This window comes from Triplophysa dalaica, chromosome 14 (genome assembly GCF_015846415.1).
Source record: "Triplophysa dalaica isolate WHDGS20190420 chromosome 14, ASM1584641v1, whole genome shotgun sequence".
In the NCBI taxonomy this organism is placed as follows: domain Eukaryota; kingdom Metazoa; phylum Chordata; class Actinopteri; order Cypriniformes; family Nemacheilidae; genus Triplophysa; species Triplophysa dalaica.
Window position 1 is genome coordinate 9,740,358 of NC_079555.1, and position 122,594 is coordinate 9,862,951.

At 37.6% G+C, this 122,594-nt stretch overlaps 3 protein-coding genes across 5 annotated transcripts; 2 read left to right on the forward strand and 1 right to left on the reverse strand.

The window, feature by feature from the left end:
• Positions 1 to 1,581: 1,581 nt before the first annotated feature.
• On the forward strand, positions 1,582 to 87,025 carry rgma (repulsive guidance molecule BMP co-receptor a). Of its 2 annotated transcripts, XM_056766148.1 has the most exons (5): positions 1,582 to 1,608; positions 2,750 to 2,852; positions 77,832 to 77,947; positions 81,539 to 82,056; positions 83,728 to 87,025. In XM_056766148.1, exons 3-5 carry the CDS (start codon positions 77,866 to 77,868, stop codon positions 84,427 to 84,429), a joined length of 1,302 nt encoding a protein of 433 aa, XP_056622126.1. In that variant the 5' UTR covers positions 1,582 to 1,608; positions 2,750 to 2,852; positions 77,832 to 77,865; the 3' UTR covers positions 84,430 to 87,025. The 2 variants fall into 2 exon arrangements, with proteins under 2 accessions (XP_056622126.1, XP_056622124.1); XM_056766146.1 differs by lacking the exons at positions 1,582 to 1,608; positions 2,750 to 2,852 and adding an exon at positions 75,552 to 76,064.
• Positions 87,026 to 87,667: 642 nt separating this feature from the next.
• On the reverse strand, positions 87,668 to 116,168 carry chd2 (chromodomain helicase DNA binding protein 2). Of its 2 annotated transcripts, XM_056766144.1 has the most exons (43): positions 115,923 to 116,168; positions 114,402 to 114,460; positions 114,206 to 114,252; positions 111,749 to 111,803; positions 108,160 to 109,691; positions 107,718 to 107,829; positions 103,593 to 103,827; positions 103,354 to 103,440; positions 103,117 to 103,178; positions 102,101 to 102,220; positions 101,470 to 101,634; positions 101,220 to 101,356; positions 100,837 to 101,062; positions 100,622 to 100,722; positions 100,490 to 100,531; positions 100,234 to 100,403; positions 99,923 to 100,047; positions 99,091 to 99,307; positions 98,913 to 99,002; positions 98,636 to 98,826; positions 98,272 to 98,460; positions 97,969 to 98,131; positions 97,725 to 97,877; positions 97,186 to 97,257; positions 96,639 to 96,788; positions 96,254 to 96,402; positions 96,048 to 96,144; positions 95,852 to 95,947; positions 95,380 to 95,550; positions 94,665 to 94,834; positions 94,542 to 94,583; positions 94,123 to 94,262; positions 93,898 to 94,036; positions 93,576 to 93,726; positions 93,328 to 93,450; positions 92,025 to 92,141; positions 91,766 to 91,903; positions 90,668 to 90,784; positions 90,380 to 90,558; positions 90,175 to 90,274; positions 89,907 to 90,090; positions 89,537 to 89,780; positions 87,668 to 89,447 (listed from the first exon to the last, which is right to left on the reverse strand). In XM_056766144.1, exons 6-43 carry the CDS (start codon positions 107,777 to 107,779, stop codon positions 89,150 to 89,152), a joined length of 5,412 nt encoding a protein of 1,803 aa, XP_056622122.1. In that variant the 5' UTR covers positions 107,780 to 107,829; positions 108,160 to 109,691; positions 111,749 to 111,803; positions 114,206 to 114,252; positions 114,402 to 114,460; positions 115,923 to 116,168; the 3' UTR covers positions 87,668 to 89,149. The 2 variants fall into 2 exon arrangements, with proteins under 2 accessions (XP_056622122.1, XP_056622123.1); XM_056766145.1 differs by lacking the exon at positions 102,101 to 102,220 and having other exon boundaries at positions 107,718 to 109,691.
• A 2,132-nt stretch (positions 116,169 to 118,300) lies between these two features.
• Positions 118,301 to 121,262, forward strand: fam174b (family with sequence similarity 174 member B). Its single transcript, XM_056766193.1, has 3 exons — positions 118,301 to 118,878; positions 119,197 to 119,328; positions 119,771 to 121,262. The coding sequence occupies exons 1-3, from the start codon at positions 118,619 to 118,621 to the stop codon at positions 119,772 to 119,774; spliced, it is 396 nt and encodes a 131-aa protein (XP_056622171.1). The 5' UTR covers positions 118,301 to 118,618; the 3' UTR covers positions 119,775 to 121,262.
• The last annotated feature ends 1,332 nt before the right edge of the window (positions 121,263 to 122,594 follow it).

The following is a 122,594-nucleotide window of genomic DNA, read 5'->3' on the forward strand; positions in this document are numbered from 1 at the left end:
ATTAATACAAATGACTAGAAGTCCCCATGTAATACTACTCTCGAGTGAAAAGTGCTCAGGACACATCAAGCGATATCTAACAAAGCGTAGTGACGCATAGTACAAAATGTTTTACTCACATAAGATTGCTGCGCCATTCCTATCAGATCCATTGAAAGCACAGCACTGCTTTTTAGTTTTATTCCAGTGTCGATCTCTGCCTTGTTGACGAAGGAATCCTCGGAGAAATGAAACGAACAAAAGTTATTCGCATAACGAGCTGGAACGTCTTTAAAAATAAACTTCAACCATGCATTCATAATATCGGAATCTGAAGGAAGGTTATGCAACGACTGTGTTCTTCCACAACCAGGGGTGACACAATATTTAGCTATTTTTAAGGGCATGTTTGTTTATTGCATGCAATTTGTTACTTCAGTACTGTCATGCACGTACCAGTGGATGAGGCTAGGGAAAAAGTCGTTGATATTTTTCTGTGGAGGCGGTGTTCAACCTATCAAAGTTGTCATAGATGGTGCATTCCATAACCTGCCGTTCGCTGGGCCTTGTGTCAGTAACAGATGTAATCTCAGTAACAAAGGCGTTTTCAGTTCTGACACTTACGAGATGTTCGCGTGAATTCGATTCCCTCTTATATAAACAAAGCTCGGGTTACAATTGTGATTTTAATTCATTCCTCCTTTAATGAATCGATATACAGATATACAGATATACTGTACTTTTACAAAAATACATAAAATAAATTTTACAGTCTTTTGCATATTTATAATATCTGAGGTGACTGTTACATCAAAATCGAGAGCATTTACTTTCTCTTGTAGTGCACATTATCTGCGCTGTTTTGTGTTCAGACAGCGAATGCCCAGGTGCTTAACAGGATTATGGCCAAGGTAACATACATTATATGGGTGTTTCTGCACCCATATCCAGGAGCCATTACATTCACACTAATCATGTACAAAATGTAAATGCAATAAGTTATACAGCAGACACGAGATGTCTTGTGGTTGTTGTGGTAATGTGTGTGTGCCAGTGCATGCATATGTGTCCATGTGTGTATATCTGAGTTAAAACAGCTGCTTCTACAGACCTGCTTCCAGCTGCTTCAAATTGGTCTGCCATTAAGTTATTATCTGTTTATGGCTCTATGACCAGGCCCGCCTCTGGCAGTTCTATCCCCCCATACAGTGGAATGGTTAGAGATGGGGTTTCAGGTCTGGTGCGATAATTGTCTGTGTCATACACAAAAAGGCTGGATACCATAATGACTTGGACCGGTTTCATGCATTCATAGTGGAGCCTCTAAGCTATATTGCTTTTGGTTGAATGTTTGACTCTTGTTTGTTTCCTCTATACTGCAATGGAAAGACCAGCAAATTAAATAAGTAAATGAATGCATTAATACTACAGGACCAAATGAACAGATCCTTTTTTCGGACGCATACTGTAGTTAGTGTTTTTGTCCAGTCTGTTATATAAACCGATCAGCATATGACATCAAAGTACCGCGAGATGCATTCGAACACAGTTCATTAGAACAGCTCTCGCGGTACTTTGATTATACGCACACAGGTAGCCGCCCTCCCCCCGCTTGGTCCACGCCTCGCGGTAAGTAACGTTAGCGTTTTTGTTCGTTCTTTGGGAGTGTTTCGCGGCTTCCTTAAAAAAATACACGCGGTAGTATATTGCTTAATTGTCAATCTCACACAACATTTGTGACACGCCTTAGACGTGGCGTCATAACTGTTTTAGCAGTTAACGATATTGGGTGTGTAACATGTATAATAATAAGATTATTTGATTAGCACATTATTATTCTAAGTGTACAAAGCTGCAGACTGCAATAATTGAATTAAATTTAAATGATACGTGTACTGCGCAATGCGCATGCTCGAAACATAACCACGCGGAAGTGAAACTAATAAAGCAATTTATCACATGCATTACTGTGAAAGACAAGGAACGTCCCTCAGATCTACAAATATTTATTATTGAAATATTATTAATATTTATGTATTGTCACTGTCACAGAACAAACATTGTCTTCATTTTTCTAGTATTATCTTTCTCCACTTAAACGTGCACTAAGTAAAAGTAACTCACTAAATAAGATAAAGAGTCGCACACTTGTTTAAAATGCTATTTCATGGACAAAACTCAATAATAATCTCCAAAACGATGTGAATTTGAATTAAATTTGATCTCTGCCTCCTAACCCGCCATGATTGCGTTACTTCCGCGTTTCAATAGAAGAACCCTAAGCAGTTTCCGGTTGGGGAGACTTAAAGCAGAGAGAAATGGGAAACTGGGAAAATAGTTAAATTTAGCAGAAGCTGTACATTGCATTGTAAACTTATGAAAGTATAATTTCAAATACGGTAGAACAGAACTTTCAAACACCATTGCAGTGTACAGTGTACAGCTTCTGCTTAATTGAACTATTCTCAGTTTCCCATTTCTCTCTGCTTTAAGTCTCCCAAACCAGATGTTACCAAAATAAAAGTCCTCCCAACAAATCATAGTTAAAACCATAACATGTCCATAAATCTTAATTAAAAGACATATCTCATAATCACTCAATCAACATTTTGTAATTACATTTTGTGATTAAACTGTTCACATGTCTTTAGATTGAAACAACTCCAGTGCTGATTCCACTTTTCACCCCATCACATACTGCTGAAATGAAGAATCTGTGTGTAAACAAATAGTCTAATGTTAGTCTGACCTTGATTTCATGCCTTTCCAGCTTCTAGAGATATGAATGCTGTGACGTGTCGCATCGCTTTGGCAGCATGCAAAGGAGACCAATCTGCCTGCTGTCACTACAGCGTAAGGTGAACATTCATAAGGTAAGTCATTTTTTGAAACAGCATTTCAAACCCCGCAGGGCTGTGACAGACAAGCCATTTTAGATATAGATAGACATACAGACTGACTAAATTCTCTGGACACCCTCTACTGAACTGTCTTATCACGGCATGCAGCCGGTAGATTAATTCACTAATGGAATCCTAATTAAATGATTTATGAAATGTCTACCTTGGGTATTGACATGTCGCGGGGTGTCCCGGGGAAAGGTCTAATCATCGGCAACCATGTTGAGAATAAATAAAGACTCAAGAATGAGAGAATATAGCGTGTTCATTAAACAATGAATGATGATTGATTATAGGTTTGCACTTTATTTCTGGATGTTTTGAGATTTGGGTGTTGGTTGAAAAGCCTGTATTGCATGCGTGTTTTAATAAGAAAGAATATGTGTTCAGTATACCTTCGCATGCTTCACGATTATGAGGTGTGCTTCAAGGTTAAAGGCTCATCGTCTTATTTGCATCTCAATTAGCTTTCATAAAGATCATCAGACGCACGTCATTCGTCAATTAGCATAAGTCGGTATCTCACCAAGCTGGAAATTCTCTGCTTGAAAAAATTTCATTTTGGCCTCTCTGGCAAGCTGTCATGGCAGCCTATGGGGAAGCTCTGCAGTAGCGAGACAGATTGGGGGTAATCAGTCCCACACCACCGCGGAGAACCTCTCTCCATACTTCATTCTACGGGAAGGTACCAGGAATCTGAATTTTCAAAGCTTCTGGCATTCCTTATCTGCCATCTGTTTACATAGAGGTAATAGAAAATACAGATTTCAATCACAAGCGCCATGTGCGAGATTGGTTTACGCTCAACTGGTTGCCTGGAGATAGCAATATAGATATGTGGTTTTTTACATATTTACTATCAGATGGGCACCTTTAAAGATGAAGTGAGTGAAGATTTTTAAGTGCGGAATACCTTGAAGACACAGTACGAAGGGAATATGATCTAGATGTGGGTGGTAACTTTTAATACAGTTGTTGAAAAGATTTGTTTTGCCTGTAGCAAGAAACATTCCTTTCTCAAACTGAAAGAAACTACTAGCCTGCGGATTTTCCATGGTCATTAATACACAATTTGTCTTTTTTGTCTCTTCTTCTGGAAAAGTAGCAGGTCGAAAGAACATTTATAGTTTCTCCTTCCATCCAAAGAAAGTAATTAGCCAAAATTATGCTGTACAGCCTTAAGAGTTTGATTTCAACTGGGTTCTGTTTTTACTAGCGCATTCCATGCACGCAATGACACGTTTGAATTGTACGAGTAGCAGACGCGTTTGAATCACTGTTCAGATGGAACAAATAGGAATGGGTGGGGGAATTCGCTTACATATTTACCGTAGTTATCAACAGCTCAGAAAACACTTCCTGGCAAGTAGCTTGCCACAACAAATCACCAGCCCTCCAGTAGAGGAGCTGTCTTTGTGGAAAGATATTTTACAGCGGAGAGTAGTTGCCTTTCAAATGAAAATGCACCTGTAATGCATGCTGCTAAATGTATTGCCTTTCTGCTGGCGACATTTCAACAGTAACTCTGTCAGAGCTGAAATTGCTCAGCATCATCAACTTTCATGGCGTAGTGGAAGAGAGCTGGGTGAAGGCAGTAACTCAGTGTAAGTCTACCTGCCTGCTGTGTTAACAGTCAGCCTGCCACAAATTTATCGCCACTGTGAGCTAGAGAGGCAGACAAAGAGGAGTTGGGTTCTTTTGGTAGTGGTATGAGAGGCTGAGTTTTATTTCTCTTACAGTATATTATGTTTTAGACGGGCTCTTTCATGGCTGTTTAGTAGCATCAAATAAATCGTAAATTGAAGTAAGGATTTTTTTCGGCACAAATCAAATGTGTTTAGTATTTTGTGCACTTATGTGGTTAAGTTTTATTTTCTCCATCATTTACTCACCCTCTTGTCATTTCAAACCTGTATTATTTTCTTTCGTCTGCAGAACACAGAAGTTATTTTGAGGAATGTTGGTAAAACATTTACTTCCATATGGACACAAAACCAATGCAAGTCTGCTTTTATGGGTCTGTTTTAAAAAGTATATATTTTTGTACGTTATTACAAATAAGATTCCACTGTGACATTACTTTTTACTGGGATCGTGTTTGTACAATGTCACGACAAGCAATAAGTGCGAAGGGCTATTTAAAACCACATAATACGCAGCCGGTTAAAATCTATTGTTTGACTTTCGGACAAAATGGCGAATAGCAACGTGGGGTGCATAATATTGGCGTTATGATTGGTCCGGTTACCTGTCAATCAAATTAACTTTGTATTGGCACCTAATGTATTATGGCTCCTGTATGAACTATCGCTTATTGCTCCTAAACTCTTTGTAAGTCGCTTTGGATAAAAGCGTCTGCTAAATGACTAAATGTAAATGTAAATGCAAACTTCATGCGAAGGGTCAATTGTGATGAAAGATCTTACATTTTGGGTGAACTATCATTTTAATTTACACTAGTTGCATTCATTGTTTTTATAAAAAGTTTTGATTCGTTTTTCATCTGTTTCCGTTTTGTTCCCTAAACTGTCATTATTTTTATGAATTGGATCAGAGTTTTTATTGTAATATTCCTATAATAACAAAACATTTCATTTAAATTCTTAATCTTGCTACAGTAAATTGTTCATAGGAAAAAATAAAGTGAGAAACCCTGTGAGAACCCAAGCACAACACTGGGCCATGGTGCAAAATAATCTTGAGATCTTAAGAACAATGATATCTCTGCAGGGCCAAAAGATAAAGTACAATGTGCTGTACACTATCATACTCAAAAAGCTTTTTTCATGCGCTTATCTGAACTGTGTTTTTATTTAAAGGCTACATTGGCACCTTTACAAAGATATCTACCCCAAACAATACTTCTGTGAAACATTACTCCTCACACTCATTGTTTTCATGGGCCTTGTGAGAGGAGATCAATGAAGTTTGGGTTTGTATTTAATACCGCCTGTGTAGGAATGGCTGGATGGCCTTTGATAGGTAATAGATCAGACCATATTGAATGACCCAAGACACAGATCATCTCAACGGCAGTCAAAGATCGATTGTGTGTGTGTGTGTGTGTGTGGGACAGGTAAAAATAGAGCACTGACACTGTGGGTTATGAAAATATTTGCACTTATTTAAGCTGCCAGTTGCCTGACAGATATTTATAAGTTTTAGAATCATCAGTTACCATGTAAACATCATAGTTAAATTAAATCTGTAAGGGGTTTTAGATTTAAAGTGCTTACTTAAGAGTGCATTCAAAAAACTGGCATGCATATTTCAGAGTTATATCAGAATTTAGATGGAGACATTTATGAATATTGCATACAAATAAAACTAAATCTTCCTGAGTGGGAACGAACTGCAAACTGCAGTCAGATTGAAACATGCATTGAGATGCTTTTAGTAAAATATGCATTTGACGGTGTGGGTTCACTCTGGATGTGCCGTCTGATGCTCTGAAGCTCAGTTTGCACCTGACAAATCCAGTCCAGTCACCATTATAATTCCAATAAACAATGAATTCAGTCGCACTCCAACAGCCTCCCCACAACTCCCTGGTTAGACAACAGCAGAGGCATGAATCTGACAAATGGCATGCCTTTTTGATCCTTCCATTCCAAATATATCAGAAAGTCATGGAATACTTCTAATCTAATTACAGGTCTTCTCAGGGTAGCTTCAGGGCTTACTGTCAGGTATTGTTCTCGCTCATCTTTGCGACTTTAGTCCATGCATGTGCAAATCTTCCAAATGAATGCAAGCCGCTGTCTCGTGGCAGCCCGGTAAACTCTGAATCCCTGAGTCTGTGTGTCTGGGCTTTGAGCGGGTGATGAGCTACAGAGGTATAAATCCCCTGTTATTTGGCACTCGGGATGGGTCGCTCCATTTGAGGGTTTGTCTCAGCAACTGCACCCCAAGACAGCGTGTGCGCATTCTTGGAAGGGTTGAAATCCCTGTGGCATGCGGTTCTGGGGCGTCATCCAGAGCTCCACCACCCGCTGAGCAGATTTATCTTGACATGCACCAGTACGACCGTGATTTTTGGCCCACTGGATGAACTTTATCAAACAAAATGAAATCGGAAAGGAATTTAAAAACACACACTCAGATTGATTTGTTTGGTTTAACTTAAACATTTCTTTATTTATATTTTGTATAGAGTATAAGAATAACAAAGACGAAATTGTAAGTTAATGTTGACAAAAGGCAGTATATATTATATATTCCTCAAATACTCAAATACACTTCAAATAAATATGTAGTGAAAGGTGCGGTTTTGTGGCTTTTTATATTTCTAATCTAGTTCTCTACTGGACAACCATTTGTGATTGTTTGACCGTGAAAAGCTGTTTAAACATATTTGTTTTTAGAGAAATGCTATATATCGACAGAATTTATTAAATTTAGACTTATTGATAGAAATTCTATATATTGTACTATGTGTTCAGAGGTGTATAAAGACCTTACACAATGAAGCGTTATGTTTTTATTACCTTAGAATGAGCTATTTCTATCTACATACACTGTGGGTCCCCTTACATGGAATTCGCCAAGTTGTTTCTACAGTAGCCCTAAATCAGGGGTGTCCAATGTCGGTCATGGAGGGCCACAGTCCTAAAGAGTTTAGCTCCAACTTCGCTCAACACACCTGTTTGGAAGTTTCTAGTCTGCTTTGTGAGACCTTGATTAGCTGTTCAGGTGTGTTTGATTAGGGTTGAAGCTAAACTTTGTTGGACACCGTCCAATGTCATGACATGTTTGTCCTCTGTCAGTTGCCGTAGTTCTTCGAAATCTTTTAACAATTTAGATAACAAGTAACAATATAAAAATATAAAGCTGGCAGTAATATTTACAACTAAATGAATATAGCAACTGCCAAATGGAAGAAAATCAAGTCTTCATAAAATATTAATAGACATCAACTTCTCTTTTCTCCAACACAATATTGTGAATTGTTAACACAAGGCACTCTTAAGAAAATGTGTTAGTGTTTAATTGCATCATCCTTATCAATGTGATTAATGTCGTTTTGATTACATCCTGGCCTTCCCAATAGGAGAGAAAGCAGTATTTATTTTTGGAGTATTTTCTCCTTTCAAGCTGTTTTTTTATTTTCTTTCACACGCCATAACAGGAAGATGACTTAGTTGATCGTATATGGCCTGCGTGAAATATGTTTTTTTATCAGGCAATTTTGTAGAGCAACGGAGAAAAGGAGCTGTATGGTTGTTTAAGCCCTCAGTATCATTATTTGGACAATCATGGTCAATCCAGAGAGGACTACGGCTCTGTAAAATATGATTGGGAGCAATAAGAGAAGATAGTGTGCAGACGGTGAGGGAACGATGAGGCAGTCTAAACTTCAATAAAGCCTTCTCTCACACGCACAAACACACGCACGCACGCACAGATTCTCTCATTTTCTATCAAATATCTCTTTCAGATCCCCTTTCCAGGACTACAGCAGCAATTTAAAGTAAAGTGTAGCCTATGGAAACGCAATAGATTGTGGTCATGTGACACAACTCTGAAGAATGTAAGAGCTGGTGTCTGACAGAATGAATGCATATATAGGCGTTGTTTTTGTTTTTGAACATAATGTCTTATGTTCTAGCTTTGGGGTTTGGTGAAAATCCCTGCTGTCTGTAACTTGGAGTAAAAATTTTTGAATTAAAGCTTTAATAAAAAAAGTGTGATAGGAGAATTCTGGGGTCGACCTTTGTGTGTGGCCGCCTCTGCTTTCTGATGAGGCTCATTGGGTTAAGATTCAAAGTCTGCTGAGGTGTGGGGTGATGGGTGGGAGGAAGGCAGAGGGCCAGCTGAAAAACTGATTTTCTGACTTGTGAGAGGTCAGCAGTGCAGGAAATACAGTCGATGTAGGAACATCACTGGCTGTTTTGGGCTTCACTCATAAAATTTTGTATTTACAGAACTTATTTTTTATTAAATATTTTGGATTAAGAGGTAACTGTTTTGATTGGATTACAACACATTTTATCTCAGGACATCAGTGATCAGCCTGATCCAAGTGACACTGCAGCTTTATTGAAAGTGCTTGCAATACTTCCGAAACCAAGCTAGATTTGTTTTCTAATTGTTTTAGTGAAAGAGGTCTAGTTCTTAAAGGACTTTGTAAGAGATTTGTGCTGAGGAAACAGAGCTGGAAATGGAGAGCTTGTTAAAAAGCAGTTTTGGTTATTAGCCGTGCCCTTCCCCATGCAAAAAGAACTATGCTAAGAGGTTTGGCAGAATAATGTATCATGTCTACAAACGGAGCATTTCTAGCATATGTTACCAATTTAAGGGAAACATTAGAAAATCCTCCATGGCCTGAATACAAATGAGTTTTGCGTTCTAATGGTGAAATAGACAAACTCACAGCAACAATTACTGTAATTGTGGTCCGAAATTACATTGGTTGGTGATGGTGAATAATAAATGATGATGTGAGTGTGGTGTGAATCGCTATGAAGTAATAGTAAAGCTGGATCCTTGGGCTGTGAGAATTTGCTTTCTTATGAGTAAATGCTTTCTGCACATCTCTGATGTGTCCAGAAAATCATATTCTCAACTATTTTAGATGCAGCAAAATGAGATTTGAAGACGTTTTAACTGCAGAATTCAGAAGTCTGGTTGACCCATTCGCTAAAATATTAGATAGAGAGGCAATTTATTTTTATGGGCAATAAAAGGAAGTAGCCCTACATTTCAGAGCTATAGCACCATGGTGAGTTAAACTTCCTTTATGCTAGTATTGTTTTCATTGAGGGTCAAGTGTCAAACCCATGCCATATATTTATCCCATAATATGATTTCTGTTGGAAAGCCTTGTTTTTAAGACTGGAGATTGGAGAAAAACCTGCAGTTTAATATAAATACTGACAATGTATTTTGATTGCATTGCAGAACCAGTTACTAATGTAAACAAAACATTGCTCTTTAGAATGAGCAAAACGTATATCTGAATAAAGGCATTTATATGTCAGGTTTCAGAACTCCACAAGTTTCTTGAGCTCTACAGGAAAGCACTTGTTGTTTTGCAGTTACAAAAAGGTCATAGGTTCAATTCCCAGGGACCTAAAAAATACATCAAATATAAACATTGTATCTCTTGTAAGTTAAATTTTCCAAATCTACATGAAGTCACCAAACTTTTCACATTATCACTGGGCTTACAGATGTCTAGAAGTCACAGCACCATCACTCTCAGCTCAAGGTTATTGAGAAAACACAGAATTAAAAAAAGTGTCCTTCTATCTATTCGTTTCCAGTCACTGTGAAAAAAGTAGATGACCTTGGCGCAAGGGCACCGTGAGCGATGAACGCTTGTGTCTCCTGTTTCTCTGGAGATTCCGGCAGTCCATCACTGTCATAAGCTTATTATTGATTAGAGTGGTTTCTGTGCGACGTGTTCACAAACTAGCCTGTAAATCCTTCAGTGCTACAATGCTACACTGTCTCTATCAAGTAGGAACATTTATCAATTACAGTAGGTCACTAATGCATTTAATTGGAGCAATTTAATTAAACGACTATACTGGTACGGTGTAGAGCAAAGCGATTTTGCCCGGGAGGGAGTCCGGATTGCTTTTCCAGCCTAACTCTTTAAACACAGCCCCAAGCTTTGTACAAACAGCAGCAGGAAATTGCTGCAAATTGTGCACACCAGTGTGGCCAGATCCCCCGTTTCCCAGTGCCACAGAAGGCAACATTCTCCCCCCTCATCCTCTGCAAATCTGCCTGCTGCCGCTAATGTTTGCTCCCCCCAACCATAACCACAAAGTCTGTTTAATTAGACTTCATCTCTGGGGGCAAGAGGCCCCAGCCCAACCCCAAGCCCTGCTGTTGATCCTGCGAACAAACCTTGAGGCATGTTTGTTTTCCTCTGATTGACTTGTTGTGCCATAATTATCACAAAGTGCTTTGGTTGCAATTAAAACCCCCTTCACCAGTTTTCTCATTTGCTTGCTCATTTCAGGAGAACATTCACTGAGCAGTTAAGATAACATAAAGCATCCCAGAGGAATTAAAATACAGTGTGGAATTGGTGTTTTTTCCATGTGCTTTTATAAATATCAGTAAAAGCACCAGTGACAATTGAGTTGGACACCTTTGCATACTGCCTATAGTATACTTGGGTTTAAATTATTCTATGATGGGTTGTGTCAACCCATGGTTTGGTCAAATATGGACATTTTTCTAGGTTTATTTAAACCATCAGTTGGGTTTGTCCATATTTTACCCACATGTATAGGAAACTGCATAATATTTATATTTAAAAAGCATTTTTATTGAAGAAAGCACATAATTGAAGGTGTTGTAAGTGATATTTAGGGGAGCGTACGTCAGACTTGACCATACCCCTTTTCCAAAAACACAATACTGATCTTTTTACATGTGGTTTTAGAACCAATTAAAAAATGTAGATATGATGGAAGAAGATATTTTTTACTTTCATGCATCTTTGCATTCTCTCAGTCTCTTACACTTTTTCATTCCTGAGGTTTGTTTTTGACACTGGACTAGAACTGCCACAATACCAGGAGAAATGCAGATTAAGGCACAACTGGAATGGTCTCATAAAGTGATACTTCACCCCAAAATGTTAATTCTGTCTTCATTTACTCACCTTCAAGTTGTTCCAAATGTGTATGCAATTATTTGTTCTGATAAACACAGAGAAAGATATTTGGATAAATGCTTATAACCAAACAGATCTCAACACCCTTTGACTGTCATTGTAGGAAAATTACATTACAGAAGACATTTTGAAGAATGCAAACAGTTCTGGGGCACTTTTGACTACTATTGTTTTTTCCACATTGTTCTGTGATTTATAGTTATGATTCATTTTGTGGAATGCAGAGGTGAGGTTAAAGTCCAGTGTATACGGGCTAATTTGATGAAAGTGTCATGGTTTCTCTGTGTGCTTGTAAGACAGTTATCAAAGGCAAAAAATCCAGATAGATCAAAGAGCAATGCACGCTCACACCCCCTCCAGTCCTCTCTGAATGAAGATGAGAGGTTTTTGAAAAATGCATTGCCTTTGAAGAGTGTTGTTACCTGGGTTACCATTTTCTTTCTTTGTATTGCATTTTGGAATTTAGTCCGGCATGGAGGTGAGATTTGGCCATAGAAGAATAAAGAACTCTGAAATAAGGAAATGAAAAGCATGACGATGTAACATTGGACTGGTTCAGGATCGATTTTTTTCATCATCAAGGACAAAAGTGGCTTGTTTATCCCATGTTAAAATACATTTAAATATGCAAACTGAACTACATTCCAGTTTTGCATGACAGACCTTCAAACGTTGAGGAGATTGTGTGCATGTGAAGAACAAGACAAATTAGTTTTTATTTAATCAAGTATTCAAACGTTTAAAAGGCCAACATTTAAAAATGTTAATACAACATCAATCTAACTGATTACAGGGGAAATATCAAAGGCTTGCTCATCTAGGACTTGCTTCAATAATATGATTAGACTTTAAAAACAACAAGGATGAGAACAAGAGAAAAGAAATGTTCTCCTAAAACACTTTCCTTTCTTCTTTGATTAGCACATGAATATATTTACGCCTTTAAGCAGGGAAAATGCTGTGTTGATTCTTTTTCTACAGCAATTTCACTTCTTCAATCCTTAAAGTAATTCAGCCTCAATGACAGAGATGCCAGCACTGATGATCTTTAATATTAATGTCTTATTTTTGCACAATGCTGCATTGATTTTGTTGTTTGACTTCGAGTGTTTTCAAGGTGCTGAAGCAGATATCTCCCAGTGGTAATCTAGGATGGCCGTGAGTTAAGACGACAGCCTCGGGCGATGTTCATCGACTGAGAGACGCTCGGAGACTAGACGCATTATTTGCCGTTCCTCTAAATGCCTTCATCTCAAATAAACACAACACATTCTGATAATTTATAGTCTTAAGGAGATTACACTCATTAGCTAAACCATCTTATTTGCTGAAATTTATACTGATTCGAACAATTGCCAACACGGTTAAAGGGACAGTTGACCCAAAAACGAACATTATGTCATCATTTACTTATCACCAAATCTGTATAAGTGTATTTGTTCTGATGAACACAGAGAAAGATATTTAGAAGAATGTTTGTAGCCAAACAGTTGTTGGCCACTATTGACTTGCCTGGTGGGAAAAATTGCTTTATAAATTTCCTGAAAACAAAGAAGATATTTTGAAAAGTATACAGATTTGGAACAACATGAAGGTGAGTAAACAATGACTGAATTTTTTGGGGGGTGAACTGTCCCTTTAAAAAATGTCCATGCGGATGACTAAAGAACAGCACATTTATTCCACATTACTTTTTACTGGTCTTTTCTCTTCCAGTGATGATGCAGACGTTTAAAGGGAAACTTCATCCAAAAGTTTAATTTCTGTCATCATTTACTCGCCCATTTATTCATTCTTCACATATCCTCTTTTGTGATCTGCAAATGTTAAAAAGTTAAGCAGGTTGGAAATAAAAGGAGGGTGAGTAAATGAGGAAAGAATTTTCATTTTTGGGTGAACTATCCCATTAAAAATCATCGTTGTTGTAATATCTTCCATAGAAACAGATTTGTCACCATAGAAAAACTATATCCACAGATAATGTTAGCCACCGTGCGAAAAAAAGACAACATGAAAATATAACCTCATCGTTTCAAGTAAAACAAAGCAAAGCAAAGCAGTATGACTCACAAGGAAAGCTTAAATTACGCTTCAGGTTTGGAGAGCAATTCAATAGGAAGTGAATCAATCTCAGGATGAATTGTCTCACCACATCCTGAGCAGAAGACACCTGATCTAGCCAGAGGGGAGGCTGCAGTAATGTGCTGGTAATACTGTCAACACAGGACAGCTGCACATCACCATCCACTCACACTCTGTCCCTTCTGAAAACTGTCATGTGTATTGAGCTTTGAAGGTCCATCCATGTCATAAATGTACAATTCCTTATTATCCGGCTGATTGCACAATAAACGGAGGAATGAGTCTGTTGTAACCATTGTGTCTGCTAACAAAACAGAACAATTGAGTACTGTACTAATACATCATTGCTCCGGATCGATGTATTCCCTTGAAATTTGACATCAGCATCAATACTTAAAATGACTTATAGGTACGCCAAAGAAACTCAGAGACGGTTATTGAACTCAAGTTATGCTGTAAGCAGATGTCAACCACATGAACATCTACTGAAAGCATTAGCAATGCATAGGATTATTTCCAATAGCAATCCAGGGATATTCATCCCATTAACCAGACTGCCAAAGCTTAAGTAAATTCATAAAACAGACCTAATATTGCATGTATGGAAGATCAGGGGTCTTAACCTTTTAAGTACGCTTAAGTGAAATAACAGAGACTGGGGAAAGACTGTTACTTTTTAACATGATCATATTCTGGAGAAAGAAATTGGGGGATCTCCTGAGAAGATCAAATTGCGTGTTTTTTATTTCTTTGAGTGTGGTTCAGAACGATAGACACAAATGTCCAAAGAGCCAATGACATTTGTATCTCGCTGTCTCTAGTTATTTTATGCTTGCTCGTTCGTGATCGAACTGGGCATTTAATAAAATATTCTGTTTAAACAGATGCTTCAGAACGCCCATGAACTGTACAGACAGCATAGTACAGCATGTGTCCATGCAGCAACTGTAATCGAACACACTGGCAGATAAATGTCTCGTGTAAGCCAAAGAGTCCAAGCCAGCTGAGCCAGTCGCTTCATTTCTCTTGAAGAAAAATGAATCAGAAAAGTGTAGGAGATGTTCTTTGATTTAGATTTGGACTTGCACTTGAAGGCGGTGGTCAAAAACTCTTTGTGTCCAAACCATTTTGAGTAACATTCAAGTAGCATGTAAACTTGATGTTTTCACTCGAGCGTTGATGCCATGTGCTGTTTGCTCACATGAAACAGATTTCAAAGGTATTTAACGGCTGGCTTAGATCATGTTTTAGAAGCACTGCACCAAAAATCAAATGCAAAAGATATGATTTGAGTTAAATGGCATGACTTTCAAGCTTGTCTGGTTTGCCAATTGAGTTGTCAATATCTAAAAAAAAAGATATATATGTTTTTATCCAACAAAAAGGCCTTGAGTTGTTTCAAATCATTTCTTTGTTCTGATAAGCATAGCGAAAGATATTTGGAAGAATGCTTGTAACCAAACAGTTCTTGGCCACCGTTGACTACCATAGTAGGAAAAATGACAATGATAGTCAAAAGTTCCCCAGAACGGTGTGCTTTCCTACAGATTTCCTATAGCTCAGTGGTAAGAGCATTGCATTAACAATGCAAGGTTGTGGGTTCGATCCCAGGGGATTGCAAATATCTATGTAAAATGTATAGGATAAAGCAATGTAAGTTGCTTTGGATAAAAGCGTCTGCCAAATGCCTAAATGTAAGTGCAAATGTACATTCTGCACAAATAATAATTTGTGTGCATTAGACAAAGAAATGTATAGAGCAATTTTCCTACTATGGTCAATGGTTTCCAAGAACTGTTTGGTTACAAGCATTCTTCCAAATATCTTTCTCTTTGCTTATCAGAACAAGGAAATGTATACAGGTCTGAACAAATTCAAATTTGGGTTGAGTATATGGACACAGAGTTATAATTTTTGGGTGAACTGTTCCTTTAAAAACAAGGCATTTGTCGTGTCGCATTGCGCCACTCGCGTTGTAATAAATGCTGAAGAACTGTATTGCTCATTGTTAGTTCATTTTAGCTAATGCATTTACTAAAGTAAACAAATACAACCATATTGTAAAGTGTTATAGTTTGTAACAACCAAGCTTATCGGAGGCATCACAACGTTAAAAGATGGGGTCAGATTATACTGTGAGAGATGTTTTAGTGCTAAAAGAATGACATAAAACAATATTAGACAATAAGTGTGGTTTTGTGTTTACAATGTTCACATGGAACTTTAAAACAACAAAAAATCAGGAAAACTCAGGGCGTTAAAAGTATACAGTCCAATGCTCCATACCCTAAAACAGTCCTTGAATCCTATAATGTGTTGTGAAAGTCGCAAGTGTTAGTGTCCACCTGTGTATATACAATCCAACAACAATGAAATCCAATGAAAAGGTGCCTGAAAAGGTCCCTTCAGAATTCAGATCAGTAGTTTGGTGAATATTGGAAGCTTCCTGACCATGCTGGTTTCAACATATAATACTTCCTGTTTCTGTCACATGATCCCCCTGGCAGATCTTAAAGACACACTTAAAAGGTTAAGAGGAGTAAAATGGACTGAAGAAAACATGTTAACCAATTAAAACTGTATAGTAGATAAAATAACTTTAATAAATAGAGCGATAAAACATGTCCCTTGTGTGACAGTGTCACAAGTTTGCCATTTTAAAAGATTTATGAAGAGTAAATCACGAGCTCCGTCATGTGGTAATGCCTTGACTTGATGTACAAAAAAAATCGCAATTATGTCCTCCTTTCTCACTTAAATTTCTCCAGATTGTACACCAGACAAGTCTAACCTACGTGTTAGACTTTCTCCACAGAAAATGACAGAACAGAAGACCATTACAACCTCACTGTCATAGTCTTTCAATTACATTACAAGTCACTGACAAGATTCTATTATTGTGTACATTTGTGCTGTGATTTAAACTCATATTGTTTCTATGTTGTGTGAGATTATATCAATATAAAAGAATCCTTGTGCACAAACAACCCTTTGAGGCATTGCTACATTAACCGAGTTTAGATTGTGTTGTGGAGGAAGTATAAGCGATGCCATCCGCTCCAGGGAGATTGAGAGTATCTCCAGATAGCAGGCTGGGTTGATATAAAGCTTTATGAAATGTAATTTGTCACCATGCTACCACGAACACACTTCAGACTTCTGCACACGGGCTGAACAGAAGATAGGTCTTAAAAATGATGGGCCTTGTCATGTTAACGGAAGGGACTTTAAATGAGAGTGCGCTGCTCTCCACTTTTCTTGTACACGTAATTTTTTATTTGGTTACTCCGGAGCGGTGATTGTAATAGCAAATAAAAAAGCATAATAATAAATGTGGGCCTACTAAAAGTCAACGTAGATGGGCAAGCTGATAGATTGCTTTTTAGCAATAAGCACATGGTGACTGTTGACTTCAGATATAATTATACCTCTAAGGAGAATTGACAAAGCCGTCGGGAAACTATTGCAATATATACTTTTCTTTAAGCACTGTTGGTCTCACATCTGGACATACGGTTCTGACTGTTATACATTGACATGTGCAACGTGTCAGTCCCAGATCACAAGTTTTGTCTCTGCCAAGTTGCACCATGCTAATTCTAAACTCTCATAAGAGACTTGCATTTGGGAAATGAAATGATGACCTCTGCAATCTTACTTTGAATTATACATTCCTCGTGCCGTGTGAATAAGCAACCATGGCAAATGGAGAAAATCAGGTCACGTCAATGCAAATTCCAATGCTTTTTCCATGCTGACATGTGCAATGTAATGAGCGGTACATCAAAAAAAAATGACTTTTGAAGCCCCAAGAGCACAATGGAAAATTCTGAGTAATGTGGTGAAAATGTGTGAACCAAGCAGGTTTGTTTTCCCAGCAACAAATTATGCCTAGTTGCATACCAATTTAGATATCCCATTAAGATTCACCAAGTAAAGTATAATTGAGACTTTGGATTCATTTGAGTTTGGGAGAATATTCAGTGAAATTACTGAGTGCATGTAAGTGTGGGCAATATTACAAGATATAAAATAAATTGAACATTTTTGCCCAAATAGTTTAGATATACAAACAGTTTAAATGACATACAAACAACTACAATTTAAACACAGCAGAGACACTTAAAGGTTTACTGTGTTTGGATTTTTTGCGGCATCTAGTGGTGAGGTTGCGAATTGCAACCAACGGCTATCAAAGCACTAAAGTGGCTTACACAGAACTAAGATAACAGGAAGGAGGAGATAACATATTTATCAAACGCACTCTATAGAGCAGTTTGTCCGTTAGGGCTACTGTAGAAACAACATGGTGAATTCCATTTGGAATTACATTGGACCTTTAATCTGCCAATAATCACTTAAAAAAGTAAAAGCTAATGCAAATTTAAAGTTTCATTTTATAGATTTTCTAATTTGGCTGGGCACTTTGCCCACTGTCTTTCTCCCTGAGTGAACTTTATATGCGTTTGTTGGGATCATAAACCAACCCATCCCTTGTTTACTTTGCAGGAGAAAGCATTTCTTAAACTTTAATTGAGGATAACACACATGCCAAACCAGTTTACTTCAGTATCCTCCTAAGCTTAATACCTCATACATCTCTGAAAGCTGTAATGGCTAGTTACATAAGCTATTCATCTCGAAATCATGAACCTTTGTTAATAGTTTCCAGTGTCAGATACTTTACATACTGCCATAAATACTACATAACAATTTAAGCCGAAGTAGTTTGTAAATCTGAAAGATAGCTATTACTGACTCCTTCTTTCTGTCTGATGGACACCCACACATTCGTACATTCACATTTAACAACTCCAGCAGCTACCCAACCCACCCAGGAGCACACACCCTTCAGAATATATGCAGAGCGTCGATGTCTATTTCAGTGTTAAGTGTTTCTTCCCTCCTGCTGAAAGTGAGCCTTGTGCCCCTGAGGATTTCCTCCAGTCAGCCCTGTTAATAAATAAATGACTTCAGGATCTCTCCGCTGCCCGCTCAACACTGTTTTGCACTCCAGTGTTAGATTCACTTCTGTGGAAAACATACATACACAGGTCTGATTTCAAAATCTCCTCTTGTGAATTGACTTCTTTAGAGTCTGACTAAAGTACTTTTTAGTCAGAGTGGGATTTAGTCCATTATGGGGAACTATTATTGGGTGGTAGGAGACATGTGTATTATGCAAATATTATTCTGTTGCATAGAGTAAATATGATGTTTATGACTACCAATTTTACATTCAAATCAAAAGCACACTCTAAGCAGACTAAATGACAACAAATTTGAAACGAATAATGAGATTTTGTCAAAGATTTTGAAGTACAAAGGATAAAGATATATTCTCTGGTTTAATTTACATTGGGTATTTTTCCTGTTAAATCTACTTATAAGTTTTACATTTTACATGACCTATTATTTTTCCGTATGAGTGGCAGCGCAAGTAAAAAGCCCAGCTTTTGCCACACCTCTGTGTACCACATTTTTGTGTCAACAGGTGACGGTTGTGTTTTTGTTGGGCGCTAACTAAATGAAAGTTTTATGGTTGCTAGGCACATGTAGGTTCTTACCACAGACCTGTCCAATCAAAAGTTTAGATTTGTTTGTGTCGCCGTGGCAACGGTATGTCCAGGCATGAACACCTATTTTGCCTAAAAAATAAGTCAAAACTAATCAAGAGCATTTGTTCATTGAAGGGTGCCGTTTAATTCTGTGCAAACAATATCTGCACACCAGCAAAGCGGCGTGCATGCGGCCGAATTAATCATATATCCCAGATGTTCATAGATAAAACATTGTTCTGAGTTTACAAAACCTGTGATAACTGTAAAGAAAATGTGTAAGCTGGTATGTGGTAATGTGTAAATGTGGTGATAGCTGATCCATTATATCAGTCCAAAATATGAATGAATAAATACAATATAAATCATTGCTTAAAAATGTGCTTCATTATTGATTTATTAATAAAAAGTAAGATAGTATGTGAATGGCAATGGCTATGAAAAGAGCACTGCACTTAGTTGTAGAGGATGATGACTATAGTGAAATAGTAAGTGTTCTTGAGTCTAGTGGTTCTGCTACTGCTATGTAAATAAAAGAAAAACAACTTTTGGCTACAGTTGTGGGGAGTAGATTGTAGAAAGGGCTTTCCTGTTGACATACTGAAAGGTAATGTACTCCTGTAAAGTAGATATTTCTTAAATACACTAAATTTACCAATCGAAGGTTTGAAGAAAAACTTGTTTATTTTAAAAAGTGTTTTTTGCTGTTGTTTAGTTTCTATCAAGTAAACTTGCTTGTCCTGGTTAGCCCTATGGGATTATGTATATTATTGCACCTGCTAGATTAATATTCTTCTCACATTCAGGGCTGTTATTGTGTGTGTGAATAAATTTCACATTTTAATTCCTCCTGGAAATGTATCTGTATGCTGCTGAAATCCAAAACAATGAATTTCCCAGTTGCTCCAAAGGTCATGACATCAAATAAACATCAACAGTTTGTATTGAATGGCCAAAACAAACTGGTTTGAATAGTGGTGCCAAATAAAGTAAGATGAAAATCCAAAAATGTCCTTTTTGTTAAAATAATTTTATTGATACAGTTAAGCTATAATAATTTATTTTGCTATGTTTTCATTACTGGTCAAAGACAAAATTGAAAACTGTCTTTTGGCATTTTTTATTTTAATTTAAGCCTTTGCAATAAAAGAATGAGTTTCTCCACATTGAAAAGAATAAGCAGGGCAGAAAATATTGAAATTCCGCTATTGCTTACAGCTGTGTCAGATGCCAGAGCAGTAAGAGGTGTCTTTCACCTTCATTTTTACTCCTTCATTTTCCTTTTTTTCTGAGTAATATTATACAGATACTGAGGGCTTTATTTGTTCTCTTGGTATTCCTAATATTCTACAAAATATTCCTGAAATTTATAACAAAGCTGAAGAGAGGATAGAAACTTTCCATTTTTCATGTTTCGTATACTATGGCCATCACTTTTATTTTGAACATTTGTCCTTTATAAAGGTCAAGGTGAAATTCATCCATGACCCTCTTATTGAAAGAATGACCCTATGAAAGAGATATTCAATGAGGTGCCTGACCCAAACACAGTCGGGTCACACTGCAAAACTGCTTTTCTGGAAATGTCAAATGTCTAGCATGCCTGACTGGCTGGAAAAGATCAAAGAATTCTGTGAACTACGGAATCTGCAGTGATTCTATCTTGAGCTAACGGACTCGGTCTCCAGTGGTTTTGTAAATGTAATTTGTGATTGTTATTCTAGTACTGTCAAATTTGACAAATAACTCAGTAGCATTATAAAATTGTATTTATATGCTCAGTCGGTCACTTCGTACAACACTGACCTTTTCGGTATAAGACACAAATAAACAGTGTTCATTCATCCAATAGAAAAACACAGTTTCATTTTCGGAGTTAGTTTTGTCCTTTGAAATGATGAATTGACTTGACCTCACTTTTTGGCACCAATGTGGTGATTTTTATTTCCAATTACATATGAAAATATGTTTTTAAAGGACAAGTAATCTCAGACACTAACTCATCACCACGTTCCAAAGCACAAGGTCAGACGATTGATAAGGCCGTTTTCATATTCGGCTCGTTTTCTGCGTGCAAATCTGGTTTGGTGTTGGTTTGGTTTCGTACTCAACTTGATTCTGTCGAACCGTGGTGTATTTGCGTTCATCTTACGTCATCAAAAATGTGCATGCCGCATGACAGAAAACTGAAAACTGTTCAATATATTGTGTTTTTATTGATTTGTTGCTATTATGCGCAGCAGAGTAAATGACATCTGGGTTTAATGTATACACGTTACATGCAGGCGACTTTCTGCTGCTTGCAAAGAGACTATTTTGAGGAAACAGTGGATTACCACTGAAGGCATGCTCTGATTCTCCTTGAAACGCAGATATAGGACGCAGGCTCACTCTTGCTCAAATCCAAGGTCAATCATCAACACTATCATCTCTAACATGTGTTTTATTGAAGGAAATACATAGTAGGTAGCTTAAACATATGCATGGGTCATTTTACTTCCTCATCAAGTGCGCACCCGGGTCCGTGTTGCTTTCATAGACTGTATAAATATGGACGTAGTGACTGTGACGTCATCTGTAGGTTTGTGAAGAGTAAAAATGAACCCTTAAAGTTTGTGGAGGCGCTCGTCGCCATCTTAAAATCGCAATAACGCGCGTAACCCCCGGATTGCTGAAACAACTTGTTACTCTAGTGGCGACGCACCTTCTTTGCAGAATTTTAAGGCTTAATATAAGTTAAAGTGAGTTATTAAAAAAATTCACCCCAACAGTTGTCATAAAGGGTAAAATTAGACATCTAGACCAAATACATTTTTCGTACCTGGGTGTAAACGTGTTTTTTTCTGCTGTAAAGTTGCCCATTTTAACATGGAGCTCAATGAGATTCTGCTCTCTTTTGGAGCCTCTAGCGGCAAGTCGATAAATTTCAATTGCAGTCACTTCCATGTTGGCTTCACGAGAGAGATCAGAAGGTTGCCCCTTGTTTGCTTTCATATTCATGCGACCGAGCCACAGTTCGAGAGCATCTGAACTCAGACCACCTCCTCCGTCTCGGGTTGGTAGCAAGGTGCGCACCCGGGTACACTTGACAGCTTTCACATTAGCCATTTTTCATGCGAACCATGCTCCGTTCAGAACTAAACTTCAAGTGTGAAAGCCACCTGAAGATAGAGGCGGCTAGTTTTATTTGATAATAATCACAGTATAGAAACAACCCAAAGGACATGATGTTAATAATTTTACTTCTAAAACGCTTATGATATAAATTTCATGGTCAATTCGTACAGATTTTCTGAAAATGTGCCTTTTCATTGTAAATTAAACAATATGCTTTTAAAGTGCAGTAGAGTACTATACAGTAAAAAAAGGGTGAGTACATAGAAACATTAACCGCAGAATTTTCTTTTTATATGTACAGTTTATAGACAATAATGTCTTTACTAGTCTCAACATTATATTCTAAGCAATCCTGGTGTTGTACAAGGTTTTAATGTCTCTTTTAGATCACTAAACTTTGATGAATAGGAGCTGTTAGCATGAGTCTGCTATAAACAAAACATAATCCCTCATAGACCTTTAGCATTCACCATCCCAAACCCCAAAATCTAATTTTCCCTTTCTAATATTTCAAACCTGCAGGGGCAAGACCATACATGATGCACAAGTGCTTGAAGATTAATTAGGTAAGAAGTTTGTATCAGTTGGCTCAGCAAATCCAGTGAAGAGTAAAAACAGCCTTGTAAGTAACCCATTGTAACTTTGCAGTTCATCCTCTTTTTTTCAGAATCACAAAAACTAGAACCACCATTTGAATATAAAGTTACAGTAAAGTCTGGTTCATTTTTTAAGTGATAAAGTAAAAAGACGAAATTTCACCTCAAGATAATTTTCTAACAATTACCTCAAAGGTTTAGCCTGTGCAATACTATACTCCAGGTTTAAAACATTGAAGCTCAGGATCTTTGGTTGCTTTGGTCTTTCTGCCTGAGGGGAACAATCAATCAGCGGTTATATTCATTAGTCATACAGGGACAAAAGAGAAATGAGTATTGGCTGGGTGTGGCTATTTGAGAGATGGAGATGGCTATTATTCCTTTATGCACTAGTAGTAATTGTTGGGAAGGTAACCCTGAACCTGCTGGTCTTTCGGTTTGGGAGCTGGGTCTGCCCACAATACTAAAATGATGGTGTAAATATCATTAATTATAACTTTTATTAACATATTCTCAATAGTGTGTATATACTAGGACTGCACGATTATGAAAAAATCCTAATTGTCGATTATTCAACTCAATGTTGTAATTTCGGTTATTATTGTTGATTAATAGATTTTTCTTTGACGCTTTGAAATGTTTTATAACTTTCTGTGAAACAGCTGTATGCCATATTCTTTCTATAATCATACAAAACTACCGTGTCAATACATGACATCACTCGCGACACGACACACAGCTTGTTCTAATGGGATTGTAACGTCATGCAGCGCTGCATCAAGTGTAAACATCATTTTAAATGATAATGGGTTCTAATGCGTTTCAATTGTCTTTGGTAATGTCGTGTCCAGGTGTAGACATGGTGTAAATAATATAATGTAGATAACAAATAATTATGTGAGTTATGTTCTTAGGAAAAATCTAAAACGAATGGCTTAAGGACATGTTAACATGTTATCTGATTCGCCACTGTATTCTGTGCCCATAACACTGCCGAAACGCACAGAAATGAGCACAATTAGACAGCTGTAATTGAGGCCTTTGGCGAATATGTAATTGTTTCACCCGTAATTGTAAACCCAATTAGTTTCTTGATTAATTGAGCAGCCCGAGTATATACTAAACATTCATATACAGTTTTTCCATTCTCAAAGTGTTCTTTTGAATGGGCCGTCAGTGTTGAGTTTTTGTTTTCATGGACAAGTGCCTTCTAGAGAGTCTATCAGAGTCAGCATAGAGTCTAAAGAAATATCTTGCCTCAATGTAATTCTAAAACGGTCATAAGGCCTCTGGGAATGATAAATGTCTTACACATTCCACATAACAGCACGTTTGATACTGATTGGTTAAGTAGAATTGCATTACAGTCCCTAACATAGAATATACTGCACTGCAGAGTATACATTGAATACTTATTATAATAGAACGTTAAATAGATTGAATCATTCAGTGATTCCACCTTTGCAGTGCTTTTTTCCATACAATCCTGAGATTATTGGGGTAGGCTGGGGTAGGCATCAGAACTCCCTCAGTAACTCTACATAGGAAATTGTACAGTATTTGGGGAATTAATGGATGGTGTGCAACATTTGAACAGTAGTGCACTGCATTACTGTCACATGACCACCTATTTAAATGCTCACTTAATTTTATAAATGCCGTTGACCTTTACATTTAAAAGAAAGTAATTTTTCATTTTTCTTACTAGTCTAATCAAATAATATGAATAAATCAAATAAAAAGAATTGTTAATTTATAGCTATGGCTGTCTTTGGAAGGGTTCTACAATGGTTCAGATCTTTCCTCTCAGGTAGGTCATTTAGAGTATCCTGGATAGATGATGTCTCTGAGTCCCAACATCTCGATCCAGGGGTGCCTCAGGGCTCAGTGCTTGGACCGTTGCTCTTTTCTGTGTACATGACATCTCTAGACTCTGTCATTCGGAAACATGGCTCTTCCTACCACTGCTATGCGGATTATACACAACTCCACCTGTCATTTCAGCATTGATCCAACTGTTTCTGCACGCATTTCAGCATACCTGAGCGACATTTCACTCTGGATGAAGGACCATCACCTGCAGCTGAACCTTGCAAAAACAGAACTGCTTGTAATCCCGGCCGACACAAAGATTCATCACAACCTCTCCATTCAACTGGGCTCATCAACCATCACATCTTCCAGAACGGCCAAAAACCTGGAGTGGTGATCGATGATCAGCTAAACTTCACATATCAGGTTGCCAGCAACAATCGATCCTGTAGATTTATTCTCTACAATATTAGGAAAATTAGACCTTTCCTATCCGAGCATGCTATGCAAGTACTAGTCCAGGCTCTTGTTCTGTCCAGACTGGACCGTGCAGTGCGCTACTAGCTGGACTTCCTGGTTGCACAACAAAAACTCTACAAAAGTTACATTGGCTCCCTGTAATCGCTCGGATCGAATTCAAGACTCTGCTCGTGGCCTACAAGACCATCACTGGTTTGGAACCCCTTTATATTCAATCGCTAATGCAGACATATGTACCCACCAGATCCCTATGCTCTACAACCAAACGACATCTTGTGGTGTCATTCCAAAAAGGTACAAAATCACTCTCACTTACCTTTTCTGGATGGGTTCCACATTTGTAGAATGATCTGCCCGCTGTTCCAAGATCAGCAGATTCTGTGGCCATCTTTAAGATTTGGTTGAAAACACATCTCTTCCGTCAGCACCTGACCGATCAGTTCTGACTTCTATCTCTTTTCTACTCTTTCTATAGAACAAACAAGAAAATCTTAGCTCTGTATACTTTGGAATTCTGTGTGAGACCAGTTTTATTGCACTTATGCTTCCATTGTTTACCTCATTTGTAAGTGGCTTTGGATAAAAGCTCTGTGTAAAGTTCTGTGAATTGTATTTTGGGATACAGTAACATTGTGCATAATGGTATAACCAACACATTTTAGCTACATTTTGTGTACCATGTACACAGTCTACTGTATATACAAAATGCTGTTCTTATGTTTCCAGTGTAGTATGCTATTCTTAACATAGCCACAAACTAAAAAAGCAGCACAGCTAGCATGAACACAAATTTACTCTTCAAATGGGGTCAACACCACATTTGTTGATCCACTTATAGTGTAATTATCTCCAAAAATAGTTTTGGTATGATAATAGTTCAAGCATTGTAAAATGAACTGTTGGTCTTGGTGTTTTTTATTTCCAATTATCGTGTGCACCTGTTTGCAATTACCTGGGCACTTAAACTAATGCCACTTACAAATCTGAATGCCAAATAGATGAAAACTTCTATCTGCAGTCTGTAATGACTGGCAGCACTTTCTTTTCACAAATTACATTATTATAATGCACTTATCATAATATATTACATACATTTTTGGCAAACACTGAATTTACTTTTTGCAATAAATTCCATCCTTTTCTAGCTTAACCATAGATCCTCAGTCGATAACTTTCACTTTGAAACAGGCGTGTTTGAAGAAACTTTCAAAGTTGGCCAAAGAGATCAAAACTATAAGTGAATGTCTCTCTGGGCAACAATGGGCTGGCATGCTGTTAGCCATAGTCACCTCTGCTGGAGAGACAGATTTGGATGAGAAACACTTTTCTCTCACTTTTCCTGCTGCTGGCAGACCTCAGGCAAGCTTCATCTATCCAGTGACCTTGCTGTATGGACCGCAGGTGCTCAGAGGACATGGGACTCCTGTGCCAAATCAGCTTTTTCAGATGGGACAGGTGTGCGTGTATGAAGGGGTGTTTGTATGTGTGAGTGTGTTCATGTGAGAGGGCTTCATGCCAGTTTACCCAGCTGGGACCTGTACTGTGTTGTCACTTCATTTTACATTCGTGGATGATGGGGTTTTCCCTAAAAATGTAGTTTTTGGGGGTGTAAATAGCATAAGTTGGTTATACTGATTTATATATAGCTGGCTAACTTGTTCAATCTCATTTATCTTTTTAAGTATGATATGCTTTCATCCCATTGATGTTTGTTTTTAGGTGTTGGGTGGAGCTTTCATTCTTGGGTTTTTTTCTAATACTGGTATGAATACTGGTACGATCCACATCAAATAAATTCATACAAAATTTCGTAAATGATTGAAGTTTTCCTGTTAGATCAGGTTGGGAAAACATTTGATGAGCATAATGGGTCACAAAGAGTTACATTTTTCATATTTCTGGCCAGTGAGAATGTTGGTAGGGCAGGTAATTCCCCTTTGACTGTGGTATTGTTTTTGTGTTTTTCTCACATTACCCTTTCAACATGATATAAACAAAACTAAGCCATTTTAGTCAATCGCTTCCTTATTAATAGGATTGCACCATTATTCAGTAATGATATGGACAGAGACATGCCCTGTGAATAGTAAAATACTCTTATGTAAAACGGTCTCCGAGAAAAAAACAGATCAACATACATTCAACTGAAATCGATTCAGCTCTTTCTCACAAAAATAGAATATAATTGCATAAAGTAATACAAGAAGGAATGTTTACCCGTGTCTGTGAGAGATTAAAAGATTTTTGCTATAATCCCTTTATTCTATCATAGAAAAACTGCAATACAGATTATTCTGCAGTGGTTCTCCCTGCTGAGTGAAGCGTTTGGGTGCCGGTCTAATTTGGAGGAATGCATTTGAAATTGTCATCAAATCCTGAAAGGTTTTTGGACACACAAAGAGATAGACATACGGTAATCTCAAGGGCTCTTACATGTGTAAGTGGAACCACTTGCATTTTCTCTAGTACCCAAACAAATGATTGAAAACACACCCACATTTAAGCCCATTTGCATTTTGACCATCTGAAGAGGCCACTAAATGAGAGAATTTAAATGGAATTCGGCACTCAAGCAATTCAATCCTTGCATGTTTTACAGCACGCTGCCCTTTCAAACTGTTGGTTTATAAAACAACATGCAGACTCGGCCTATAAAAAAGTGTTTCAAAAGCCTGCTGCATCCAGCTGCTGCAGAAACACAGCATTAAGTACTCATGTCGCATTACTACTTTACAGTCATTAAGACATAATTGCTTTTCTAAGTGAAGAATTAAATAAGTATAGGTATTAAATCTATGACACAAAGCCGTTTTAAACATTGGACAGCATTCTCCAGTGTGGCCAATCTCCCAGACATTTGTGATGTCATCGAGGGCTGTTGTAAGTGGAATATTTGACAGTTCCTTATAATAGTAACCATTAGCACTAACAAGGACTTCATTATGTGAGGTTACACACCATAGAGCACAATAATGAAACGCTCTACACATGCAGCCCACAGCTAAAGCATAGAAAGGCCCAGTATTAGCCCAGACCTAAAATAAAAATTCATTAATATCATTCAGACTTTCCACACCAGACTTAATGGTATAAAATTACACGCCCTCTTGTTGTAGACCAACACTCACAGTTTGAAAACATGAAATGTGTTCAGCGCAAGTTAGAGAATACAGATGTGCACTGAGGCATCCAAATTGTAAAGCGGAGTCCCTTAGCTCATTAGCATCATGGAGCATCACAACAGAGATTGTTGGCTGAAGTACAGATGTATCCTTCCAGCAGGATTATGCCTTCATATAACACTCTTCATTTCTTGCAAAAATAAAAAAATAGGGTGGGGGAATAATCTTATCATAGTATGTAAAGGATGGAATATCCTCTTTTTTATGTAATGCTGAATCATTTAAAGAACAATGAACTACATATTTCATGTTTGTATTGTAACAAATGTAATATTGTCTTAAAAATAAGCCACCAACAGATGTTAACAATGCCATGAAAATCAATCTATAAGCTTTAAAGAAACACAATACCAATACACTGATCTGAAGAATTTATAAGGCTATCAAGAATCTTTGTATTTAGAGAACCACAGATCTCTTTACAGCGAAAATGGTTCTTGATATAAAGAGGGTTCGTTGCTGAATGAAAAAGTTTAGAGTGTAGTCACCTGACATCTTTGGTTTTCATTCACAGCTAGAAATATCTTCTCTTATCACCCATTGAGTCTGATCTTTTCTATTGTCACTTGAAACAGCTCAGCTAGACAGACAGATTAATTAGAGGACCTTCCTTCCTCTCTTTCTCCTTTTCCTCACTTTCTTTTGAACAACAGGCACAGCTGCAGGCTGTCTCTCATTCTAGTTTCCTCACCGTTCCAGCGGTTTGCGGTACATTTCTCTCAGGTGTTCTTTCATAAAGCAGCAGGAGTCTTGGCTTTGCTCTGACAGTCATTTGGAGGCTCTATTCTCGCTACTTGAATCCAGGAAAGCCATTTGCTAATCTAACAAAAAGCTGTGGTGGAAATTGTGTGTTACACTGCGGTATACAGTAATCCCCTGTTAAAACGTCACATAATCCACAAATTACACTGCAAGAAGAGAATTGAGAAGGGTTCAAAAATCAAGATTTTTTGCTTTCTTTACGTATTCTAATTGACAGTACTTGGTGAAACCAATTTGACATTGATTGTTTCAATATCTTGTTAAGAAAATATATTCTTTTTATATTATATTTTGTCCAAATGATTATCAATTTGTAACACACATCATTTATATAGATGTATATATTTTTAACCTCTTAAACCCAAATTGATGAATTTGCATTGTTGTTGATTTGAATTTGCATTGCTACATAAAAGAACATAATAAAACGAATAATAAATAATGCTAATAATATTCAATTTCATATTATTGTGTAGCACACAAACTCACAAAACGTAGATGAGTTATACATCAAATGAAAGCTCTTATTCTTAAGAATATCAGTGTGTATTTCACAGATAATTGTCAAATTTTAGACAAATTGTAAAAATTCAGTTTATTCCAATGTATGCGGGTCAGGCACTCTTTTAAATTTAGCTAAAAGGTTAAACTATAAAACAATTCTGCCGTTTTTTCCTGATGAAAAGCAAATATTGAAAAGCTAAGATTTTGATACGATGCACACAAAACACAATGACTTCAATAATAGTGACAAGTCAACAAATGTCATTGAACATAAATACATGACCTCTGAACATCAGCGGTACCCATTGACTTTTGGTTTTGTGTGAGCCGGAACTGATGTTCTTTGGTTACCAACATTGTTCAAAATATCATCTTCCTCCAGAATTTTTATTTTGGTGTGAACTATCCCTTTAACATTTTTTCTAGAAAATATTATGTTTTAATCTATGGAGGAGTGAAGCATGTAGATTGTATCATGCTCTCTGTGCTTAACAAATCAATAGGTTAATCAATACAGGGCAATCCACTGACCTGCTCTGGTGAACCCATAATTTGTTGCTCATATTACATGCAGATATCTGACAGACATTAGTCAATGGTAAAGACTTGTTGATTTTCAGACCGCTTGGTTAGTGATGAATCAGCCAGTAAATTAATGCTTTGCCTATTTTGACACCTGAGGCTGTATGTGTGAACGATTTGTCCTACAGAGTGAAGACTATGACCCAGTATAGTGCCAGTGAAGGTCACTCCCTAGTCCCTAGGGCTAGCTGTAACTATGGAAACAGAAGCAGCTAGATGAATAGAGATCAATATAACACAGGTCAAAGCCCTAATGCTGTTCAAAGATCAAAAATCAAACAGACATTTTCTAAATATAATGGAAAAATGAATATGATCATTATAGCATGAATAGGATAATCAATTTAGAATGATCACATATATACAATTAAACTCAACCATTAATAATCTGTGCAAAGATCTACAACCTCTCAGTGACAAAAAATGGTTCAAGATGGTAGTAATCATAGTGTTTTTATGAAAAGTACGCTTTGAGACAGTCTTAATACTATAAATTGCTGTTGAAATGTGATTAAATGTTTAACAACAGCAGCTATGCACCTTATGCTTGTGCCAAAAGCCTCCACCCAAAGCATCAATAGGAAGAAATAAATACCGCTTTAGGTATCTTCAAGGCAATCTCTCTTTTTCTCAAGAAATGCGATTACATGTGTTCTCATTGACTTGCTGTTTTACAATGTGTAAGAGATCTTTGTTAATAGGATTATTGTGCAAAGAACCTGCTTTTTTCTCACCCCTACAGCCGGTCACATATCAACTGAAATTAGATGAAGAAAACTGCAATCCCTATATTGCATGGGTGTATTGTTATAAAAACAACTTAATCTTGTTTACGATCTCGGCTGAACGGATCTGTGTGCTGTTGCTTTGTATGATTGTTTGGGCAGAATTGAACAAACTGAAACACCAATAACCTGAAGCATTATATATAGACCACATCTCATCCCACTAGGTGTAAATGATGCGTCAAATCATTGTCATTAGACAAAATGTAAAATGCTGTTTTTGTTAATCGCTTTGGAAAAAGTGTATGCAAAATGAATATGTGAAAATATATCTGAGGACTGATATAACCGTTTTAAACAATCTGATGATTAAATGAGTAAACCCTAATTATGCATGTCTGTTAAAAGGGCAACTCAAAACATATCTGGGCTGAGAATATTATAGAGGCATTATGTGAGGTCTTTTGACCCCCCTTAGCAACCACTAAGCATCAGCCAGAACATCCTAGCAACCACAGAGGAATACTCTAAAAAACACTTAAAACACATCAGAACAGCATTCTTCAGAAAATAGCAATAGCTAATTTATCTTTAAATTATTTCACACTGCTTGTGTAAAATATTCTTTACCTCCGTATGTGAGTGTTGAGATAATTACATCATTCCTTTAAAATATTGTTTTTATTTTAGTTCACCCCAAAATAAAGATATTGTTGCAATTCACCTTCATGTCATTTCAAACTTGTATGACTTATCCTGAAGAACACAAGAAGATATTTTGAAAACCTATAAAAATTATGGCATCATTTCAATAAAATAATAATTTCAACATTTTTATGAGCAACTGCTTCGTATTTGATCATCCAATTATAACACTGAACTCGCAGTGAAAGGATCACGGCCTTGTCAAGCAGAAGCACTAATAAAAGCTACTTTCTCATTCACGATATGTATGAAGATGTTTCATTAAAACTCAGAGCTTAACTAATACGGTCAGTGAACCCGAAGACGATTGTAATCGAGCACGAGCAGAGCTGCAGAGTCTGACAGGGAGGGTGATAAAAGGAGCAGGTTATCAGAGGCACTTTCTCAATGTTTTTAGCATTCAGGCTGAGCTGCATGGATCCAGACTGCAGCGGAGAGGATGACCTTTGGTCAAGTGGCTGTGTCTGATGACTTAATTAGGGTCAGGATCTGGACTGGGCTGACTGAGGGGATGCATTATACAATAGCACGCTAGGATGGGTGATATCAACATGTCATACTCCTCCTTTGTTCAACTGACAACAGGAGCTATGCTTTTGTCAAGTTCCAGATAAGCAAAATAAATGTTTTTCAATTTGTTTCATGCTACCTTTTTTATAGACGTTATTTCGGACGCACGCACTTGTCCCGAAGTTAACGTCTGGTCTCTGTTTGGTTTAAATTTAACAATATGTTTTATGTTTAATTCATATTAATGTTTTAATGTGAAATAGTTGTATATAATTTTATTTAAACTACTCAAGAGTTACAGATTCTTTGCAGAGGTCTACCAGAAGATAAGTTTGGGCCAAATAATGTTTTTCCATGTCGTCACCGCTGAAACCGACTATAAAACATTGGTTGTTTATCATATCCTAAAAGGAGAGTTTACTCAAAAAATTAAAATGCTTTCATTATTTACTCACCCTCGTGTGATTTCAAACCTGTTCTAATTTCTTTCTTCTGCTGAAAACAAAAGATATTTTGAAGAATGTTGGTAAAAACAACATTGACCACATTGACAACCATTGTATGAACACAAAATCACAAAACAGAGACATTACTCAGAATATCTCTTTTACTGTTTTCTCTCTTTACTTGAAATTAGAATTTTATACATTTTCGTATAATATTAGACATTAGTACTCGCTGAAACATTATTATGAATTAAAACTATAGAAATATATATATTTATTAAAACTTGACTATTCCTTTTCCCCCTTTCAAATCCCCCTTCACTTCCCACTCCTTCCCAAAACCACAGGTCCGATCTCAAATACCCGACACCAAGAGAAAGCCGATAGCTGACAGTAGGAAATAATCTGTTCTATTGATCAGTATGTCAGCCAATGGCTTCAGTCAGCGAAAGGCCAGACACGCATCCATTAACCCGTTATTGTGACAGAAAGTGAATTTCCCAGGGCAAGTCTTAAATTTTACCCACTTCAGCAGAGTTTTGAAACCCCTGTAATTTAATTACCTTGCATAATGTTAATGATTCCCTCCGGTCAGGTGTCATGAGTATTAAACTGTTGTGTTAGCATCAACCTGGGAAGAGTTGCACGGCGAGCTCCGAGGATTGCTTACTGGTGTCGATCTCGCTAGTTTGCAGATCATAGCACATATCCCAGGAGACACTGATAAACGTCCCGACTTCAGCTATCACCGAGAATCGCTGCATTATGTCACTGCCGCTATAGCGAACGCGAAGAAAAAACGGATCCAATTGTTGCCCACAAGCCCAGTGCGTCATTGAATATTTATCATGTCCCTGATATTGGAAAAAGGTTCTTGAGCGGCTGCAGGCCTCGGGGGAGGGTAATTCAACACCCTATTATAGAAGAAGAGCAATATGGCTGTCATCAGCTTCCCCTCGGTTGTGTTTAATTAATTATCTGTTAGCCCCCGCTGTTTAAAAAGCTTCCCTCACTCCCAAAGACATGTCTGGACGCATCATTTTTTAGCTTTAAAGACTGTGCGGTAGAACAGTCTTATTTCCAGTTTAATTTAAGCTGTAGGTAAGAGCTGTATCAAGAAGGAAGGTTTGAGTAAATAGATTCTATTACACTATTCCTTCTTAAAATGACAGCTCATCCGTCTGTCTCTGTATCAATCCCTCAGGCACATATCATAATACCATTTCTGGAGGTTTCACGGTATCGGGATAAACAGGAGGTGTGCTGTTGTATGCACAGTAGGGAAATACCCCGGTAACTGCGGTAAAAGCAAAAAATCTGTTCTGAAATGAGAACGTTACCCATGATGCTCTAATCCTCCAGCAGTGTGCCTTTAAGTTCCAATCGCTGTGGTGTTACGAAGATCGATTTTCTACAACAGGAACATTAGCGATTTTCGAGTTGAGGGTATTACACTCCAATCATTGTGTTCTATTGTTTGGCATGTCATATTGATTATCTCCCGGGTTTCACTTGCAGGAGTGAAATATTGGAGCCCTCAACTAGCATGCAAACAAAGAATACTCTTGCCTCTGTAAATGAATGTACACTTTGGGACAGCAGGTAGGATTAAATACCAGTGGAAGAATAGAAAACACACCAAAAGGTTTTGGCGTCTTCAATGGTGTGTTTAAAGATAAGAATATCGTCTAAAAGCAACACTATAGAACTTTTGCACATAGTTCCCCCATGTGGTTGATAGCCGCAATTGTCTGTTACCAGTATTGTAACTTATGGCGCTGTATAAGCTTCCCTGCGGGCAGCACAATACACGTGAATTTGTTTATTAAGCTAATGGAATTCGGTGAATGCAGCAACGGTGTTTGGAAGCCATGACGCACTCTTTTGCAGGCAGATGATGGGCGGGTGAGTACCGACCTGAACACAGAACTTACAGAGTGTGGTTGTAGCCGCTATGAGGCTGTTCAAGGAGCAGCGGCAGTCAAATTTATCCATTTAAGAGTTGTTCAACGACTAAACAATCTTAATCTTAATGCGGAAAAACTACAAAGTGTTGCTTTAAGATGGATGTTTGTATTTACTAGGGAAGAAATGTTTAAGTCCCCTGAATGCACAGGTTGGTGTGTCCAAATCGAAATCTGATTCATGTATGTTTTCATGTCTAGAGCAAGATTTTACCTGAGGCGGTTGTCATTGCTGAGGGTGGATAGTCAGCCTGGCGTGTGAAGGTCAATACTGTACGTGAGTACACGAGTAGCCTGCGGCTAACCAGCCGGTTTGGACAGTGCGCAGCGGACAGCATAACGTGTTAATAAAATCCCCTGTAATATTCCACTGAAGCGGCGAGGGCTTTTGCAGGAACAGTTTTTCGATCATTAATATGCTCACCTCTAAACCCCTTATTATTTTATACCTGTTACAAGAGAGCTTGCCACAGGGGAGGCTGGTGGCGAACTTTGATCACACCGGTCGCATGGGATGCACTCTGCATGATAAAGATCAACTTTCTTGCCCGGACATCTATAGATATTGCAGATCCACCAGACACCTCTTTTTCTCCTGGAAAAAACTGGTGTGTGTTCTTTTAAAAATCTGAAGGCAAAGCATTGATAATCCTCCATTGGAATTACTCTGCATCTAAAGCATTTTGTTATGAAATAACCTTTTATTCGTCACCGTTCATGCGGATAGAAAGACAAAATTATTTATTTGGAGTAATTAATACCCTCATGACTGGGTATGATAATTAGATTTTCATGCCTTATAATTATGGAAATACAGTATGACAACAGAGAGCAGAAATATTATCTTTGTCTCAGTGTTCTGCATTAGGATGGCTTATATGAAGGATTGCATTTTAATTGCGGATATTATATCAAAGCGTACTGTGTGAGACCGCAAATACACCCTGAGACTCCTGTAGAGAGGAGATAAATAAGGAGGGTCCTGCAACATTTCACTAGAGGTTATGACATCATGACAAAGCGGCGTTACTGCTACGTATTACTATTTTTGATAACTTTCCAAATGTATAATTTGAGCAGGTGTATATGCCTACGACTTAAAAAATGTCCACCCCAATTTTAATATTATTTACACCTCATCCATACACATAGTTGCAACCCATCTACCAGAAGATATTAGCGTCAAGTGTTGAATATTGATGAAACAGAACGACCCCAAATGACAGCCTCTCCATGATGGCCACCCCTCTTCCTACAACTCTCGGCAGGACACAGAGAGAAGCTAATGGCCATGCAATGCCTGTCATAGTTTCAAGACCACTGCCTTTGTTCCAGCACCGCTTGCCACCGCACCCCCCCACAGGCCCAGCCCTTACTAAAAATGTCAGTGAATATTGATTTGGTGGGGAGCAACAAAGACTTCACTAAATGATAGCTCCCTTTGTGCTGCGCCGATGAAAGGGCTAGACCTTTCCCCACCACTCCGGAGCACTTCGATAGTGCTTAGCCCATCAATATTTCATATCCGTCTTACGCTGCAAAGTGAAGAAAAATTGAAAGAAAGCAGTTTAATACGCACCCGAAAATGTTTACGGTGGGCAAACATGATGTAGTTAAATACACTCATACAACAGGTTTGTTTCTTGCTACTGTTGTGTTTGCTTAGCTGTGATTTAATACAGTACTATTGTGCTGATAGGGAATACAGAGTACGTTCACACCTGCAAAACAAACAGCACAAATGCTCGCTGATAGTAAGGGATGCACAAGGATATGCAAATTCCATCATAGTTCCCACAGGCTCTTCGTGTTTTTTTTGCTGTAAACTTCAAAGGGAAAGAATTGGGGTTATGGGGGTTGGATTAGGGCAGCTACATTCTGTAATAATGCAAATTAAATAATATCTTCAATCCTCCCCCGGAATACCCAATGGTTTTATATGGATATGACCCTCTAGCATAAATGGTGGATTAATGTGATTTTGAAAAGTTTTTATTTCATTTTTATGATTTAATTATGAGTGAGATCCTACCATATAGCTGTTACTGATGGCGACAAGTCACAACAAGCCATTTACGTGTAATAGGATCACAGAGAAAGTTATAAGAAAGTGCATAGCCTTGTGATAAGTTACAAACAAAGTACAGTTTAATGGGCTATTATCATTTCTGCACTGATACAATATTATTCAAAGGTCCGATGTGTAGTTGTTTGGATCTATATAATATACATATGTCTTCAGAGGTGTATAAAGACCTAACATAATGAAGCATTAGCTTTTTATTACCTAAGAATGAACTATTTCTATCTAGATACACTATGGGTCCCAATGCATAGAATTCGCCATGTTGTTTCTACAGAAACCCTAAACAGACAAACTGCTCTACAGAGCATGTTTCCTAAATGCGTTGTCTCCTTCAGCAATGAGTGAAAACGTCTTTGTTCTGTGTCAGCCACCATAGTGCTTCGAAATGAAGTGGAGGAGTGAACCGTTGGTTGCAATTCGCAAACTCACCACTAGATGCCGCTAAATTTCATACCCTGTACCTTTATTAATCAATGCTTATCTGATGTTAAAACTGGAAGCAATTGTCTTAAAGCTCAGCATGATACAGTGCTTCCTTTCCAATGTCTTGCATGACCAGCTTTCAATTACGCCTGTTTGAAAATGGCAGGAAACTCATTAGAAATCAGCTGAGTGGAAATAGATGCTATCGTATTAATGGAACTTAGCATAGCACTTGTCCTACGACCTTTACATCTAAAATAAAATGTTACATTTTAATTATACTGGTTCAGCGTGCTCTGTGAGTCCTCTAGCGTGACACACTTCTTTGAAGGTCAACAGAGAGGACATCAATGTACAAACACATTAAAATAACTCTCCATGGCCAACTTTCTATTTGATTACGCTTATCATTCCAGAGCTCTATTAATCAAATACTTGATGCATATTTGTTCAACACCGACTTTCCTTTTTTTGCAACCCAACATGAAACATCTAAACTGGGTGCAAAGTAGTTGCAGCGACCTTTAAAGAGACAGAAGAAAGGGAAAACCTTTGGGAGTCAAGATGCAGGTAATGAATCGAGACAAGTCCAACGGCAGCAATCTGTATTGGTTTAACAAGATGCATTGTAGTGGGCCGATAAACTGCATCAGGTATCACCTCTAGATGCAAACTGAAGCATCGAAGCACTTAAATTGTGGTTTGAAGAAACTATCCAGGATACATTTCTGGGATTTGCGACTTTTCCATATAAACAGGGATCTAAAATAGTAGACGTATCATACAAATGGTGTTTCCAGATTTATTACCTTCATTCTAATCTCATTTTCTTTTGCACCAGATCAAAGGTTCCCCTGTAAGTGACCACTAAGGGCAGATCTTTTTTTACGGTTTTGTGGATGTAATTCAAAATAAAAAGCTACTTTCTCTTGAGTTTTCCAGGCCTAAAGGGGTGTTTCTTGGCACAGCACTCGTTTGTTTGACTGTCATTTATTTTGTTGTTTTTTTATTATAGTAAAGAAATTTCTGTTAGTATATTTTACAGTAACATGTATCAATCATTCTTTCCATCGCAAACCAAATCAAAACCTTTCATTGGCAGTGTGGAAGGAAGGTTTGGCTCCGCAAGAGCAACTTTCACAAAGAAATGAAAGAAAACACATTTGAATGACAGAACTAAATCTTGCCTGCAGTATAACTGCAATTAATAAGGACAAACCCGTAGAGGTCAAACAAAGCCAGTTGAAACAAAGCTTGCTGAAAAGAGCTAAGACATGTTTGAGAAGTGTTGAATAAAACAACAAATAACCGGCTTTGAAAATTGAAATAAATGATAGTTTGGAAAGACATACAGGAAGAGAAAGAGACAGTGACAGAGATTGATAATGATTTGCAATATACTGTAAATAAATAAAGCACCTTCTGTTTTATCTCTAAAGACTTCCTCAAAGAAAATCACAATTTAGTATGTAAATAGATGATAGAGAGTAGACCAACTGGAACTTTAAATGAAGTCTGTAATTGCTTGAGAAAGAAATAGATTTGCATCTCCTGAAGGAAACAGCAGCGCTTGTAAGGCAACTTTTAGGTTAGTTTTTGCATCACATTTTCTGTAGAAAAGCAGGCACGAATAAATTAAATGAAATAAAGTAAAATAATAATAATAAATTAAAAAAATAACGCATTAGATATAAGGGAAAGGAAATGGATGTAAAAAAGTAATGGATGGGAATGGATGTAAAAAGAAGCCAATGCCAATTGCATTTTTAACAGTTTACTTTTGTTGTGTGTCAAATAATTCTCAATAAATAAATAGCAGATTAAAGATTTAGCGCAACACATACTTAGAAGGGATCAATAAATTGCTTCGGTCTTATTAAAAGACAAAATACTAAAACCATATGATTTTGATTTCCTTCATTACCATTGATCTTTCGGAAACACATCTTTCAAATAGAACTTGGCAAGACATTCTGAATGAAAGATTGTAGTTTAAAACCCAAGAAAAACATCATTGTATTTCCATCTAATACATAATTTACGTTGTTTGTTCGTAAAGTGAAATCAATTCCTTCTTGTCTCATGGGCTCTACTTCTTCAATCCCCAAACAGTTTGAAAATGTAGTCACACATATCAAATCAAACTTAATTTGACAGTAGATTTTCCCTCACAGGTTGATAGCTAATGTAATTTTCTTGCATTCAGTAGCAAAGTGTCTCCAGGGCTTTCACGCATTGCCTGTTTTCTTTTCTTCTCAACACAAATGTTCTGTAACATGTAGCAAGGGATGGTTGGTATGCATTCGGACAGCCCTAATATTTATATCCTACAACTGTAGCTGCAGACTTTACAGTATGGATTTTTCTTTGTTACTGGGTACAGATACAGATGTCTAAAGAGCTGAAGTTTTAAAATGGGACAGAGAGGTGAGAGTCAATGGAGATTCCTGTGACAGATTTAGATCCATCACCAGTTTCACTTGGGACCTGCCAAAATGGATTGCATCTCATTACAGAGATCACTAAGTCTTTCAATTATTAATCCATCATTCATTTGAGCTTAATGTCATAAAATATAATAATTCAGTGTCATTTTACTTTAAATTAAGTATAAAGCATTTTAACTGTAAAGAAAATGTAATTTTCCAAAATTTTACTGTTTAATTAACAGATATTTTCAAAAATATTATAATTTGATCAAAAACGTCAAATTACAGAAAATGACTGCAAATTTGTAAGAAAAATAGGAAAAACTATACTTTTAAAGGAAAACTTTTTTTTATTGTATTTCTGGCGCCCCAGCTGCAGGGATTTTTTTACTATCTAAGATATTAATATAAATATGGACAAAAAACGTCAAATATCTGAAAAAGACCACAAATTTACAAAAGACTGAGAAAAAAATGTAATTTTATAGAGACTTTTTATTTTACAGAATATTTCTGTAAGACCAGCAGTTGGAGGGAACAGTTTTAAGAAGCACAGAGCTTAAAGTCACACTGGAGCTTACAGTATTAGGTTTCAGTTGTCGAAGTGCCAGGGACCGTTCCAGGAGCCAGGTGGTACTGAAGGCCTCTGTGTAGATATCTGTCGAACACCAGCCTAATGAATCCTTAACTGAGCTGCAAAAATCAATGGTGCTCTAAATAAATGGGGTTGTAGCACATTATGTTGGCATTAGTTTTAATTTAATGAAATGGAACGATTCTGTGCTGGTGGGATTGATCTTTTTAATTGCCCTTGAGAAATATGTTAAAAACGGAGACCTTTTCTCGACACCAGAAACTTTCTGTATAGATCTATGAGAACTTTAACTTGATTAAGGAAGATTCTCATGACACGACCCAGATAGATTTCGATCAGGTGCTGCTAATTGATGTCGTGCTTCATGGTGAGCAAAAGTGTCTCACAAATATTCTGTTTAAACTACCTCAGCAGACAGAGATCCACTACAGAGGACAATTGTAGGGCGTATTTACAACATCTCTTGTGTAAAATATATATAGCTAATAGCTGTCGGCAAAAAGCAAAAACAAACAGTTTGTTAGGGGATTTTGGTGCAGGACTCCAGCATTAGCACCATGTAATTGCAGCATTCAGCACTGTTGCTCACCTTAGGGGACACTGTGGTAAAATTACATGGCCTTTTGTCCAAGCAATCATAATTATCCATGTCAATTATATGCAGCTGCATAATCCCTTTACAAAGACACGTGAAAACCTAATATTGGCAGATTAGTGTCAGAATGCTTTTCCCTCGTGCTTTGATGGCAATGCTGCATGACAGCCGATCAGACTGCTTTTACTGTAGTCTATCATATATAATTAGGATTTCTCAGAGGAATAAAACACATGGCGTGACACTGGGGGCTGTATGTATTTGTGAAAACAGCTTATGTGATGTGTCTTACTTCATGCAATATGTCAAGCGATCACCCTGCTGTCTTTGCTTTCCCCCATGATGCACTGCCTGTGATGCCTGCAGCTGCCGAATGGATTGGTGTTTTTTTCTGGCACCTGGAGACCCAGTGTGAAACAATGGCAGAAGACTGTGATCTGATATTATTTATTCTTTCGCAAAAGTCTGTTTTGAAAGTCACAGAGCAGAACAGCTTGATTCTAACAGAATCTCCATGTGATTATTATTACATGATTTATATGTAAAGTATTAACTGTTTAAAATTGTTTATCTACCCTGGAAACGGGATCTAACTTTTATTGCATGTTGAATATTGTTAATTAATAAGGGAGGGTGAGCCATTGGTTGCAATTCGCAATCTCACTGCTAGATGCCGCTAAAATCTCCACATTAGTCCTCTGAAAAGAATGCAACTCTTTTTTTGCATGTGTCATTTCATATATTTTTTTTAATTAATCTTACTTATTCTTACGTTCTCATTTTCTACTGTTTTAGCAACTGTACAAAGTAAAAAGAGAGTATGATCTTTTGCATCGTTAATCCATATAAATATCCTCTCTCCATTCATTATTCCCCTTGTCTTTCTTTCTTTTACTTTGACAAAAAAATCCCTCATCCTGACATCCTCTGTACCTAACATACCATTTTCCTTCCTTTTTGTATAGGTTTTGTTTGCCTATGAAAAGAGGCCACTTACGAAGAAGTAATTAGTGTATTATGTCCACAAACCTGGCCGTTTGCAAACTCTCTCAAGTGGAGTTCCCACCATTACTGTTGAACTTTGTTGAACATACTATTTTAGATTTTCATCTCATTAGGGGCTCAGCGTTACACAACGATGTTTGCAGTAAAGAGATTGCTAATAAAAGCCAAAACAGTTTGTAAAGTATTCATGTATCCTCTAATCTAAATAACGTAACCCTATTCACTCGTGTCTAGACAGGACGTGATCTGCCAGCAGTACCTCACAAGCTTATTATGCTCAAAGCTTCACAAATGCTTTTGAAAGTGTCTTGTCAGAGAAACAAATTGCGCCCGTGTTTTGTGGCCAAACTATTGAATAGCCTTTCCTAATCTGGCTCCTTTTCTGATTCTTTCAAGTTTTTGATTTTAAATGTTTTTCTTTTTTCAAAAGGGTAATGAAAGCACACTGGAGTTTGATCAAGGATCAAGAAGAACTCTGTGTTTGTCTGGCCCAGCAGACCTCACAAGAGGTTGCTCATATAAACTCATTTGTGCTCACGAGAACTCTGCGAAAAAATGTGTCACTGTTTATTAGTTATATATCCCATTTAATGTGACATGACAGCAAAAAGATTGAGCTCCATAAAAGTCAGAACACATGTCTGTCCATCCGTCATCATCTCTGTTTCTATTATGAACACATGACATATATTGCATTCATTACTACTTTTCCTTTCCTACGAAATGAATCTTTTTCAAAAACCAAAATCAATCTTCCCAAAAACTCCCAGAGGTGATTAATTACCTTTGATAGATTTAAGTCTTACTGGAAGAGTTGTGTTTAAAAGCATTAAACAGTCAGCCAGACACCTTTGATGGTTGGTGATTTAAGCTTTCTAATGCCCCTGACAGTCATCTTTAACAGCCCTAGTGGGGTACTAACATAACATGTATGTTATTGACCATTGTTGGGTTGTGGCGCCCCTACCACCAGGGCTCCTTCACGTTGGAGATAAAGGACAGTGCAAGTGACCCATTCTGTTTGTTCCCCAATTTGTTCTGCAGGATATCTGGCTCCTGCAAGGTGCCTTTGGCCAGAGCCAGGATGGCGGTGGCCTACGCTTGCTTAACTGCCCGAAAAATAAAGATTTATCTGCACATCTGTGAAGCGCTCCCCAGACATAACCATGTGATGCATCTTAACTGCCCTCACTTAGAGGGTGGGAGCGGACACTAGGAGTCTTGGTGGGTAGATGACGGTGTGCTATGCACATGTACAGTAAATGCAACTCTCTCTTTCTCCCTAACGCAGCCACGAAGTGGGAATATTTACTGGGCAACAACAGACAATGATGTGAGCCAATTTGGCTTGTTTATTCTGTCAGTAGTAGGCTTTATAAACCCACAGGGGCAAACCACCTCCATTTCCTGTCCTCTTTGCCCTCTATCCCTCTATTGTGACTTCTCACACAGTGAACCCTATGAACGGACAATACTGGCCTTCACCACTGCCTCCAGGACAACCAGCTCTGCAGCTGGGGCTGTTTGCTTCTATGCTTGCCCGACCCTTAGGGCACACAATGAGATGAAGAAGATCTTTTGAATTCTGCGGGGCCACACAGATGTGGGAGCTTGCTCTTTTAGACCCTTTAAGCTTCCATTTTTAGGCACAATGAATTTAACTGTATGTTATATATAGGGGTAATTCACACTTTTATGTCCCTGAGGTTAAATTGTTACAAAAACAAATGATTTATTAAAGGTCCAGTGTATGAAATTTAGTAGCATCTAGTGGTGAGGTTGTCAATTGCAACCAATGGCTCACTCCCCTTCTCGATCCTTTTCGAAGCACAACGGTGGCTGACACAACACTTAGATGTCTTGACGTTTTTGTTTCTTTACCTAAGAAGAACGTATTTACGAAACGCACTCTGCAGAGCAGTTTGTCCATTTAGGGCTACTGTAGAAACTACATGGTGAATTCCATGCAAGGGGACCTGTGGTTAATGTAGATAGAAATAACTCTTTTAAAGGTAATAAAAACATTACGCTTCATTATGTAAGCTCTTTATACACCTCTGAACACATACATAGTTATGTATATTATATTACATATCTGTCAATAGATCCGCCAGAAAATTACACAAAGCACCATTCAATATTTTTCTTCTTCTTGTACTTAATTTCCAGCTTTATTTATGTTATATTAATGCAATAAATACTGTTGTTATTATATTAATGCAAATTTTAAATGTCTTTCACAAAAATATTGTGGTGGCCGCCATGACACCTGATAGAAACAGTTCTTCTTTGCTGAGATTGACTGGCTATACTCTTCTGGATTTAGTGTTAACAATGCAAGTGACTGGATGATGTGTAAAGGTGGTTGCTACAGATTTACTGTATTTTTAAAAGAATTTGTGTTATGTGTAAATTATTAAAAAGCCTCTAACATTTGCTTACACTCCTGAGGGCTTAATTGTTAAAATAGAGTTAAAGTGACTCACGATGTGCTGCCATTGTTTTGAATCCACCCATCCAGATATTTATAAAATGTTCTCTTTTTGTGTTCTGCAGAACAAAGAAAGTCAAACTGCTTTTGAATGACATGAGGGTGAGGAAATTGACAGATCTTTTTTTTTCTTTTAAACACAATATATCATTTGAAGTATGATGGATCTTGTGACAGAATTCTTTTGTGAGGCGTTTATGTCCACTATTGCGTGTTGATTAGCCAAATTACACAACTGAGAATATGGAAAAAAGTCCACATGGCCATAAGTGGCCACGTTTGTAAAAACCCCGTAAACAGAAGAGAAGACGGCACAGTTTCAGCATGGCTCATTAAGAGTAGTTATATGAATTTGTCAAGGTCAGCGCTTTAGATTAATCCCTGAAAAGATGAAAATGTTTATATATTCATAGAAAGTGGGTGATATTGTTTGCCATTCTCTGTATGTCCTTTAAAATGACTTGATGGATTGCTTGAGCAAACAAGATTATGGATTTCCTAATTGAGCGATACAATGCTTTATGTTAGCATTTCAGGGTAATAATTTGTCATTCCTTTCCTTTATGCAAAGAGTCCAGCAGCTTCCTAGACCTACGGTTGAGAAATCCACATATCACTCTATCAGTTGCTTTTTGTTGCTCTGTGACTCCATAAAGGTCGAGACTCTGGGAGGGAAATTGCTTCAGTCTTGTGGAATGAGCAAACAGAAAATAGGGGTATGCATGTCAAATTGCCCAACACACTGCCTCTTCAAGATATGTTTTGCTTTCTCTTCCCCTCCCTCATCCCTTTCTTTGAGATAGCACACAGTACAGGAGTCATGATGAAAGGCAAGGGTATTATGGGATTACTGAGGGGGTATCCTGAAAGGGCAAAGAAGCAGGCAGAGTGGTAAGTGATTCTTTTCAGTCAGTGGATTAACCCCTATAGGGATGAAAACCCTAAACAAAGTCCCTTGTCATGATGGACAATAATGCAGAAAAAATGGTTGTAATACATATTTTTTTGCTTTATTTGGTTCATCTATGTGTCCATGAATGCTTTGAGTTTGTGTATATGTCATATGGAACTGGAATATCTCTCCCAAACAGTATTTATTTGCATTGTCAAATGAAGGGGAAAGCTTTGATATTATTCATTCGTTATTGACCAACCAGAGTAAACAGACCGGGTGTGAACTGCACACAATGTGTGTTCCGGATTGCTGATAGCTGGATGATTGTATCCTTGTGTGTGTGTGAAGGGGGGGGGCTTGTAGCTTATGTTATGATTTCCTCTCAATTTACCTTCTTTTGGACTCAGAATCACACCCTGTTCTTTAGGGGCTACCATATGTCCTGAAAATCTAAAAATGTGTGTTAAGCATTGTAATTGCAGACAGATTTAAATGATAGAAGATTAATGCGCATCCGATGATGGTAATGTGAACCTCATTCTCGTTCATAAATCTCTTGTATATAGAAGATCTTTGTAGAAGAACTAGAGCGTGAGTGTTTGCGTTGTTTCGTCTGTGGCTCTCATCACTTCTAGCCTTTAGCCATGATCATTTAAAAATTAAAATTCCGTCTTCATTTTCTCACCCTCTTGTCATTTAAAACCTGCATGAATTTATTCCTGTCTTTTGCAGAACTCCAAAGAAGATATTTTGAAGAATGTTGGTAACCAACACCCACTGTCTCCATCACTTTCATTGGTTTTGTGTCTAAACTCCAAAGAAGATATTTTGAAGAATGTTGGTAACCAACGCCCACTGTCTCCATCACTTTCATTGGTTTTGTGTCTATACTGTAGACATGAATAGGAACTTCCTTGGTTCGATTACCAGCATTCTTTAAAATATATTTTGTGTTTTGCAGTAAATGTTGACAGAATTTTCATTATTTTTTGGGTGAACAATTCCTTTAATAGTACACATTATATTATTGTACATAATGCAGCACCCATTTAACAATTTCCCTTGGTTACTCACAAACATAAACGTTTAATCTGACATATTTTCTTTTAAATGTAAAAAAACATTTAAATGATGATAATACTGTTACTGTGAATTTTTTGGCTGCGTCAATCGTGGAATGAAAATCATGAATATATTGAAACTAATTGTCACATGAAACAAGATAATGTAACTAGAAAAAATTACACACAACACTGGTATTTAGCAAATAGTGCTACTTAAAGCTATGCACTTCTGTTTGAAATTTCACTGAAACGCAGGACTGAGCCGTCTTTTACCTTTCCTTTTGTGTGATGTATGCCTTTCGGCTAAAGCTGAATGGAGCTGATTTCTTTCTGTCTTTCTTTTTGTGTTAGTGTCAGGGTGGCCGATGATTGGTTCATTTGTGTTGGAATATTTCAAGGGTAATTTAGCTCCCTTAATGAGAAATGTTCTTTGGTAGTTCATCCCCCTCAAGATCATGTCAGAATGTTTCCATGACAATAAAAGTTTTTGTTGCTTGTTTTGGTGTGTGAACCTGTAAAATATACTAGGATGAAAGCTTCAGTTGTTTTGATTAAAATGATGATTTATTGCTTTCATAACAAAACATCAATAGTGTAATCTGAAAATAAACTTTGCTCAGCTTAAGACTTATTATCTACAACTTTTGATACAGTTTTAGGCAGTGTTCGAATTGTGTCAAAGCACTTGGGGGGTCCCTAAAAAACATAGACGGAACTGCCAGTACAGGCACCAATCACATGATAGTTTGGATCGCAGTAATGTAACCAAATTAAAATGTTGATAATCAATTAAAAGAGATCTACATGTGGGAGAGACTAAAAGATGTATTTTTTTGTAGTGACCATGCTATCGATCTTGTTGTTATTTTTTAACTTTACATTGTGAAAAAACACATTTCTTAAGATTTTGCCTAGGTTTAATGTCCTTCTTGATGAAAAATAAAAATATGTTTTTCAAAATGTATGATTTATAAAAAATTTCATACTAATTGAGATTTTCCTTTCCTTTTATTTTCCTTTCTTTCTTATTTATTTTCTTGTCCTTTGATTCTTGTTAGGTATATTACTGTAATAGCTCCTTTTTGAATATTAATAAAAAAATCCTTGAAGCGAGTGGGAGAGGACGTGTTAAAATCAAAAGTGGCTGTCTATACAGTTCTGCAAAACCAGCCAGTCATTAAATTTGCACAAATAACCAACAATAGTGTTTTTTTTTAGCGTGATAAATTGCCCAAAACATTTTTTAGGCTTTTAATCTAGTTTTAACGAGAAACCACGGGACCCCCAGGTCATCATTTTTTACCTTTGAGGGGTCCGGGACCGCCCTGTCAATTCGAAACCTGGTGTTGGGTCATGATTTGATATGCAATAAAGAAATGGATGCAGAAGCATAACCATGTGAAATCATCTTAGAATATCACCCTAATGATGTGTCTGTAAATAGGACATGACATTAGACTGGAGCACACTTATCCAGATCCTCCTAAGAGTTGCATACCCTGACACCTCTAAATGAGCGATCATTAGCATAATGTGGCACACTGCTGCTTAGTGATTTCTTTTCATCAACCCCTGAGTCGCTTGTAATTAGCTTCCAGTTTCTTATACATTCTGACATCCTTCAGTTGCGCAATAGAAGCCATTATACTGTGTTATCTCCCTGCCTGAATGCTGATTTGCATGCAACCTTTAATTTCAAACCTGGTCACTTTTTTAACCTGAGCTAATGGAATTTCTCATTCTCATTTAGTCTTCGGCCCATTGTAGACCATGATCCTTTTTGTTGTTGGCAGTGTACCTGCTTATTGCTTTAGATTATAGAGTGATTAGGTTGATGTCAGCAGATCAGATGCACGTTAATTGCATATTGTGAAGACAAGTGATTTATTTGTTTTTTATTATGACACTGTCAGGACCACTGTCATCAAATATTTAGCAATAGCATATATTTAGGGTTGGCGGAATGAAGCTGTTCTGGGCAAACTCTCCGCCCATCCATGCAACCTTGCATGGACTCAGCGGGTGCGCAGCAATGCATGTCCCCCCGCCTGGGGAACCAGAACAGTTCATGATGCGTTAGAGGATTAAATGAAATTATCCGACAGATACAGGCAGATATGGTGGAGATGGGGATGGAGGTGGGTTTTGATTGCAGCACGATAAGCAGCTGATCAGGTGCAAAGAAAATAACTTGAATTGTATGACCATTGGTTTACGTTGATCAGCTACACCTGATGTGATCGGCTGATGCAAACAGTGCCGGCCCGAGCCTCTTGGGGGCCCTAAGCAGAATTTGATTTGGGGGCCCCCATCCCATCACGCGGAGTCACCTGTGCTTGAAGATTATTGACATAAATGTCACGCTATAATGTAACATTATAAATGAATACAGTTAGGTTATGTATTAATACAAAATAAATAAATAAAAATACTCAATACACTGCTTAAATAAAAGACGTTACTCTTAAACTTCTGAATACAAACTGTCACAAAACAAGAAATAAATAATTTGCAAATGTGCAAATGCAAATGCAAATTAAATGTGCAATCTTTTAAATAAAACCAAAATAGACAAACATTCATATAATCAAAAATAGAATGTTACAAAAAAATAGATACTTAAATAATGAAAGCAAACATAAGAACAGCAAGGGTTCAGCACTGGTACATCACTCGCCATTAAATTGAATTCTATTTTCATCACAGAAGTCTCCCCACCCAACATGGTATTGGTATATTTTAACATTCACTTCAACACACACATCCCTTTAACTTAGAAGGTTAAGTTCCCCTTCGGCTGTTTTCTCCAACTTAAACTGATATCTACAATCAATACGTGAAATACACCTAGATAAATGTATATTAATAATGCAAGACATTTCACTGTTGATGGCGGGGATTTTACGTTAGCTCTGGTGAGGGCTTATATAAGATCACGAGTCATTACTAGCCGCTACCTCAAGTTACGTGAGCACAATTTGTCACTAATCATGCTAACATACCTTTATCTTGCTCTTTCTTCTCCTCCTCTGTCCTTTTCTTCTTTCTCTTTTCGGCACCACAGGGATACATCCTTTTTTGTGACATGGCTTGTCATTTATTAATTACAGTGACACGCACTTGCGCGCCGGCGCAAATTATCAATGCACGCGAAATGTGTCTAAGCGCAATTGTGCATGACTCGACCGCTAGCAGTCACAGCAGCAGTTATCGGCAAATCAGAATTTTCTTATCTTGAATTATTCATTTCATTTATTCATTCATATTCATTAATTTATTCATTCATTTATATAACTTGTTTGAAGTTATTTAATTGTAAAAAAAAAAAACGATTCCCAAGCAGCCGCTAAATTCGCTTATGCCTCGGGCCGGCCCTGGATGCAAACTAGACTCAGGTGACCTGCCAGAACTATATGATATGTGTCATTTCACCTGTGTCTATTGTCTGCGTTAAAAATCACGGCTGCTTTTTTGTTATAATGCTTTGAATAAGCGTAGATAATTAAATTATTCAAGTTTAATGTCTTCTAGTTACGTCTACAATACATTTATGAATATGAATACTTTTATCTGAAATGACTTACTGTGTAGTGCATTCAAGGTTCGTTTTATCAGTATTTGTATTGCCTGGGAAATAATCCTATGACCTTTGTGCTGCAAACCCGTTGATTATTCTCAGTTATTGACACTCTCAAAAAGTAATTTCAATAATTTGGTTAACTAAAAAGTGAGTCTGTTTGTTCTAACTTTGCATCTACTTATTATTTCTTTTACCTTTGTCTTTTTACTAGTTACTGTAACTAGTGAAAAGAGCGAATCTTACACTAGTTTAATATGAATGGCAATGGTATATTCCCATGTATACTTCACTAAATATCGTTTGTCGTCTGTGGAAATGGCTAATAATAAATATAATTTCCAGCTGTATCATACACACCCTTTAAGAGTATTTTGTACGGTATTCAGCTTCCTATCTGTCTAAGCTAGAAGCAGCCCCGAAGCCTTGCTGTCTTATTCCCATTTGTCAGAGAACTAATTTCCCTCCGCAGCCAGCCGCTGTGTGCTCAGAGCGATCCAGAGGATATTGTCATGCATTGTAGTATTCAGCTCTTCTGCGTCAAAGCTTTGTTTCTCCACAGGACATACAGTAATTGGAGTTCTGAAAGATAATAACAAGAAATAAATCCAGCGGCTTCAGAACGCGGCAAGAGACCACAGGGGTGGGGGGTTGGAGAGACACAGAAAGAAAGAGAAGAAAAATGTTGTTAAAATTCATTGGACGAGGTGGTGAATGATGAATGCATTTCACAGAACTGGCGGTCTCAAGGACACTCGGAGGTTAGGGTGTGTCTGGCTCATTGTCAAGATAACTCTGACATTGGTGCAGGTGCGTGTGTGTTAAAATGAAGAGCACTGGATCTACAGTAGGCAGACAGATTGACTTGCCACTGTCACATGATCATTACCTCAAAACATTGTGCTGTTGGGACCGTTGGCCATCTGTGCTTTGAGTTACAGCCTGAACTGTTTTCTCGCGGGCCAGCGTGCGGGTGTGCGAGCGCAGTTCTGACCTTTGCTGCTGGCGCATTGTCTTACAGCAACTGTGAGGTTGCGAGTGTTTATCAACGGGAGCACTTGTGTATTGCTAACCCATCTCAAACCATGACGGATGAGCTCTGCGTCTATAAGGAGAAACATTAATGCTTGGCATTTGTATCGGGTTTTCAATAAAACAGTTGAACAGTTAGTTTGCAAATCACATGCAGTGGAATTACGATGCATTTGAGCGTTCTGTGGAAAGAGCATAAGTTACGCAACCTCTTCTATTTTGTACTGACTTTGTGTGTGTAGCATTACACAAATTTTTTGTACATTATATTTTCCCTTATTTTCATCATGCACATAGTAATGTAGAAATGAGAGAGAAGTGGTTGACTTATCACAGTTATTATATTAACTGTATGTAGTTACATATAGAATTACATAATGAGTTTCCTACATAAGATAAATAGTTTTACTATTGCCAACATTTTTTTGCATTTCTAAACACTTTAGGTTTTTATTGCACACACAGAACAGCTACATACTTGCATAAACACACTTCCCCTAAGGATATATGTGCCTGTGTCTCAGCAGTACCCCTCCCTGCAGCTGTACACCTGGATAAGCTTCCATTCCAACACTTCAGTGAACCCAGACACCTGTTCACACCTCCACACACCGCTTACACCTCGACAACCATCACCCTACAGCACTGAACACATGTGGCCGCACAGACACATTCAAGCAACACATTCAAAATCCTCTCTGACATTCTCACGTGAAAGAAATTGGATCACTTGACGTTTAAAGCAATGAATGTCGGTCTCGTGTTTTGTTTATGGTTCAAAGTCAGATTTTATATTTTGTCAGGCGAGTGTAAGAACAGGTCAGACACGGGGAGATGACACCGCATAAATGTGTCTGTGAAATGCTGCCTGAAGCCTCAATCTAATTATGAGATTATGAGCATTTAAAGTTTCATAATTAATCACAATGACCTCGATCTTTGACATGAACTCACTTAGTCAATAGTAAAGACATCAGGTTATATTATATAGTGGGGTGATTTATGTCAAAAACGGTTAATCACAACAAATTAACTAACTTTGTTTTCAAAGGCAGGGTCACAAATATCCTAGTTTTTAAAACGTATCTAAATGTATCTTGACATGCAATGCTGATGTAACGGCAAACACATTTCTGCTTTCTTACCGCAACGTTGGCTCGTAAATTGTTATCGCTGACCACTCAAACTGACACACATTTTTTCTAATCGTGTGAGTTTCAAATACTGCCTTTATTTTTGGCCACAGTCCCCTATCTTCTGTGAGATTACAAAAAGTGATTCCACAGACGAATGTTCCCTTCAGCCGGGCATCTGTCTGACAGGCAGACATTGATGGCCCATTCTCATTTGGCCCTATTGTTTTTTACAACACTCACAACACAGTAAACCCCATCACCTGTCTTACACCCTGACATGCAAAGCCTTTTGTGTGACAACAGTTTTCCCACATGTTGTTACTTTTAGTTCGGCCAACGGCTGGTTTATTTTTGCATAGCTATCATTATTCAGAGCTTTAAAAAAATTCTCCAGTGAATTTGCTTTTTCGTGGTTAGCATGCTGTTTAGTTAGAATGCTGGTATGGTTGAACAACAAGTGAAAAACGTTTTCATTTTGTTGTGTGTGAAGAGAAAACTAATGTGCCAACACATTTGAGACAATAACGTACATCACTACACAGCATCGCCAAATACTGACCCTTGGATATGTTCATTAAAAAAACGTGGAACTGAAAATTATTCTATAAACCTATGTTCGGGTTAAACATAGAACAAAGAATGTGGGATTGCCAATGAGTGAAAACTCAAAACCTCAACTCATGGCCACATGTAAGACCAAAACATCAGTCTCTGTTGGTTGTGACACCTCCCAGAAGAGAAACAGAAGGTCTCATCTGCTCATTACCTTCTCCTGGTCCCACACAGAGGTGCTAGAAGCTGTTGACAAGTGGCCTATCTCACTCCACCATATGCTTCTCTTTTAACCTTCTCTGGACCTGTTTACGGCTTAAAACTAAATGGATCTAGCGTAGCAAACAGAAACATGTGGAGGATAAGAGCAGAGTTTCAGAAAGCTACCACAGAAAGAAAGACTGAGTCTATATGCATGTAGTCCATCCAGTTTTGTTAAATACATCGTTTAATATACTTTAACTATTTCAATTGTATCTATAATGTGTCAAGAGGTTTGAAACAGGATGACAACAGTGTGCTTTCAGTGCCGTTGAATGATTGAATAAGTGTAAGAAGAATGAATGAATGAATCGGTTAACAAATGAATGCTTCATGTTTGGTTCTCAGGGAAGGAATGTTCAAAGAAAGGCAAGGAGAGCTCTCCAATTCTTAGACTCTTGGAGCAATATACTTTCTCACACTCGGTTGGTCATTTGTACACAATGCTGTATATAAGCCTCGCCCACCACTATTGGAAGCCCAATTAGATTCCTATTGTCACAGGCCCGGCCTCAAGGTCTGCTTCCGTTCTTGTGTTTTGGGCTCACTAGTTGCCTAGCGCTGCCGTATTCAGCATGCTCATTAGGAGCTTTCTGGCATCCCGGCCCTCAATACAATTTTAATTCCTTGAGCTCGTCTCTGAATTGATAGGAAGGTCAGTTGGGGGATAATAAGCCTAGTCTAGGATTGGTGCTGGATCTACTCCACAGTTCCTCAGTTACTCTCAAGGCCCAGGTGCTGTGGTAAAGAGGGCTCTTAGGCACGGACGCCACATCAAAGCTAAATCAGCCTGTACCTAATTGGCAGGCTGATTTATTTTTCGGCTTGGGCAGCCACTTCTGCCCTCCTGTCAGAGGATCTGCTGTGTGGCTCCCCATGGCCCCAGTGAGTATGTGACTACGCATCTACCCTACCACATTAGCGCACTAGACACAAAGCGCTTCTCCTGCCACATTGTAAATAAGAAGCACATCTGCTCATTAACGGTGTCCAAAACCCAAATTTTCTTTTCCATGGGTTAGAGCAGAATCTTGAAAGTGTCCCATAGCAACAGTCGCTTTGTCTTTTATCAAATGGTAAGTGCTCCCTTGATGTGTTCTGTTACACACCATGAAAGTTTAAAGGAATAGTTCACCTAAAATGATAACTTTGTCATTATTTACACATTGTTAGGCAATTCAAAACCTGAATTATTGTAATTAATTGAATCCAAAACATGCCTTTTCTTAACTATAGTGAATGTGAATAAAATTGTGACTCAAAGAAATAGTTCACAAAAATGAATTTTAATCCATAATTTACTCTCTGACTTTCTTTCTTCAGCCGAACACAATTTGAGTAGTTTTTGAAAGATGTCCTGGCTCTTTCTAGCTTGGTAATGGCATTGTGCTTCATTTTTTGAAGCAAACCGTCCAAAGAGTACATAAATCTGTCATTAAACTACTCCATACAATTCCAGGGGGTTAATAGGTGTCTTTTGAAGTAAAAAATAATGTTTGTTAGGAAAAACATTTAGGATTTTGAGCATATTTAGCCTCGATAGATTGCGTTAGACTTTGAATATGTATAGATGAGAGAAAAAAACAATCATGAGAGAAATGAGAAAAGTAGGGATGCCAAATATTAATAATTTAAGTTTGGATCTAACAATGAATAGGTTCAGAGAGTTCACTAAACATAATGAAATGTAACACTCTTTTATATCACTTTTGGTAGTTTTGGAACCCCAGTTCCTTTTGTTATATGGGAAAGAGTGGCCAGAAAGAATAGTCTTGAAAAAGATTCGTCAGATATAAATGTTTTAGAGGTTTGGAATGATGTAAATGAAAGTGAATGTTAACTTCATTCTTGTTTTTGGGTGAACTCATTCTTTTAATGTGAAAAAACATTTCAGAATGATGTATGTCACCACATACAAATTTACCCTTTTCTCTGTTTCTGTGAAAACAAGTGATTTTTGGTGAGAGTGCAGCATATGGACTAAATACACACGGTGATCTTTCAAAAGAGAGGGCAGAAGAAAAGCTCTAACCTTTATTAGGCAGCCGTCTAATGGTGGGCTCTCTGGAAGAAAGGGCTGAACAGAGCATGGGGGTAGCCACATGAAAGAGAGTAGAATAAAGAGAATCTTTAATGTGAGACTGAATGTACAGCCTGGACAAGCCCCATCGTAACCAAGGAAACCGTAATGTTTCCAATGGTTGTCAGTCATTATGTCATGTGTATTCCATCACAATTTGTTTGGAGGATGCCATCAGAATGGCCAAAAATTCCATCCCGTTTCTTAGTAATGGCACATGTAGTTTCAGCATTACTAACAACCTGCAAATTAAGTATTATTTGCTTAAAGCGAAAAAAAAAATGTGTTTTTTTGTACAGTTTATGCACTTTTTACATGCAGTAATATACTGTTGAAGTCTCCAGAGACGCATCCAAGCAATTTCATTTCAAGTCTATGATGCATTTAAAACGGGTTTGTCAGGAACAATGCGAGCAGAACTATCGCTGATGCTCATATAAACAGAGATTCACTGAGGTAAACACATGCAAACAGACGTGCAAACACTCGCATACAGCCACATGTGCAATTTGACGTCGGTGTGTTCATCTTCTTGTATTGTGGAAAACCAATTGTTTCTGTTGGCCTCGTTCCACTGGGGATTATTTTCCACAGTTTCAACATCTGCTTACCAGTCACGTCTGCTGGAACGGCAAATTATCTGTAAGTCTGCCAGTGTCCGTGCATAATTTCGACTTAAAAAAATTCAAAATGAGGATGAACTGGCCATTTGTGAGACTACACTAGGAATTAATGGACGACAGGAGTGAAAAAAACGGAAATCCAACTGAAACTAAGTTGAAGGAACAGCTCCCCCAAAAATGAAAATTCTGTCTTTATTTACTCAGCCCCAATATGTTACAAACCTGTATACATTTATTTGTTCTGATAAACAGCGAGAAAGATATTCGGAAGATTGCTTGTTACCAAACAGTTCTTGGCCACAATTGACTATAGTGGGAACATTGTATTTGTAAATTTCTTTGTTCTGTTCAACACAAAAGAAGATATTTTGAAGAATCTAGGAAAGCAAACAGTTCTGGGGCACTTTTGACCACCATTGTCATTTTTCCTACGTTGGTACTATGGACCATTTCTGAAGCTAAATATGGTTTAATGAAGGAGGAAATGTGTTTGTTTATGTTGTAACCAGTTTAACAGGGAATGGTTGACTGTTTATGATCACTGTCATGGATGATGACGTTTTGTCACGCTCATCTTCACGCTTTGTAACGTCAACAGCTCGATCTACCACAGAACAAAAAGAGAAAGGGAAGTGTGGTAGAGGGATCTTGTGTGCCTTTTTAACGTTCTCCCTCAACGATCGAGATAATAATCAGGCAAATCCGCATCTTGCCATAATCAGGCGGTACTTATACATGTATATTTTTGCCTGGCTGCAAAAGAAGAGGAGGGCTTCTTATAAACAGCCAAAAAGAGCTGCGCCTCCCACCTTTATTGCTTTTTTCTGTCTGCAGGTAAGAAGCCACCTTTCAGTGCTTGTGCAGGAAATAGCTTTTTTTTGCTGCAAGGGTTCAAGGGTCACCCCATTCCCAGTGGGTATTTCTTTTCTAACACCAAAGTACATCAGGTATTATAGCTTCTACAAGAGGGCTTGGATCATTCTGTCTGTCTGTCTCTCTCTCTTTCTCCAACTTTAAATTCCTTCCTGGGCCTCTGTACCCCCACAGCCTCGGCTGAATGAGAAATCAGCATCTCTATAAAACGCCCTTTTACGCCTGACCCCCTCCTTCTGTATTCAACCCCCACCCCAATAACCCCTTACTGGCCTCTTCTCTGAAGTTAGGAATCCATAGGAGGTTTACTTAAGATGCACTAAGCGTGAGAACGACAGGGTTGGGAAAATTCATCCGGCCATGCTGAATGGACGGCATAGAAGCATCGTGCCGTCATTCCAGAATCGGACATCTCCGGGGTCTTTTCTTACACGCTCCCAGCACAACTGGGTTTGTTCTCAGTCAGCTCGAACAAAACCAGCTGTCGCCCATACAGAAACGCCATTGCCGCAATGCTGCTTTCCCCAATTGAGCCTTTCTGTGGTGTCACTGGAGCTCTTTTGTCAACATTTGTTGTCTGTAACTTGTTTCATGATTTGAATATATTAGATGTGTGATAGTGGTGTGTGTTTGAGTGACAGATACACAGAAGCAAGAAGCTGGCCGTAGAAGTAGAACAGAGGGCACGGATCACATGCTTTCTGTGAGGTTTAGAGAATGCTTAGTTACTGGGCATGAAAAGAGAGATGCTCGCACAATGAGTCCAAGCAATTTTATTCACATCTCCCCTCATTTGGATTTCCTACCAAGATTGCAGCTGAGACCCTGTTAGAATACCATTAGAGAAAATGAGCAAAAATAGCAAGGACTGTGTTGTTTTTTCCAAATTTCCAAACTAAAGCTGTGTGACCCGCAATGAGGGTTCAATTCAGCCATCACCCATATGAATAATGCACCATGAATTTTATTTATCTAGTCGGTTTGTCTCACTCTTTTAGACTAGTTAAAATATTCATGTGAAATATTAGCATTTCAAATTTTACTGTCTTGGCACCTTTGGGTAGTCAGTTATAGTGCTTAGAGGTGCTCGGGTGAAATCTTTGACCTGATCCATCATCTGACCCTAGACCTGCAAGATCATTTTACTGTAGTGCTGAAAAACATGGATGAAAGGGATCGTTCCGTCGTTATTTGCTTATCCTCAACGCTATTTGGCTTCTTCTTCTGCAAAAAAATAGACATTGTGAAGAACGTCGGTAACCGAACAACGGTGTTATCCCACAGACTTGGTTTTGTGTCCATACAGTAGAAGTTAATGGGTACCACCATTGTTCGCTTACCAACATTCTTTAAAAAATCTTCTTTTGTGCTCTGCAGAAGAAAGAAAGCCATACAGGTTTGAGTAAATGATGACTGAATTTTCATTTTATAACTATCCCTTTAACCTATCCAACGGTGCTGTTTTTTGAACTTCATACAAAATGTATTATTATTCATGTATTGTTTGCTCAGATCTGACATTTTTAGTTAATTAAACTCTAACTATAGGTAACATGTTTATAGGTAATATAGATACTTATCATCAAGATTCAGTTCAACCCAAACGGTTTTTGTCATTAAACTGGAATTGCTTTATTAATCATTTAAAAGTATGTGAATTTATGGATGCAGTAATGATGTTTACTGTATACCCTGCATATTTATAAACTGGTGTATTCACAAAGCTTAAACTTTAATTTGCATCTTTTTATTAAACAAATGACTTTGAGGCACAAACTCTCATTCAAATATTATGTGATTTCAAACGTTCATATAAATAATTAATTCACAATTAACATTAATAAGCATTTTAATGGGTGCACTATGGCATACATATTGAATTCTGTGAGTTTATACCTCTGATGTGTTTCATTTTTTTGGTTGTTCTTTGTCGTGCTGATTTCTTTAATTACTTGTTTTTCTTTAATGACTGTTTTTTTATGTTTATTTCTTCTTATTGCTGGGTTTTTTGGATTGCCCTACTATCAATTTATTCATTTCATGTATTTGAATATTATTACTGCTATATTCTTAGGGTTAGTATTGATGTGCACCAATGAATCTCGGTTTAAATTGAATTAAATTTGTTCAAATCTTATTTTTATAAAGTACTAAGAAAATGTAAAAAATATGGCTAGACTAAAACCCACAGTCCCTTTAACTGCTGCACTGAGACAGCTTTATACGTTTACCGGAACATAGCCAGAGAGATTTATAGCATTCCTTCCCTTTACAGACAGAACTCATCCTTGAGCAATGCCCCAGTCTTTCCTACGCACCTTTGATAGTGCACCTATACGAAGGCCACCGTTTTCCCAAAAGACCAGTTTTGTGACCGTCAATGAGACTAACCTGCATTTAACATGTTCGAGAGATATATTAAAATGTATACGACAGTAATCCTCCCAACAATGTACCGTGTTTTGCCCCCCTCCCCGTCGTTTTCTTCTGCAGAATGTGCTCAGACATGCCAGTCAGATGGCAGACTTGCGGAAAATGTGGAAAAACAGCTCCCATACGCACTGTCCCATTTCTCCCTGCATAACTCTTGATCCTTCATTAACATTTCATGGCTGACAGATACTGAAGCTCTAGCCTTTTCACTGCCACTATGTCAGAACAAAACAATATGTGCTTCATATCGGTAGACGTGTATATTAATAATCTATTACGTAAATGCAACATTGACAATAATACATTTACAGTATATGCCTGTGGCCATAGACTCCGTGTGTGATATTAAAAACAACTGTGTTGTACTTTCTAAACGCTTATTTAACTGATATGCTGCTGCTTGTTGGCCACAGAACTAAAGAACGAAAATCATGTTGTGTTCATTTTTACTTATGTAAAAACAGAGTGTTCGACATAAATACATTAACTACAGATTTACTATGGTGCATATATTTTGGAAGACATGGGAAATAATTTTCAGTGACACTAAGCGTTTTCTTACTTTATAAGGACATATTGGTCAACAATGCTGTCACGCTTCTGTCATCACTGGTAATAAACAACATAAGGATGTCAGTGTAGAATTGTGGCGGTATGATCAACCAGTTAGTTGATCGCTCAGAAGCCAGAATCCACAATGCACTTCAGACATGAATATCATTTGGCTACACACTTTAATCTGTCACAGCAAATTCTTCGTCTGAAAATAATGTGCATCCGCCATGCCTAAATACACACATGTTGCCAAAATGAACACTTATGAATCATGCCAAAATAGACATTTCCGACCCGCAAATTTCCACATGCTGCCAAGTAAGTGTATATGTTTCTGAAATTATGCAGAGTGAGGCGAGAGAGTATTTTGAATATGTGCAGAAAGGTTCATTTTGATTCAAACTGAGGGTGAATTTGATGGGCAATGATTGGGTAGGTGGGAGGGTCACAGGTGTTTTAACCAACAACAGGCAGGTTTGGCTGACTGGTAGACAGACGCTTCCGTGTCAGAGCAATACAGCTGACAGGTGGCTGGACTGGGCTGAATACAACTTTCAGAATTCAGTCATGGAGAAGAAACATAAATGTGGGCTGCTAATGACCAACAAAGCATGTGATAATGGTACATTTACATTTTTCATGCACAAAACAAAAGTATTATTTATAAAGAGTCGTCCGTTAACAGCAGTGTCATACCTGACAAACTAATTTAACCAAAATTTCATATCGCCGCTGTCCTTCCGAAACCTCGGATGTCCAATGTTGTTGGATGCTTTGAGGAAATGGGAAACATCTAGTTTTTTAATGATTAAATATTGTGTTGTCAAAGTTGATAAGCACATCATTTTTATTAGTTACATATTTGCAAAACTCAGTGCTACAAAGGGTGACCATGATTAATGAAATTTGGATATTGATATATCCACGAAATTTGGATATTCATTAGTTTTTTACTGTGGTTGTATTAATATTTTAAATTAGCTTTTATTTATTTTTTCAATTTTAATTTCAATTTCGTTGATTTTAAAATAATATTTTTTTTTAAACTGTATTTTATTTCTTAAGTAATTTTATTCATTTTCACAAATTTTTATTTTTTGTTGATTTGTTTTGATTTCATTTGTAGTTTTGTTAATTTTATATTTTATTTTGAGGATTTATTTGATTTCAGTAGATTTAGTTTTTATGTATTTTTATTTGCTAATTTTTGTGTCTCAATTTAAAGGCAACATAACTTTTGTTTAGTTAAGTTTTTGAAAATCATTTTCTAGCCTATTTTTACTTACTCAATTTAACAGAAAAGTGTTATTTGATTTAATAAACTACTACCAATGAGTTTCTAAGTTAAGAATATGGGTAGTTGACAAAGACATACGGTGTGACAGTAAAAAACTAACAATGAAGATAAATCTCTCTCATGCTATTTTATAATATACTTATACATATGAATATTAATAATGTAAAATAATGATACTTTTAACAGTTTGTTTTCTAAATGTTTGCTGTCTCACCGTAGGACACTGTACATTATTTCTGTAATGTAAACATGATAAAGCTTCTCTCTCTCTCTCTCTCTCTCTCTCTCTCTTCCATGTGACTGCATGACAGAAACGTATTGTACATGTTTGAGTATGCCTGCATGTGTACTACACACTAGGTCAATGTTTGCATGTGAGTGTGTGTGTATTGAAAATGTGTAAGGCCTTGTCTCTTCTCATTAACTGGATCCATAAACTGCTGTAGCTGAACAAATGGGGTTGTAGTTTCAACTTGCCCCAATCCTGACAAATGACTTATTCTCCTCATCCACTGCCTCCTGCCTGCCCGAGGTGCTGAAGTGACAATGATGCAGGTATTCTGTGTCTCAGCTAGCACAGCTTTGAGGTTTTCAGAAAGATCGCAAGCATGGACACCCCCAGGTGCATTTATGCCTACTCGCACACACAAACGAACACTGATGGAGGTAAAATAGGAACATGCACACAAAAGGAACACAAAATAAATAATGAAGAGTGAAATCATCGTTTAACAGCTGCACCTCTGTAACACCTCACTCAAGTTCATGGATCCAAAGAGCAACAAACAAACACGCATGCACACACAGAAAGCGTGCATACATAACATATCCAATTGCAATCCAGGCCCTTTCTGTCAAGATTCAAACAAACATTCTCGCTTATGATTGGTACGGTTTTGGAGAAAACCACAAGATGTTAAATAATATCAGTTTGTTTTGCCTGGATCTCCAGGGAGTTTTGTGTTTGTTCTTAGCTGGCCCTTAATCTCCCTCTCGTCAACCCAGATTTGCTGCTTTTGACGCTCTGCTTTGCAGTGGCACAAATTCGTCCAACAAGCTGACAAACCGGGTCAAGGTGTAAAGTGATCTTGCACCTGTGGCTCTTTTGTTCTTCCAGCACGCTTTATAAGCACACAGACTGCTTTGACTGTAAGCTTTGGTCGTTTTGAAAGCACCTTTTAAATTATTTCAAACATGTGAAGTCTATTGTTTTTTTACATTGCACATTTTTCACTTTTAAGCATAGTACAGATGCTCTTTTATAGCTCAGGAGACTTAAGTTATATTGTTATAATGTTTCCTCTTAACTTGCTAAATTGAATTGTTAACATACAGAAAGTACGTTAAGCTTTGGTGGTTTAAACAATAGGTCAGGATTTGGGGATATAGAAGAATTTGTGACTTTTGTGAGACCTCTTCTGAAACTACATGAGACTGGGATTTAAAGGTATGGGATGTGTTTTTCAGAAGGGGAGGATATGGAAACGTATGCAAAAGTTTCTATTTCATCTCATTTCTGTTTAGGAGAAACAATTGAGACATTACGGAGATCTCATTTGTGATTTCCTATGCTTGCATTGGTGCTATGGTCCTCACTAACCTTCCGGCCCACCCCACCCTTAACCCACTACCCTGAGCACCTCCATGTTGTTAGAAGATAGCCACACTGTAACCTAAGATTTCGTACCTGCCACAGTGTTGCCGCTGAACAAAGAAAAAAGAGGAAAAAGAAAATACACGTTAAGGCTTGTTCTGCAAGCCTGCTATTCTGACACACACAAAGACAGCACTCATCCAGGCTTTGTGTTAGGGATTACTAGAGCAGATATGCTAAATCCATCCAAACTAAGATTATGGCTTCTATCTTTCCCAGACACATCGCACCATATACAGGTACTGCCCTGTATCTTCACTGCAGTGAGAGTCATTCCTCAATCACAGAGACGATGTCCATGAAAAGAGTCTGGACACTAAATCTTTCTGCTGGCATGGTGGAGGGGTGTTACTGACAATATACGTGGGTTGGTAGGCGGGGCTGAGAGAGCACATAATGTGTAACTGCTGACTAGTAGTATTAGTTTCTTTTGAATGATCGTGTCTTACCCGTTTGAATAGAAATGTGCCTCTCCCTACATGCCCTTTAGAAATTTGAGTTTATGTTGTTGTAAAAATCATGTCGTTTAAATCCCCAGAAGGATTTAAGTGAATGTGGCATTAATGTCAATAGCGAGGCAGAGTTGGTATGTAGTGCTTATTGAATGTAACATTTGTAATAACTTAATGCAAAATAAACTTAAAGTCATATTAGGTCTGTGCACGTTAAATTGAACCTCTACCTTCTTTTAAAACAGATTTAGGTAGATGGCAAAAAATTGAAAATAAGAAAATCAAATGACCTCAAAGGGCTTTAGCTTTTTCACGTTGTTTGAGGTCTGATTTGGAAACAGTTTTACAATAAAGTGACTCACATTAGTGAAGCATGCCTTTAACCATTTATTCTTTCTGATGCATTAGATGGGACGCTTTTGATAAGTGGCTTCATTCTAGTCACATTCATTGTCACATTACTAAAAAAGCACTTTTGGCAATTTCAGCCTCCACATTGAGTTCATCAGGTAGACCTTACAAAGCAAACGATTCTTGAGGCTGATTTAGTGTATTGGGTTTATTCATGGCATGAAACCACAGTTGAGAGGTTATCAAGAGGAGCACAAGCTTGACTGAACACATATCTGTCATTTTAATAAATGTATTTGCACCTCAGATGAACTTTTACAAGCTTGTTTGGCAAAGGTGGTGAGGACGTAGAGAGATGAGGTGCTTTTAATGGTATGGCTTTCCAGTGTTCTTCTTTTGTCTATTACTCTCAAACACATACACACACACACACACACACACCCCTCATTTTTGTCTCTTTCCGTTGCATTGGTTGTCTTTTAAAATTGTATTTTATTCTCCTTTTTATGAGGGAGCCTCATTGCTTGTCAGTTTCCTTGGAGTGATTGAAGGCTTCACCTTTATGTCAGTAAGCTGCATTGTGTTAAAGGATTTGCAGGTGCAAAGGGACGCCTTCATGAATGGAGTAAAAGGAAGGGGGTGCTTGACTGTGTGTGAACCAACAAATGACAGCAAATTTGTTTTAGCCATTCGAGTTTTTAAAGGGATAGTTTACCCAAAAGAAAAAAATTCTGTCATCATTTACACTCCCTCACTCCCAAATTGGCGATTCGTTTCGATTCTTGTTTTTATGGTTCGGTTCGATTCGATTTCGATTCGATTCAATATCGATTAGTTAGTAGTACTTTGATTAAAATGCTAGTTTTGCAGGCATGGAATCCACATTTAAGTATACGCTTGGAATATAGTCAGGGGAGCACATACGTTTTTCTATCTGGTTCTCAAGAGAGCAAATGGAGATTCGGTTTGGTGCTCACATTGCACGTATTGTGACAAATTATATTTACCTATTAAAAATAAAAGTAAAAAAGTAGTTGCTTTTTAAATGAACAATAAACAAAATGAGAAAGTGGGATAATACTATTTTTATATTGTTTTAAAGTACACTTAAAAGACAATGGTAATGTATTTATTCTTGTTTTTCTTTTTTAATTAGTAAATATACCGAGCCACCCTTTTAAGCAGGTGTGATCAAATGTTGGTTTATAGTTAATAATCATACAGTACATTCTGCCTAAATTATACAAATAATTAAAATGTTTGATCATTTAAACTTACATTAACCTTTGTAACAGGGTTGAAGTCTGAAGGATGAGCTTGACAAATGTAGTCAACACTGCTGTGTAAAACTGAGACAAGGGTATGAGCCCTGCAGTGACATCCATCACCTGTTTAAATCTTAAGAAACGCAGTTGACTATAGTGAGTTGAGGTCTTTCTATCAAACAATTCAAGAACAGTGAAGATTCATTCTCCAGCCGTTTACTTAGCATCTCTCATACTTAATGCTACAAAGGCAGCCAACACCTTTCTTAAATATTGATAGAGATGCAAGGAAGAAGCAAGTATGGACAGCATCTGCAGCCCGGGCAGTTTCTGGCTGGCAGATTGAAGTCTATGACTTTCTTATCTGAAGCCGCTGTGTGATTTCAAATTTCCTCTGTGTGGGCTGAGACGGCTGAAAGCTCAGGATTTATTTTCAGAGCTCCATACTGACAGATATTGGCAGGAATGCCAATGTGTCACAAGAGCAGCTGTTTACACACTCGTGTGCAGACACATACATGATGTCATACACACATTTGCACAGATCAATAGGTTTGAATCGATAACGTATTTAGCAGAACTGATCTGTTTGTATAAGCCGAACACACATTTTACGTTCTCCTCCACCTTTTTGAAACTCTGCATTGCATGGTCTGGCAATGTGTTATAGCGTTCCTCCTCTTGCGGTTGGAGTGTGTGTGTGTGTGTGTGTATGCATACATTCCTTTGCCAAATGGAATAAAGGTGGTTGTTAGCTGTGAGTGGTGGAGTTTAGATCAAGACACTGCACTGCTAAAACAATATAGCTTGCCAAACAGACAGATATAGCAGAGACGGCTTGTGCAGATCACCTTACCATCAAAAAAAATAAACAAATAACCAGAGTGACTGACTGCTGCAGGAAAAAAAAAACATGTGTTAACCATCTGGATAAGTTGTAGCAAACGCTATGCCTCCTGCCGTACGCTTAAGACAAAGGATTTATTTTACCGCCTGCTAAGATTTTGCCAGTCTAATTTTTGCTTTCAGGGTCGAAACTGCTGCTGTCTGTTTGTGTTGACGCGAACACACTGGAATGGCCTGTGGTTACATAACATTATCCATCCTGCTTTTTCTCAGCTCTACAAGACCTAAGCACTAAGTGGGCTGAGAATATTTCTGCCGCACCGCTGTGTTTGAATTGGCATTCTGCTCCAGCTACGCCGAGAAGGCCATCTTGGCACTACAATACCCAAACACTTGTTTTAAACTTGTAGCGTGTTGCCTGAATACCAATCCAGGGGAATTTGTATTGGCCTGAAGGTCGAAGCGCCCACACTTTACTTGTTTTGGATAACAGAGTCCTTTTCAAAGGGATTTGCCAGGTATTGTTTCAGTGAGATTTTTTATTCATGGATTCAATGTTTCCCACATGGCAAGAATAAAACAGCCTCCATCTGGGAGGGGAAAAAGGCGTCTGCAGAAATCAGTCGTGTTATAGATGTCCTGCTTAACTCTTAGAGATGCCACATATCTCGAATTAGCAAGAACGTTTGGAAGATTCCTTAAACATCAAAGTCACTTTCAGTTGTTTAACCCAGTGTTTCTAAACCTTGAGGTGGTAAAGATCTAGACTAGTCTCTATATATAGTGTGTTTAATTGAAGTTCATGGCGAGTAGACTAGACTGCATGTTGAAACAGGAGGGAGAATGGTAGCGTGGCCTAAAGGCAACTGTGAGTCACTGGTATTATTTTGGCAATGGCAGTCGAGTTGGGCTTGTGCTTTTCTGTTTCAGCAACTTTTCACCGAGCCAGTTTTTGTTTCTTAAGGCGTTCTCGCTGCTCTTCCCTGATAAATACATAAGGCAAGAAAATATACTCATGCTGCAGATACGGTTAAGCCTAAAAACGTTAAGAGCGTTTGGGGTATGGTTATAAAACATGACTGCTATCTGCCAACATAATTGCACTGGCATCTGACACTACTTGTTATTACAAGGACATCTGCAACAAGTGGCTGCTATTTAAAGGTGCGCTGTGACTTATGGTATCAGGTTCGTCCGGTTCAACGTCATACCATTGTCAACAGACACTAGAATAAAACCAATTACAAGTCACTCATCAGCACATATGGAAATCGATTCTCTGAATTCTGTTGTAATCAGGGGTGTAGTAATGGGTGTAAGATCATTTGGTGTTATTTGCCCGGTAGGCCATGCATGCTGAAAGGGGGAATAGCACTACTGTAGCGATAGTATATGACATGTGTCTGTTCTGTTTACAGTTGTGATGAACAATTAAAGGCATAGTTCACCCAATAATGAAAATTCTGTTATCATTTACCCACTTACCATTTCAAACCTGAATGACTTTCTTTGTTCTGCAGAACACAAAAGAAGATATTTTGAAGAATTTTGGTAACCGTGGCCATACCCATTGACTTGCATTCAAAGCAATAGAAATTCCAATTGTCTTAAGTGCATGTTCAATAACCAACATTCTTCAAAATATTGTTTTAATGTCCATTTTTGGGTGAATTATTGCCTCTAAAGAGTCATAAAGTAGTTGTTTTAAGTATTTGTCTCTATTTGTGTTGTGGGTGATAAATACTGGTAAGATATGCATGCTGCCCATAGTTAAAAAGCCTGCTCTGCCCGTGATCACAATACTTGGTCAAAAATATTCTGATCTTTGTTACTCTTACGGCATGCAAAAATAAATGTTATTTTAATCTTTGATATTTTTCAGCCAAGCCGTTGGTTGATATGCATAGCATGTGGGGGTCTCGGATGGAGTTCAGTAGCCTACTACATCTTATTTTTAAATGCAAATCTTCAAGTCGTCTTCTCCACATTTAGATACATCTCAGGGGGGAGCTAACTGTACCACAAATTACTTTCACATGCTTGTCATTTAGTACGAGAATACCTTTTATGTTTTTTTGTAGGTTTATTCCATCTTAAGCAGTTCCATCAAAGAAGGCAAGCTGAAGCAATCACGTTGTAATATTACAGCAAGTGATCAATAATAGTGTAATTTAGCTCATCGGAACTTTGCCCATGAGTCAGGAATGCTGGTAGGATATCTGTAAGTCAGTTTCTAGTAATCATTTGTCAGTGGATTTAAATTCATCTGGACCTCCATAGTGACATTTAAGCTGCCTGTTTATGACTCAGAGAGCATTCAGTATAAACTAGTTGAACATCTCTCACTAAACTCTTCCCAGCCCACATGACATTTTAATCCCTGCAAATTATTCTATTGTTATTGTTATACTAGCTAACGCTTAACTGCTTCCTTATAAAGACTGTTAAACAACTACAAACTAAACCCATTTAAATATATATTTCATTTATTGGATCAAAACGATAAATGACCATATTGTTAGCAGAATCCAAAATGATAATCGTTAAAACAAATTGTTGTACAACCCTGATTAAGCTATTTTACATAACAGTTATTTATTACATATACAATAACATCCTTTTGTAATATGTCTCGCTTTTTACCCCTTTAGTTTCATATCCCTGCTGTCCTTCTGAAACCTTGTATCGCCATATTTCCATATTTTTATTTTGTTGCCATAAATCATTGTTAATAGTTAGTGTTTGATACGGGGTTTTACAAATAATTAAATTGAACATTTAAAAGTACTTTTCATCTCATGAAAAGCAGGACAAAAACAGGAATTTGGACAACCGTGGTTTCGGAAGGACAGCAACGAGATACAACTATGACAAAAAATGATATTCAAGAATGAAACAGAACCAAGGGGATATAAACTTAAATTGTAAATGGTCTGTTTATTTCATGGAAAATGTATAATTGTATTGTCTTTCAACAGTTATTTGAGAAATCATTTTTTTACTTCTTCAGGTGGATGAACATTTTTGTGACATGGACATAAATCTTGTGGGTGTAGTTTCCATAACTTCCTTGAAAACAATGTTTTATAGATATATATATACACTACATCATCCCTTCAACCTCCCATCTGAAAAATAACCAGAATTACTCCCTTAACAGATTTACAGGTTATGATATGAGTTGACAGCTTTGATATAACATTGTACAGACAGGGGTGGTAACCAATTGTATCACATTTATAATGTGAAGTGCAATGGGTAGATTTTCTAAATCACTTGCATTCTAAATGCATTTCCCTGATTTATATAAACTGAAGAAAGACTATGAAAGATTGCTTGGCAATGGACTGCATGCCACAGATGTGGTATAGTTGCAGTTGGGTTGGCAATAACCCAAAATATTAAGCTTACGTATACAAAAACTCCTGATTCTGAATTCAAATACGCATTTAGAAAAGATTTGACTCTGTTGAGATCAAATAGAGTAGAGCTGAGTCTAATTGATTGAATTACAGCTCTAATCCATATCAAGCACTATGTCGAAAAAGTGGTGTATCAAGCATACATTTTGCTGGTGGCGAGTGGAATTAACTTTTCTCATCAAAGTATGCAAAGTATGGGAGACTACCTATTCTGTTTCTTGTTTGCCTATAATTAAAAGTGATTTTATCCAAATTATTATGAAGAGAACTACTGGCCAGTTCAATTGCTTTGAAATCATATCCACTTTTCCACTTATACATAAATTTACAGCATTAAACACCTGAGCGACTGTAGAGCCTCTTAAAGTGCTGGTTCTTATTCAGAACCTGCCTACTTCATCTGAGGGCTCAGAGCCAAATACATCATTTTTGTCTATTGCAGCTCTCAGGGAAGCTGCCATCTTCTGTCTGCCAGAAACTGAAACTGTGAAGAATCATGAAGGGTCGATAATTGGCCCGCAGCTGTAGTCATTTTCACTGTGGAGCTCTGGCCTGTGACTGGACATTACAAAAGGAAAAAAGACTTACCCCTACAGCTGTGCATATACAAGACCACTTCACAGGACCCTCTTCCAATTTAACAACAGACCCATTAGAAACAGGGGAAAACTGACATGAACCTGACATGAATCACCACCTAGTTGCTTGTTGACGCCACATGTTGTTTATAATGATCTCTGGCTTTATTAGCACAGTTGTGTGTGTGATTTATTTTTGTTTTTTTTAATACAGTTAAATGTGTTCTGACAGATGTGTTACTACTTTTTACTTTCCACTAGATAGATATTTTGTAATGATTAAAATAACATTGTAAAACTCAATTTGAAAAATTTGAACATCCTACAGGTATGTTAACATATGCAAAAATTACTTTCTTATAGATTAGTATAAATAATAAGAGAAACCAATGTCTTTATAAAGGAAAGTAAAATGTAAGTCCTTTGTATAAAAAAATGCTTTGCCATTTATGGTTACTATGGTAACAAAGATGACAGTAGCCATTGTGTTGAGGACTCATGTTGAACACTACTTTTCGCCATGAGCACAGTGTTTGAGAATCTACTACAAGAAGCATTACAACAACAGAAGTAAATATATCTCTGCACAAGTAATTTGCTAGCTGGTTTCCATTTTTTTTTTTATGTCGTGTTGTCATATGGGTAGTTGACAAAAAAGCCACGTATGTGTCCTGTGGTGTGACATAGTAAAAATTTACAAGGATATTCTCTCTTATGCTGTTTTAAATTATGACTGTTCATATTAATAATATAAAATAATATATTTTTAACAGATTGTTTGCAAAAGGAAATTGATTGTTTTGACTGTAGTACATTACATCCGTTTTTATGCGTGGATTCCTCGAGTCCGTCCCCGATTTTCGCGTTGCGGAAATCATAGGGCTCTATGTATGTCCCGTGAGGTATCGGTCATTGGTATCGGTGTGTCAGTACGAGTACATGAGCTTGTGATCGGGCCGATACCCAATACTGGTATCGGTATCGGTGCATCCCTAAAAGAAAGGAGACACTGACGTGTCAAAAGTTTGCCAGTTCGAGCTCGACAGATAAACGAGACCGAGATACACATTCTAAAACTCCAAGGACCATAAAAAAGCAAATGAAATCCCCTCCATTCAAACTCTTCTTGTTCGGGCTTCAGTTGGCAAATGCCCGGAATATTCTCCACAACAATTCAAGTTTATTTATATATAACAACAGAGCGAATAGCATCCTGTGTCTCCATATCTCTGTCACTCTGTTTGTTGGTTGGACGGCTGGTGCGGAGCTGCAGATAATCTGAGAGCTGCTTTGTTTTATCATACTGAGTACATAAGCGTACTGCTATAAATTGTCTCACATGCTTATTTCCTTAATTAAATTGCATAATCTGGTAGAAAATGGAATACAGCGAAAGCAACTTAATGCTAGAACAGGACTTTTTTGATACACATGTTTTTGAAACTGCCCATGTAGTTTTAGAGCCTACTTTTGTTATGCACCTTACACCCAACTTGCTGACATGGAAGCTATATTCATTTTGATCATCTCTATTTTGCCTTTGGGATCATTTTAATTACAGACCGTACTTGCCTCTAAGTGCAAAGCAAGAATTATAAGCATGTACAGCTCTTGGTGGACTGATATATCTGTTTGAGAAACATCTAAGCGTACCAGCTTTCAAGCCGGACGATGTTTACATAATGAGACGCCCCTTTCCCCAACCTAGGTGTCTGCTTATATGCTCTGCTAAGGATTCAAATCAATCCTGTCAGAGTCTGATAAATTGAATTTAATAATGCCTCATAGGTCTCCCCATACAGTAAGAGGTTTTTGCAATGCAGACAGTGTTAGACAAACCCTCAATCGCACAGATAGATCACAATTTTAAGTCTTGTGCTATTCTTTGTGTTGTGGGTAGCGCCATGCGAGTGGCTCTTGTCTTCCTTTATATCAGTCATCTGTTTCTTTTTCATTTTCTCTCAAGGCCACACATTTAATTTTGTGTTTCATCAAGGAGGAAATTGCACGCCTGCGAGAAGAAGCCAAGGTGCTGTAAGTGCACTGAGACACAGTGCACCACTGAATCCTTTCCTCTTTAATTCAGCGAACGTTCCTGATGCATAATGCATGTCTAGGCAGTCATCAGTGGGGTCTCACCACAGCACGTCTATGTATTGTGTGTTTGCATGTGTGCGTAATATTTTGGAGGGTTTGGGAAAAGCAAATAACAATTTCTGGTTATTTGGTCTATGAATCATTAAAACAGATTTAAATGCTGGGATGTGAGGCATGACATTAAGTATAGCGTTTATAAAATACTGCATATAAGTGATGTAGATATACATGAAAGTAGAGAAAGTTTAATGTTTCACTTTACAATGAAATTGTATTTGTTAACATTTATAATTGGACAATATACATCATAGTTTAGCATTTCGTACTTTAACATTTATGCATTTGGCAGACGCTTTTATCCAAAAGCAATTTACATTGCATTGTACTATACATTTGTTACTATGTGCAATCCCCTGGGATCGAACACATGACCTTGAAGTTGCTAGCGCCATGCTCTAACCACTGAGCCACAGGAAAGCACAATGGTAATAATTGTTAATGTTAGTTTATGCCAATACAATGGTTGATGTTAGTTTATTGTGCATTAACTAATGGTTAAAATTTGATTGAACGACATTTTGTTTTCAAAACGTGGTAGTAAATGCTAAAATTAACATGAACTAAGACTAATAATTTATTTTGAAGTATTGTTCATTGTAAGTTCATGTTTTGAAGTTTTGAAATCTCTCAAAAAATATATTTTCCTTAAATGTTGCTGGACAATTTGGTGTCAATATAGTTAACAAATTTATAAAATTCCCATTGCTGTGTATAAGGATAGAGAAATAGGCTCGGGGCGCAGATGGTGTAAATGCACCATCCACCAGTAGGGAACAAGTGGGATATGCTAACCTGCCAAATCTTGATTCCTCCATCAGCTTTGGTTACATCCAACCCCCTCTTTTATTTTCCCTTAGGACCCACCTCTAAAGACAACTTGATGGAGCTGCCAATTTCACACTGATTTTTCCCCAGAGTTCACCTATAACCATTAAATGTTACCAAGCTTCCTTCAACTGATCACGTTTCCACTCAAATAGATTTTCCAATACTCACAGACAACTATGACACAAAAACGTTCGCCGGTTATGTATAATTAATAGCTTTCTATTTCATTTGAATATGTAAATCAATCCTATCATTAATGATGATATGTGCTAATGAAATAATTGAAACCCTGTATTTTTAGATATGGTCATACCTAAGCAATTATAATCACTTGCCGCCCATTCTAGAGGATTAGGTTAATGCATTATGCATGAAGTCTAAAGGAGAGGGATTATCCAGATCTGCGCTTTGGGAAAAAGAGATAAATGAAGGTAGTTATTTCACTTGGCACAGCAATCACAGATAGGGGGTTCCTAGCAGGCAGTTCTGAGATATTTGTTTGGAGTTTGTCTACGACATGCTTTGCTTCATTTCTTATTAGTTATTGCTGAATCACTGAAGTACCTCCTACGCTGGAAATGGCAAGAGGGTCAGTATGGGATTCTAGTCAATCTCTGAAGTTGTCGAGTCAATTTGCCTGAAGTGAAAGTCATTTTGAACTTTCAGACTCTCATTCCGCCACAGCAATTGTTTTGCAGATGAGAACAGAAGAGGGGCATTTTGTGTCATTGTGAACGCTGTCTGTAGAATGCTAAAAGATCTTGTGCTCTGTACCTGTGTACAAAATGGGGTTTCATGAATCCATTAAAAACGGCGAACGCCTTTTGCTTAAAAGCAATTTGTTTGATCGAGGTCATGTCAGGATGAGTATTCTTTGCTATTGTAAGTGATTAGAAGGGTGACGAATGTGACAAATCTGTTTGCTTAACAGTGCTGTACAGAAAATAACTATAAAAGGAATGTCCCTTAAGCACAAACGGGGCTGGCTGAGAATGTAAACAAACCTGATTCCATCAGTTCTGTCATCTTCAGAATTTATAATTAGGAATGAGATTCCACTGACGTAATAAAGCGTGTTTATTAGGACGCCTGTTGTGTTGGTCATCACGAACAGTCCTTACTGGAAATATTGTGAGTCCCTTATCATAAAAACTGTTTGGGCCAAGAATATCACTTTCATTTTGGATTAATTAACCCAAAAAATGAAAATTCTGTCTTCATGTTTTTACCCTAAAGTTGTTCCAAATCTGTATACATTTCTTTGTTCTGATGAACACAGAGAAAGATATTTGGAAGAATGCTTGTTACCAAACAGTTCTTGGCCACCATTGACGAACATAGTAGGCCATGGACAACGAAGACCAAATTTTTGGTTTTGGTTGAAGTGTCCCTTTAATTTGTTTCGTTATCTACATATGTTTCCCAACTTTGAATATAAAAGAGAACAGCAGAATTGGACCCAAAGCATTTCACAAAGCATTTTTCCAAGCACATGTCACTTGCAGTTTCAGGCAAGGTGCCCCTTTAAGCAAATGAGCATTTAAACTGTACACAAACTCCATTATTGCTGCATAAGATAACTGTGAAGATAACATGGCGACAACCCCGGTAAATTCTCCAAGCTGCTGTTTGAATAGCTAGTGTGGACATTCACTAGTCCACATATACGCTGATAAAACCTCTAACCTCTAACAAAGGGTCAAAATGCCTGTCCAGCCATTATTTCAACTTATCTCCCTAATTACACTTAACACAATAGAAATTAGATTAAACCTTCCTTTCATCATGTTTTTGGTTTTCTTGTGTCCGTTCCTTCAAAATGTGACCATGCTTTAGATTATAGCGTCCGTAAAGCAAACAATTCATTAAGATAAATGTTGTCTAGATTCAAGCGCTGTGCCCAATCTTTTTCTTTTACGAGACAAAGTGGAAAATGAATGGTTTTCAGCTACATCAGGATCACGTGGTCACTTTCCATAATTATGGGCTGAAAAGCTTCACTCTCTGGCAAGTCTCATCCTCACCTCAGGTTCTGTTATAGCGACCAGAGCTTTAAAATGTGCCTAGAACTGACAGAGCCCCTGTAATGAGTTACATAAAACATAATGAGATTGGCCCTGACAGGATTCAGTCAAGAAGCAAATGAAAGGAAATCAACGGAGAGCAAAAACGGAGGGGTCTTACTGATTTTTCTTTTTTTTTTGCTGTGGTAATAACTATAACTGATTGTATCTGTTTTTATGTCTGAATGAGTGACCACAGAAACATATTGAAGTGTCTGAGTCTTTGTGTTGGACCCAAATATAATAAATTGCTTTTTTCCCCCTCATTCAGTGCATGTGTGACACACTGATGTCAGACTCATATTGCATTTCTATTTTCATTAACTGTGTTTTCTCTGCCAATTACATATATGGCACTAAATGTAAAAGTTACAATGTCTGCCGAACATGGGTGTCAATTGAGCTTTTCTGTTTGCCCTTGCACCCCCCTTTTCTTGTCCTCACCAGCTGTGTTTGAGGTGAATGTCCAGCATCCGGCTGCTCTAGAGCCATTCTCTTCACACCAGGGTGGAAGCCTCTCCCTTGGAAACTATCAGATCAATGTAAAAGCGATACTCATCCAGCAACTGTCATTGTAATGTGGACAACGTCAAATCACTGAAAATAAATAACCATGTACAAATAAAGCCAAAAAAATTAGCGTCGTGGAGTAAATACTATTGACTCCCATAGTATTAATTAACCTTACTATGGCAGTAATGGGGTGTTGTTGCGTACATACTTTTTCATCTCCTTACAGTAAATGGGGGGCGAGATCTGATCGTTTACTGAAATTCTTTCAAATATCTTCCTAAGTGTTTAGCAGAACAACGAAATGTACAGGTTTGGAACAATCTGAGGGTGAGTAAATGATGACAGAATTTCCATTTTTGGGTGAACCATCACTTTAACTCTAAACAATGGTCGCGAACACACTTCAGGTTCCAGCACATGACTCAGAGAAGCCAGTCTTGTTTCTAGCACTTAAGTTTCTTTCTGGATCGATGCCATTTACATTTAGATTGTCTAATTACCTTTTTTTGTATCCTGAGTGCTTTTAGTGTCAAGAGATTTGAATGACAGTGTTTGTGTTGCACATGCTATGCATATTTTTATACGCAATAATAACAAAAAACATCTAGAAGAATATGGTCCTGTTAAAATAAGAATAATGATACATTTTATGTATATTGTTCTTGTTTGTTGTTGAAATAACGTATAATACATGTTGGTTGATGGATTAATCATTATAATTAATAAATATGGTGACATCAACGTGTTGAACTGTTGTTCATGTACACTTTTGGTTTGTTAAAGATAACCCTGAATTCAGTGGTGGGGAGTTTTGCGACTGCAGCGGCGTCACGCAGCGCTGATCATTGTGTCTCACACTTTCAAACGAGTCATTTCAACACTGAGGCGAGGAAACGAGCCTGCGCTATCAACAGTGCTGCCCCGAGGGCTCTTCCCACTGAAGTCCCGAGAGCCAGAAAACGAATTTGGGAATACCGCAGCAAAATGAAGAACACTATTGATGCGAAAAGAGCTCCGCGAGGTTTCCGTTTGAATCGTTAATGTCCCTCTAAACCGGTTGACGGATTCTACCCTCATTCCCTGATCGTCGGGACACGGATGAAAATAACATCAGACACCGCAAGTAGATTACAATCCGTAGAGAAAAGACTATCTGTCTCGCTATTAAAATGATCGGGGAGTGTTATAAACACAAGAGGGAGCAACATGCAGGGGCGACAGCAGAGTTTCACCTCTGTTTTAACAACGATGTATAGATTTAAATAGGATTTTGGATTACTGATACAAGACTCGCCAGCACGCGCTTCAGTTCGGATCCACACTGTAAAACTCATCCCGGTTCTGCAAAGAAACTCAACCCGAAAAGTGTTGAAGAGCTCCATGCATTCGAAAAGGTTGGTATGTTTTTAAAACATATGTAACAAACAACGTAACTTTGGTTCATTTAAAATGCATTTCTCTTGCAGTTTGCTACACACACGGTTCATTTGAACATCTCGTTTTGCAGCTATTTGTTAATTGACATTCACTGGTACAAATTATATAGGCAGCATTGAACTTTATAAATGCATCGAGCTGTTTTTATCAAGTTATTGATAGTGAGAGTTTGTTATTTAATCAGCTTTATATTACAAGCAGTCCAATTGTTTGTCTTATCTGAAAGGACAGCCTAGAATGTGGTTACTTTCAGTAATAATTCACAATAAATGACTTATAAAATGGAACAGGGAATTGGGTTTTATATAGGGTCATAAATGTTACCATCACCATGTATAGGCTTATTTGCTGTTTTGTGGTCGTGTAGCCCCCAAATGTTTTATATTTTATATTGTCTGATAATATTTTTTTCATCTCTCACCTTATTAGAAACTAAAGACTATATGTGATAAAATAATTGTTTTCCCCAAAACGTTAACCACGAGTTTGCAAATCTGGAGATATCATCCATTCTCCACCACTGTGCAAGCGCCATCTGTTGGATTGCAACAGCTGACCCCCAAACAAACCACACAGAACAGTCACTTTCCCTCCACTTCATAGACCCTTCAATTAGTGTCTTGGCTTGTAAAGATTCCAGAGTTTAAAAGGAATTTTAGGATCTCTTTTTCCATTTTGACTCGAGTTATACGTCATCTTTTTAGTGAACAGTATATCTACGATGTAACTTTTATAGTTTATATCCAAACAATCCAGTTTTATATGTACATAATAACAGTACAAATCTGTTTGCGCTGCAGTAATGTGTGTTTTGGACATATATTTTGCATGCTATTGTAATGCAGTGCATTAGGCCATAATAGAGATCTGTCTGATTCTTTGAACACTAGTTCTAAAATAGAGATTGGCTTTATTTTGACAAATATGTATGATGCTTAGAAAGTGCATTTAACATTGTAGTGCATTATGATGTTACAGTTTAGATGTGAATGGTGTAGGTATCTTTACCATTACTATTGTAAATACTGTTTAATGGCTGATAAAACACCATGCCCTCCCTAAAATCAATATACGGTTTGTATACATAAAGCATAAACGTCAATGTAAATTAACATTATGCAAAAAATAGTTTAAGCACTTACTGTCACTTTTTTATTAAAATAAACATTTAATGGTTCAACAAACAGTGCATAATGCAAATTTTGTATGTATTTGTTATTTGTTCACTTGACGGATCTTTACATTTAGATGTTCATCACATATTTCCACTCTTTCGCCAACTAGCGTCAACAGCAGAATTTAAAATGCGCACACATTGCACGAAGGTATTATTCGCATCTTTGTTTTTAGTATTAGGCTGTCTATTAAAGAGAAACAAGCGATACGTTCGTTTGCACGGGTTCTCAGCTTACAAGGCGAACGGCGAAGTAGTTTTCAAAGCTCAGGCGTAATTTGAAACTAGTAAAGGCTTGGTGGCGAAACAGAGACTTCTTATTGGTGCTCTTCAAAGTATAGGCTGCACCCTCTTGACACCAGCGGACTGGAAGATCGATGGCACGTTTCAAGCGAGTCTTTGGGAATGTGTGAACACGGAGAAGAATACATATGACAAACGTGCGGAAAAAAGCGACGGCATGATTTCGGGGTGTTGCGATACTTTTGCAACTCCTAATCAAAGTGAAAGTCGCAGTGCTCTGAATCCTTCACTTTGTTGGTTTGACTAGGGAGAGGAGAGGAGCGCTGTCCCGTGCTGGATGGATGGTTATGGGGAAAGGAGCAGGACTATCGGCGCTAGAAGTCTGCGAGATCCTTGTGTTGTTTCTCTGTCTGTTTCCAACAGGTAAGGAAAATGCATATCATAACAAATCTGATGTATCGGAGTCTGGATGTGTAAAACGAAGACGTGTTTATGTCTATGAATTTGCCGAGTTGTAAATGTAGCCAAGCGGCTACAACGTAACAGAAACAGCGCACACTCGGAGCAGTTAAACGTGTTGTAATAAGGCGGACAATTACATACTTTGTTACTTGGTTGCAAATTAAACGCGGTTGGGTGTACTTCGTTTTGTTTAGTCATTGCCCAATTATGTTGTAAGAAAACGTATGATTTAGAACTTGTCAGTGTACATTGCTTGATAAATATAGGTGATTTGTTGAATGATGTTATTGTTTGCAGCATTTCAACTAGTTTCACAAACTGAAATAAGACATGCGCCGTGATTTTACACTCAACGTTGTGTTAGGGAAGTTGTTTAAAATGTGATGTGATGTTATGGGGTTCGGTTCGGGTTTGTATTAATGCAATGTTTCCCACAGCACTGTTGTGTTTGGGGGAGGGGAAGCGAACCCGCGTTACTGGCGCTTTCTCAACATCTATAACATGCCTTCACTCCTCTTTCGTTGTATTTGTGAGGGCCACATTTACAGAAACACTGGCTTAGAAAGAGCGTCTTTACCATTAAAACAAGATTCCAAATGCGCTACAAAAATCGAAAAATACAAAATTGTTGTAAATACATTGTTGAATTACAAAGGCGTGTGTGTCCGTTTGTGTTTTAAAGGGGGTCTGGATTTTTGTGTGTGATTATTAATTCATGTGTATCTCAGCATAATGGAATTTAGATGGAAATGGTGTCAGGCGATGTCGAGGTTCTGGTCAGTTGTATGCATTGTTCAGTTTTCACACTGTGTCTCAGTCCCTTTCAAGTTATTTAATGGTCAACAAAGGACAATAGTGCATTTGTCGACATCTTAAATTAGCTCATTGTCTCTTATCAGATGGATGATAAATGCCTTTTGTTGCTGGTAGGTGGAAGGTGTGTGTGTAACATAGGCAGCAATAGGTGTGTGTTAGCATTTGGAAAGAAAAAGCTTGAGTTGTGAAGAAAATCAAACAAGTGTACCGTAGGCTCTTAAAGTTTTGTGTTGATGTTTCTTTGTAGAGTAAAGCGCCATGAAGGAGTTTACACAATATATGTGTTTTTAGTTAGCATATCCTCAGAATCACTTAATGCCATTGTTTTATTAAACACAAAAGATAATCTTGATAAAAACATGATTTAAAAGCGTTCAGCCTTCAACTCTTGTAATCTGAGGAAGGGGGAATGTGCTTTTGCCTTTGATTATGGCCTTTTGCTCTGGACAGGTGGCTATCTCATATCCAGTTTGACCTGTGGAATGGTGAGATCTACCATGTGTTCCGTCCATTGGTCCTGGAGCCAGTTTCCCTCCAGAGATCCTGTTTCTTTTAGGCAGACCTCAGCCCCCTTCTCTCCTGCCCTGCATGGCTGATGAAACTCTACCTAATCCCTTTACACAGGGCTAATTTATGACTCTGCTGGTTTCTTCTCAATGGCAAATTGCATTGTCTTCATTCAGGCTCTACACCCCTCCCACGTGCACACAAACAGCTACCCCCTTCTGTTAAAGCCTTAAGTAATTTTTTTCAGATGTGCATTTGCCCTCGCTTCTTGAGGTCAGTGACACCCACAGAGCTTTACCAAAAAGCACCCCCGCGGTCTGTTTAGCAATGCAAAGAGACAGCACAAGGTGTGAATGTGTGTGGATTTGATATGAGATGATTAGCACTTCTTGATAAAAGACTTTTGTCAATGCGAACTTGTCATGCTTCGTTCCCATTTGTTTCAGTGCTGTTAATCTGAACTGCACCTCAGACGATCTGTGAAATTACTATATATTAATCTGAGATCTGGAAATCAATCAAGAGGTTTTAAGAGGAGTTTACAGTCAGTATGCCAGTATAAAGTGATGTCATTCATGGTGAGGTAATGAAGTTAGATAAGCCTGTCAAGGGTTTATTACTTTGTAATGAGGCCTATTTAGATGCATAGTGCTTTAGGTTTTGTATTTCAATTGCTGTTAAATGTTGGGCCTTTACTGTTCTGTTGGCATAATCAGAATATCCCATTAACATTTTGAATGTTTTGCATAAAACCAACTAGGGCTGTAGCTATCAAGTATTCTTCCAATTATACCATCGATCACTCGAGTATTTGGATAATAAGTACTTTTTAAAGAGCAATACTAAATATACAAGAGAAAATAAGACAGGTCTCTTAAAATGAACATCTAATTTGTTTCCTTTTTAGACTAATTACATTTTTTATTGCAGAAATTGCATACATTAATATCTGTGAAAACTAAACCCATTCAGTGCATTCCATTGCCATATTCCATTCAAAATGCAATATAATACAGATAAATAAATAAGAAACATAAATTAAAAGAATAATTTCAAAGGTTAACAACTATCTTCAGTTTATACATGACGCATGATGCAGTTTACCTAAATAACTTTTTAATTTTGAAAGTTCTGTTTTTTAGTTTAACTTTTAAATAGAAATATTTTTGTCCACATAAAACTACTGTAGTTAGCCAGACTTTTATTTTGGAAGGTTAAATGTTACTAAACAAAGCTTTGAGAAAAAAATTGCCTCAATGATTTTTTGTATTCGAATTACTCGAGTTACTAGAATAATCGTTCCGTTCCTCAAATATTGATTGGCCTACTTTTTTTTAATTTTATTTATCTACAGTTGTATTTAATTTTTTCCTTTTCACGTCGTCATCTCAAGAAATATCTGCAGACACAAGAAACAGTTACACCGACTAAAAGCAATGTAGTATACCCGCCGAATCAGTATGTGGTGCTGTAATTCTGCCACACAGAGATACACTAAAACGGAGAAGAACACTTGGATAATGGCGCTGGGGTAATGACATCATCATTTAAGAAAATATACTAATCGACTGTACACACAAAAACGCAAGGGTGGGGTGCTATTTTAAGAAAATAGCAGTTTCAGGCTCCCCAATACATCGGATCCGTATGGGCGAAATGCCGATTTGATACAAAATTGTTATGTTTACAGCTAAACGTGTCTCTGTGTGGATGGCCTCTTAAAGGGCAACAGGACTACAATAGCCTTACTCTATTGTAAATGAAGAGCACTTAGACTAGATTGAAGTTGGCAAAACACAGTGCCTTGGAACTTGGTTTGGAATGTTGCGTTTTATTACCGATGGAGTTAAATCCTTGCTTTGTCCAGATGTGGAGAGAATTTGTGCCTTGTTATGAGCACCTATAGAACAATTGGCACTTATGAACAAAACACAAAAAACCGACCTGTATTTAAAGTTCAGTTCTGAAATAAGTTAAATAAATATGTATGAAATGAATAGTGTAATGTTTTCCTGCTATAGCCAAGGTATATCTATAAGCTACGGCAGACGCTGTGTTAAGAAAATATTTCACACTTCTGTTTCTCAAAAGTCTTTGCTTATTTAGTTTATTCATTTACAACTTTATCTGTTTTGTCAGCTACTCTACGTTGATCCTTATACTGATTTAGTTTACTCTAAGGTCGGTTTGCTCTTGGCAGTGTTTACTGTATCTCTCTTTTCTTTTCAGCAACTCTGCAGTGTAAGATCCTCAAGTGTAACTCCGAGTTCTGGGCCTCCACCTCAAGCTCTGGCCCAGAAGAGGAGTTTTGCATCGCTCTGCGAGCTTACAACAACTGTGTCCGTCGAACTGCCCGTACATGCCGAGGCGACCTAGCCTACCATTCAGCTCAACATGGCATAGAGGATCTAATGAGCCAACACAACTGCTCCAAAGAAGGACCTACTAGCCAACCTCGTGCCCGCACTCCCCCTCCCCCAGTCCAGCCACCTCCACAAATAGACATCCATGTTCCCTCAGATGGGCCAGAGGTGTGCCACTACGAGCGGAGCCTACCACGTAACGCCGCACCGCCGAATTACACCCATTGTGGCTTTTTTGGAGACCCACATCTCCGCACGTTCAACGATGACTTTCAGACCTGTAAAGTTGAGGGAGCATGGCCACTGATTCACAACAAGTACCTGTCTGTCCAGGTTACAAACACACCGGTTGTCCCTGGGTCTTCTGCTACAGCGACTAGCAAGGTAATAACTTTTTTTAACTTTCATTAAGTAATCTGAACAGGTGTATGTGGTCACATTTAGGAGGAACTCTTCAACCATAGCTTCATCAGAAATGGTTGGGAAAAGTATTCAGCAAGGAACTAGTTAATAGTAAAAGTGTGGTTTTACCAGTGGGAAGAATAGGCAGGCCCTGAGTACATACTCTAGTTAACATTTGGATCGGTTCCACAGATGATGTGATAAGCGGAACAATTGATGAAATCTGTCTTTTTAGGGAACGCCAGAAGTAAATCAGAGGTTATAACAGTTACCAGGCTCTTTCGTTTTTTTAGGCTGCCAAGACTAATGTTACTATATCTGTGGTAGTCCTTGCAATTGTTTTCTTGTAATTTACAAGCCTTGTTTTTTTAACTAAGTGCACAGTCCTTACAGGAAGCCGATATTTTCTCTGCCTAAGTTGGCCCTCATACCTCATAAATTATCATTGTTTTGCTTTACGGTACATTGGATAAAGTGGGGAGCTGCCTTAGAATTAGCCCAAGGTGAAAGCATGAGGTTGAGTTTACATGTTCGATTGTAGAATCTTTTTTCCCCTCTTGTCTGATGTCCAGTTTTAACTTTTTGAGCTCCTTCTAGAGGCCCTTGTTGTAAAGCAATGAGGGTGGGAGAAAAACACAAGAACTTTGTGCTCAGTCACATTAAAAAACAGACCAATTTTCCATCATCAGAAACCTCTAATGATTCACCATTAAGTAGATGGACCAAGAGTTTTAAAGGGATAATGATATTTTTCTTAACCTGGCTAGTTTTAAATAAATGATAGAGGTTACTCAGCTCGGACAAAAGTGAAAACAAGTCTGCAAGCAGATGGCACCTGTGCAAACAAGACGTCTCTTGTTTATTGATAGGCCCTTTGCTTTAAACAAGCTCTCGCTGTACTTGCAAAGAACTAGCCTTGGGTGGGTGGTGCTAACCGGGGGCAGATGACGGCACCATTAGTGATTATAGGGTGGTTTGGTTTAACTTACTCTCCCCTCAAATGGGCCACAAATGCACAAATATCTTCGCCCTCCCTTCACCCAAGATCAGAGCAGCCTGGACATCCTGAGGTCACACATGTGTCAGCAGTCCATTTGCCTCCTAATGGTGGCTTGCTGGAAGAGTCAGAGGTTGGAGCAGCCTTCTCTAATTAGCCCGTGTGCAGGCTGTGCTCTCTAGCTGGCGCAAATCCACTCCCTGGAGCTGAATCTGGGGTTCACAGGCAGGCTCTGAGCAGCATGAATGGATTGTCTTTGTGTCTGCATACTGAGGCCTGCTGTAACATAGACTGGACCTGTGTTTCTCCAGAGTGCGTTTACATTGGCCCCCTGTATCTTGAGCTGCTGTTGAAATGTGACGTTGCGAAAGCTGCTGGGTTGGAGGGCCTGCACTACACAATCCTTTGGTTTTATAAATACAAGGCACAGTTATGCTGCGTGTAGTTGAGTGTAGTACTTAGCCTATTTGACATTTGCAATGGTGCATGAAAAAGCGTCATGTCCTTGGCTTCACTTTGTTGTCTTAATAACTGTGGGATATTTCAAAACAAGTCAATACAATTGTGCACTGCAGCTAGAAGTATTTACTTCCAAAATAAAACTGATATCTTGTAAATAGTTTGTTCACAATTTCCTTTTTTTCTCTTTATCACAGCTAACAATCATTTTCAAGAACTTTCAAGAGTGTGTAGACCAGAAGATGTACCATGCGGAGACCGATGAACTACCAGCTGCTTTTGCTGACGGTTCAAAGAATGGAGGTGACCGCCACGGGGCCAACACCCTACGTGTGGTGGAGAAGGTGCCTGGTCAACATGTGGAGATTCAGGCACGATACATCGGCACCACTATTGTAGTTCGGCAAGTTGGTCGCTACCTCACCTTTGCCGTGCGTATGCCCGAGGAGGTGGTTAATTCAGTGGAGGACCAGGACAATCAGGACCTTTACCTCTGTTTGCATGGTTGCCCTTCCAACCAGCGAATTGACTTTAGGAGCTATAGAGAACGGGCTGTAGAGAGCCACGGCTTGGGCAAGGGTCGACCTGGAAGTCCTCCTCATGGCTTCACCTACCAGTCAGCCATGACCAAGTGCAAAGAGCGTCTACCTGTCGAGGATTTATACTTCCAGTCATGTGTTTTTGATCTGCTGTCTTCTGGAGACATCAACTTTACCATGGCTGCCTACTACGCTTTTGAGGATGTTAAAATGCTCCACTCCAATAAAGACAAGTACCACATCTTTGAAAAGGATACGATATTCAACTCTGCCTCCAAACAATTACGTTTTAGTTTCTTTGTCCTCTTCAGCCTTGTTACTGCATGGTTGTATAGTGACTTGTGTTCCATTTGTCTTTAGTCACTCATTGTTGAAGATAATTGTAAGAAGCTGTATGCATGTGATATGCTGCTCTCACCATGTTGCATTCCATCAACCAGAGGCTGGGCTTCTCAGCCAGAACCTGAGCTTCTGCCGAGAGCTTTCACTCTGGTGTGTCTTGTGTCACGCTCATCTCTCGCCATCATCATGTATGTCCATTCATCAGACCCCAGAGTAGGAGCGTTCCTGCAGATCCACTGGTCTCTATGGTCATCTTGCTGATCCTATAACTGATCGGTGATGGGGAATGCAGTGCTGAGAGGTCCTGAGACTCGGCTCAGATTAAACCCTGCTGGTTCCCACCAGGGTGACATGCCACTGACAGGAGTAAGAGGGCGATGATCCTTTGCAGAAAAAAAAGTTTGGAGATATTTTTCAGTTCACTTGATGCCAAGTGAGAGGTGAAGTATGTGTCCCGGAGAAAGACTGGAGGACATGACAGGAGCTTTTATTACTGTCTCCTAAGGATTGAGGGCCGCCAGGAGTCCACTCTTTGAAGAAGCTCCAGCTTTGGAAAAGTGTTGGCTTTTTAGAGAAAGCCCCCTGGCCAAGGCCATGTCAGACTATTTAGTCATGTTGTCTACAGTGGAGATTAATAGGCCATAACATCAGGCCTTTTGTATAGTTTGTCTGTGTGTGTGTGAGTGAGTAAATGAGAATGGTGGTGTGTGAGTGAGCAAATCATGTGTAATTGTGAGTGTGTGATTATATGAATGCTTGTTTGTGTCTGTATGAAGTGTTTCATAATAGCTGTATATTGCACCCAGGGTCCTACTGTAGCTCTGGTGTGGTGGTTCATTGGTCAGTTAGATATTTTACTGCCTGCCAAGAGCTCTTCTCTACACTTTATAAAACACACGTGTTTGTCATGTCAATCAAAGTGTCAGACTTAAATATACAACCACACTGCTTAGTTGTTAGAAGATTGTATTTTCAAATTGGATGTTTGAATTGAGTCCAAACTCATTTTCAAGCACACAGAGAACAATCTTTGTTTACAGAGTACAAGTAAAAATGCCTGTTTCATTAAAAACAAATAATCCAAGCCATACAGTGGTATGGTCGATGACCTAGTCGAAAAAAAAAAGAAATTGAAAAAATGATGTTGTCAGTATGCTGTAAGTAACCTAACCTTACAATCAAGGAGAGTCAAGTTTCACATACAGCTTGAGATGAGACCCACAAGCCCTATAGGCAGATCCATCAGTCATCTTAAAGAGTAACGCCTAGCTTTCCATTTCAAAATGGTGTAGATGTGGCTGTGCTGTAGGCCTCTTTAACACGCAACTCTGTAGATCTGTGAATTTATGGCAAAGGCTTTTTGCCAAAGAACAAGTTCTCGTGCCAACATTTCCCAAACAGCTGAATTTTCTCTTTCTTGCTTTCTCATGGGGCCTTTGTGGTTTACTTAAGTATTTGGGCTCAAACCAGATGTCCTGATTGTGTATAATATTGGAAGGTGCTGCTAACTACATTGTGGTGCAGGGAGCTATTGAGGACATCTGCCATGCATTTCTTGTGACAGTTTGAAATGGAGGGCATTCTCTCTTAAGCCATTAGCTGGCACAGGAGCATTGGCACTCAGTATTGTCTATAGCAGTGGCAGTATTGTGACAAAACATACAATGTGTACGTCACTATTTTAGGGGTGGGACGTACCAATAATGGCTTGTTTGTTAGATCATAAGTCTAGATCAATTCTCTAGTTAATAATGTACTCTTTTCTCTTCAGGATTAGGTTAAAGCGCATGCCCAAACTTAAGGGCCATGTCTAGAACGTTTTTGGCCCAACGCACATCTTAATGAGATCATCACGGCCCTTTTCTTCATGCAAACATTTGTCATGCTTATCTCTTAACAGTGTTTGTTTTCTCTTAGTGAGAGGTTTTAACTATGAAATTATGGTTTAGATGCAATTATACATATAGAATTCTTTGAGGGAGAGAGAAATGCTTCATGGTAATTTATTCTTACACTGTAAAGTTTTGCAAGCCGTACTACTGCTAAGAAATATTGTGTTGGTGTAGTTCATGGCTTCAGATAAATTTGAAAGTATACAAAATGATTGTAATGATGTGTGCTTAAGCGTGTTTGTGTTGCCAGTGCTTTTTGGATTTAAATGTGTAATGTGACGTATAAAAGTATGTTTTTTTATAAGAGGGTATGGTGAATTTTACCTTTAAATTTAAAAGGATATTGTGTTCACAAACACCACAATAACAATAGGATCATATTTGGTACGAGAATAAAAAGGAGTTGTAACGTCCTTAAGTAAATAATATGTAGGAAATGTGTGACTTGTGGTGTATATGTGTTGTTTATAACAAAAGCACTTTATGTTTCGAAACTTTAACTTAGCTCTTACTTGGTTGGCTTACTTGATGGGCAGAAAGTTTATCAGATTTGAAACTAAGGAAAAGTAACGTAATTGATAACATATTCAAATGTATTAACGTTGAATGGGAGATGCCAGAAAGCTGTTTTTGTATGTAGGAGTAAAGCGGTGCCACACACCACCTGTATATACTGTAAATTATTTATTTGAAGACAAAATAAAGTGTCATGTTAAATTGTATTTGATGTGTGTATTATTGTTTTTCGTTGCGCACCATTTGTTTGTTCATATTTTACTATGGAAATGTTCTCAAGGTTTTGCCTTGAAAGTATTTCTTTGAAAGTGCTGTACGTTTGGTTAATACTGCCATCTGATGGTATTATCGATAAACCTTTATATTTTGACCCATTGAACCTATAATTTTTATTGCAGCAAAACTTCAGAAAGCAAGCAAAAAGATGATTTACGATTTCTTCAATAATCCGCCATTTTTAACGAATAAAGTACATGCGAGATACATCGAAGGAACGTTACCATTACTCCAACGGACTTTTGTCATAATTTGACCGCAGGTAACATACAATCTAATGCTATTAGATTAAGTTAAATTGAGATATAACGTTATATTTAAATTTATATATTTAAAAATATCAGAAATATGGCATGAAACGCATTACCTCAGATACCGCAGCTGTTCCTGTGGTGGAGTCGAGCGCGCGCTGGACAAACAAAAATCTCGACAAACGTTGGCACGTTTTACCTCTTTGGGAATTCAAAGTCAATATAATTCTTAGAACCACTTCGATGAAATAATAAAAAATAATGCTGACCAACGTTGTTTCTTTTGCATCACAACGAGTAATAATGACACAGAAATTTCCATGATGTAGGAAAGTTTAATACATATAGGTCTATAAACATTATGTACAGTACAATTAATCTGAACAGTGGCTTTCACAAATATAAATTATTTAAATTGGCTTATCTCGAAGCTTAACACACATCTGTGGAGTGTGAGCAGGACCTTGATTGGGAAAAGGAGGAACATCTTCAGTATTTCAGAGCCCACTTCTCACTCACTTCACCATGATCTTTTGGATTTCAGCGCACCAAATTGTTCCCCACCCAACAGAGCTGTCTTAACATGCATTTCATTAAAACTCCATCCTGGCAAATGTTTTAAATACACAACAGAATAATACTGCATCTCATACATCCTTATACCAAACTGGTGTTTCAGTCTACACAAGATTAAGGCACAGATGGAGAAACACAACACAGACGATCAATGAATGGTATTTATCAGCATGCCAGTCTGAGAATGTTTGGCACGAAATAGCTTGTGACACCCAGTCACTCAATCAACACGCATCTTTCCATACACACAGTAATCATATTTCCACTTGAAGGTCAAAAAGATCGGCATTGTTAGAATATTCAACCCAGGAAAAGAACTTGAGAGGAAAATTAATTCAGGTAATGTCTATCATTACTACATATTCATAAACAAGCGAGTACTGTCCTTTAGTGCAATACAAAGATGCTACAGTACCGATTTATACGACAACTGACCAGAAAGTGGATTCAGGTGGTGACATGTGTTACAGAAAATAAGACAACGATAGCTTACATGTTATGATTATCTAGTGTTCTGACAAACAGCTCTTCATCGACCCTGAATACTGTTCAGCCTAATTTTCTTTATAAGGCTACTGTCCTCCGACAGGGTCTTTGTGCATTGCATTACAAAAAGAGGACCTGCACACATATTCAATTCAATAAATTGAGCAAATGTTCATTCTGCTACATCACAAATACAGAATTTATATTACCGGAGTCCGATTTGTTGTCTTCAAAATCATGTTTGATGACCGGAAACAGGGCAAACATATCCTACATGTTTTAAATAGCTCAACAGAACGATGACTAAACATCGGAAGGTGCAATTAAAACTATTTTCCCTACAAAAGGCTACTTTCTTGAACAATTTTTTTTGCACAAATGAAAGTTCACAAAACAAAAGACATGAAAATCAAATAAAGGTTTGCTTCTGGGATACACCCTTTTTGCCGATGAATCAACAAACAACAAAATACATGAGGCACTTCCATCTTAGGCATACTTCGACACTCAATTACATCATAGTCCACAGGACTAACCATGCCTTATTTGTTCATTATCCACAGTCAACAAAATGGCAGACCTAACCTGCCTGCTGAAACCTAGAAGACAGTGAGAAAGTTGATAGGCAGAGCTCCAAAATTTGGACCTGGTTATGTCTCCTCCATTTACTGGGTGGCACAGACGATGGCCTTTCTGCCAAGTGGCAGCACCGGTGGTCTCTGCTCTGGCCAAATATTTACTTCACGTTTTCCTGCTGTTCCAGTTGAAGTCTGTCACAGATTTCTGCTCACCAGTTCTTTCTGCTGGTGAGATTGGTTCGAGAGGGGATTTCTGGGCTTGAGGGGAACGAGGATCAATCTGGGGTGGGGGTTTGTCTGGGTGAGAGGGGCGGTAGTGATCGGGCCCCGCAGGACCGTGATTCCCAATCGGTCCCCTGTGATCAGGCAACCTCCTGAAGTCCTGTGGATGCCCTCCTCCCCCTTGATGGTAATTCGGGGAACGGTATTCATCCGAGCGCCTCCTCTTGGGGTCTGGATGTCTGAGAGCAAAGCAGCTTTATCTTAGTGGTCATGCAATTATTAACTCAACCTTTTGTTTCAAGACGGTCTAAAGAACAACAATGCTCACCGGTCATAATAGTCCCTGTGGCCCCGATGATCTCTGTCATTACCATATTGGTCATAGGGACGTTTGCGAGGTGAACCGCTGCTACGGTAGCTCCCTGAGCTACGGTAATCATTGTGAGGCCGGCGATCGCCATAATGGTCCCTGTACCTGTGAGCGTCGTATGGGTGATGCCGATCCCCTTGCCAGGGTTGACTGCTGTTACCTGGGTAGCCATATTTACGGTCCCTTTGCCAATCTCCCCTGTCTGTCAAAAGATGTACAAGCACCACATGAGAAGTCACAAAAATGGCATTTACATAATTTGCAACAATTTGATTCCAACATCAAACTGTATATAAACCAATGGAGGTCTGATAGTTCTGCAGCTCACCATCATTAGGGAAAGGCCTTTTATTTGGTTGGTTGTATGGCTCTCTGTGATGGACATGAGTGGGAGGAGGTCCAGGCTGGTGATTGGCTGAAGGGTGAGTGCCTGTTGAATCCCGGCTTGACCCTGATGGCTCAGGTCGAAAGGGCTTCTTCTTGGAAGGATCGTCCTTTTTCTTTTGATCCTTCTGTATGCAGCATGAGAACTGAGTAAATGGTGGATAAAAAGAAGTGTATCTGCATAAACCCTTTAGCCTTAAAGCTGAGCTTACCTCTTCCTCTTGCGAGCGCTTCTTTTGAGCCATCTTATACAGCTTATGCAGCTTCCGAGCCCCGAACTCAGTAAATTTGGACACGAAAATCCAGAGGTTTCTGAGGGAAAAATGTCAGTTAATGATTTTCTGCTCAGAGTTCAGCATCAATATAAAGCGATGGAAGGATGACGGTGGATGTTTAATGTGCTTGTGTGTGAGATACCTGCGCCACGTCTTGACGTGCTCGGGGTCGCTGTATGATTTGAGGCACTCTGTGATGCGGTCTCCAATCTTCAGCAGGCAGGTACGAGTGTGCTGCAGCTGTTCCTGTACTGACAGACCCTCATCTGGTTTATCCAACTGCTTCAGAGCTTTCTTCACTGGCCTCATCCTCTCCTTACACTATAACATCAAAGCAAATATTAATCACACAGTATTTTGTACATACTAGTAAGATGTCTTCTACAAGAATGACAAAATATCAGACAAGAAAATAGGATTTAACACTCACAATGCTGAATGTTTCCTGATCCAACTCATCGTCTTCCTCTCCAATTGGTATAGGGTCGTTTCCAGCAGTGATGTGCACTGGACCCTGAGACTTCTTCCCTTTGCCTCCTGGTTTGGCCTGAAAATTTTAGAAGTTGAGCAGATGAAAGACACAATCTCATTCACAGATAATATTTGGTTTATTTTACCCCTTTATACTGGTATTCAGGTTTACAGAACTTGGGTTCAAACACACCGAAAGGAACAGTTCACCCAAAAATTAAAATACGGTCGTCATTTACTTATCCTCAAGTTGTTGCAAATCTGTATACATTTCTTTGTTCTGATGAACACACAGAAAGATGTTTGGAAGAATGCTTGTAACCAAACAGTTCTTGGCCACCATTGACTACCATAGTAGGAAACATTTCTATGTTCTGTTGAGCACAAAATTAGACATTTTATAGAATGTAAAAAGCAAACAACCACGGCAGTCAATGGTGACCAAGAACTGTTTGATCACAAGCATTCTTCCAAATATCTTTCTCTTTGTTCACCAGAACAAATACATGTATACAGATTTGGAACAACTCGAGGGTGAGTAAATGTTGACAGAATATCTATTTTTGGTTGAACTGTCCTGTTGTATAGTCTTAGTTTTTCTGCTCGCTGTTATGTCTTTCCAAAAGTCTTAGGCACATTAGATGTTTAACAAAACATCTTATATATTTATTCGACAGTGAGCCCAAACTGATGCATTTGATGTATACATACTGCAACCTAGTGGTACCTTTTAATAATGCATTTCATCTCATGCACATGCAGACAAAATATTCAATTTGGAAGTTTGGAAAAAAAATCTGCACATGAGTGTCACTATAATTTGTGGAATACAGAGTGAATACAGCCTAAACTTAATGTTTTTAAAGAGAAAATTATTATATTGGGAACGTAGGAAATTAAGTTATAATAGTATAATTAAACTGTTGGTTTCTTAAATCAACTCGCAACCATTGAGCTTAGTATGGTAGTGAAATAAAGCACTTAAGCCCATGTGTCTAAAGGAAACATTATGCAGAGAACCAAAATACTAAAGATGTGATGGCGGCATCTGAAATACCTTCTCTTTTTTGGACTTGCAGCGCTTTTTGTCCTTCTCCCCCTCCTTTTCTTTTTTAGGAGTTCCTGTTTTTTCTTTGTTCTCTTTGTTATCCTTTTTCTGTTTCTTCTTTGTGGGTGATTTTTCTGCTCCGTCGTCCTGGAAAAAAATAGAGATTTGTAAAAATGCAGACTAACAGGTTAGGGCTGTTTATTTATATCCTTATGTTGAGTCTATAGTGTTAGACAGTATGAGATGTGGTGCACTGAAAATAACATACCTTCACTTCTCCCTCCTCTGATGGGTTGTCAGAGAGACGAGGAGAGGAAATCTCATTAGCCAGATCGTTGTTTGGGGCCTTTTTTTTCGTTCGAGGTTTCCTCTTTTTGGCTTTGGTCTAGTAAGTGGAAGGACATTATTGACGTTTAATCTTTAATGATTTTAGTCTGCAATTTATTCTTTGAGGTCCAAAACTTGTAGAACATGACTTGTTGGTATAGTAAATAATATGGAAATTTTTGGGAGGAATACCCTAAACCCCCAAAACCCCTCAGACTGATGATCCATGTACATTGGGTCTCGTTCATGAAACACGAGCAGAACACATTTTGTGTAAATCGTTTGTAAAGTCATTCCAACATAAATTTTCAGATTCATGAAAATGTTCATATTTTCAAAATGTTAGTTTGTATGAAAAAATGTACACCTGCTCCAAACAACGTGCAAATAGTACATAAACCCATGTTGCGTTCTGTATTATTATTAACTGATGACATTTTTATGCACTATGTCTCATAATGATATTTCATGAGTTCTTTTGGCCAATCGTTGATCATCTTTTATTTTTTAACTTTGGGTAAAACGCAGAGCTCGTCACTGTCCCTTATTACACAGCCGTCTAATCACAGTGAAGAAGAAGCGGGACAAACACTACCTTGACCAACCATCATACTCAACAATGGAGAAGTTAATATTAATGGTACTGCATTTTCATATTAAGTAATAGTACTAGTAACAAGTAGGCTTAAGGGGCTGTGTCCACCAAAGTTGAGCATTTTTCAACTCTGGGCGCCCAGTCGAACGCCGGTGCTGATGTGGGAAAAACACACCAACTGATGGCTTTTTAAAAAAGCGCGGCGTTACCATTGCAAACAATTGAAAAAACACGCCGGCCTGCGTATATTCTAAATCACAGCTGATTTAGGTTGAACTCGTCTATTCCTAAAGACGCCGATTAGTTTGTTCAGGTGTTTTATATCACAGTTGTGGCTAAATTCGTCAGGAAACTGGATCTCACAGGCCAGAGTTGAGAATCACTGCTCTATAGCCCTCTCAGGTGCCACCAGCTGGTTGTTTTCAGAAGAGCACTTTGGTGGACACGGTTTAATTGATTAATTTATAGGTAAGAATATAGCTTATTAGTCTCTTTTGCATTTATGCAATATAATGAAGCCAATCCAGAGAATGAAGTACAGAGGCTTCCAGCATTACTAGATACGTAATTTGAGTAGCTGTAATTCATATGCGGGGATAATGCTAATTGTGAATGAGCGTGCATGCTTGGTTGTAGATTGTTAGATCACCTCATCTCCTGCTTTTACTGTATCTTGGTTTTCCTGTTCTTTCTTCAGCATCTTGAGCAAGTAGTCCGCTCGCATCTGCAACTGCTTTGCCTGAGGTTTCTTGTTAGGGTCATCTGGAAGAATCTACAAATACGGACAACAAGAAAGTACTTAACGTCAATTACACAGCCAACCCGAGCATCAGAGATCTCTCTTTTTTACCTCCCAGGAATTTTTGAGACATTCATTGCCAAAAACGGACTCTGTACCTTCTCTGAGAGTTTGAGATCAGGGTCGGTCTTAATCAGGTCCCAGTTGCTGTAGCCGTGCTCGAAGATGCCCAATAACAGCTGAGTGTCGTCATTAATATCCCAGTCCACATCAAAATGAGGTGTTTTCACCCGACAGGTCAGCTGAAATCTGGCCATTTAAAAGAAGAAAGTCATTCATAACCATTGCTCATCTTTATGAGAAGTCAAGAAAAACCATCCAATCAAATTCAAGAGCTAGTAATAAACAGCTACTGAATAAGGTCCTACAATAAACAAAGATCACTATAATACAGCCTTGACATTTGTGATCTGGGCTTACTTGCTCCTTTCCGCAGGGTTTGAAGGCACAGATTTATGGAGCGGCTCTAAATCTTCCTCATGCTGGATAATGGACTTTGCATTGACCTGAACCCCAGAGATCTTGATGTTGATGCCTCGTCTTTTCCCAGGTCCTTTAGCTGCAATAAAAGTATTACATACATTAAGAGAAAGTGTCATCTTATATATTATTTTACTTCACACCGCTGTGGTAACAATGACAGACCTTCCACAGGGTTTTCCTTCATGTGTTCCTCGTGCTCTTGTACTGCAGTCACACAGCTGTTGTGCAGCAGTTCTCCCAATCGCTTCAGGTCTGCTATGGATTTATCTACCAGCTCAGAGTCACGGGCAATCGCCTCCAACCTGCAGAAAAACAGCCGTGACCATTTAAGAGTATTGCTTTTTACACCGCATGAAAATAAAGATACGTCGTAAAACAAAGAGGGTCAATACACATGAAGATCATTAATTAAAATTACAAGCCCATGTCTTCGAAAGCCATAAAAACCTTTGTGTGATTAAAATCACAATAATACACGTAAATCTCGGTAAATAAGTAGAAAAAGCCAGAACATATTTTCGAATAACAAGACAAAACTTTATGATTTATTGTTCTTTGTAATAAACTGGTGCATTTCTTACTTCTCAAGCGGTGCTCCAAATTTCTTGTATGCCTTTATGAACCTAAAAGCAAACAAACAAATAAGTGCTTAAACAGTTTAAATATCTCACTTTAATAAGAAACTGGATGTTCTGTTCTATTACCTGCGGATCTCAGCGTCTGTAAATCCCTCGACGTTGTTTTTGCGAGCTCTCGGCCTGCCTCTACGCTTGGGCCGTTTGTCATCCCCGCTGTCATCTGATTCGCTGTCAGACCCTGAGGTTCTCTGCTTCAGTTTTGATCCCACATCACTGTCACTGTCATTAGCTTGTGCCTAAAAACATCATTTCACTGTTTTAACAAACACAATCACCATGTTTTCATGTAGCCTCGCAGGCTGTACTGTACTTGTATCTGTTGGTTTTATGCCCTTAACCAAACAAAAGCAATATTAAAAAAGTGATTTAACTCAATATTTTGCGCTAAAACATCTAAGCGAAAAAATCAAAGCAAGAGTAATGAGCATGTGGTTATTAACGCACGCATTCTTATCGCTGGGGAGTCCACCACGCTGTTAAACTTAATGACTCATTTCCAAAAGCTACGATGCCACATATTTGCACATGTTTTGCTATCCCTGGGGAATGCAGCACTGGGCTATAAAATCTAATGAGTCATTGCGGTCTGTGTAACATATCACAGATCCAGCTTAAGAAGAGAGGATGAGTGTTGAAAAACCACAGGAGTCCTTCACACTGCCCTATCATGTACTTACATTAATAACATATGTGTAAATGTACACTGATTTGGATGTATGTGCTGTGCATATGGTGATGCTAATACATGGATCATCAGGTTATTCTAGAAACTCCTCCTCACCCTCTTGTTGGAGCTCCTACTTCTGGGCAGCATGTAGATGTCTTCCATTTCTTTCTGTTTCTGTTCCTCCTCCGCCTTCTTTCGCTGGTCTTCAGGAATGATGTCATCCCAGTCTCGCACAGGCTTCCCCTCAAGCTCTGGAGTGCTTTCATCCATGGTGAAGTTTGCCACCTGTCAGAAAAACATACCTATTTCACGCTCAGACCAATCAGAAGCCACGGAGAGAATTTTAAGGTTTGATGATTAACAAAACCCTAGAATAGAAATAATCCCGCACTTCATTTGAATATTTCAAGTACAGTACCAGTCAACTCTGGAAAAAGAGAGCGGTTAATGATATTAACCCTTTTTCGTTTTAATTTGTAATCAATATTGCTAAAATAACGTTTGACTTATAGTACTGACTGCAAATGTTTTTAGATGTTTCAGCATCATCTGTGTTTGCATTTGTTGTCCACAAACTCCTTAGTACCTTGAACTGTGACAGAAGCTCATCTGTGGCACTCCCTAATCCCTGGTCACTCTCTCTTGTTTCAGCAAGCCGCAAAATCTCATCGATGTCCATTTCCTGTAACAGAACTTAGGCTCAATACCAACATAGAAAATTCTCCAATGTCTATGACAAATGTGAGGTTAAACCACCTTATGTTTTTGATGATGATACATACCTGTGGTTCTGATTCCTCTCCCTCAGCTTCTTTGAACAAATCCTCTGCTCCAAACTTTAAGATGGCTGTCAACTCTTCTTTATTGAAGGGGTTTGAGCTGGAAAAAGTGAACAAGTAGGTATACATTACTTGTTATATTTTGAGTTGTAAACTCTTTTTGTATCCTCCCGGTCAATGTTTTCCACGTTTAGTTTGGAGGTTCTCACTTTGAATTTCCAGAGTTATTATCCAGTACGGTTCGCCCAGTGGTGTCCATTCTCTGAATGACGAGATGGTCAAGAACCATCTTCTTTTTTGCCCTTTCTATAATGTCCTCTTCCACCGTGCCTTTGGTGACCAGACGATAGATATTCACCTATGCAGGTAATCAAGTACATAAATTGAATTGCATGCATAGACGCTTGCAGTTAATATTCATTTATTTAATATGTTTTTGTATATTAATTGTGTTTAATTCAATTAAAACTACTGAACAGTTATAGATTTATTGTTGAGGTCTACCGGAAGTTAATGTTGTTGCCCCTTAATCCATGCCCCTTAGCTCATCCATACCAATGTGTGGTTAAACATTACATCAAAAGTTTTACATACTTGTTTCTTCTGGCCAATCCTGTGGGCTCTGGCCTGGGCCTGAAGATCATTCTGTGGATTCCAGTCTGAGTCAAAGATGACCACCGTGTCGGCAGAGGCCAGGTTAATTCCAAGCCCTCCTGCACGTGTGGACAGCAGAAAACAGAAGTCCTGAGGAAAACACAGAGACAACAAGTTGGATGATTACATTTTTATCACTGATTAGGCTCAAATTAACTGTATAGAATCACAGGACAGTAACTAAGTGCTTAAGATGATTTAAGGTGATTTTTAAGGTACTACATTGCTTGCTTTTATATGTGCAACATACATTTGCCTTTATGTACCAATCCAATGCAATAATTTAGATTTGAATGGCATTGTCTCTTTCCTATCTCCATAAATTGCTCTAGAACTGCATTTCCCATAGATCATGCATTCCCAGCAATGAGCTCAACTGAGCTCTGACGTAAGGCGTTGATGGACCATCACAACCAAAAACAAATGTCTCAGGACAGTGAAGTTCTGCCCATAAAAACAAACAGCCATGCGGCATATTGCTTCTTACCTCAGAGCCTTCAGCATTAAAGTGATCCAATGCTTGCTTTCTGATCTCTCCCTTGATAGAGCCGTCCAAACGCTGAACATTAAAAAACATAAAAAGACACAGTTAAAGAATGTCAAACCTGGCACCTCAACCAAACTAGGGCACCTCCGGCTAGAAAAGCTTCCACAAATCCCCAAACCCTCCTTAAACCAATATTCCTTTAAAGTGGGAGTGAAGATATTTTGAGAGACCAAAACAACATCGAGATGCTAGCTGTGTGAACGTTTAAACGATCGAAAAATAACCGGTGGATAAAAATAGGACCTTGCTGTCAGTTCATCCCAACTGCAAACCTGACACATGACTCCCTAAATCATTCGGGCCAAATACCAGCCGGCTCGAACACAAGCTACACCTCAAAAACTTACCACAGATCTTAAGCTAGAACAAAAGAGAACCTGCAAATAATTAACTCAAAAAAAAATCTAAGTAAGTTGTATTTTTCTCCATTATACCTGTTAGCACTATTCCTTCAGCACGGTGGTTATCTTAGATCATACCTGGAATTGATATCGTTTGAAAGACAGGTAATCTGCAAGTATGTCCAACATGCGGACCATCTGCGAGAATATGAGAACACGGTTTCCTCTCTCCTTCAGTCGTGTGAGCAGCTTATCCAGAAGAACCAGCTTCCCACTGCCACGCACCACAGCCTGAACATACACCAACCAACATTTTGAAACTAATGTTCTACAAAGACCAAATCACTGTTTTCCAATTTCCCCACATCTCAGTCAGCTGTACCTGCAGCCGCTCTTGTGCCGTTTCAGTCTCACTGTCTTCCGGGTGTTTGATGAGGAAACCATGATTACAGCATTTCTTCAGCTCCATCACGATGTTAAGAAAGCCAGAGGAGCTGCCCCGGTTGCCCTTAGACAAAGCTCTGTAGTTTCTTGTTAGGATCCACCTTAAAAATGTCAGAGGAGCAATGATGAAAGACCTGCATTCCAATTGAAATCTGGAATCTAGATTTGGCTCAATCAAAATATCAAATGCACGAGTCTGCAGACGTGGAAAGTGCTTGAAATTGGATGAAACTGTCCTTACTTGTAGAACTGTTTCTGCTGGGCGGACATGTCAACTCGGAGGATTTGCTCCACTTTAGCAGGCAGGGATTTCTCGACGTCTTTCTTGACACGCCGCAGCAGGAAAGGCTCCAGAACTTTGTGCAGGCTCTGATAGCCGTTGTCCCTGCCTTTACCATGCTCATCCTCAAAATCCTCCCAGGACTCAAACCTGATGGGAAGTCAAGTCAAAAGCATAAATGGCTGCTCTTTCATCATCTAAAGTAAACCTAAAAAGAGCAACCCACCCAGATCTTGGTTCCTGTAACCGTTTAAAATCAAATATGCAACATATTTTTTACATTAATAACATTTTCTAAGCCCTGAACTTTCATGTGTCCACCTACTTTTCAGGCATCAGAAAGTGCAAAAGGGACCACAGCTCCTTGAGTGAGTTCTGCAACGGAGTCCCTGTGATGAGCAGCCTGTGATTGGATCTGAAGTCGATCAGAGTTTTGTACAGAAGCGAGTCATCATTCTTAAGCCGGTGAGCTTCATCAACTCCCAGAAAGGCCCAGTTTATATTCCCCAACACTCCCTGCACACACAAGCAAGATCTTGCTTATTACGCAAAAGATTAAAAAATTAAAACAAAAGTGAATAAAATCCTATCACTTGTCATACCTTATCCTTCAGTAGAATTTCATACGTGGTCAAAAGTGCATTGAACTTGATTCTTTTTGTCTGCTGATGGATCCATTCGTATTCACGGATCTGGTCAACAAGAGATGGTTTTAGCTCAAGATGGCAAAGTAAGAGGTCGTTTCTGTATTTGAGGTTTAATTTTCTGAGCGTGGCTTACTGTCTTTCTGCTTGAGACATCTCCCAGGTAGACAACTACATTCATATCAGGTGCCCAGATATCAAACTCCCTCTGCCAGGAGGTGAGAGTTGACAGGGGAACCACCACCAGGAAGGGCCCATAAAGCTGATGTTGATGGAAAAGGTAAGACAGGAAGGAGATGGTCTGAATGGTCTTACCAAGACCCATTTCATCAGCCAAGATAACACTGTTACACCTGCAGAGACAGAAAAGAAACAATGAAAAGGTTATAAAATGTTCAGCCAAAAATATAATTCTAAGAGGAATCACTTTTACAAAAGCATTATAGAATCAAGTGGTAAAGGGGTTTACAAACATTTTGTGAGCCGAACGCCGTTGACCTAAATTATTCACTAAAAGTACACCCTGACATTTTAAGTAAGTACTTCAATAACTCAATGTCGCATTTGTATGTTTAACTTAAAAACCAATACATTTTAATCTGTTTTTAAGTTTCTTTATGTACGTTTTGTAAGATTATATCAAGTATAACATTTAATATTTGTGCAATGTACAATTACAAGGACAGTGTGTTTAATGTAAAGAACATTAAAGCTTTTACATTTACTTTATAATGAATAATTAACATTTCTTTGCAATTTCTTAGTTTTTGGCCAGAGAGTACAGTATAGAGAGAGAAAATGATGGGATGAGAGAGAGGGGTACAGGACCCAGAAGATGACCACGAGCTTGGATTCAAACTTGGGTAGCCCGCAGTGCATTTTGCGCAACATGTCACAGCATGTTAGCAAATCCAAAAAAAAATGTATCTAAAAAAATGGTCTAAAATCTGATTTTATGCGTTACATACCTGCACCAGGAATGGCCGAGCCAGTTAACTCCATCTAACTGGTAATCCCTGAGTTCAAGGTTTTCATTTCCAATGTAAGTAGGCTGTTTCTTCAGAGGTAAAAACCTTGGCCTCTGTTTCAAAACCTTGGAAATAAAAAGACAACAGGGTTTAAAACATTGTGTGGTGCAAATCACGCTCTCCTGGGGCCAAACAGAAACTGCACCCACAAAACTCCATAGAAAGTCAGCAAGATTTTAACAGAATTGGAACTCCAGTCATTTCCATCCGTGAACAAATAAATACCAGAACTAAAAGACTCTCTTCCTCACCTTACAGTCTTTGGAAGGGATGGTCTTACAGGCATTCCTGGTTTGGAAACTATCAACGCAAGCCTGGAATTTCTTTGTAATTAATGCTCCATCCTCCCAGGTGCACTCGGCATAGGGCAGTCCCATCCACTTACACAAGTACTCGGGCTCACCGGAAGTGCTTTTTTGGGCTGTAGTAAAACATTAGAAATGTATTACTCACAGGACAGAACATCCCCCTGGACTGTGTACATAATTTTTTTTTTGGAAAACTTACGTGAAAAATCTGAGGGTCCTTGTGATTTTCCTGTTCTTGTGGCTGGCAAATGAGAGAAAAGATGCGATGTCATGACACGTTTGTGGTGTTTGTAAAGGTACGATTATTTAATTCTATAACTTATTGACTTACCAATCACCCTCTCTACAATTTGGAATTGCCTGCTCAGGTCATTAGTTAGTTCTTGCTGGCAGTTGTAATACTCTAAATCCTCAGGTGAAGCTCTTTTCATCCTGTGAAAAATAGAAAACTGTAATTTGCAAGTATTTTTCATACGCAAAGTCGGCAGTCAAGCTTTGAGATATTTTTTAAACATCATATAGACATGCATTTGCAGTGTTCCTCACCAAGAATTAAGCTCTTCGTTTTTCCTCTTGAAGTTGTCTAGCTTCTTTATCCCTTTGACCTTCTGCTGCGTGAGAAAGTCCACACTTTCCCAAGTGTTGTGGATGTAGGACCAGCCTTTCCACTTGATGAGGAACTGAGTTTCCCCTTCCTCTTTCTCGGGGTCAAAGTCTGCTCCAGGGTCTCCGTTTTCCTCAACAGCATAAAAGGTTGTGGAAGCCCCAGTAGCTGTAAACAGAGAAAGGTGTTGCTTTGAATCAAATGAACATACTTCATTTAAAATGATGAGGTTATATGGTTCATGCTGTAGGTCAATATTAAACAAATCTTTTAATAGTTCAAGCAACATTTATAAGTATACATTTGTAAGTAGCTGAGGTCTTACCTCCTTTCTTTCCTATCCTGGTCTCAAGAATCTTCTCAATGGTCTCACTGTCATCGTCCTGTTGCTCCTCAGCACCTTCTGCCATTTCAATGAGATCATCCGAGTCCGTCTCAACATCATTCTGATCCTCCTTGTAACTGCAGACACATGCTTTATTATTATTATTCTATTATTTCTATCATTGAGTCACAATACTTTGTGCAAGAAACACACACAGTCACAACTCTTGCTGGTTAAAAACAATCCCCACCTGACTTTAGTTGCTGCTCTGCGCCTTGTTTGTCTTTTTGGAGTATCCTCCTCATCATCATCATCGTCATCATCATCGTCATCATCTTCTTCTTCGGAAGATTCTTGTTTCCTCTGTTTTCGTGCTTTTTGTGACTGCTTGCCTGCAGATGACTTGGTCTGTGGTCTGGAAGACAAAGGCACAAACTATGAAACACTTATTCTACACACTAGGCTACTTGCCTCTCAGTCCCGCATCCGAGATCTTGATCAAATCGTGCCTGATTTGCTAGTGTAGCGATTAATTTGCACGCCTATCAGCCTGACTCATGAGCCGGTGGCCTTGAGACAGCTTTCAGACAAACAAAGCAGTTTAAATGTTCAAATCAGAGCTATTGTTTACATTTACTTATTAAACATTTACCAATGTATAATAAATATTAACATTATTATATTTACCAATGTGGCAAAAATTGGAAGCATGCTTTAGCAAGTAATAATATGAGCAATTATATGAGCAAAAACATTCCACCAATTTCACTCAAAGCTTAGCAATCATTGTTATGGTTTTATTCGCATTGGAAGGTAATAAAACAGCTGGGATTATAATTCATAATGTGCTGTCTGAAGGCCAGGCTTCGCTACACTCTTACCTTCTAGCAGGAAGTCGTCTGGATCTAACTTTTTTCTCTTCCTGCTCACTCTCTGAACTGCTGGCCTCTTCCTCATCATCATCTTCGTCGTCATTTGAGTCATCATCATTCCAGGTTTTACTTTCAACACAGAAATACCAAAGATTGACCTACTTTGCCTCTAATAGCTTCAAACCGCTACTCTACCGAAAGGCTGAAAGCCACTCAGTTCCACCCATTACCCACCACACAGGAAGATCAGCATGCTGTGTGAGGTTAAAATTATTCAGTGAAATGTATTGCAACTATAATCTATTGTATTGAGTTCTATACAAATTGTGTGTAACTGGTTATTTCAAACTAGCTTTACTGTATTTTGATAGTTCTACAATAGGAAGTTAACTGGAAAAAAACTCTTTGTAACTTTTCCACTCCCTTTAAATGAAAATAAGGTCATCAGAACTACAAAATCAAATAAATGTAAGTATAGGAATTGATGAATGAAAACTTTGTTGGATTCTTTGTCGTCACTATCCAGCCGTTTAAAGGTTTTAGTTTTAGACATACATTTTACATAAGAAATATGCACACAATAATTATATTTGTCTTCTTTGATCTTATATACATAATTAAACATTTGAGTAGTCCTAAATAACTAAATGTAAATGTATTGCCTTTATACATGTACAAACACACATAACTATGTAATTGCATGAATTTACTAATTTAGCTGGTTTTATCGGGTATCTACGGTTTTATGATGTAAAATCGAACACACTTCATTAGCGTTTTGTTATTTTTTTTAGCAAAGCAATTGGCTCAAGTTTTCAAATATTCTTGGGTTCACTATTTATGAATATAAGCATGTAGTATGTGTGAAAAAAATTCCAAAATACATTTTACATGAAAACATGAGGGTGAGTTTATGTAGCAAGCAAAACAAAATTACATACAGTCAACATTTATGGGAACGAAAAAAAACACGCTTCTAATAAAATCATAGAAAACGAGCTGAAGATTAATTTTAGTACACTTACTCTTTCTTTTTCTGTCGTGAGCCTTTCCTTTTGGGACTTTCACTTTCTGAACCACTGCTGCCCTAAAAATCCATGAGAATCCATTTTTAATTCATGGCATCTTGCTTTAATCTTAGTAAGCATCCAAATAATTAATTATTAAAATGCAACAAAAAATCTACCAAATGTTTCAACAGTTCAGCTACTACCACACTAGGGGTCAGTGTTGACAATGAAACGTCTGTGCAGCCACCCTACCTCAGCTCCAATGTTGAGGCGGGCAGGCTCTTGTCTGCTGCGACTGGATCTTCTAACACCATACATATCTGGATGTTCTTCCCACATCTATGACCAGTAAGGATGCAGTTATTTTAAATGAATGTATTATTACTTAAATGCTAAATTGTAGAATTGGGATCTCAATGGGGATTGTTTGAAGATTTCCCAAATTTGTATTGATTTTTTTCCAGCACGCTGGCCTATCTTTAGTCCATTACCTTCTTCACATCTGCCAGGTTGTCTTTCTTTTTGACTGGTTTGTCTTTGCCCTGTGCTGAAGACTGGCGAGACTTGGACCCAGTGGATTCACTCTCCGACTCGGAGTGGCTCTCCGAATCTGAGGTACAGTTGGACACGGAACGCCGGGAACGAGGCCTATCACTTCCTTGCTCACTCTCCGACTGACTCCCAGACTCTGACCCAGTGCGGTTTGATTCCTCTGACGCTGAGATGCTACAACATTAAATATGTAGATGTTCAGAAAAAGTTAAACATCTCAGCTGTTTCTAAATCATCTAAGGTGCACAAAGTTTTAATTTCCATAGCCTCTAGAAAGACCCAATGATTCATCTTATTAATAACATCAGCAGGTGACCGTGTAAAAAGGTAAAACAGAGAAAATTAAATGTATGTATGTTTGATGGTGGACGTTTTTTGTTCACCTTGATACAATTTTAGTATTGTTGGGTCACTACTTATGTCTTATGAAAAATCTGGGTCAGGACAACTAACCTAAAGCACTTCATCAACTTACTTTATTTAGTAAATTGGTTACATAGTCAATCTGAATTAAATGTCTTACACCATGCTGTATCAGAAAACTGAAGCAGAATTTCTACAGATGTATAAATTAGGGGTGCAACAACACATTGATCTCACAATTCAATATAAAACACAGAACAGGGTTCACAATACACAATAATATGTTATTTTTATTATAATTTTTGTATTAGTTGTCTGTTGTTGTTATTCTGCTGGAATTTATATGTATAAGGATCCCCTTGAAAATGAGATGGTGCATCTCAATCGGTATATCCATAGAATACATTTGTTGAATGCGAATGATTTATTTTTAAAACAATATCATATGTACATCTAGTTAACAGCACTATCAACTTCTATGTGAGAATTAATTCAAATTAAACAAAATAAAAAGAGAAAAAAATTAAAACTGAGAAAGGAATTAAGCTAAACCATATCAGAGAACTAAATTAAAAACACATATTAAAGTTGAAGCAGGTCACGTGTTGGCTGCTCAACCAATAGGATTAAACAGACGTCATATATTAAACATATCTTCATAATAAAACAACCCATTATCATGATACATTACAGCATGTTACACCCCTAATATAAACTTCAGCAGTATGCTACAGTAACTTTTGACACCAAACCCGTTGAGAATTATTTATTTGACAGCAGTTTTTTTTATTTCACTGCTCAATGTTCAACAGGCACTTTAATATATTTGGATTATTCCATTTATTCAACTTTCATTGCAATTGGATCTACTAAATGGAAACTGATATATTCTCATTAAAAAAAAAAAATATTTGAAAAAAACTGTGAATGTCATTGTTGTCTTTCAAGTACACAATTCTAAATAGTTCAAAAAGTTACATTAAAAAACTTAAGGTGATTATCTTTCAAATGCTCAATTCTTAATCATTTAATAAAGCTGAATATGATTGTTATCTTTTAAATGGCCAAAAAAAAAATCTGTGCATTTGATTATCTTTGTGTGCAATTCTAAATAATTAAAAAAACATTTCTAAAAACTGAATATAAGTGTTCCAGTAGTAATATAATGTTGCTCTCATAGAAACATTTAGACTACACAATGAGATCAGCTAATCTTATGTGACCATATCATCTGCTCCCCTTTGAGTCTAAAACTAGGTGCAATGGCCTCTGTCTGAAACAAGGCACCCCCATCCTCAACTGTAAATGTATCCGACCTTTAAAATAGAAAAAAAATTCTTCCTTACATGGCTAAAAAATGAGCCTTGAAACTACGGTGTGAAATATTAACCATTATAGATACAGCTTTAGTAGAATTCATGTTTTAAATGCTTTGCTCATATAATTTTTTTCGATAGACTGGTATTGCTATGAAAACAATGCAAAGCTGTTCGTGATATCTGGCACATAAGGTCTGACAGAATGCTAGATACAACCCCTTCTGTCATTTGCTAGGCGGAGAGTAAGGCCTGCTGACAAAGCAGTCTCACAGGCCAGACTGTCCTTATATGGTTGATGACATCACATATGGGCAGATCCAACCTCTCAACTGAATTTTCATTGGTTGGTTATTGCTAGGCACAGGAAGGCCCAATGAAACAGCAGAATGAAATCACATGACCTCGCAAGTTACTTCCTGCATCCGCTTCCTGTAGTTCCAAGAACCTTTTATATAATGCAGCAACTAATACAAGCTATGCAGCACAAAGCAAGAGCCATTTTGTGACTTTGAGGACTTTCAGCCATTTAATGAAAGCAGTCTCATACAGTGATGAAACAGAACAGTGTTTTTTATGCGACATTAAACCATGTAAACACTTCAAAGAAAGTACTGGCATCAACCTAAAAATAAAATATCATGCATAACATGTTTTTCAGCCCTTTGTAATGATTAGAAAATGGCTGACTGTACAGCTGAACAGATATTACTTTTACAACAATCCTTCCATTAAGACATAATTTTCTTTTGACCTATGAATGTCAGCATGTTCTTTTGAAGCCATGGCACCATGACAGTTCTAAAAACACAGAAACACTGTTACCGTTACATTTCTACTTCAAAATACAGAAACAGCATATAATAAACCACATTGTTTAAAATGATTTAACAATCTGTTGTTTTACACATGTGCAGGAACTTGGGTAAAATGTGATTTCTTGACAGATACAACCATGATAAAAATAACAATAATAGATCAAAAAACAAGCATTACAGAACTTAGCAACGGTAAAGATTTCTTGTGCACTTTAGTGACACATTGACCACTATGAGATACACAATGATGCTTCAAAATAATTCAGCCTTTACATTAAAAGTCTACCTTTCATTTTGACTGTATAAAGGTGTATAAAACTTTTGAAATAAAATTCTTTTTTCAACTAACATTTTTTTTTAACATTTAAAATGTACTAAATAATAAAATGTGGACTAAAACTGCACCAGTGTTTTTACTCAAATTCCCACTAGAAAACCTCTGAAGAATAATTAGCCTTAACAAATAATACATGTACTAGATTACAAATAATTCTAAATTATTACTTAAGACTGTAATAAATACAACAAAAAAATTAAAACATTTGGAATTAACTATAATTGTAAGTTAAGTGACCATAATAATTTACTTCAATTACTGAATTTTTTGCATAGGGTTTTTAGTTTTGAAATAGATGATTGACTCCTAAACATTTAATATATTAATATGGGCTATAATATAATTAATATTAATGTGAGGTAGCATGACCCATGTCACAGGGGAGTTCTTAATAAATATTTGTTATCTTAAAGCCTAAAGCCAGAGTCATTTATTCACATGCACACCGTTTGACCCCAAAAACAGAAAACTTAAAAATGGGACACCACTTTCTGTAGTTTTTTTTTTTATAAAACAATTGACACCCAAAAGTGATTAACATTTCCTGTAATAAATGTTAGAAATTCAAGTAAAAAGACAATTGTACAGTAAACAATAACACACATTTCTTTGTCAAATCTAAAAAAAAAATCAAATTAAACGAATGTGTGTGCATAGTAAGAATTATTTTAAATAAAATGCAATAAAGTTTAAAACATTTCTAGTGATACATTTCAGTATGACATTTAATAAAAATAACCAAAAAACGAATTGACTCGGTGTCAGGTTGAACAAGTGTGTAAATGACTGCATCAATTTAAAGCCATCAAATACTAAACTGTATCACAACACCTGTAATGTTAAGAGTAAAACTGATAATAATATCATTATCTTTACATAGAATGGTGCAATGCAGCACATAGTAATCAGACAAGGTCATTTCACACAGTCACTTTAAAACTGAAAATATAATAACTCCCAGCAATGCTTAAACCTTAATAAAACACATGGCATCTTAAGTATAAATCTGTGTAAAGTCAATCAGTAAGGCCCATGGGCCTTGCATTAGGTTTTAGAAATGCAAGCAAAATCAGGGTGTGGCTATACATAAATCCCAAGGTCAATGATATGAAACTAGATCATTTCAGACACATTGTGGTTTAAACTTCTGCACAGGTGATCAACCATGCTTGTAAAGGTAAACATTCAAGACAGATGTTAAAAAAGAGAAAAAAATAGTGAAGATCGTACCTGGAAGCATTGCTTTGGGTCGAGCCTTCGTCTTCCTGCTTTTTATTCTTATTCTTCATCATGATTTTGTCTTGATCTTTTTGTTAATGATGCTCTTTTGTCCAGGTAATAACTGTCAAAAGTTTAAAGTGGGATGAACCATCAAGCGAGTCATTCCGCTTTCAAAGGACGGCAAAAAGTCTCGACGTTGAGGAAAAACACGAACGACTTAAGAAAATACTGTAACGTGTATTTACTTTAAGTTATAAAGCATCGGAAATGAAATGACACCTGCTCGATTCTATTCGATGTCATAAAAACCATGTGTCGATAGCATATCAAGCCAACAGATTCACACAGCCACATACATAAATTCCTACTGCGTCATCAGACAAAGGACGATTAAAACAACACGATGAAACACAACGAAATCGACAATAGAAATTAAACAATGTAAACATACCTATTCCATTGACAGGAGGAGGATTGAAGCACTACATTCACATCGGACAAAAAAATGCGATTTGTAACTTAGTCCATTAGAACAAAAAATAAAAATATTCCACAATTCAGGTGAAAATGAAAACCGGAATAATATTGGAAAATAAAAATAGCTGCTATAATCCAAGGATGGCTATTTGAATAGAGAGAGAGAGTGTGAGAGGAGCCCAGCAGAGCGCACTAAAAATGGAGGACCGCAATGGCTGCCAGTACAGGCAGGGAAAACAACGACTGGCCACTCTACGCACGCAGCACAAGGTTTTCGACGAAGCAAAAGTCACAAAATCTACGCATAAACGCCTGCATATTCCGAAACGTAAAATAAAGAACGAATTTGCGCAATAATTAAGTCCCTAGAGGGATCCAAAGTTCACCAAAGTTGAGAAACAAGTCCTATAGAGAGCCCTGCGAGGCTCAACGCTCTCCCCTTCCCAAGGTTCATCCGCCATCTAAAGCTCCTTCCCAGCTCTGAGAGCTTAGCCTTTGATTGACGTTCTCTCCATTTACCCAGGACTCAGGTGATGCACCCAAGTCCCACCCCTTTTATTTTAAAATATAAACGAGCTGCTTTACATTTATTTTAAATGTTAAAGTTACAACAACACTACAAGCATTAGGACAACTGACTAGTGGGCATCAAGATAAATCTTTTTGTGCTTTTTCTTTATGAAACATTTCTGAGCCTTCACTTCCTGCACAGACAGGAAATGAGGCTAGAGGAGCCATTTTGCAGTGTTGGACTACACTGGACACCATTTTAGACCATTTAGTTTTAACCCTTTACGCATGGCTCTGTATGTGTAATTGTATTTCATGTTAACAGGATATTTGAAGATGAATCGAATACTTTGAGGTTGTTTTGTGGTCATTAACTGCCTATTTTATTTAAAGAAATCAGTGGTCGGATTAATGATTGGTGCCATTAAGCCAAAATAATTAGCAAAAGCCTTGTTATTGTAGGGATAAAAACAAGCCAGTTTGGCTAAAGCCAACGAAGAGCCCTAAACCTCGGTTCAATTTAAACATCGACTCGCCACGGTCCAATAGATTGCCGAAAAAATTGAAATTAATTGTTGATAAATGAAGTAGCGAAGCAAAGCAACAAGGAAAGTTTTGTTCAATTAAAATGGAAACAAATTAAACCCGGAATAAGTTGAGATTGGATGTATACAGTAAAGATGTAAATATCTTTAAAAACGTAACGATTTTTTCTTCCAATAAGAGCAAGTCGAAAATGTTCAATCATGAAACTTTTATTTTTCTCATAAAAACAAAATAGCATACTGAAATACAGGCATAGTTTCAACAAAACAATAAAATATGATAGTGAGGTACATGTAAAAGAAAAAATACAAAGATTGCGAATTCTTATGTCACAGCAAATCAGAAATGATAAATCACAAGCAAATCTTTCCTTCCAAATCCAAAAGCAAAATCTGAGCCGCCATCTTCCTCAATAAGCAGTCGTCTCCACTTGACTGTCCAGAATAGGTTCTTTAAATCAAAAAGGAGAAGGGAAAATTTAAACCCCAAACGTATTCGAAGTTACGATGATAGCATTTTATAAAAACTAGCGCATAGCTAGGGACAAAACAATCCGCAACAAAAATTTTGGTTATAAAAATAAATCAAAGCGATTGTCCAGTCCTCTTTCAGGCAGTTCAACTAGTAATTAAAACTCATGGAAGTTTAAGATAATATCAAACCTCACGAGGTAGCTCAATATGCTCAACTGTCATCGGCAATGTCAACGTTAACTGACATGCATAGCTCCACCATAAAAGAAAATGATAGCAAAATGTGTTTTCCACATATGCACATCTGATAATAAAAGCATGCTATCTGCAGATTGTCATAGATGCTTTAACACATGTTTTGTTACATTTACCTACAAATGTATATGGCAATAAAATTGGACAATTTCTAAGTTACATATGAAACAACTCTTTGAAAACTTTCGAAATAAATCATAGTACTTAAGCCACTTTCCAGTTTTTACATTGGTGCTCAAAGTTTCATAACAGCAGCACAACACAATCTCAACGTGCATTACCAAAACAATAAACAATGAATATTTTAAATACTACATTGCTACAACATATGTCTGTCATATGCTAATGTTTTCTGAAGAAATTGGTAATTCGTAGACTGGTATTTTTCCTCTAAGCTTGATGAATTTGTTTAAAAAGCTAAAAACAGTTATTAAAAACTTTGTCAAGTATAGATGTATAGACTGACAAGCAACTTCAATTGTCAAATGTAGTGCATGGATGAAAGCCAAGTAAACAATGAAAATGTTTAAATATGGCCGTCCTCATCATGTTACAACAGCATTATTACAATGTGTAATCTAAGAAAATGTAAAAGATAGGAATGTTTTAAAAAGAGAATTGTACATAGTATCTTGTTGTCATTCAAGAACCTTTGGCCTCCAAGACTTGAGTGCCTCCAAGAGGTCATCAAGTTATGTTAAACCACTACAGAAATTGGGATGCAGAAAATGCTGGGACACAGGGAAAATGCGCCATTCTAGTGCATATATGGCATGAAACAACAAATGAGACCTTCAAAGTGGATGCTAACAAGATAGGACCCCCAAGGTATGTCTTAAAAGCAAAATGTTTGAAAAGTGTCTCTTAAAAAAATGGTATTGAATTGAAAATGAAAGTCACTTCATTCTCAGTGAACATGTCCTTTTTTACTCCATGGAAAAGTGAATAAACTGACTCAACAGTATGTAATAAGAGTTGACCGAATTAACCAAGAAATAAGTATGAACTGGAATTGGAATCCGTTATCCTCATTTGTCATCCAAATGTTATTGTACAATAATTAGAAGGCTGCTCGAATTGGACAGCTCCAAAGATGAGAATATGGGCTCATGCACTGGATGAGGCTCACTATTTTGAATTAAGTGGCAAAAACCTTGGTTGTCCGTTTCCTTTGAGGCTAAAGTAGTGGTTCTCCATTCTGATAAAAAAATGGTTGCGCCGACATCACTCAGGTAAAGAGAAACTTCAGCGTACTCCAGTAAATGCATCAAACGCACAAGTGAGAATCAAGAATTCATTTGGCGAATGAAGCAAATGAAAACTAAAGAAGAGGCCAATGGTGGCATAGAATCTAGAAAGATGTAGAATCTAGGAAGTTTTCAACAGAACAAGATCCAACGATGACAGCACCCAAGAATGATCAGGTACCCAAGGAAAGGAAATGTATGGTCAATCCAGAGCAGAACATGGAGGCTTTCCCAGCTTAGAAAGGAAGCTGTATTAATAAGTATTCCATTCCTCTGAGGTTTGAATTTCATTTCAGACACTGAAAGTTTTTCATTTTCAGCAAAATCAAAAAGAACTGCATCAATTCCAAAATTGTATTGGACAAAATGTTATTTCTTTGGCTGTGTACACGGCTTCAAATTATGAACTTTTCTCACAATAAACAAGTAATAGAGGCAGATATTTGTAGAGCTGTAGGATCTAAATGAAGCTATAAATGACAGACATATGAGGTAGCACCTTTATAATACAAATACCACTGTGATGACTTACAGAGCAGTCTTCTATTCCTTCGACTTCTGCTGCAGAGTCCTCGAGCGAACTTCTCCTGCATGGAAAAAGACACTCAATGAGATCGGATGTATAAAACAAAACAGATACTCTTTCCACTCTGTTAAGTGTCAGTTGAGAGTACATCATGAGTTGGTACTGTTAGCATCACTAACTAAATTACAACCTGTCTGTTGTGTTTAGTAGTGGACAGTTTTGTTTAAATGGGATAGTTCAAGCCCAAAAAAATATATATGTTTTTTATTGAGCCCTTATGAAATTCAAAACCTGAATGTGAATCTTTCTTCTGTGGAACACAAAAGAAGATTCTTTGAGAAATGTCTCTGTGGTTTTGTGTCCATACAACAGAAGTAAATGGGGGCCATGTGGTTAAAAATAAGTTCTGTTTTAGTCTGCAGAAGAAAGTCATAGAGGTTTTGCATGACCTCGGGGCGAGTTATTTATGAAAGAATATTCATTTTGGGGTGAACTATCCCTTTATGGAGTATCTTGTGTAATTTAATCATAAGGCAAGATAGAAAACCAAACAGTAAAAGACATCTTGTAATTGGATTTTAAGGACATGGTCTCGGATTCAACAGTATTAACTATGTCAGTAAATGAATGCATGTTTATAAAGCACATTTAAATAATAGTTTAATCAAACTATAGTTATCAAGAGGTATCCATTGAGATATCGTTTGTATCACTGTCCATTTGTACATCGTTTCCATTTATAGTGGTGACAACTTTTAAAAGGATCACTTTGAAATGCATTATAATACCAGGTATAAATGAGGATACTAGTCTATTTTATTCAGTTGGGTTGGTAAACAGAAATGATGGCAGATTCATATGTAAATTGTAAGATCATTCTTTCCGCTGATTGCATCTCACAGAAACTTGCTCACAAAAAAAGGGTTTAGACTTATGAGAGAAAAATTAGGAAGAACAAAAAATTTCAGCTAGACATTGTTTGAGCAGCGGTTTAGTGGAGTTTATGTGGTTCCCACTTTTCACCACACGACTTTTAACGTCATTTCATTGGCTGTTCTATATTGTTGCACTCTTGCTTGTCTGGAGAGTGTACACATCTGACGACTAGTCAGTTGAATTTCAAACTGATATGAAACCGGGTTGTTCTGATTGACGATACTATCGTGTATCGACGATACTCAGACATATCGGCGAAAGCTGAATTCTTCGAAGGTAGTTGGGGGTTTGCCAATATATGTTGCAAATTAATAATACAAATGCGCATTTCTTCATGCAATGCACTAAGCGCTGGCTTTTCCTCGCGCCAGACAATTTAAAATGTGCAGGCTTTCAGTTTTCTGCGCATGAGATAGCTTTTAATTCACGCAGCTCTGGCTTTTCATTGTGCCACAGAGAGTTTGTAATGTGCGGGGTCTGAGTTTTCCACGCACAAGATAGATTGTGATGCGCGAGTCTCTGGTTTTTCCTCGCGCCAGAGTGAGTTCATAATGGGCGAATTACAAGTTACAATCTTTGCGGGGTTTGAGTTTTCCGCGCACATGAGAGAGCTTGAGATACGTGCGGCTCTGGTTTTTCCTTCAGGAATTGCTATGTGCATGTTTAAGACTTGACCACAAATTGTTCCCTTTTGGCAATCAAGTAATAACAGCGCGGGCATCAATGATGCATTTGGATAAATTATATTGCGGTGGGAAGTAAAAATGTTGCAGCTGCACTGAACTTCTAATTGCAGTCACATATGAGCATTTCCTAGACACGTAAGCTTCTGTTTTTGTCCACAAATCCAGCTTGTCATTGATAAATGCGTAACTTGCCCTGCCCCTCGATACTATCGTGCAACGATCTGACTATAGAGAATATCGTCCAACACTAATCTGAAAGCGGTATAAGGGCATTTGAGCGTCCCAAATGTGAAAACTATTGAGCTTCAAATACATGCTGCTGTTCAGACTTATCGCAGAGTAGGCGCTAATCTAAAACTTTAAATGATAAACTTAAACGATATAGTCTGTTTTTGGTCAAAGTGAGACCCCACTTCCGATAAAAATATAACTTGAGTCAATATGTCAATTGAAAGTGTGAAAAAACGAAACAATTACAATTTGTAGTCGTTGCATCTTTTCATACTATGACCTTAAGGTATACTGTAGAGTGCGAAAAATTAAAAGTTGTCTGGTCTTAACAAAACAGTGAAAATATATTTTTCCTCAAGTTAAAATATAACAAATGTTTGTATAATTGTACGTAATTCGAAATGTACTATTTAAGATTGTTTACATAATTGGAGTTTGCAACGAGCTACAAAAGATATGGTTATCACAACGAATTCACAGTTTGGATTTCATTTAAATCGTAACGTTGTCTTACAACAACAGCTAGGCTAAATTTAAAGGTAAATAAAAAGGTAAAAGATCATAGAAAAGCTAAGCTAAACATTTTAAAAAGCTATGTTTAAATACTTACAGCAGAAATTCTTTTCCTCGTCATTCCTTGACATTAGGCAGAATGACCTTTAAAGAAAAAAAATATGTAATGTTAGATTGAACATTTATTCTACGATAATTTATGGCACAACCTAGTGGTGGCCAATGATAACAAGATAATTAAAGTGCACAGAACGCACTTGTGAAAAGAAAAACAAAAATACATTAACACTTACATTTACAATACATGACACTGAAGGAAACTCCATCATCGTTTGTCCAGTTGCTCTGATGCCTGTATATGCAAAAACATTTTTGAGAATTAGTTTTGATTAACCCAATTTAAATATGCAAACTCACTTGGGTGTTACACTATTTATATTTACTCATGCGGTTTCTATGCACAAAATACAATTTCTTTAGCAAGCAAGGTAAATGGAGAGTACCGTTCTTCATTTCTTTTAAAATACACGACATAGGTAAAGTAAGAGCACTTCATTTTCACCGTCAAATGTACATAAAACAGAAATCAAAGATAAAGAATCATCATTGAAAATTGTTTTAATTTCATATATTACTACATGTTATATTCTTAAACTCTTGCTGAATGGTTCGACAGCGATGTCGTCTAAAATTCTACATACATATTTTTTGGCCGACACCTCTTCATATTTTAAGGCAAAGATATCATATTTTTAAGAAAGACAAACTAATACTACAATACTTGTAGAAAAGCACATTCTATAAACTAACATTCTGATAACAATCTTTTGTGGAAAGGTCTACAATTAATATGATTTTTGGTAACATTTATTAATATATTTTTGGTATATATTAGATAATTTGGTACTTAAAACGGTAGGAATGAGGTGAAAACGCAATTCACATAATTCTGTGATCAAAATGAAAAAACAGAAGGAAAGACACAGGTTTCTGATTTTTCTGGAAAAATCCTTTGTGGATAACAAGGGGTTAATAGCCAACACCCTATTATTTAACGTCGAAAAATAAAGCATAAATGTTTTTCAAAACAATAAATACACCTGGATACATTTATTCAACTACATCATCTAACAGAAAATTTACATTAAATGAATAAGGATTTAACATTGCATTTTACACAAATAACAATAGAATCTTAAAATAAAGTAAAACATCAAAATTATCCACAAAATCCTAATGGAAGTTGAGATATTCACAATGTTCTTGCTATAATTTGTATAATATTGTACATCAAAAGAAAGAAAATCACTTTAACAGTAATTAAGACACAATAAGGCACTAAAATATTTAATAAAATGGTTATATATACAAAGATAGCATTTCAAATCATCAAGAAGATAGTCTAAATGTTAGGACTGAAGATGGTAGCCCCAAAAAGGCATATTTACAACATTATTTCTATTTAATGTATATTTTCTGCTATCGAGTGTTACAAGGACATTTGCCCTCCCAAGGACAAAGCAAATTTAAAATGCGTAGACAGTTAAATCCTCGCTTCTCTTCGTTGTTGTCAGCTGAAATCTTCGCAGTTTTCCTGTAACACAACCCTGCATTGTTTTCCTAAAATTTAACATTGTTTTAACCTGGAAACCGTCGATTTATTCGACGGAATGTCTTTAAACAGTTCTTGGCAATGGCCCCATCATGGCCATTTTACACCACCTCGTCGAGCCCGCTCCTTTTCCACCATATTGGTGCGTATGTACCACAACCTCTAATCCGTTTACAAGTTACTATCTTTAACAAAATCTTACCCTTATCCACCAGCTGCGATCCGCTCTTTCTTCTGAACCCATCGAGGCCATTCTCGTCGTTAATATTCTTGGTTTTAGCATGATCTTCTCGTTCAGATGGCGCCACATCACCAGCTTCACTCACCTCTGCTGTCTCTCCTCTCCCGTCTGTGCACGTCGTTCTCTCCGCCTGTACTGTTATACTGATCGAATGGACAGCCCTGTGTTTCAGCGTAAGCGCAGACAACTTCCTCTCACTGCGGCATTCTGGGTAGAAGAACCCAGCGTCCATTACTGTGTCGGTAAACCATGACTTTACAGCACGGACTTTAATTTAACAGCGAATATTTATATTACAACAACTAACAGCATTCCTATTCCTATAAAAATCTGGTTTTAATACAAACATATTTAAACATGCCTCTGACTGCTGTAATAATGGTACTTGCTGTTAAACATTATATTATTGCACATTAAACCATTTAACATTGAATCAACAAAACAAAAAGTTGGCTAACAACCACAAGTTTTATCAACAACCATTTTTTAAAATGGTTTATTATGCATTATTTTTAAAATGTTTATTTCTATTTCATTTTAAAATAAGACAATTATCAATGTGTTATGCTTATTTTTTTCTGCTTGATTATTAAATGATAGACTACATAAAGCATAATGAGTATTATTGTAGTAATTTGATGAGTCTGGGCAAGAAAGGGTCTCTGTTCAATGATGCTGTAGAGGATTTATGAATTGGGACTGATTTAACTTGTCTGATTAATTAGCCTTAAGAAAATGAACCCTTTAATTATAATAATCATATTAACAATAAAAGTGTATATTTGATAACAAAGTGGGTAACAATATGTCTAACATTATGGTGTATAGTCACAACCCTGTTTCTTACTGATGGCTTGATTTAGTGTAATTAAGCCTATAGCATTGCTTTTGTAATACAACGATCAATAGCCTACAATACATTAATAATATATGACAATAAAAAAAGTAATATAATACAATACAATTAACAATAATATAGTTTTACAGTGGCACAAAACACTGGATGTATGTTTCTACAATATGAACAACATAGGACTATACAATAAAACATTAGTTGATCAACAACCAACATATTTTAGGTACTAAGGGTTCTGTCCTAGGACACATTTTAATCTTCTGGAAAAGCTGGTCTACATACCACAGTTGGTTACTTAGCAACTGTAACTGGATCAACCCTTGGCTCCCTCCCACTTCTCAGTCCTGCCACGTAGGCACGAGGAAACAGACCAGGTGTTGTTTTCTCATAGGAATGGCCCTAATATTAACCACACTCTCAATTATTTGTATACACAGGCCTATACAAATAAAACCACTTTAAAGAACTTCAGTATATTCATAAGACAAAGGTGTTCACATTTAGATGCTGTTGTTTATTCTGTGAGTACTGGAGTATTGGAGCACTGGCTCCCATTACTGATGTGGTACTACATACATCTGACAAGATTTTGGTTGAACTGAAATGATAAAACAAAGAGCCCTCTTGTGGCCTTTTCTTTACAATCTGTGGTGATATTGACCTCTGGTGATATTAGTTTGTGGATGTAAAGTAGCAGTTTTGTTCAAAACAAAACTAAAAATAATATTAGAGTTTGAGACTTATGATAAAACATATCTCCAAAATTCTTTAAAAGTAATATAATGCTTATTTGGAAATAGCACAGATATTAGAGGAAAGGTCAGTCATACAGTTAAATAATTAAATATTAGAGCAAAATAAGCCTCACACCAAGACTTTGAAAAAATGAATTTGATTTCAACTTATTTATATTTAAATTGGACTACATACCTACTAGTAATAGCAAGGCAAACTGACTGAATCTGTGTTAATTGCGCCATCATGTGGCATAGTTATATAATGACAAAAAATACACATTCTTTCTCACCACTTCAACCTAACAATGAAGTAATTTCTTCTCTTTGACTTCATACTTATAACGTTTAACGGCTGGTGCATATTGCCATCTTAAAATAATAGTATTGACAAGCATGAAACCCTTTCATATAATGCACACAGACATACCTGCCAACACTTGTTTTTTTATCATTCAAAGCTTACAAGTTTATAAAATACTTAATGTGAGTGTCATGCATTCAGCAGTACAATATAATATAAAGATCAAAGTCAAACATGAACATTTGCATATGTAGCAAGTATATTTAAAAGCGTAATGAGTTTAAAGAGGTCTTTTGTGCAGATGTCATAAACTATGAATTGTTTTATAATTCATCAGACGTAAGAAACATTGCCACAGGTGCTCAAAACGCTTTTCCTACGCAAGCGTGCGCATCTTCCGTAACCACACGTTGGTTTATCATCTCGAGGGTCTCCCGGATGTGAATAACGCACATTTCCTCCTGCCGACAAGCATTCCCAGGAAAACATCCTGGATGCGCTGAGCGGCGTATTAGTGGAATACAACGAATCGGACAGAACTCGGACACCGCGCTGAAACAGATTAGAACCAAATACAAGCAAAATACTGAAGATTTCTGATGGCTGAATGTAGGATTTTTGTCTGAGAAAATGCTGTCTGTGATTTTTCAACATCATCCGTCTTCCAGCTGTAATTCACATTTCGAGTTATAGAGCGCAGACCTTCGCCATACTAACTTTTGATTATACAGGACATTAGGGAAAGTGTTGAATTTAAAACATTATGTCGCCGTATTGTTTTACATTGGCTCTTATTGCTATTGCGCAGCAGGTCGGCGGAGAACCGCGTCCATCCTCAGCAACGCAGCTGAATTCAACATTATCGCCTCCAGAGGAATATTCATTACATAATGCTACAGACGCAAATGTTGGATCTCGCATTTCTAGCATTTTAAGGGATCTTCCTACCATCAAAGCAATTTCGATTTCCATCTGTGTAATAACAGTCTTGCTTATCACGTGCCTCGTCATAAAAATATACAGGTAGGCTAACCTAGAATATGACACAATGGTTTAATGTTTTATTCGTTTCTGAGTTCGTGCAAATAATATGTTTTTGGTTTCTAAAAAAAAATGCATTTATTCTTGTCAACGTTTAATCGATTTATGTAAGCCTAGTACACTGCCATTGGACAGTATAGAGACAAATCTGGATTGCCTTTATAAATAGAGGTTAACTTTAGACTATATTGTTATTCCGTCCCTGACCTAAGGTGACTAAAGTACTCTAATCTCTATTGAACATACACATTATTTAAGCATTTTGCGTATCTGTTGTCTAATCTCAGTTGTTTTATTCAGATCTGGTAAGAAAGTCAGAAAAACTCGGAAATATGACATAATCACGACCCCCGCCGAGCGCGTGGAAATGGCACCTTTAAATGAAGAAAATGACGACGATGACGACTCAACACTGTTCGACGTCAAATACAGGTGAGTGACACATGATATAATCCGCTATAACATAACCTGAACATTAGTTTCGTTTTAATAAATATGGTTAATATTTCTCATTTTGTGCTGCTATGGCACATTCTAATTTACAATTGAATAAGAAGACCAATATCAGTTCATCAGTGGCCTGAGAATGTTCTTGGTGAGTGACCTCATAGGTCACAATGGAAAGGGTTGCGTTATTTGGAGGGGTTCCTGACTCGATAGCTGACTGCTCCCCTTCCGTCCTTTCAATTGTTCTTTGACTGAGAATCTGCTTCCTTTGGCTTAGCTCCTTGTTTGCCAGCGATTTATTGCCAGTGAGACTGTTTGATAAGCAAAGCAGTTTTACATGGACGTTTTTGCATACCTGAAACTTGATCATGTGTGGTTTTATTTTTTAAATTAATCCTATTAAATTACTGCCTTTGCTTGCTTGTAGGTGAATTAGGCTACATTGTGCATCCAGAGTCATCGCTGAAGATCCCTTTTAGGATACCCCTGCATGAGCACATAAGTAGCCTACAAGGATCGTGTTCCCTGCATCTTTGATTTTATATTTTCCCAGCAGCCCACAACATAACCTCCAATGGAATCATCTGACAAATTATATCCAACATTTATTGGTGTATTAATCTGTCCTATCAGACATGTCAACATGAAATCTGATTTTTTTTCCTTGTTCCTTTGCGATAATCCATTCCCTAAATGCTCAAATTACAGTCTTTATTTCCATTGTTTTGTAAAAAGGATTATTCAAAATGTCAGGCAGCTTATACACATTATGTATGTTTTATCAAAGCTGAAATTCAAGGTTGATTTTATGTGTTTTTGACAAGATTTAGATGTGCTTAAATCAACTGGAAAGTTTTACAAAGACTAGATCATAGGACCCATACATGATCGAGGTGTTTGTCTCATGGATAGGATCTGATTATAGACAATGTTAAATGTGTGTTCCAATACTGAAAAATGGTCTTTATTCTATTATGTGTATATATTGTATGCAAATTATTCATCCGAAATTGTTTATTTTTAGAAAACAAATCTTATTTTGATTTAATAAGAGTTATGTATTACAAACCTCTATATTTTGAGAATATGTATCTACTACCACTAATTGTGCAACACTGTAAGAGTTGAATGTATGTTTGAGAGAAGTGGGGTTGGAAGATTATTGTTGCCATATTGCTGCTCTCTGAGGTTGGATATGCACACCCCTGTTTTTTAAGATGAACTATTTAACAGTGGAAAACTGCTGCACCACATGACATGAAGGGTTAAAACATGTATTATGTTGTTATCATGTGAAATGCACCAGATTTAGAATTGTATTGTGCTTGGAACAGCACTTTTAAAACGTCTTAAAAGTGACATCATAATATTGATGTATAGGTTTATATATATGACCATATACAAGTTGCTCCTATATAAATGAGTTATGTCTTAGATCTTAGGGCCAAAAAGAATATTTAATGAATTCCCATTTGTTTATGTAGATATTCTTGACTGAGTAGAACCTATACTGGATTAAGAATTGAATATGTTTAACACGGTTGGTGAATATATTTCTCGCAAGTATAAAATGATACAATGTAATTTTACACTGTTCCAATTTGAAGGAGGTATTGAAAATAAGCTTGACAAGTTTAAAGGCTTATGATTTTTGTAGTGGCTGTAAAGCAGCACTCTAAAGAAGTTGTTTGTTGGACGGTTGCAATAATAGAAAATTTTAATTAATTTATATTGCATAAACCTTCTTGTGTTTGACATGTTTGCTATACACTGGACAATTTTCTTTCTAAAGACATATGTATCTTTGTATGAGCTAATTGTAAACCTTTAAGTGCTTTAAACCTTTAAATGTTATGTACTTTTTCAAGATTTATGATTAGCACAAAATAAATGCATTAATAAATACAAATTTAGCAGAATTGTGTGACAATATTTGTTGAACAGCGCTGTGCATAAACTGGGTTGACCTTGAAAATAAGTGAGTATATCTAAGATCCAGCACATATACATACGCACTACCGCTGTTAACCAGTAACCTGCATTGGCTATTAAGCAAAGAACAAACTATTAGCCTTTTTCCCTTTGGCTCAGTTTTTCCTCTACCTTTCCACCAAAAAGTCTGTATATGACCCTGTAACTTTTTTCTCAGTATTATAACGGAGCATCATATTATTTGCCAGACAGTTTGGCTTCATATTTATTTTCATTAGACTAGTACATGTCACTTCAATAGTAACAGAAGGCAGACACATTTTGTTCCAAATTTAAATGAATTCTGAGTTTTATGTGGAAATTCCGTGCTAAATGAAACTTCCATCCTGTGTGGCATCCTGTATTCCTTCATAAATGAAAAATAACTTGTGAAGAACCACATAGAATATTGCACATTCCCCAACTTAAAAGGGCCATTTATTCTGTTAAATCTTCTTATGTAAAAATAAAGCTGAAATCATGCTATGGGTCGACTTCTCCTCACTTGTTGGTTACCCACAAGTCTTTAAAACCCCACCACATTTCCAGAAATTAGCCTGACAATACACCAAATATATGCAAAATACTGTTATGTGGCTCAGAAATAATAAATCATGTTATTTTTCCTGGGCAAGAGTCATTCTGCGGCATCCTGTGTTGAGATTCTCTTCTCCTCAATTCCTGCTCTTTTTTTCTTTATAGCATAAATCTTCCACTAAGCAATATCACTTTCCTATAAGTCGCTTCAGCTCAGGGTTTTTAATATCACATCCACTGGCTGACCTTAAATATGCACCAGGCGCCAAGAATTTCACACAATCTGTTTGTTCTGTTATACAAATCAGACAAAGAAGCTTAGAAGTCCACAGAAAGAAATGCACATCGTATGAGCTATTTTGGGTTTAAGTTAAATGGGCCTCCAAACACACAGGTCATTCATAAAATAGAGACAAAAGGATCTCCACTTTTTCCACAGAAAAGAAAACACTGATAATCATTAACATATCTTTAAAGCGGGTGGACGGCTTCTGAATGTCCTAAAAACTGTGACCCAAAGCCGGCTGCACCCTAATTAAGTTGAGTAATATTGGTTACAGACTGTTTCTATTTTTTTAAAACACAGAGGTTCTTTTACGGATAAATGCATTCATTATGCCGATGGCCCTGTTGACGTCTGTGGTGAGACAATTATCTATTTTTAACTTAACTGGAGACATAATAAGACCAACATGTAGCGCAAGAGGCTTCATGTTTTCTTGACGGGTCACACGGTTTAGCGC

Coding starts and splice junctions, on each gene's coding strand:
- rgma (XM_056766146.1), top strand. Junction 77,948..81,538: donor TCTCTGTCTGTTTCCAACAG/GTAAGGAAAATG, acceptor TTTTCTTTTCAG/CAACTCTGCAGTGTAAGATC. Junction 82,057..83,727: donor CTGCTACAGCGACTAGCAAG/GTAATAACTTTT, acceptor TCTTTATCACAG/CTAACAATCATTTTCAAGAA.
- chd2 (XM_056766144.1), bottom strand. CDS start 107,779: ATGATGAAGAATAAGAATAAAAAGCAGGAAGACGAAGGCTCGACCCAA. Junction 103,441..103,592: donor ACCTGGCAGATGTGAAGAAG/GTAATGGACTAA, acceptor TACTGGTCATAG/ATGTGGGAAGAACATCCAGA. Junction 100,404..100,489: donor AGGACCCTCAGATTTTTCAC/GTAAGTTTTCCA, acceptor GTTTTACTACAG/CCCAAAAAAGCACTTCCGGT.
- fam174b (XM_056766193.1), top strand. CDS start 118,619: ATGTCGCCGTATTGTTTTACATTGGCTCTTATTGCTATTGCGCAGCAG. Junction 118,879..119,196: donor CTCGTCATAAAAATATACAG/GTAGGCTAACCT, acceptor TGTTTTATTCAG/ATCTGGTAAGAAAGTCAGAA.